Source organism: Salmo salar, chromosome 29 (assembly GCF_965601325.2).
Source record: "Salmo salar chromosome 29, fSalSal1, whole genome shotgun sequence".
Taxonomy (NCBI): domain Eukaryota; kingdom Metazoa; phylum Chordata; class Actinopteri; order Salmoniformes; family Salmonidae; genus Salmo; species Salmo salar.
In genome coordinates this window covers 26,615,231-26,759,409 of record NC_138319.1, presented here as the reverse complement: position 1 = coordinate 26,759,409, position 144,179 = coordinate 26,615,231, and the positions used below count along the sequence as shown (strand labels likewise).

Genomic DNA, 144,179 nt, shown 5'->3' with positions numbered 1-144,179 from the left:
CATCTTAACCCTACATTACATGAGCATCCTGTGACGACTTCCGCCGAAGTCGGTCCCTCTCCTTGTTCGGGCGACGTTCGGTGGTCGACGTCACCGGCCTTCTAGCCATCGCCGATCCACTTTTCATTTTCCATTTGTTTTGTCTTTGTCTTACACACCTGGTTTCAATTCCCCAATTACTTGTTCATTATTTAACCCTCTGTTCCCCCATGTTTGTTTGTGAGTAATTGTTTGTCTTGTATACGGTCCGTTATTGTGGGCTCGGTTTATTGTTATATTTGTAATTACTTGTCACGTCCTGACAATAGAAAGCTTTTATTTTCTATGGTAGAGTAGGTCAGGACGTGACAGGGGGTTTTGTCTAGTTTATTTATTTCTATGTTGGATCTAGTTTATTTTTTCTATGTTGGGTTTTGTCTAGTTTTTGTATTTCTATGTGGGGTTCTAGTTTCTGTATTTCTATGTTGTTGTTTTTTGGGATGATCTCCAATTAGAGGCAGCTGGTCATCATTGTCTCTAATTGGGGATCATATTTAAGTTGTTGTTTTTCCCACTGGGTTTTGTGGGAGATTGTTTTGAGTTAGTGTATGTTGCACCTCTTCGTCACGGTTTGTTGTTTTGTTTATTTATGTCTTGCATAGTTTCACTGTTATAATAAAATGTGGAACGATATACACGCTGCGCCTTGGTCCACTCCTTCAGACGACCGTGAAATTACTTGAGTAAATACGTTGATTACTCATATCTGCTGTCCTGCGCCTGACTCTCCACACCAGCTACACACAGGCCGATTACACATCCAACTCATTACAACAGTAGTACAGTGAAAACGTCTAGACTAGCCCTTTGCAGAAGACCAAGCAGTACAGATGTTGGATCTTAATTTGATCACTCTTTTGTGCAACATAGGAAATGCAGATGAGTTCCGTGGTTTACACAAATTCACTGAAAACCCACACTAACACACGGTTACAGTATATTAACATTATTGCACGTTTCATGTAGCCTACTTTTGGCCAGCTAATTGCCTAACCACAGATCAAGCAACATAATGGACTACATTTTCAAATCCTGTTGCTGCAGGATTAGTTAGCTGTGACAATATAGGTCAAATTAAGATCATTTATCTGTAGGTTACAATTCCAACAAACGCTCCTTCTCTCCAAACAGAAAAATAATCGCTCCTGAAAGAAGGTCAGCTGGGCCTGCAGGGCGTGTTCTGTACTGTACTATACTGAGCAGCCAGCCCTTCACCTGAACCAGACCCAAGTCACAGAGCAGTGGGGTATCAGTGTTTAGAGCCAGAAGCGTCCGGCCCTCTCCTCACGGCCCTGTCACAGACTGAAGGTGTCTACCCAGGAAACAGCAGTTACGTTAACCTCAGTGGGCTCCCACCAAACCCAGCCTGCGGCATGCCAGACCAGGCCCACATACTGCAGATTTATACACACTACTGTGGTCTGTACTTTGTCATGACTGTTTTAATACAGTGTGGGTTTAGTTTGCCTGTGGCCTAGTGGTTAGAGCATTGGACTAGTAACTGGAAGGTTGTAAGTTCAAATCCCTGAGCTGACAAGGTACAAATCTGTTGTTCTGCCCCTGAACAAGACAGTTAACCCACTGTTCCTAGGCCGTCATTGAAAATAAGAATTTGTTCTTAACTGACTTGCCTAGTTAAATAAAGGTAAAAAAATGATCAAATGAAAATCAACTTTTATTTGTCACATGAACAGGTGTAGAATAACAGTGACATGCTTACTTATGGGTCATTTTCCAACAATGCGGAGTTAAAGATAAAGCGGGGGGGGGGGGGGGGGGGATAGTGACACGAGCAATAATACACAGTGAATAACAATGAACAATAATGAGTCAAAATAACATGTCATCTTGTGCCCTCTTCACAGCTGTGTGGGTGTGTGAGCCATGGAACGTTCCACCCGCTCCACTACAGCCCCATCAATGTGGATGAGGTCGTGCTTGCCCCTCCGTTTCCTGTAGTCCGTGATCAGCTCCTTTGTCTTGCGGACGTTAAGGGGTAGGTTGTTGACCTCCCTACAGGCTGCCTCGTCGTCGATAATCAGTCCCACCACTGTCGTGTTGTCTGCATACTTGATGGAGTCGTGCTCCACCAGTGTCACGCCCGATCTGTTTCACCTGTCTTTGTGCTTGTCTCCACCCCCTACCAGTTGTCTCCCATCTCCCCCCATTATTACCTGTGTATTTAGACCTGCGTTTTCTGTTTGTCTGTTGCCAGTTCGTCTTGTACCGTCAAGTCCTACCAGCGTGTTCCCGTATTTCTTGTGCTCTAGGTTTAGTTTTTCCTAGTCTTCCCAGTTCTGAACTTTCAGCCTGTCCTGATCCTGCCTGCTGTCCTGATCCTGCCTGCTGTCCTGATCCTGCCTGCTGTCCTGATCCTGCCTGCTGTCCTGTACCTGCCTGCTGTCCTGATCCTGCCTGCTGTCCTGATCCTGCCTGCTGTCCTGATCCTGCCTGCTGTCCTGATCCTGTCTGCTGTCCTGATCCTGCCTGCTGTCCTGATTCTGCCTGCTGTCCTGATCCTACATGCTGTCCTGATCCTGCCTGCTGTCCTGATCCTGCCTGCTGTCCTGTACCTGTCTGCTGTCCTGTACCTGCCTGCTGTCCTGATCCTGCCTGCTGTCCTGATCCTGCCTGCTGTCCTGATCCTGCCTGCTGTCCTGATCCTGCCTGCTGTCCTGTACCTGCCTGCTGTCCTGTACCTGCCTGCTGTCCTGATCCTGCCTGCTGTCCTGATCCTGCCTGCTGTCCTGATCCTGCCTGCTGTCCTGTACCTGCCTGCTGTCCTGTACCTGCCTGCTGTCCTGATCCTGCCTGCTGTCCTGATCCTGCCTGCTGTCCTGTACCTGCCTGCTGTCCTGATCCTGCCTGCTGTCCTGATCCTGCCTGCTGTCCTGTACCTGCCTGCTGTCCTGTACCTGCCTGCTGTCCTGTACCTGCCTGCTGTCCTGATCCTGTCTGCTGTCCTGATCCTGCCTGCTGTCCTGATCCTGCCTGCTGTCCTGATCCTGCCTGCTGTCCTGATCCTGTCTGCTGTCCTGATCCTGTCTGCTGTCCTGTACCTGCCTGACTCTGATTTGGATTTCAACTCTTTGCCTGCCTTGACTTACCTTTTGCCTGCCCTTTGTACTGTAATAACCTCTGATACTCGTACTATCCACCTCCTGTGTCTGTATCTGGGTCTTAGCCTGAGCCTTGATAATATGATGAGGGTGAAACAAAGTTGAATCTGAATTTAAATACATTTATACTGACACTATACTGACCAACAGTCACTTTTAAGGGTAAAACTAAAAGGAAGACCATAAATAAGATGACATTTGAAAAGGTTACTGGTCTGCTAATGCTAAATGTAACCCTAAAGTTCCCTAACATGGAATATTCCTCTCCAAATTCATGGGGAGTTATCAATTGCACCATGTTTGCTATATTCCTTATAATCCATTGAACATGTGTGATGGGAGGGATTGGGAGACAAAACCTGCAGCTAATTGAAGAGGGTCTGTGGCAGCCGTGATGGAAGCCACAGAAGAGAGGCCAGCAGGGCCACAGCACACTAGAGCTGAGTTACTTAGGAGGAGCTTTCCCCTGTTTGCTATGGAATTAGCTTGTAGAGCACACACACTTACACACACACACACACACAGACGTGGGCTGTTTTGCGTGCGCGCACACACACTCACACTCACACATTCACACACTTGCAGCCTTTTCCACCCTTCCGCACCAATCTGTTCCCAAGCTGTTCCCACATTTTGGTGAATTTCCCAGGCTAATTCCCTGGCACGAGGTGGGCACTGGGGCTGATTATTTTAGTGTGAACCCAAGATGTCTGTCCAAGACCCACCAAGTGTTCACGTTCAGAGACGAGAGACCCTCCTGCCTTTGTCTCCAGCTCCTCAAAGGGAACAGGATCCTGTAAATGGTTCAAGGCCTTTGATATTGGGAAATAACCAACACTGGATGGACACTGACTAAATCAAGCCTGATCAAATCATGATGCTAATTTAGATAGTTCTCTTATTATGCAGCAATACATGAAGGGATGTGTGTCAGTTCCAACATTTTGTACATTCCCTCAACTTTACCAAACACACACACACACACACACACACACACACACACACACACACACACACACACACACACACACACACACACACACACACACACACACACACACACACACACCCTCATCACTCTGAGTACGACGGGGTTACGTATTTCAGTCGGCGCCAGAGCATCCACATCGATCTTTTCTAAAGAGCAACCAGCAATGAATCCAAACCTCATTAAACTATGTGAATTCTAAATCTATTCTGGCACTCAATACGCTGCAGATTTCTCTCCCCGTTCTCGGTCATAAATTACAGTTCTGGTGCACCGTGCAAATATTACCAAGCTGTAAGACAGCTGTGGCCCATTAAAATGTGTTATGCTTGCTCATTTCCTCCAGCACATGGTCATCGGGCCAAATCTACAGCCAGTAATTAGCGCAGATGAAATGTTTAATTGTGCCTTAATTTTGATAAAATTTATCTGTCACCCATCCTATAATCAGGCATTATGCTCACAAATCAATGTCTGCAGAGTGAAGCAGGGAGACATCCACCATCCTGACAGACATGTGGGCATGTCACAGCTCTGCTCTCCCTGGCTGATGGCTGGGGCCCAGCTCAGAGGAAGAAGAGGGGGCCAAGCAAGGCAGACTTATACTGCAGTTGGGTACTGCTCACTTACTGACTTGCTGCATCTGTAATTGTGCAACTTGCATGATGTCAGATTTGCATGGGTTTGCAGTATGCATGCTGTGGCTGAACTGAACATGAAGGCTAAGTGAAGGGTGGCAAACCATTGTAATAGGAACAGAAAATCCAAGAGCGGTCAAACACCTGGCCCTGCCAAGGCACTCAGGAACTCCTGGCTCATACTGATGACATCACACTCCAGGAGGCACCGGAGAGAAGCACTTAATAGACCACGAGAGCCAGAATGAGCTGTTTTTGAGGGGATGGGTAACAACACATTATTACTGGCTGGAAGCCGAGGAAAACAATTACGGAATAAATTATCGGTAGCTCAACCAAGTACACATTCTGTTTCAGTCTGTGCATGATGTGCTTTTATGCATGCTCGCTAACCCACAAATTTAATTCATCTTATCAGCTAATTCCATGTTTGAAATATCCCACATGTTTAGTTGAAGGAATAATATTATGTCAATTTCTATTTATTATTAAATGAGTAGTTTGAGTCAGATGAACTCGTGGAAAACGTTTTTATGTCTCTGTATCCAATATGAAGGAAGTTAGAGGTTGTTTCTCGAGCCAATGCTAACTAGCGTCAGCGCCAGCACAGCTGTACCTGAAGATTTCCAGTCTTTGCGCTACGCTAGTTAGCATTGGCTCGCGAAACTACCTCTAACTTTCTTCATACTCAACGCAGAGACATAAAAATTGTATCCATGTGTTCATCTGACTTTGGGGAAGTAGATAAAACCCCAAAACTACCAAAAACTACTAAAAAGAAAGGTATTTCTTGAGAATAACAAAAATCTATCTTCATGTCCACCTAAACAGACAGCATCTAAATATGTATTATCATACTATCCAGGGTGAGTGACAATAGTCACTCTGTACATCCATGGCCATTTTGACGCACACCGTCCCTGAGAGGGACCATCCCCTATGGGTGATTATCTGAGTGCTGCCAGTTATTCACCAACATGCGCCACCACATAAAACACATCATTACAAAGACTAGATAAACCACATCATTACAAAGACTAGATAAAACACATCATTACAAAGGCTGGGGACAAGAAATCAGATGTGGGGCAAAGCTCCAAAAGGAGAGGCCTTTCTAATCACAATGGCCAACTGTCACCCTCTCTGCCATCGCTGTCCGCTAGCACATTACTCAGCTACGCAGAAGGGATTCCTGCTGCAGCACCATTTTGAATTGTATCTGCAGTAGGTGTAGGACATCCTACTTAACATGTGGCACCCATGATAATTAAGGCGGGGTTTATGATCCTTCTGCCGTGTGGCGAGCACTGCCAGAGAGACAGACTCAGGCTTAAGCTCTGGCTCTCTGTGTGTGTGTGTGTGTGTGTGTGTGTGTGTGTGTGTGTGTGTGTGTGTGTGTGTGTGTGTGTGTGTGTGTGTGTGTGTGTGTGTGTGTGTGTGTGTGTGTGTGTGTGTGTGTGTGTGTGTGTGTGTGTGTGTGTGTGTGTGTGTGTGTGTGTGTGTGTGTGTGTGTGTGTGTGTGTGTGTGTGTGTGTGTGTGTGTGTGTGTGTGTGTGTGTGTGTGTGTGTGTGTGTGTGTGTGTGTGTGTGTGTGTGTGTGTGTGTGTGTGTGTGTGTGTGTGTGTGTGTGTGTGTGTGTGTGTGTGTGTGTGTGTGTGTGTGTGTGTGTGTGTGTGTGTGTGTGTGTGTGTGTGTGTGTGTGTGTGTGTGTGTGTGTGTGTGTGTGTGTGTGTGTGTGTGTGTGTGTGTGTGTGTGTGTGTGTGTGTGTGTGTGTGTGTGTGTGTGTGTGTGTGTGTGTGTGTGTGTGTGTGTGTGTGTGTGTGTGTGTGTGTGTGTGTGTGTGTGTGTGTGTGTGTGTGTGTGTGTGTGTGTGTGTGTGTGGTGTGTGTGTGTGTGTGTGTGTGTGTGTGTGTGTGTGTGTGTGTGTGTGTGTGTGTGTGTGTGTGTGTGTGTGTGTGTGTGTGTGTGTGTGTGTGTGTGTGTGTGTGTGTGTGTGTGTGTGTGTGTGTGTGTGTGTGTGTGTGGTGTGTGTGTGTGTGTGTGTGTGTGTGTGTGTGTGTGTGTGTGTGTGTGTGTGTTTGATGAACGAAGCAGACTACAGTCCAGACACCCGCATGACTCTGACACGTCGCACTTCAACAACTGTTCCGGTCTGTCCTGTTCTGAAGTAGTATGGAATCAGGAGAGCTGTCAATAACGCCCCTCTTCATATCTCCTCAAAGATATGCAACAACCTAAAGATGCACTCCAGGATCTTAAGCACAATAAATTCATAACATGTAGCACAAATTGCAAAAAAACATGATACAAAATAAATCATTCGAAATGGATGACGTAGGACACAAATGGATGACGTAGGACACAAATGAATGATGTAGTATACAAATGGATGACGTAGGACACAAATGGATGACGTAGGACACAAATGGATGATGTAGTATACAAATGGATGACGTAGGACACAAATGGATGACGTAGGACACAAATGGATGATGTAGTACACAAATGGATGACGTAGGACACAAATGGATGACATAGGACACAAATGGATGACGTAGGACACAAATGGATGATGTAGTATACAAATGGATGACGTAGGACACAAATGGATGACGTAGGACACAAATGGATGACGTAGGACACAAATGGATGATGTAGTACACAAATGGATGACGTAGGACACAAATGGATGACGTAGGACACAAATGAATGATGTAGTATACAAATGGATGACGTAGGACACAAATGGATGACGTAGAACACAAATGGATGACGTAGGACACAAATGGATGATGTAGTACACAAAATTAGGGACCCGTTTTGGCTTGTGAGCACCAGTTTCAAAACTACTGGCTGAAATTATACTACATTTTGAGAGTGCATCTTTAACTTTTCAGATATATTTCTGCCTGTATGAGCTATATTTCTAAACCCCACAAAGTCGGTAATCAGGAATAAGAGAATTCAAAATCAAATTTCACTCTCATTTCATCTTCATTTGTCCACAAAACCCAACATGGCTGCCACAATACAAGCCCAGTTAGTCTCAATTGCAATCATGATCCAGTGCATATTTAACAGTGGGGTGTCTTTCTGCAGATCACAAGATCAGAGATGTCATCATCATGGGTTTATACATCTAGGTTGACTGAGCATTGACAAGCAGGCCTGTCAAAGCCTTTGTGTTGCCCCACACTGAGCCTGTGTCAATGGGCCACCACAACAGGGGAGGAGACTTCAATAAAACCCAGTGAATCGCCCTCCCATCCTCGATTCTCTTTTTTGGTTCTTTGATTAAAGGACATTTGTGATTTGCATTTTAAAACGAGATTATCAAAAATAATTATCCTCCCCCTTCTGTATGTTTCTCACAACAAATGAATTGGATTACAGGCCTTGGTGAGCACCACCTTGTCCTGGCCTTGTTGCGGCTGACAATATTTGAAGTTTCCTGCGGTAACTTCATTACGCTTATTTTGTCCAGAATTAGTGGAGCGTGCTGAAAATTGCTAATGACAGATGTTTCTCCACACTGTCACACTCCTTGTATCATTTGATTTGGAAAGCAACATACGGTGCTTTCTGCTCCATCAGTATGTCACAGACTGCCTGCACACAGATGGCCATAACTCAGTTCAGTGAAAACCATTACTTTCCAATGAAGTGCTGGATATGGGCCAAATTGGGTTTTGGCATGGCCTCAGCTGCACCCATGATGCATTGCAGCCCTGATGCTGCAGGTAGATGGGGAGGAGGGAGGGATGGGGAGGGAGGGAGGGAGGGGAGGAGGAGAAGGAGAAGGAGGGACAAAGCCCTCTGCTATAGGATGGAATCTGGGTTAACCATCTAGGGTACAGTATACCATACACTGTGGGGGGCAGTAGACCAGTCAATGCCATGTGGCAGGCAAACAAACAATACCCCAGGGAACTCCTGTGTGTATATTATGGATAGCTCTGAAGGTGACAGTATACCGGGTGCATTTAGAGAAAGGGAGCTTTGGAACAAAGAAAAATGTGAAATAGGTTTAAAACAAATAATTGCCACAAGTATGGATATTTATCAATACCATGGGCATGCTTCCTATACGTACCAAATTCAGCCTTCATGGTATTGAATAACGAGCCTTCCAGATAAAGAGAGGTTGTGGGTGTCTTACATGAGTAGAACACAGAACAAGCAGAGATCTGATCGTAACTAAGAGACAGACAGGCAGACAGGCAGACAGACAGACAGACGCGAGTGACAGCAGTACATCAGACTGCTCAGCTGACTACAGCACATAGCACTGTGTCAACCACACCTCCTTCTGTAAAGATAGACCAGCAATGGGATTTATTCCTGGGTTTCTCTAAAGCAGTCTGCTTATCTCACTGTGTCTGTTCACTGGCATAGTATTTTATACACAAATGCCAATTTTATATTATACTGTATTAATCTAGAAGATCATGTATTGTTGCTCTAAAACTCATCTAAAATTCATTTAGCCATTTGTTGGATTCATTTATTGACAGCAATTGTGATTGTAATTAATGGTGTACTTATTCAGGCTTTCTGGGGGTCAAAAACACCCGCGCTTAAGGGACTTTTATAATTAATGATGAATCATGGGAAGAGTTGAAAGATTTGATTGTGTCTGTGCATTGTTTTTCTAGCCTCCAGTAATATCTGGTATTTTTCTCCCCAGTACAGGACTGTGAGGTTACAAAGCTGACAAAAACAGAAGTGAATTGAGTTAACGAAGGGCTGGCCAACTAAATGTGTCAACTCAGCTGTATGAATGTGTCCCTTTCCTCCCTTAGGTTGTGGGTCCTGCTGCAGAGGCCTGCTCTCTCAATCAGTCTAATAAACAGGATTCTACTCAGCCCCTTGACAGCTCAGACTGCCCACACAAACAGGCAGACATCCTACTACACTCTACTGTCTGTACTGGATGGACGTTTATGTAAAGCTGATTTTGGGGTGCGACACTGTTTAGAACTAATTCTTTTCTGGAAATGGCGTCCGAGTCAAAGTAGGATTGGACTCATATTGTCATTTATAGTCTGTATGCGAACAAAAAACAAAAGTACTTAAACAGAAGTTAAAAAGGAAGTTGTGTTATGCTAAGAAGCGGCAATAAATAAAGCCTAGAAGCTCAGAGATGTACAGTACATTTAGTACAGTCTAAGAATAAGACATGAATGAATCATGTAAAGTGTACAACACATTTGTCGAGGAAAAACAGCCCACATCATAACTGTTGTTGTTTTGTATTCTGTCTGTGTAATAATCACAGATCTCCTTAATCCAGTCTAACAGTTTACAGACAGTACAAACAGACGTATCCAATTTAAGAGATGCAGTGATGTAGACTAGAGTTGATCATGTGGTGTTCTCTTGTTCTATCGAACATCATTGTCCTGGAACCATAAGCACTTCCATAAGAGCATACCGTGATGACTAAACACAGAACAGTACTAGAACAACTCCTTATTTATTAAGCTGTTTACTGTCTGTCCCTTATTTGGACCGACCATCCGTATTGTAATCCTTGTTAGTGTGGAGTGTTCCAGTGACTCCGTGGAGTAAGTCAGAGTAAATGTGTCTACGAGCCGTGAAGACAAGTGAAAGAATGCGTTTTGGTTGTGTTTTCATGGATGCCTAAGCATTGAGAACAATCTTCATGGAGCAGAACATGGCTTTAAATGGGCTGTTGTTCATTCAGGGATAATGTATAGAAACACTTAGAATAGAGCCAATGCATCTAAAGAAACAGTCTTTCAAGAGAAAAAAGTGATTTTGTCTCTATTAAAATAAAGGTGTTTTAGGAAACTGATAGTGACCGTTTTTAAGGACAAGGATAAACGTAAAAATCAACCTCAAATGACCATAATGAAGATATTTCTTCTGTCTTAGGGTGTTGTCCTGGCCTTTGTTCAAGTCGGCTCCGCCCAAAACTGACAATAGTGTTAATAAGATTCGATGAGGTTAGTTGGAACAAATTCCTATTTAACTGCATTAAAGCTTAGTGAGATGACTTGGCCCTGTGATCCATCCTTTCAATCAGCACTAATGAGTCTGTAGCCCTTTCCTGCAGTCGATGACCAAAAGCTCCCTCTTCGGCCTCATGGGTGGAATATCATGAACATTTTTCATTAATTTCATCATTCATAAAGATTTTTTTTTTATGACGAATATCCAGTGTTTCTATGTCAAACGTTTTTGTTATACGTCAGTCTTCTGTGATGTATATCAAGTGTAATATTGGGATGGAAACTCAAACTTGAATACATTTCAAATCTATATCTGACATGGTACAGGTGTCTTCTTTTGTTTAAGCCCATAACCATGTGTGTGAGGTGTAAACTTTTGTTTTAAAGTAGATTTGTTTAAGACTACCAAGAAACACTCTGTGTGACCCTGATTTAGCCCACTGCAATGAAAGGTTATCCAGTCTCTCCCTCTCTCCGCTTCAGTCTTCCTCTCTCCGCTCTAGTCTCTCCCTCTCTCCGCTCCAGTCTCTCCCTCTCTCCGCACCAGTCTCTCCCTCTCTCCGCTCCAGTCTCTCCCTCTCTCTGCTCCAGTCTCTCTGCTCCAGTCTCTCCCCTCTCCGCTTCAGTCTCTCCCTCTCTCCGCTCGTCTCTCCGCTCCAGTCTCTCCGCTCCAGTCTCTCCCTCTCTCCGCTCCAGTCTCTCTGTATTCATGCACATCCCCATCCCCTGAGAGAGCCCAGACAAGCTGAGGCAGTGATCAGGTTTTCATGCGTAGCTGAACCATCTCCATCTCTCTCTCCAATCATTCCAGCCAGCACGCTCGGAGGATCTCCCCTGATTCTCATTCCACCACCAGGATCCTCTCCTCCACCATTTATCTCTGTAATGTCCTCAGCCTTTAAGTGGATAATGTGGTTATTACTGCATTCTTTGGCTTCATTTTTTCTCTCATCCGCTTATCCCCTACTCACATTCACACTCTCTCTCCCTCCTTTACTTTCTCCCTCCCTTCCTCCCCTCTCTCTTTCTGAAACTGTTGAACTGGTAAGTTCAATGCAGAGGCAAGTATTCACAGTGGAAAGGTAATCTAGCAGCCTGTTGAGCCATGACAAATAGGGACAGCTGCCCTAATTGAATCATTTGAGCTAAGACAGCTCAACTTGGTTATCCCCACTGCAGACCACACTGATATTAGTGCAGCGGGAATCATTAGCCATGAAATCATGTCTGCTCCCTCTGACTGCATCCTTTATGATGTGACAGCCAGCCTGAGCCTGGCCTTTCTCTCTCTCTCTCTTCCTCTCTCTTGCCCTCTCTCCCTCTCTCTCTCTCTCCCTCTCTCTCTCTATATATATATATTTCGCTCTCTCTCCCCCTCTCTCTCTCCCTCCCCCCTCTCTATCTCTACCCCTCTCCCCTTCTCTCTCTCTCTCTCTCCCTCTATCTCTCTCTCCCCCTCTCTCTCTCTCTCTCTCTCCCTCTATCTCTCTCTCTCCCCCTCTCTCTCTCTCCCCCCTCTCTCCCCCTCTCTCTCCCTCTCTCCCTCTCCCCTTACTCCCTCCCTCTCTCTCTCCCTCTCTCCCCCTCTCTTTCCCTCTCTCTCCATCTCTCTCACTCTCTCTCTCTCTCTCCCTCAGTCTCTCTCCCTCTCTCCCTCTCTCTCTCCTTCTCTCTCCTGAACATTTACAATCTAAACAGATCAAGAAATGTACCGGGGGTTTTTTGGTCAATGAACTGAACGTCTATTGTCAATCTATGGGTGATTTGGCGGGATAGTCAATGTGCTATTTTGACAAAAGCCAATTCTCTGTTTTAGGGTCCTCCTGTCACACTTCACAGGCTGTAATGACACACAATTACACACTCATTCCTGAAGACCATTTGCCAGTAATGCAATCAGGGTGCGCATGATAGGTTCCTCCATAGCGTGGGGGGCCCCCTCAGTGTGGGTGGGTGAGGGGGTGCCACATGTTCTGAGACCCCTCCTGCCTTAAGGCCTGTTTTCTTTGGTTCCTCTCGGCAAGGTAACCCAGCCATGCCAATGGGCAACTATAGAGTTGGAGATGGCACAGCAGACAGAGAGACAGACAGGGAGCAGGAGGACAGAACAGCAAAGCAGCTGTGTTTTCTACAGATTAGGCTAGGCTAGGGATAGTGGCCATCTTGGGTGCTATTGTTTGTACTTGTACAGTATTTTAGGGGGTTCATTTTGTGAGAATATGATTAGACCCTCATTGTTTGGTTACCAACAATTCTGTATTGTTTATTCCTATGTGGCCAACTCTTTCTCTGTGCCAACAAGCCCCACTCCCACCTCGTTGCTGTGGAGCTGCTATATAGATTGGAGTGTAGCGGAGGGGGTTAAGGATACAATGGTGTTATGGTGTTATGTTATGACAGGATGAATGGTCCTGGTCTCACTATAATCATGATGGTGTTATGACAGGATGAATGGTTCTGGTCTCACTATAATCATGATGGTGTTATGTTATGACAGGATGAATGGTCCTGGTCTCACTATAATCATGACGGTGTTATGTTATGACAGGATGAATGGTCCTGGTCTCACTATAAATCATGATGGTGTTATGACAGGATGAATGGTCCTGGTCTCACTATAATCATGACGGTGGTAATGTTATGACAGGATGAATGGTCCTGGTCTCACTATAATCATGATGGTGTTATGACAGGAATGAATGGTCCTGGTCTCACTATAATCATGATGGTGTTCTATGACAGGATGAATGGTCCTGGTCTCACTATAATCATGATGGTGTTATGTTATGACAGGATGAATGGTTCTGGTCTCACTATAATCATGATGGTGTTATGTTATGACAGGATGAATGGTCCTGGTCCTCACTATAATCATGATGGTGTTATGTTATGACAGGGATGAATGGTCCTGGTCTCACTATAATCATGATGGTGTTATGTTATGACAGGATGAATGGTCCTGGTCCTCACTATAATCATGATGGTGTTATGACAGGATGAATGGTTCTGGTCTCACTATAATCATGACGGTGTTATGTTATGACAGGATGAATGGTCCTGGTCTCACTATAATCATGATGGTGTTATGACAGGATGAATGGTCCTGGTCTCACTATAATCATGATGGTGTTATGTTATGACAGGATGAATGGTTCTGGTCTCACTATAATCATGATGGTGTTATGACAGGATGAATGGTCCTGGTCTCACTATAATCATGATGGTGTTATGTTATGACAGGATGAATGGTTCTGGTCTCACTATAATCATGATGGTGTTATGTTATGACAGGATGAATGGTTCTGGTCTCACTATAATCATGATGGTGTTATGTTATGACAGGATGAATGGTCCTGGTCTCACTATAATCATGATGGTGTTATGACAGGATGAATGGTCCTGGTCTCACTATAATCATGATGGTGTTATGTTATGACAGGATGAATGGTCCTGGTCTCACTATAATCATGATGGTGTTATGACAGGATGAATGGTCCTGGTCTCACTATAATCATGATGGTGTTATGTTATGACAGGATGAATGGTCCTGGTCTCACTATAATCATGATGGTGTTATGACAGGATGAATGGTTCTTGGTCTCACTATAATCATGATGGTGTTATGTTATGACAGGATGAATGGTCCTGGTCTCACTATAATCATGATGGTGTTATGCACAGGATGAATGGTCCTGGTCTCACTTATAATCATGATGGTGTTATGTTATGACAGGATGACATGGTTTCTGGTCTCACTATAATCATGATGGTGTTATGTTATGACAGGATGAATGGTTCTGGTCTCACTATAATCATGATGGTGTTATGTTATGACAGGATGAATGGTCCTGGTCCTCACTATAATCATGATGGTGTTATGTTATGACAGGATGAATGGTCCTGGTCCTCACTATAATCATGATGGTGTTATGTTATGACAGGATGAATGGTCCTGGTCCTCACTATAATCATGATGGTGTTATGTTATGACAGGATGAATGGTCCTGGTCTCACTATAATCATGACGGTGTTATGTTATGACAGGATGAATGGTCCTGGTCTCCCTATAATCATGATGGTGTTATGACAGGATGAATGGTCCTGGTCTCACTATGAATCATGATGGTGTTATGTTATGACAGGATGAATGGTCTCTGGTCTCACTATAATCATGATGGTGTTATGACAGGATGAATGGTCCTGGTCTCACTATAATCATGATGGTGTTATGTTATGACAGGATGAATGGTCCTGGTCTCACTATAATCATGATGGTGTTATGTTATGACAGGATGAATGGTCCTGGTCTCACTATAATCATGATGGTGTTATGACAGGATGAATGGTCCTGGTCCTCACTATAATCATGATGGTGTTATGTTATGACAGGATGAATGGTCCTGGTCCTCACTATAATCATGATGGTGTTATGTTATGACAGGATGAATGGTTCTGCTCTCACTATAATCATGATGGTGTTATGTTATGACAGGATGAATGGTCCTGGTCCTCACTATAATCATGATGGTGTTATGACAGGATGAATGGTTCTGCTCTCACTATAATCATGATGGTGTTATGTTATGACAGGATGAATGGTTCTGGTCTCACTATAATCATGATGGTGTTATGTTATGACAGGATGAATGGTTCTGGTCTCACTATAATCATGATGGTGTTATGACAGGATGAATGGTCCTGGTCTCACTATAATCATGATGGTGTTATGTTATGACAGGATGAATGGTCCTGGTCTCACTATAATCATGATGGTGTTATGACAGGATGAATGGTCCTGGTCTCACTATAATCATGATGGTGTTATGTTATGACAGGATGAATGGTCCTGGTCCTCACTATAATCATGATGGTGTTATGTTATGACAGGATGAATGGTCCTGGTCTCACTATAATCATGATGGTGTTATGTTATGACAGGATGAATGGTCCTGGTCCTCACTATAATCATGATGGTGTTATGACAGGATGAATGGTCCTGGTCTCACTATAATCATGATGGTGTTATGTTATGACAGGATGAATGGTTCTGGTCTCACTATAATCATCTACATCCATCCCAGCTGGCTTGGCTGGTTTAATGGAGCCCATGCAGCCGGGGATACTGTGACAATGTTCAGGCCCATTTCCTTTCCACTCACATTCCACAGGAGCGCCGTGACCCCAATGAGACGGCTGCTTTATCCTGGTGGCTACCCCCCCAGAGCAGGGGAGCGAGCAGACCGCTTTCCACCCATTTGTCCAGGCTTGAAAACACAGCAGACACCGAAGCAGACACACACCCACACACACATCTTATAGACACACACTCAGTCAGCCTTTCGCTCACACCCTCAGGGCTCCAGCCCACTTTCAAGGAAAATTTGACACAAGCAATTATTGGGGGCTTGGAAATGACAGGTCTATTCCAGGTTTCAAAAGGAGCGAAGAGGAGAGGCAGGAATGACAATCGTCTGGAAAGATAGAATTACTTCCCAGCCTCAGTGTCCTGGACTACCCATGCTCTCTTTCTCTCTCTCGCTCTCTTTCTCTCTCCCGCTCTCTCTCTCTCTTTCTCTCTCTCTCTCTCTCTCTCTTTCGCTCTCTTTCTCTCTCCCGCTCTCTTTCTCTCTCCCGCTCTCTCTCTCTCTCTCTCTCTTCCTCCCTCCGGGCTTTTTGAACGAGTGTTCCCCATGCAGCCTTCTCCTGGATATTTACCCATCATTAATGGTCCTCCATCTCTCCTCTCTTTACTCCTTTAAAAAGAAGCGATGTGAGTCCAAGGCGTACCAATAGACAGTTCCTGGTCAAGCGTGACAGAAAGGAGAGCTGTAGCTATGGGTGATTATTTTACAGAGGAACGAACGGAGTCCTTAAGACAGTGAGACAAAGGGACAGTTTATGTCAGAGTTATGGGAGATGTCGCTGGGCCGTTTTAGACTTGACGTTTTGCGGTGCGTGTTGGATCTCCTACATCTCCTTCATTGAATCATGGGATATTCCATTTGACTGTTTCTCTTTTAAACTCATATTAAACTACTTGGGAGAAAATTCTGTACTTTAATTTCTATTAAAATATTAGTTGATATTTATTGTGGTTGTTGAATGTTTACTCAATGTAATCATATATACGATTTAAAAAATAAAGGCAATCTAAAAAATATTCAAAGTCCAAATATCATTCAGAAAACTGTTAGCGGAATTCTTTGCCCCATTAAAACATCTTTTACTTCAGAAGAAGACAAAAAGAGCTGGGAGAAAGAAAGTCTGCTGTGTGGCAGACCCCTTACACAACACTGGTAATGAAGCATTGGCAGAAAGTGATCATTATTTTAATTAATGATAATGGATTTAATTATTCAACATTTTGGCTAATTGATTATGATTGATTGCACATTACTAAACAAGGAGAGTGAATCAGGGAGGTAATCAGGGAGATGACAGCTACAGGTCAACACTACAGCGTGACGGAACATACAGCACACATACTAATCAGTTCTGGTGGGAGGGAGGGAGGGAGGGAGGGAGGGGAGAGGGAGGGAGGAGGGAGGGAGGGGGGAGGGAGGGGGAGAGGGAGTAACTGAGGGAGAAAGATAAGAGAGAAAAAGTAGACTATAAAATAAATGTACACAAAAAATCTATCAATCATTTCTAAAAAACAATTGTTTTGCATGTAATAACACCTTTTCTTTCATATCTGCAAGCGAGCACGTACAATTGTCTTTTGTGTGTGCGTGTGTGCGCATGTATGGGTGCGCGCGTGTGTGTGTGTGTGTGTGTGTGTGTGTGTGTGTGTGTGTGTGTGTGTGTGTGTGTGTGTGTGTGTGTGTGTGTGTGTGTGTGTGTGTGTGTGTGTGTGTGTGTGTGCGTGTGTGTGTGTGTACACTATGTAAGCTTGTGTGGTGAGACTTTTTGTGGCCATCTGAAGAGTAATCTGTACATGATAAGTACAGATGTGGCAGTGCAGCGTGGTTAAGAGAAGACCCAGAAAGACCCAGAAACTGCTCTCCATTCACCACCCAGACATTATAACAGAGGAGTCCATGACACCCACATCTCACCCACGCCTCATCACAGCCTCTCCATGTTTGTTTGTGTCGCGGGGGATAACCATCCTCAGTCCACGTCACCCCCTCCCTGCCCTGACGCAGGAGGTAATTGTGCTCTCGATCTGTTTTGGACATCAAGCCTCTCTCTCCTCTTTTCCTCCGTCCCTTCCCCCTCTCTTACGGTTGTTTGCTCCACAGAGAGAGGACACTTGTCAGAAGAATTTTGCCTCTTGCACTACCCCCTGATGCGAGCGCATGCAGACACTCACACACACACTTATCCGCTCTCCGCAGTCCCCTTCATCAGTAGCTATTGTCTAACCCAGCCCCCCAAAAAGCCCCTGACATGCAAATCTGTCCCCTTTATTTCACTTTGGAGAGACAGTGAGTGGAGTAGTGGAGTGGAGCGCCGCTGCCCTCTGCCACCTAACCAATCCCCTCCACTCTACTCCTCTCCACCTCATGGATGATGCAGTCCTCCTCAGAGTAGATTGACTGGGTTAGGTTTTAATTAATGAAATGTATGATAATGTGATTTCTTTAATAGAATGACATAGTCTAATAGTGTTGTGTGACGATGATTAATATAGTACTTTGGGACGTGGCTACAGTGCCCAAGGGCTAAACGAGGCCCTCCTCTCTCTCAGTTCCAACCCTTGATACATTTCAGACCCTGTCTTGGAACCTGATACAGTGCTAATGGTGACTGTGGCTAAGCTCAGGTATATGGACCAGAGAATGCCTAGCTATGCTTCATCAAATCCTGAACCATTACCTAACCAGGTTATATCATGTCTTAATACATTAAGCAGATGCTCTTATCCAGAGAAACTAGGTTTAGTGCCTTGCTCAAGGGCAGATCAACATATTTTTAACCTAGTCGGCTCAGGATTTGAACCAGCAACCTTTCAGTTACTGGCTCAACGCTCTTAAACGCTAGGCTATCTTTACACCACATATAACTCTCAACCTCAACTCTGGACCTCAAAACCAGTTCCACTGCATTGTTTCATTGTTCTCCTCTAATCAGGAACTGATTTAGACCTGGGACACCAGGTGGGTGCAATTAATTATCGGGTAAAACAGAAAACCAGCAGGCTCTGGACCTCGTAGGGTCAGAGTTCAATACCCCTGTCATATACGGATTTCACAATCTAGCTCTGTGATTGGCTTTAAGTTTTCACTGCATTTGGACTGACATGATTCAGTGGTTTATGTTTTCATTGTGTTTAGAATTCATGTGTGTCACATTCAGGCTACTTCACTGCCTCAGCTCTCCTCCAGGTCCAATTGTTTGAAGGTGGTGTGAAGGACGGGAGTGTGTCGTCAGGAGAAACAGGAGGTTTGAGGGAAGAGCTTATCCACAACCGTTCGTCACTCTGATATCTGGTAAATGTGATAATTAATACTGTAATTTAACTAAACCTACTCTGCGAGGTCTGTAATTAAAACTGATGTACCTACTTAGCGCACACAGGTGGGCCCAAATTAATCTACAAATAGAGCTAAATTGCCTGCACTTAGCGTTTTCGTCAACGTCAAACGTTTTCGTCAACGTTTGGGGGAAAATATCGGTAATTAATTCCGATATAACAAAATCATAAATTTGAGGTTAAATGCGGCTTCGGTGGCAGTCGCCCTGACAGGAAGGACCACATCTGATGTTCCCAGATGGGACCCAATACTCTGGTATCTTGGCTGGGAGTCTGGGAGTTTGAGATAATCACTGAGATAAAGTCCCTTTGCACTCGAGGATTGTTCAGAACTTTATCGGTCAGTTTGTGTCTGATTCTAGAGCAGAAAGAAAAACTATTTTCATTCCAGAACACCTTTGCATCTAAAAAGAAAAATGGGAGTATTTCAAGGGGCATCTGGACTGACCATGATCAATACTTATCTATTTCATTGTTCCCTAAATACAATACTATTATTTTGCTAAAATCCCAACAGTATTTTTAGTCAAAAAGCTAATCTTATTTCAGAGAATGGGTTAGGGAATATGTTTGATTCCAAATCTTTTTTTATAATTTCCTCCTTGGTTTTAGTTTTTGGTGGCATAGACAGCACACTCCAGTAGGCTGCTATTGTTTAATGATTATAGTAGATTAAACCGAAACGCAGGGAAATCAAATAAATAATCACACGTTTATGCATATTTTACATCATAGTCATGGCAAATAAGGCGAGTAATTAGTAGTTTCCATAAATTAGCAAATTGTTATTTATGTTATGTTAATGAGAGAGCTTCAGTTTTACTCATGAATAATTTATGAATGAACAAAAAGTTTAACGCAAAGAAAAAAAAAGTCACAATTTGTCTACTAATGTAGGTGGAGAAACACGTGCACACACACTGACAGACACATGCACACCCGAACAGCACACAGCTCTCCATCAGTTACCATACTATGTAAGTATTTCCATAGGATGGTGAGGACTTGGGTGGCTGTGGGTTATTGATGATTGTGTGAGCTAGAGAGCTGAGATCCAGGCCCCTCTGTGTCCAGTACTAGCTATAGAGACAGAACGTTCAAGGCCCCTCTGTGAGGCAGAGGCAGAGAGAGGCAGGTCAGTCACCGTAGAGACAGTTGATAGTTGCTACTCTCACAACAGTTTATTTGAGTGGCGAGGAGTCGAATTCCTCACCCCCACTCATGGTGGCAAATTCACCATACATTTTTGTATTCAGGATTCACTCAAACATCGTTTTAAGCTTTGTTTTACTATTGACTGTTACAGCTGATTTTGGAATTGTATATCAATTTGCTCTCCTTAAATATGAGTCATCTGATTTATTAGTTTCCGTCTCTGAATTGCTTAATCACACTTTTCACAGCCAGCTCCTGATATCAGAGCATAAAAACTACAATCTGTCTCCTGAATTATCCTAGTGCTCAGCTGGCACACATGCGCACTAGGCCCGAGTTCGTGTTCTCCAGTTTTCCCTGGCTAAACTAGCTGGCTAGTTTTCGTCCTCATTGCCAAACTTCATAAATACTGCACCCTCAACTTCAAATTTGCTAGTTATACAATCATGTAACTAAGAAATTAGCTGGAAAGAAACTTTTAAATTATGTATTGTTTTATTGTTTTGTTAAATGCTCTTGACTGGTTCAAGATATCTGTCGTAAGACGACGGTGGCAAAAAAATATCAACTCAGATCCAAGTTCAGTTTTGAGATTCACCGGCATCATTGGCATAGGGTTAGATGGGCGTTTCTGACTGGTCTTGGAACTGTGACAACAGGCAGCGTCTCCCCACTAAGCTCGATGGGATATGTAGTGATTTTGCCAACACAGCCAGATACAGTGTCTTCAGAAAGTATTCATACCCCTTGACTCATTCCACATTTTGTTGTGTTACAGCCTGAATTCAACATGGGTTAAATAAAATAAATTCTCACCCATCTACACTCAATACCATAATGACAAACATGTTTTAAGACATTTATGGAGAAATATCTTTGGCAGTGATTACAGCTGTGAGTCTTTCTGGGTAAGTCTTTAAGAGCTTTTCACACCTGGACTGTACAATATTTGCACATTATTCTTCTCTGTCAAGTTGGTTGTTGATCATTGCAAGACAGCCATTTTCAAGACTTGCTGCTGTAGATTTTCAAGCCGATTTAAGTCCAAACTGTAACTAGGCCACTCTGGAACATTCAATGTCATCATTGTAAGCAACTCCAGTGTATATTTGGTCTCTTCAGTTGCAGTTTAGTGCCTTATTGCAAATAGGATGAATGTTTTGGAAGATTTGTATTCTGTACAGGCTTCCTTCTTTTCACTGTCATTTAGGTTAGTATTGTGGAGTAACTACAATGTTGTTGATCCATCCTCAGTTTTTCTCCTATCACAGCCATCACACTCTGTAACTGTTTTAAAGTCACCATTGGCCTCATGGTGAAATCCTTGAGTGGTTTCCTTCTTCTCCAGCAACTGAGTTAGGAAGGACGCCTGTATATTTGTAGTGACTGGGTGTATTGATACACCATCCAAAGTGTAATTAATAACTTCACCATGCTCAAAGGGATATTCAATGTCGTTTTTTTTCTACCCATACCAATAGGTACCCTTCTTTGTGAGGCATTAAAAAACCTCCCTTGGTGGTTGAATCTGTGTTTGAAATTCACTTATCGACTGAGGACCTTACAGATATTTGTATGTGTGGGGTACAGAGATGAGGTAGTCATTCAAAAATCATGATAAACACTATTATTGCACACAGAGTGAGTCCATGCAAATGAATATGTGACTTGTTGAGAACATTTTTACTCCTGAACTTTTTTAGGCTTGCCATAACAAAGGGGTTGAACGCTTATTGACTCAAGACATTTCACCTTTTAATTTTTTCTTAATATGTGAACATTTCTAAAAATTCTACTGACATTATGGGGGGTTTTATGTAGGCCGGTGACACACAATCTCAATGTAATCCATTTTAAATTCAGGCTGTAACACAACAAAATGTGGAAAAAGTCAAGGGGTGTGAATACTTTCTGAAGGCACTGTACGTACACAGTCTTATACCCTTAACCTTTTTTCAACTGACTATCGTATTTGTTGATTAAATCTGACTTTATATAATGAGTAATCCAGGAATATCACGAGTTAATTGACACGAGAAAACTCGAGAAAATAGCAACTCTACGGATCGCAATGACTACAATGAATGGCAAAATTTGTTCCGGACACTAAGTGTCCACGAAGCTCCTCCTCCTCACAGCTCTATGAAGATCCTAATAAAATACCAAATACCAATACACTCTCACCTCCACAGTGGCCAGATTGGGAGCTCACTTACTGTAGGGGGTTGGAAGAAGGGGTACAGTAGGAGTCGATGTTGTAGTGTGGGTGTGGGGGCACGCCATGGATGGATGGGTAGGGTAGGGGGTCTAGTTAATGTGAGGGCGAAGGAGGGGGGGAACCAGGGGAGGCAGTGAGTCAGAAAACAAGAGCAAAACAAATCTGTGATGTGGAACTTTCCGGAGCCAGCCACTCAAGGGGGATAAATGAGGAGTAGGAAGCTGTGAAATTACGTGGCCTTTGAGTGGGGAGAATGGCCCTAGCAGAGCATGGCCCTGAAATGAGGTGATAGAAACTTCACCTGATCCACAATTAACAGTGTCACGCACAGGCAAGGGGGGGGGGGGCTGAGGGGGATGGGGGTCACAGCAGGGGAGGGAGAAATTACAATTCTCTGTGTGTCAAATTATCACCCCGCAAAAAGCACAACCATGAGAAACTGGGACCATGCAGAGGGAGGAGAACGAGTATTTATACACATCTGTTTATTACAGAGAAAGAGACAGGGGAGAGAGAGAGACACAGTGAGTGAGAGAAATGGACAGAGAACAACAGATAGGCAGACAGAAGTAGAGAGACAGAGAGACAAAGAGACAGAGAGACACAGAGATAGAGACACAGAGATAGAGACACAAAGAGACGGAGACAGAGACAAAGAGACACAGAAACAGAGATACAGAGACTCAGAGAGACACAAAGAGACAGAGAGACACTGCGATAGAGACAGAGAGACATAGATAAAGATAGAGAGACAGAGATAAAGAGACTCAGAGAGACAGAGATACAGAGATAGAGACAGAGAGACACTGAGATAGAGAGACAGAGATAAAGAGACTCAGAGAGACAGAGATAAAGAGACTCAGAGAGACAGAGATAGAGACAGAGAGACACTGAGATAGAGACAGAGATACATAGATAAAGATAGAGAGACAGAGATAAAGAGACACAGAGAGACAGAGATACAGAGATAGAGACAGAGATACAGAGATAGAGACAGAGAGACAGAGATACAGAGATAAAGAGACACAGAGAGACAGAGATACAGAGATAGAGACAGAGAGACATAGATAAAGATAGAGAGACAGAGATAAAGAGACACAGAGAGACAGAGAGACAGAGATAGAGACAGAGATAAAGAGACACAGAGAGACAGAGATACAGACAGAGATAAAGAAACACAGAGAGACAGAGATACAGAGATAGAGACAGAGAGACATAGATAAAGATAGAGAGACAGAGATACAGAGACTCAGAGAGACAGAGATACAGAGATAGAGATAGAGAGACATAGATAAAGATAGAGAGACAGAGATACAGAGATAGAGACAGAGAGACATAGATAAAGATAGAGAGACAGAGATACAGAGACTCAGAGAGACAGAGAGACATAGATAGAGACAGAGATACAGAGATAGAGATAGAGACAGAGAGACATAGATAAAGATAGAGAGACAGAGATACAGAGACTCAGAGAGACAGAGAGACAGCTGTAGAACTTTTGATGATTTGAGGGCCACACCAAACTTTTTCAACTTCCTAAGGGGGAAGAGGAGCTGTCGCGCCTTCTTCACGAATGTGCGCGTGTGAGTGGACCATTTTAAGTCCTTAGAGACTTGGACCCAGAGGAACTTGGGGAGAAGTCAAATGTCAGCGGGTTCATTGTGTTGTGGTAAGAGGGTGAGGTGGTGTAACAGGGTTCATTGTGTTGTGGTAAGAGGGTGAGGTGGTGTAACAGGGTTCATTGTGTTGTGGTAAGAGGGTGAGGTGGTGTAACAGGGTTCATTCTGTTGTGGTAAGAGGGTGAGGTGGTGTAACAGGGTTCATTGTGTTGTGGTAAGAGGGTGAGGTGGTGTAACAGGGTTCATTCTGTTGTGGTAAGAGGGTGAGGTGGTGTAACAGGGTTCATTGTGTTGTGGTAAGAGGGTGAGGTGGTGTAACAGGGTTCATTGTGTTGTGGTAAGAGGGTGAGGTGGTGTAACAGGGTTCATTGTGTTGTGGTAAGAGGGTGAGGTGGTGTAACAGGGTTCATTGTGTTGTGGTAAGAGGGTGAGGTGGTGTAACAGGGTTCATTGTGTTGTGGTAAGAGGGTGAGGTGGTGTAACAGGGTTCATTGTGTTGTGGTAAGAGGGTGAGGTGGTGTAACAGGGTTCATTGTGTTGTGGTAAGAGGGTGAGGTGGTGTAACAGGGTTCATTGTGTTGTGGTAAGAGGGTGAGGTGGTGTAACAGGGTTCATTGTGTTGTGGTAAGAGGGTGAGGTGGTGTAACAGGGTTCATTGTGTTGTGGTAAGAGGGTGAGGTGGTGTAACAGGAGTCTCACATGAAGGAACACCAGGCCCATCTTTGTGTGCCTTTGTTGTCTGTTCTAGCAGCAGGCTTTATCTGTATGTAATTCTCCCTCTGATGAAATGTGTTGAATTGGGATCGGAGGACCCGTCCTGACATGATTATGAGAGATTCCTCTGAAGCCATCTGTCACCGTTATGAAAAGGGGGCGAGGGAGGACTAACAGAGAGAGATGGATGGGGGAGGGAGGGATGGATGGGTGGAGAGAGGTAGCGAGGGAGGGAGAGACCAGGAGAGAGGAAGGGATGGAAAGAAAGAGAGGGGGAGAGAGAGAGAGGGAAGGAGAGACAGGGAAAGAAGAGTGTAGACCTTCTGTTCAACATTACACAGGCCCTCAGCATACAGTGTTACTTTACATCTAGGTCTGGAGGTGGGAGAGACTACCATTCAATCAACACTGATAACCAGGTGGCTGGCTAAGACTTCTACAACTGTGTAAATTAACACGTGAATTCATCCATAAAACCACATTTAATGTGTATATAAAATAATAGGTAATGAGTCTCATTTAAAAAATGATGCTTTCCTGCCTATAGAAAAACACTGTCTTGACTACATTAACCTACACTGTACAGTATTAGGTTATTTCTGTCTGTAATACAGCCATTTTGTGGGGGAAAAATAATTCTGATTGGCTGGGCCTGGCTGCCAAATGGGTGGGCCTATGTCTGCACTCCTGCCCAGTCATGTGAAATCCATAGATTCGGGCCTAATTCATTTATTTCCTTATATGAACTGTAACCCAGTAAAACCTTTGAAATTGTTGCATGACGCATTTATATTTTTGTTCAGTATAAATACTACTTTGACCTGATTAGGGCCTTACACAATCAAATGAGGTCAGAGGTCAGTTTCCCATGTCCAATGCCATCCCTTTTGGTACCTTGTAGAGTCCATGCCCCCCAAAATTGAAGCTGTTCAGAGGGCAAAAGGGGGTGCAATTCAATACTAGGAAGGTGTTCCTAATGTTTTGTACACTCAGTGTATATGCCATATCTTCCAGGTAGCAGTGGCTCTGGGCTGGTAAAAATGTCATCTATACTTCATGTTCACACACCAGTTGGAGGAGAGGACACACCAGTTGGAGGAGAGGACACACCAGATGGACCCATTGCTCATCGCGACGTCCACTAGCTGTTGGAGAGAAGGCGGACGGAGGCCGCAGCCAACATGCCTTGAGTTGTGTAACAGGCTTCAGTGCCACATGGAAAATGTACACGTTTTCTTTGCTGTCCTATATCAGCCATGTACTGCAGCTTCAAATAGATTCTGTGATTGATATGCTCAATGTAATGGATTGATTCACAATCTGAAGTTCAATGGTAAAAAAAACAAGTAAAATGTACTTTTGGGGTTATTTTCATGGCAGATTGGCATTGTTCATATCACACATATGTAGAGCACTGGAAGTAAAGTGCATGAAATTACATCAACTTCATCTTTAAGTTTAGGAGAAAGAGAAGCTTAAGTACAACTGGTCAACAATGAATACTAGTTTATCGCATAAACTCAGTTGTCAAACAATCTCCTATAACGAACACAGCCAACCCTCAGCTCCTCAATCCTCCCCATATTTACCCACCTGTTACAAAGACAAATCCAGAGAGGAAAGTAGTTGTAAAAATGATCCTGCTGTGATACAACAAGGTTAGCCCAACTACCCCTCTCACTTTTCCTGTGTTATAACAAAGTGCCTATTTCATTCCCTGCCATTCATTCTCAGCATTACTTCACATTACAGGTCAATGTTATGGTGCTTAATTATGTGCCGGCTGCTTGGCTCTCCTAATAACCTGTCATTGGGGGGAATTCGAATGTCACACCATATTGTTGAGCCCTAATGGTGGACGGCAGATCCTCTGATGAGCGGTTTTGGGACAATTACAGCAGATATTCAAATCACAGGTGGGGTGTGGAGAGACCCACCACACACTGGAATATACAGACACACATTGAAGCATGGACACACACACACCCTTGAAGTATCTTGACCCCATAATCCAGCACTCTTGACACTGATAAAACAGCCGCCTCCCTCCTCCGCCTGCTAAAGACTTTTAACTGCAGCCTGATCGCTTTTATTATCCTCCTAATCCAGATATCCGCCATTTCATCAGGCCAGGAAGATTATGCATATCATGAATTATTTTGACACTGGGACCTTTTAATTTTCGACGGCAACATTTCATCCCACCAATCAGTGCCTGGAGTGGTTGTCGCCGGGCGGACGTGGCGGTGTCAGAGGACAAGGCTCCCCTGGCTGCTCCAAATCATCTGAGGGTCATAATGAACTACGGCCACAATTATGAGCTACAGCCTCTCTCTCTCTCACTCGGTGTGTGTGTGTGTGTGTGTCATGCATCTCATCAGGACCATTTCACAGGGAGGGAAGGAGGACTACTTACACACAGGCAGTAGATATATACGCAATCATAATAATCATAATACCCACAATACATCCTCCATAGGCGGAGGGAGGGGCCCACACAGCATTCGAAATAACAAAGGTACATAGTGATGGTCTTCTTCTCTGTGGCTTTTTCTGGCTGACAAGTACACTTATTTATTCGCTCCAGTGTGGCCCATCCTGGCCAAACTAAAAGTGCCATGACTCCATTGCTCCTGGAGTAACTGTAAAGATAAGCGTTGAATGTTTAGGATGATAATGACATCAATGGCCTCTCAGTGCTCTGCTCCTCCGGTGTCTTTCCACTCTTTATTCCCCATAGAGACTGAACCCTGCATGAGAAAATTGGATCTCCAACCCAGTCAGCCTGTGACCTTCCCTCATCCAGGCTGTTGACCCCCCCCCACCTAAAGAGAGGCATTACATCTCGTTATACAACAACAGCGCTTAAGATAAAGAAAAATGTCTCAATTAAATCTCCACCGGGGCCCTCAGCCCAAGAGTTATGGCGCCTCTGTAACGCTGATTGCTACACTCACACATCCTGAAAAGTTATTTGACATAAATTACAGGAGTCACATCATTTCACGCCGTGCACAGCGCGGGAGGATTTACAGCTGATCTCACTGACTGGATGCTGAACCTGGAATCAAATCGTCAAAGCGGCTCCGCAGAAACACCGTTCTTCCCTATCCATCTCCTCACATCCTCATCCCCGGCAAGCATAGATTAAAAACGCATATAGCGCTGCTGCTAGTGATATGGACGACACGTATGCACAAATATGCAAGAGGGCTGATATCGCAGACGAACAAGGAGTGTTTAGAAGGGCACTGGTGCAGTTTGATCAGACAAGATGTGGGTGGAAGTGGAAAGGGAATCTTATTTGAAATATCCAAGAAATTAAAACCTTTTTGTGGAATTAACGTTCTGAAAATAAGATAAGCAGCTAGTTCTCTCCACTATTCCAGAATCCCAGCACACACAGTTCTAGATCTGCAGGGAGGTGGAGCTGGCTCTGGTACTTCTCTCCCTGGCAAATAGTTGCTTTCTTCAGAATGTGTGGGTGTATCCGTAGGAGTTTGTGAGTGAATATTGGAAGAATATTTAGAGAATTTATGAGACTTGTTAAAAGAAAAACCCTGGTAGAAAATATAATATATTTGGTGTTCCTCAATGCTGCATTGCCTACAACCAGAGGACAGGTATTTTTAAATGATAATTATGAAACCATGTTAGTCAAGGTTGAACGCGTCGGCTACCCTGTTCAATTACTGCTTCGCTCTACTTACCTTTTACTTTTTTTGGGGGTGGTGGGTGAAACGATACATCCCAAATCTACAATACATCCCAGATCTTTTAATAGAATCATGGGCCTGACTTCAGAGAACTGCTCTACAACTCTACTGCTAAAACAGTTGCTAGTCTTAAATCAGACTGTAACTATGTTTTCAGGCATCTATTCTGTTAATGTAGAAACACAGTTGTCAGTATGTTTGTCCATGTCCTCTCCGTTGACATGAGATTGAACAATAAATGGTGAATTTTGAGTCGTTTTTCACATTTGTTGGTCACAATATGTCATTTCCATTTTTTCTCAGCTAAGAGACTCCCTCTAGTGGTGAGCACATCACATTACCCTGAGAACCAGAGTCTTCTATACACGGTCGTTTCTTCAGAATGGCTTATAGGTGGGGCCATGATAGGTGGGTTCATAATAACAGGAACTTAGTTTAAGGTCAAATTACGTACCGGTATGTATAACAACAGAAAATCAATATGTTACATTATTGCAATGTTTTACTGAAAGCATTGCATGACCTCGAACTCTCGATCCTTCCCTCACTGAGCCTTCTGTGTTCAGGACTGTTCACCTCATATAAAGTTGGGTGAAATTAAGGCCAGATCCTTCCACGTTGATCTGTATGAAAATCAACAGGGAAATACCCAGTCTCCTCTCCAGCCAGCTGATAGCTGTGAGATTCACTAACTACACCTCTCTACTTGCCTGACAAGCCCTCTGCCACATGGTGAACACAGGAGCACAGCCACCCAGAGATGTGCACCAGCAGCACTGCCTCTGGGAGGGTGGACTGGCTAGGCTGGAGAGGTGAACTGGCTAGGCTGGAGAGGTGAACTGGCTAGGCTGGAGAGATGAACTGGCTAGGCTGGGGGGACGGCAGGCGGAGGGCGGCAGGCGGAGGTGACGGCAGGCTGGGGGCTGCAGGCTGGGGGAGCAGCAGCGAGAGGTAGACTGGCTAGGCTGGGGGAGCAGCAGCGAGAGGTGGACTGGCTAGGCTGGGGGAGCAGCAGCGAGAGGTGGACTGGCTAGGCTGGGGGAGCAGCAGCGAGAGGTGGACGTGGGCAGAGGCTGGGGGGAGCAGCAGCGAGAGGTGGACTGGCTAGGCTGGGGGAGCAGCAGCGAGAGGTGGACTGGCTGGGAGGCTGGGGGAGCAGCAGCGAGAGGGAGACTGGCTAGGCTGGGGGAGCAGCAGCGAGAGGGAGACTGGCTAGGCTGGGGGAGCAGCAGCGAGAGGTAGACTGGCTAGGCTGGGGGAGCAGCAGCGAGAGGTAGACTGGCTAGGCTGGGGGAGCAGCAGCGAGAGGTAGACTGGCTAGGCTGGGTGAGCAGCAGCGAGAGGTAGACTGGCTAGGCTGGGTGAGCAGCAGCGAGAGGTAGACTGGCTAAGCTGGGGGAGCAGCAGCGAGAGGTAGACTGGCTAGGCTGGGGGAGCAGCAGCGAGAGGTAGACTGGCTAGGCTGGGGGAGCAGCAGCGAGAGGTAGACTGGCTAGGCTGGGGGAGCAGCAGCGAGAGGTAGACTGGCTAGGCTGGGGGAGCAGCAGCGAGAGGTAGACTGGCTAGGCTGGGGGAGCAGCAGCGAGAGGTAGACTGGCTAGGCTGGGGGAGCAGCAGCGAGAGGTAGACTGGCTAGGCTGGGGGAGCAGCAGCGAGAGGTAGACTGGCTAGGCTGGGGGAGAACCTATGGGAGGTGGACCAGCATGGGTAGATGGACCTGGCTGGGGGAACAGCAGGGGAAGGTGGACCAGGCTGGGGGAACGGCAGGGGGAGGTGGACCAGGCTGGGAGAACAGCAGGGGGAGGTGGACCAGGCTGGGAGAACAGCAGGGGGGAGGTGGACCAGGCTGGGAGAACAGCAGGGGGAGGTCCTATGGCAGTACATTTCTGCACTTGCAAGGAAAACAGATTTGATCATATCTCCTTCTTTCTCTCTGCTACCCTCAGCATTTTGATCTGGAAACACGAGCAGGTTTACAGCTACTATGGCCATGGTAGATGACTGTGTGCCTAGGCCAAAGTATTCTCTTCCAATGAGGATCATCATCACAACCCACACTCTGCTGACATCACAACCCACACTCTGCTGACATCACAACCCACACTCTGCTGACATCAAATCAAATTTTATTTGTCAATGCGAGGATTACAATGTGTACAGTGAAATGCTTACTTACAAGCTCCTAACCAACAATGCCGTTTTATACTGCATCACAACCCACCACATCACAACCCCCAAATACTGCATCACAACACACACTCTGCTAACAACAACACTCTGCTGACATCACAACACACACTCTGCTAACAACAACACTCTGCTGACATCACAACACACACTACTGACAACAACACTCTGCTGACATCACAACACACACTACTGACAACAACACTCTGCTGACATCACAACACACACTACTGACAACAACACTCTGCTGACATCACAACACACACTACTGACAACAACACTCTGCTGACATCACAACACACACTACTGACAACAACACTCTGCTGACATCACAACACACACTACTGACAACAACACTCTGCTGACATCACAACCCACACTCTGCTAACAACAACACTCTGCTGACATCACAACACACACTACTGACAACAACACTCTGCTGACATCACAGCCCACACTACTGACAACAACATTCTGCTGACATCACAACCCCACTCTGCTAACAACAACATTCTGCTGACATCACAACCCACTACTGACAACAACACTCTGCTGACATCACAACACACACTACTGACAACAACACTCTGCTGACATCACAACCCACACTACTGACAACAACATTCTGCTGACATCACAACACACACTACTGACAACAACACTCTGCTGACATCATAACACACACTACTGACAACAACATTCTGCTGACATCACAACCCACACTCTGCTAACAACAACACTCTGCTGACATCACAACACACACTACTGACAACACATTCTGCTGACATCACAACCCACACTACTGACAACAACACTCTGCTGACATCACAACCCACACTACTGACAACAACATTCTGCTGACATCACAACCCACACTACTGCACAACAACATCTCTGCTGACATCACAACCACACACTACTGACAACAACATCTCTGCTGACATCACAACCCACACTACTGACAACAACATCTCTGCTGACATCACAACCCACACTACTGACAACAACATTCTGCTGACATCACAACCCACACTACTGACAACAACACTCTGCTGACATCACAACACACACTACTGACAACAACACTCTGCTGACATCACAACACACACTACTGACAACAACACTCTGCTGACATCACAACACACACTACTGACAACAACATTCTGCTGACATCACAACACACGCTGCTGTACTCTACCTACATGTACATATAGCCTCACTACTGTTATAGCCTCGCTGCTGCTCTAACTATGTTCGTTTTTTTGTACTTATCTATTTTTTACTTAACACTTATTTTCCTTAAAACTGCATTGTTGGTTAAGGGCTTGTAAGTAAGCATTTCACCTTAAGGTCTACACCGGTTGTATTCGGCGCATGTGACAATAAAATTTGATTTGACAACACACGGCCGACATCACAACACATACTGCTGACATCACAACAGACGCAAACAATTGTAATTCTTTTTAATATTTGAATTGGGAGTGAACCGTTTTGAGATCTGCAATAGATTATATTACATTAGATGGCAGATAAACACTGTATATGAGAAGAAGCTACTATTCTGAGGACTTGCTACACGATTCTGTCAGCCATCCTGATGTAGTGGCTATTAAAGGATAGGGTGGGATTAAAAACTAACTGAATATCACATGGGGGATTTAAACAGAGACAAAATAACGTGTTCAAGTATCTATGATAAACAGTACAAGGGGTATAACATAATACAATTAACTCCACATGGTGCAAATCTTGACTGATTCTGTGGATGTTAGAGAAAATAGGAAGACTAAGGATTGGGATTAAATATAACACTGAGGATTTCTCAACTTCATCCTATGACTTGGTGTCGTTTTTGTTGTTGTTGGTAAGCACTACTTTTGAGGGCTGGTGCTAGATAAGAGAAACTCACTTTAGTGGATATATGTTATTAGGCTAATTCTTTGAGGTCATTTTAAATCATGCTATTCGACTAGCCATGTGAGCTGTGAGTACGGCCTCCAGCAGGAGACTATTCATTGTCTGGTCGGCACTTCCTTTACACAATGCATGTCAATCACACTCAAATCAGATGAAATCATGAAGGCAGGATTACAGGCATGAAAGGGCTCTCAAAAGAAAATTAAGTCAATCCAAAACCAGTTTTCTGCAAGAACCTACAGTATCATCATACTTTAAATGTATCGGAAATTAGTCAAAGCGTCTTGATAAAGGGTGTTATCTACATAGAAAATTATATTCCGTGCCATTTTTCAACAAAGTAAAATGGAGACAAAGTTGAACTGTCTAACAGAAGAAAAGAAAAAAGGATTTCTTCCGGAAATCAGGAGTGAGATTAACATAGTTTGGAGACCAGGAACCATTTACAAAATGTACATATCCACTCCCCGATGCTGCTTACACCTCGACGGTCTTCCTCTCAGCAGCGATGGTGTGTGTGTGTACTTTGTTTTAAGGACACTGCTGGCTAAAGGGGTAAAACAAACATTTAAAGTGGCTGGGCCACAATAGTGAAGATGTTGATGAGCTTTAGGTTGAGAGACACATTTAGGTCGAGATACTTTTCTCCACTACAATGATTTAGGCCTAGTTGACTACTCTCAGACCTTTCAGAAGGCCATATGATAATGCTATATGAAAACCGTGAAGAAGGGGAAAGAACTAAGAAGTAAATTCAGGATGTCAGTCAATACATCACAACAACGGTCCTAGGAGACTAACAGTAACCCTCGCAATGTCCCTTTTCTTTCTGCATCAACAGTCCTCTATGGGGAAGCTAGTGTCATGTGACTGACTGGACCGCAGCCGTCGCTGGGGTCTCGTTTCCTTACAACAGACATGACGTCTCACCGTGAGAGACATGACGGGCAAACAAGCTCCGGATGCAGAGAACCGAGGTTGCATTATTCACAAGGCTTCAGAGGTTTAGAGCAAAGTTAAAATGGACCACTAAATAGTAATAAATTGCAGCAAAGCATCAAAAAAGGCACACACAAAGGATTGAGGAAAGGCAACAAGCAAGATCGGCACACACAAAATAATTACAGCATGCTTTAAACAGGCTCCCCACGTGAAGGAACCAAAAGTGATTTAGAGATTGGCAAAAGACAACAAAAAAAGTGAAAAAGGCCTTTTTAAAAATGAGGAAAAGATGAGAACTCAAACTCATGCACAAAAATAACCTATTTCCACAAGCGCAGCGTCATCCAATGCAATCGCTCCAACTCAGAAGACTACGCAATGCCATGCATTCCCACAATGCAATTTGGTTTCAAAGAGATGATGGACCGTCGGGCACCAGAGTAAGCTCATTTTCTAAAGGAAAAGAAGAGAAGCTGATTCTGAAGTCCTCCGTCGATGGCTTGTGAGGTGCATAATGTGTAATGATTGAATGTGTATTTAGTGTGCAGCGCTTTACCTGTGGTACAGTAGCTAGCATGTTCTTAGCTTATTTCCTCTTATATACAAGTGAAGGTTATTCCAGGAACTTTCAATAAATGACCTGGTTTTCCAGAAATCCTGGTAGGAGGCTACCAGCTTTCCTGCTTATTCCCTCCTGATTCCGGGAATCTTCTAACCGGGATATCTGGAAAACCAGGGAATTTATTGAAAGTTCCTGGAATTTTGCAACCCTATTCAAGGTGCGCATGGCAGTCCAGTGCTCCATATAGACACTGAGCAGAGTGCTACTCTGTGTGGCTGCTGAGAGGGACTAGAGAGTAGAAGGGCTGGATGACCGGGGAAGGGGCTAGGCAGGGCTGGTGGGCTAAGGCGACCGACCGTCAGTTGGTACTTCCGGGTTGTGACGATGGCTACTGACACAGGAAGTGGTCACCAGTAGAAGGAGCGGGACAGGAAGTTGGCGGCGGTGCTGAGCCAGCCCACGCCATCTGTGATGGAGCCCACGCGGGTCACGGCCTTGTCCTGCTCCTGAGATGGGCTTTCCTCCTCAGGGAGGTAGTCTGGGACGTCCACGTTGTGTTCCACCACCACCACCTCCGCACCCTCCTGGAATGGAAGCATCAGCTGGGGAAACAGACGGAGGGAGGGAGGGAGAGGGTGGGACGTAGGAAGGGAGGGTGGGACAGACGGAGGGAGGGGGGAGAGAGAGATAGACAACAATTGTTCAGAATCCCTGCCTAGTGGCAAACTGGTTTAATTAAACAAGGCAACAGTAAACATGTCATCCCCCACAAATGATACAGCCCCCACCCCTTGGGCCAATCAGTGACAACAATTCAAACTAGACTATACTGGTAGTAACAAAATATGTCCCCGTTATAGTGCCACCATGTGGTCGATATGAATGTTCTTGCATATGTTGAGTCTTGACAGTTTTTGCAACATGTTTACCAAATTTTATTACAATATGAATATCTGTGACTGAAATATATGCATTTATGTGCCAGACCACGCCCACGTTAATGTTTATTGGTCAATAGTGTCCATGTTGTTTTAGGTCGACCTTTGTCCATAGATGCAACATATCGAGTTTCATGCAGATCAGTCATTCGGCATTTCATTTTTTTCCACAAAATTCTAAAAGGCTAGAATCCATCATGGCAGACCATATGGGTCCCTGAGGTAAATGTGTTCCTTTGTGAGGAGAGGGACCCATGTACCAAATTTCATGACTTTAGGTCAAACGAGGTGAGTGGCGTGACCTTTCAAGGCTGGCATTTGCAATCGCTTGTTATAGCGCCACCATCTTGACAATGTGTGTAATTATGTAAATGTAAGATCTCTATGGCAAGACGCATCATTCACAGAAGTTACGTCAAAATCGGGCCAGTGCTGTCTAAGATATTGCATGTGACGAATATACGGACGTAGACAGATCCACAGTCCCCTCCCCGATTTCATTGTGGGGGACAAAAACAGTGCAGACAAAACAACACCAGGCTCAGGCAATTTCAAGCTATTCTCTACTTCTCCAGTGTCATCTCTGAAACATAAATGAACCAGCTCTGCCCCCTGATGGACATAACAGGAACAGCAGGTCAGTGAGGAGCGGTGGCTTGTGTTGGAGAGGGACATTTCAGGCCATGATCGAGCACCTCAAGAAAACTCCCCCTAATCTAACTACTTCAGACGGGAGTGGGAGTTCTGTTGCTGGCTCTTCTCCTCTGATGGGGGTTGCAGTTTCCCAAAGATACATGGTGTAGTGCCACACTGCTCCCAGGGCATGCTGGGATTGGTCATGTGACCTGGCGGTGAGTAATCCCCTCAGGTTAGAGAGAGATGACCAGCTAATGGTGTCACTCCAAATAACCCAGATTCATCTGTGATCAAGCTACCATCCCAAGCACACCAGGATATAAACATATTCCCAGCACGCAGCAGCTACACAGACGTTCGGGTTTGCAAAGAGCTCTACCATGCCTACTCCCACTGGGTGTGGACATTTTGAAAAATAATAAGCCCTAGCCAAAGCTGCAACAGCACAACAATAACCCAATGACTTGCCCTGTCAGGTAAGAGGGACAGATACAGTGGAGGTTTTTAAATGACGTTTCAAAACCTACCCTTTTAGCCTGAAGATTAATACATTATTTTACAGTTATTTAGCACAGCCTTGAATCAAAAATGTCAATATTATTTTGTTTTATATTAGCTTCTGTTCACCTTCATTTTAATGTTTTACTGTAAAGTGAGTTGTAATTTCATTTGACAGTAGTATCCCTCCCTCCACTTACCTCTCCTCCATCCTCTCCCTTCACCACCTGTGCAGCCTTCATCACTTTGGTGGAGTTGATCGCCGTGCCCAGCGCCTGGGGAACACAAAGACGGATGCGCTTCATCACAGGATCACAAAGTAATGAAAAAAGGGATGTGCTTCATCCATTTCCCAGTGCCGTGGAATGACATTGTGGAGAGGGTAACTCACCTCAGCCTTGAGGTCAGAGCGGATCCTGACCACACACCTCTTCACAGCCATCTGGAAGGTGAAGCTGATCACCCCTGGGATCTTCAGCAGGGCGTCTTCACACAGACTTCTACGAGTCTGAGGGATGGAGAGAGACAGGGAAGTTGTGCAGAGGACAAGACCAATTCAGTCTTAAATAAAATGGTCACCCAGAAACCCTGTAAACCTTCACATTCTATTCAGATGAAGGGGTTTAATGTTACATACATATACAACACGGTCACAGACATGAAATGTCAAAAGAGCTCATCTTCCATTGTCTTGCGGTATGAGTGTTGGTCACTGAGGCTGTCTGTCTGGGGTAATGTGATCAGGGACAGCTCTCCTGTGGGGTGATGTTCAGGTTTCATCTCAACACCCTGCTGTTCAATGGCTGACATTTACAACACTGACCCACATTACTTGACAATGTGTGTTAAGACTGTGTGGTCACATTGACAACAGGGCGACAATATGCCCAACTCAAGGGTTCTTAGAGGTGGTGACTTATCGACTGTGTTAACCTATCACAATAACGAAGAAAGAGATTCTATTTTTTCAACAGTTTTCATCCCAAGGAGACACATTAAAAGGCAAGAAGTCATGAAGCAAGCAACCAGTTTGGAATGGAGCCTGGGCCGTTGGTCTGGCAAACTGCTCTCCTCAGGTGTGTTATGGGATTGTGTGTGTGTACAATGTGGAAAAACCACCATCCACTCACTGAGTCGTCCAGGCCGTCGATGTGCAGCACCACAGTCTTGGCCCTCTTGTTGGTGGAGCCCAGAAAGAAGTGGGCCTTGCGTCTACAGGAGGCGGCTTCAGCCTCGGCCTGCTCTGCCTGGTCATTACCAGCCGCCTGCAGAATCTCATAAATCTCAGACGCCAGCAGCTTGGTCTCTCCTGGGGAGGTGCTCCTGGGGGGGGGGGTTAGGGAGGAGAGAGGTGGGGGGGGGGAGAATAGAGGGCGGGAGAAAGAGGTTAAGTATCAAAAGTTTTAAATTAAAATAATTGTGTGGACTGTTGTCTCAGCAAACAAAGGCATACTTGCTGTGTGAGATTTTTCATTTTACACATGTTATTTCAATAACCTTGACTTTCGTCATGTCCAAGTCCTCTCTTCAAATCCAGACAAGGGCAAGATGGTACCAATGAATGCAAGTCAATAAGGAAGTGGACGCATAAACAGTAAAGATTTCATGTCTACTCTTCCCCTCTGTGCAACACGACGACGGTGGTCTCCATTACAGCTGGGTGTCCTCTCCTGTGGTCTGGGCCTGTCCAAGTCTCTCCCAGAGCCCACTGGGCTGAGTGGTTGATATTTCTAGATGTAGTCTCATTGCCAGACGCACAGTAAGAGAGCTGTCCAGCTGCATGGAGGAGGTAGAGTGGGATGGGGGGGGTGGTCCCCTAAAGAGAGCCAGTGTGACAGGCCTGTCACCACCTAACCTTTCCACTGTATAAATAGCCAGCCTCGTAGGAGGAGAAATGACCACACTACACTCATAAAACCGACCATACATTCACTAAGGTCTCCGTCCGTCTCTAAAAGGTTCAATAATAACACTGTTAATAAAAGTAGTAGTCTAATGTCATTTAAAAGCTGCAATGTGTCACTTTATTTATTTATTTTTGACCAAATTCACATAGAAATGTGTGTTATAGATCTGTCACTCATTGAACGTGAGTCTAAGAATCGGTAGATCTGTTCTGTGTGCGGTGTCTATGCTTCCCGTGATAAAGTTTTGTTTTTGCGTCTTCTACTTTGGTTTTGTAAACAAGCTTCAAAACAGCTAGAAATACAATGTGTGTGGTTCTGGAAAATATATTTCACAGTGGTTTAGATGGTAAAATGATTATATACACTATGTTTGTTTTGTCAAACTGAAATTAGGTGAACTACTACAAATTTAGCAACCAGGAAATGGCGGAGCAATTTCTACATAGTGCATCTTTAACAGAGAAATGTAGACATAAGTAAATCATCCCTGTCGAATCAGAGAGACTGATAAATCAGTAAATCAGTGTGATTTATAAAGCATACATGAGCTAAGTACATTGTCTCCTTTGTGGAGACAACAGAGCATGGCTAGAGGACAGCAGTATTCCTTGACACAGACATACGTGGTCAGTACTGCCATACTGTGACGGCTCCTGGATGCCCCTGCAGGCTAATACTATACATGTCACCAAGCCATCATTCAGCCTATATAACCAGATAGGACGTATGTTGTCTGGCATAGTTGAGCTGTGCAAACCAGCCTTCCAATTCTGGCATTCATTCCTTAAAAGGTGTCCACATACATACAGTACCAGTCAAAAGTTTGGACACACCTACTCATTCCAGGGTTTTTCTTTATTTTTACTATTTCCTACATTGTAGAATAATAGTGAAGACATCAAAACTATGAAATAACACATAAGGAATAATGTAACCGAAAAAGTGTTTACCAAAATATATTTTATATTTGAGATTCTTCAAAGTAGCCACCCTTTGCCTTGATGACAGCTTTGCACACTCTTGGCATTCTCTCAACCAGCTTCATGAGGTAGTCACATGGAATACATTTCAATGAACAGGGGGCGCCTTGTTAAAAGTTCATTTGTGCAATTTATTTCCTTATTAATGCGTTTGAGTCAATCAGTTGTGTTGTGACAAGGTAGGGGTGGTATACAGAAGATAGCCCTATTTGGTAAAAGACCAAGTCCATATTATGGCAAGAACAGCTCAAATAAGCAAAGATAAACGACACTCCATCATTACTTTAAGACATGTAGGTCAGTCAATCCAGAAGATTTCAAGAACTATTAAAGTTTCTTCAAGTGCAGTCGCAAAAACTCATCAAGCCCTATGATGAAACTGGCTCTCATGAGAAAAACCACAGAAAAGGAAGACCCAGAGTTAAGCAATGTGTCAAAAATGTCATTTCAGAATGTGTGTGTGGGGGGGGGGACATGCAACAGGCTTAAGGAACGCTATAGGCATTGTTCTTCTGTGTGAATGGACTAGACAAAGCTCCATTTACAATCTAAATCTCTGTACCAATAGTAATAATAATAATAATAATAATACAGAGCCTTGGGAGTGGTAACTTGGCTAGACTTTCCCTTCAGTCTTGTGTTCACAGTCTCTCCAGCCATTAATGACCTCCACCCAAAGTCACTGTGTGGAATGGGAGCAGAGGGAGTCGTTGTGACCGCAGGACCCTTCTTGATAGGGCCTGTTGCTAGCTGAAGTGACTGGCTGGTTAGCCCAGGGTCAGTCTCACAGAGAGTTATGCCCTGGGAGAAGATCATACAGCCTGATACCAGGCCTGCCAACCGCTGGCACACTTCTGAGTGCCAATCATAAACAGCAGTCACTTACCACACACCCTCCAGTTACTCTCACTAGGAGAGGGGAGCACACAACAACCCTATCTGGAGCACCACACACCCTCCAGTTACTCTCACTAGGAGAGGGGAGCACACAGCAATCCTATCTGGAGCACCACACACCCTCCAGTTACTCTCACTAGGAGAGGGGAGCACACAACAACCCTATCTGGAGCACCACACACCTCGGAGGTCTAGCAACCCCACTGGGTGACCAGAATGTGGAAGCCATATTGATTTAGCAAGGCACCCAAAAGGTAACAGAGGCCATTCTTTTTAACCATCTTTTTTTAGTAGTGATGGATGGGGGGGGGGACGATATTACAAATTCATACTTTGACTGAGTATCGATTAGTAAAAACAAATATTTCTTTTTGTTGCCGCTAGGTAGCGTTAGCTAACGCTAGTGGGCTGTACCTGCGCCAAAAGTCTATTTTTCATGCTATAGCTGGTTCCCCATCTTCTTTTTAAATAGTGAGCCAACATGTTGCTTTCAGCACTTGTGTCCATGACTGATTTTATTTTATTTTTTAATCATCCTCTCATATCCCTCTGCAGCAGACATATAGTGAGCACTATGTTTGGAACATCAAATTGCAATAAAAATCGCAGTATAAAATCTCAATACATACCGTATCGGCACATAAGTATGGTGATAACATCGTATCGTGAGGATCCTGGCAATTCCCAGGCCTAGTTTTCAGTAAGGGAAAATTAAATGTTTAATGTTTTATACCTAACTAAAGGGCATTTAATGGACATTAACATGTATTTATTTGAAGAGACAGATGCAGCGATGAAAGTGTAGACTTAGCTGCTTAGCCGATAACTGTCCTTGAGAAAAATACCTGGCAACCCTAACATTATTCAGAATTTAACAAAAACCAGTGGGGATACTGACTAGATCGTGGCGGCAGGTAGCCTAGTGGTTAGAGTGTTGGACTAGTAACCGGAAGGTTGCAAGATCAAATCCCCGAGCTGACAAGGTAAAAATCTGTTGTTCTGCCCCTGAACAAAGCAGTTAACCCAGTGTTCCTAGGCCGTCATTGAAAATTAACAAGTGGCAGGTTGCATTAAATCCCTAAATGTACAGAAACAGCGAATGAATTGTTTAGCGGCAGACTTTAATTCAGGATTAATCAAATTCAACCTGACATGGCAACCGTAGACAACCTTCCTGTCAAGAAAATTTGCAGACAGGCATTAAGGCAATTATTGTCCTCTGAAAACAAGAGAAATATCAGGATCAGGTTTTCAGTGAAAAGTACAGTGTGTGTTCATTCCAATACAGTGCAGTGACAGGTAGGGTACTTACTTCTGCATGACATTCTGCAGACTCAGCATCATGCCCAGCTCTCCCTTCATCTTCTCTCTGTTGGACCGACATTCTGCAAGGTAGCGCACTGCCTGGAAGGACATGGGAAGCCATTACAGCTTAAACAAACCTAGGGCTATCACTATCTCTGGTTGTGTGTGTGTGTGTGTGTTAAAACTCAGCCAGGCAAAGATGCATACACACAATCACAGCTGAGCAGCCAACCAGCCACTTAAGTGCAGTGAGAGCCAGTGATGGAAAAAGCACTCAAATGTCATACTTGAGTAAAAGTAAAGATACCTCAATAGAAAATGACTCAATTAAGAGTGAGTTATCCAGTAAAATACTACTTGAGTAAAAGTCTAAGTATTTGGTTATAAATATACTTAAGCATCAAATGAAAATGGAATTACTAAAATATACTTAAGTATCAAAAGATTAAATTATTTCTAATTCCTTATATTAAGCAAAGAAGATTGCACAATTGTTGTTTATTTACGGATAGTCAGAGGCACACTCAGACATTATTTACAAACACAGTAGGAATGACCAGGGATGTTCTCTTGATAAGTGAGTGAATTGGACCATTTTCCTATCAAAATGAATAAGTACTTTTGGGAGTCAGCAAAAATGTATGGAGTAAAAAGTATTTTATTTTCTTTAGGAATGTGGATGTAGCTGAAAAGGATAGCTGAAAAAGCAGCTTAGTAGTGCTTTAAAGTATTTTTACTTAAGTACTTTACACCACTGGTGAGAGCTAGGACTGTGTGTGTGTGTGTGTGTGTGTGTGTGTGTGTGTGTGTGTGTGTGTGTGTGTGTGTGTTGCATAACCAATGCAACAAGTACAGGCTGAGTGTACACTGTCCAGGTCACCACTAAATAAGAACTATTATATAAAGCACTCAGGTGTGTGTGTACATCCTAGGAGATGTGCCTGAGAACACTTCTTCAAACACTGACATTGTTGATCATGTAGCTACAAGAAAATACAACTGTATTTTTGTTGCAGTCTCAGATATGGGGGATGCAACCTACCACTTTTCATTTTTTTCTGTTGATATTTTTTGTTTATTTTGCAACTAGTTTTAATTAATATTATTACAGCCTGGCATCAGAGAGCCACACCAGGCACCAGACAACACCAATCCCCTGGTCCCTCTACAGGGTTCTTCTAGAACAGGGTTTCCCAAACTCGGTCCTGAGGCCTCCCCTGGGTGCACGTTTTGTTCTTTTGTCCTAGCACTACACAGCTGATTCAAATAATCAAAGCTTGATGATGAGCTGGTTACTTGAATCACCTGTGTAGTGCTAGGGCAAAAAAACTAAAATTGCATCCGGGGGTGGGGGGCAGGACCAAGTTTGGGAAACCCTGTTGTAGATGTTGCTGGGTAAATATCAATGTTTCTGCCTGGCGCCAACACAGTGGGAGGTATTGCCCTTCGCACAGTCACTCTAACCTAACCTGTCCTGACACCACCGGACAGAGGTTATGAATGACTTACCGCATGCTACATGGTACACTCAAGATTAGACTGTCCTTCTTCCCTGTTCCAATTACTTTTGATAATTGTATCATAGGAGCAGGCCACATTTCTGCATAATAGGGCCTGGAGTTTTTCCAGATCATATGTTCAGGAAAATCTCCTGACCTTATGCATAGCCAACAAAACGGTCAAATGGTGGTGGATGAGCCTTACCAATAACGCGGAGTAGACGACCTGAGGGTTGGGGTGGTCCAGAAAGAGGATGAGGCCCGGTAAGCAGCCGTTGTCCTGTACTATGGCTCGTCTGTTGAGGGGGTCAGCTGCAAGATCTCGTAGCTGGTTCACCACAGTCAGCGCATCCAGCTCCCCACTCATGGTGCCTCCTCTCTCAGTGCCGTGCACATCAAACCAGCCTCTTCACACTGTGTACATAATAGGATCAAGTCAGATGTAGCTGTACAGTACCGAACCTATTAATTACAATGACATCCATTTCAGTGAAAAGTCTTTAAATGCTTTTATTTTTGGCAAACTGCATGACCAAAACAACCTGCCAATATTAAATGGTAATGATGTATCAACCTGTTCAAATACTGTAATCAGTATGAGCAACATATTGTGATTTGTGAAAAACAATCAGTTTGACAGGTCACTTGACATGCATTACCATTATCATCCAGGTGTGTAGACCTATCGACATTTCTAACTATGTCAACTAGCTAGCTAACTACAGCGGTTAGCTAACGTTAGTTTCTTTCGTTGGATACTTGGCTGAAAAGTAAAGCGTGGGAGTCCACATTGAAACATGATAACAGAGGTTAAAGCAATGTAGTTAGCTACTGATATGGTATCAGCAGAGTGTCCTGCTATATGGCCCTGCCCATTGTGAAGATAGATGGCTGCAACAAAAGGCCCAACTAGCCTAACGTTAATGCCATGGGCCAACACAAAGTGAAAATAGTGTTCTTGATCTTTTTTTGATGAGAATGCCCGTGGTTTTATTCTGATAAACCAGGCAGCTGCACTCCTCAGTGCACATGAAACAGCGTGGCAAGCAAGACCAATCGCTAAAAGCAATAGTTAAAGTAGTTAGTTAGCAAGCTAGCCAACAACAACACATTACTAGTTATCAGGTTAAGACTGTAAGGATAATTACAGTGAAGGGCCATCCATGTTTATTATCAGAACTGCAAGAGTTGATAATTAGCTGGCTACTTCACCTTGCTTGTGTAGCATTGTTGTCTACGCAGAACATCTGAAAACACGCCCAGGACAAGCAGGCTCTGGGCTAGAAATCTAGCTAGTTATCGTTAGCATATTATTACCTTTTCTCCAAGTGATCTCCCCCGGTTTGAATTATAAAATGACCGCAAATACAATGCGGTTGAAAAGAAACTAAGCAGTTGTGAGAAGCAGAGACAGCTGTTTCCGTCACAACATCGAAATAAAACAGAAGCTTGTGAATTAACAAAATTTCGGCAAAACAGCTAGCTAGCTGGCTAACTGGTACATTTTACGTCCATATTGAATTCATCACGGTCTCAGTTTGAAGACAGCTGATTGGACAGTTCAGTCGTGACCGACAAGGCGAAGAGCCATTCATCGAAGGTTTTACGTTAACAAATTGTCACGACCTTGATTGAATGTAGCGGTATTCAAGAATGTAATATATTTGACCAAATTATTCTACAGACAATTCATTAATGTTACTTGACATTTCAGAACTGTCCACGTTATGCAATGCTTGCTACATTAACGGCGTAAAACGAATGACAAAGACGGTGGGTCCGCCTCCTTTCTGACAAATACTGCAGGTGGTCAGTTGATGGCCTGCTATTCATTATAATCAACCAATAACATAATCATAAAGTTATTGTACACGCCCAACCTAAACGATTCCTCAATGCCCATTGATTTATAAAAAAAATCTACCAACCCATTCGTCAAGAAATAAACATTTTCCCGCCCACTCACTTTGCCAAGACTAAGGGGACTTAAAAGTGGACATTTAGGGTTGTTTGAGGTGAACAGAAAGCTGTTATTGGACCTTGTCGTAAGGACACTAGTAAGTTTTTATTTGATCAAATTCGATCTAAGAACGTAGCTATGATTTAGCCTTTGCTGCTACTAAAAACCCAGTGAGCCTTTGTTTGATTCGTTAACCAACTGTACACCACTGAACACTCAACGCCTTGGTTAGGAAGCAGTTTCGCTAGCTACTGCTAGTTAGTTTAGCCGGTAGCTAACATGGCGAACTTAGCTAACTAACGTGTTATAGGTACCCAAACCATTCACTATGCTTGCTTACATATGGAAATAGAGGTTTATGGCAAGATACTTAACTACTAAAAGTTGTTTGGCATGTAATATATATTTACAGAAAAACAATAACAGTTACTCTCTTTCATCCCTCGCTACTTCAGACAGTTTAGGATTTACGTTAGCTATTTACACGCAGCAATTTGCTAACGTTAGTCAGGGAGGCTGGCAAGTTGTCTGTCTACACACAATAACTAGCTACAGTCTGCACTGGTCCATATGCAATGATGTGTAGAGTACATTATTGCATGTCAGCCGTTGCAGACAAGCAGTAGCCACACAAGAATATGAACCGTCAAATCAACATTTTCATTGATTCTCAACCAGGGGGCCTTTTGAGAGCTTTAAGCCAGGGGGCCCTAAAAAGCAGGTATAAAACTTGTCATCACTATGAATACAAAGAGAAGTCAAATTGAATGCTAGGATAAGCTAAAATGAACAAATAAAAAATAACTGGAGGAAGGCAAAAATCTATCACATGGGAAAACCTTTGACTGTAATGACAGCTTGAGTCTCTGTCTAATGATCTGTGAGGGTCAGTACTCCTAAGAATATGGAACGGACTCTAACCCTGACCTGTGTTTTCTCCACATATTGCTGCCTTGGTGTTGTTGCTCAAACTAACTACAAGTATTTCCCTGTTTTGTCTTCCTCTTGTTTCCCCAGACTACCTCAGAGAAGATGCTTTTTTGCGGACTACTCTACAACTGTCTCTCTGAAACGCATCGATAGAATGAGTCAAGAAAATACGAGGATAGAAAAGAACCTGGTATGTGCTTTAAAAAAAATAGACTGCTGTCATGGTTAGGGCTGGTGCGGTGACTGTATTACCGCCACACCAGTGGTCATGAAGGCAGTCAAATTCCACGTGAGCGTTTAGTCATGGTAGTTAGGTTTCTCCAAGCTCTGATGCTGGTCATTAGTAGCCTACTGAACTTGCTAACTGCCTGGTACTCAGCTCTCTATTGTCCCTCTAATCACTCTGGCATCAATGCAAATGTATTTGAAAATCTAATCAAACACTTCATGAGAGCTCATGTTGTGCAACATTTCTATAGGCTATACAATTGTGTGTGAGAACAGAGTGATGGCCTCTATTAAAAAGAAGAGGGTCCCATCAGCTTTCTATAGGCTAGTCCTGCTATATTTATTTCTAAAGTTTTCTAATATGCACATTGCTTATATTTACAACAGGAGTATAGCCTACCTGGCTGGCATGAAAATGAACCACAGGAAAAGCGTCCTCCATTTGTTATTTAAGTGCATAGATGACATGTATTTTTACCCCCTGACCCTGTTTCGAGACAGGTGCATGATAATGGTCCATTCTAAATCAAAACTAATTTCACACATATATATTGTTTAGTTTATGTAAAGACGAGATTAAATCAAGAATAGTCTGATGGGTGACAATATTAGCCTATCACTTATGAATTATATATTATCACTTGTAAATGATGCGGGGTATAAAAAAAACAGGCTTTTTTTCTAAAACAATTTTTTGACTTAGTCGCACACCTCATGTAGCCTAAACCCTTAGGCCTATATGTTTGATAAGGTTTGTATCACAAATAAAGTGGCCAAATAACTTATTAAAATTATGCACATTAATCCACTTTACAAAGGGTGTAGAGCCAAACTGACATACATAAACAGCGTGTGAGTTTCAAGTTTGGGGAAGATAATTTTCACCATAAAAATGCACCTTTATGGGTTTCCTGAGTGGCGGAGTGGTCTAAGGCACTGCATCGCATGCAGTGCTAGAGGCGTTACTACAGATCTGGGTTCATTTCCCTGGCTGTGCCACAACCGGCTGTGGCTGAGTCCCACAGCCACAGCCGGCCAGGTCACCTTTATTTAACCAGGTAGGCTAGTTGAGAACAAGTTCTCATTTTCAACTGCGACCTGGCCAAGATAAAGCATAGCAATTCAACACATACAACAACACAGAGTTACACATGGAATAAACAAAACATGCAGTCAATAATACAATAGGGAGAAAAGTCTATATACAGTGAGTGCAAATGAGGTAAGATAAGGCAATAAATAGGCCATGGTGGCGAAGTAATTACAATATAGCAATTAAACAGTGGAATGGTAGATGTGCAGAAGATGAATGTTCAAGTAGAGATACTGGGGTGCAAAGGAGCAAGATAAATAAAATAAATACAGTAAGGGGATGAGGTAGATAGATGGGCTGTTTACAGATGGGCTATGTACAGGTGCAGTGATCTGTGAGCTGCTCTGACAGCTGATGCTTAAAGCTATTGAGGGAGATTTCAGCTTCAGTGATTTTTGCAGTTCGTTCCAGTCATTGGCAGCAGAGAACTGGAAGGAAAGGCGACCAAAGGAGGAATTGGCTTTGGGGGTGACCAGTGAAATATACCTGCTGGAGTGCGTGCTACGAGTGGGTGCTGCTATGGTGACCAGTGAGCTGAGATAAGGTGGGGCTTTACCTAGCAGAGGCTTGTAGATAACCTGTAGCCAGTGGGTTTGGCGACGAGTATGAAGCGAGTGCCAACGAACGAGAGCGTACAGGTTGCAGTGGTGGGTAGTGTATGGGGCTTTGGTGACAAAACGGATGGCACTGTGATAGACTGCCTCCAATTTGTTGAGTAGAGTGTTGGAGGCTATTTTATAGATGACATCGCCGAAGTCGAGGATCGGTAGGATGGTCAGTTTTACGAGGGAATGTTTGGCAGCATGAGTGAAGGATGCTTTGTTGCGATATAGGAAGCCGATTCTAGATTTAATTTTGGATTGGAGATGCTTAATGTGAGTCTGGAAGGAGAGTTTACAGTCTAACCAGACACCTAGGTATTTGTAGTTGTCCACGTATTCTAAGTCAGAGCCGTCCAGAGTAGTGATGCTGGACGGGCTGGCAGGTGCAGGCAGTGATCGATTGAATAGCATGCATTTAGTTTTACTTGTATTTAAGAGCAGTTGGAGGCCACGGAAGGAGAGTTGTATGGTATTGAAGCTCGTCTGGAGGTTAGTTAACACAGTGTCCAAAGAGGGGCCAGAAGTATACAGAATGGTGTCGTCTGCGTAGAGGTGGATCAGAGAACCACCAGCAGCAAGAGCGACATCATTGATGTATACAGAGAAGAAAGTCGGCCCGAGAATTGAACCCTGTGGCACCCCCAGAGACTGCCAGAGGTCCGGACAACAGGCCCTCCGATTTGACACACTGAACTCTGTCTGAGAAGTAGTTGGTAAACCAGGCGAGGCAATCATTTGAGAAACCAAGGCTGTCGAGTCTGCCGATAAGAATGTGGTGATTGACAGAGTCGAAAGCCTTGGCCAGGTCAATGAATACGGCAGCACAGTAATGTCTCTTATCGATGGGGGTTATGATGTCGTTTAGGACCTTGAGCGTGGCTGAGATGCACCCATGACCAGCTTGGAAACCAGATTGCATAGGGGAGAAGGTACGGTGAGATTCGAAATGGTCGGTGATCTGTGTAACTTGGCTTTCAAAGACCTTAGAAAGACAGGGTAGGATGATGTAGGTCTGTAGCAGTTTGGGTCTAGAGTGTCACCCCCTTTTGAAGAGGGGGGATGACCGCGGCAGCTTTCCAATCTTTGGGAATCTCAGACGATACGAAAGAGAGGCTGAACAGGCTAGTAATAAGGGTTGCAACAATTTCGGCAGATCATTTTAGAAAGAGAGGGTCCAGATTGTCTAGCCCGGCTGATTTGTAGGGGTCCAGATTTTGCCGCTCTTTCAGAACATCAGCTATCTGGATTTGGGTGAAGGAGAAATGGTGGGGGCTTTGGTGGGTTGCTGTGGAGGGTTCTGGGCAGTTGACTGGGGTAGGGGTAGCCAGGTGGAAAGCATGGCCAGCTGTAGAGAAATGCTTGTTCAAATTCTCAATTATAGTGGATTTATCGGTGGTAACGGTGTTTCCTAGCCTCAGAGCAGTGGGCAGCTGGGAGGAGGTGCTCTTTTTCTCCATGGACTTTAGTGTCCCAGAACTTTTGAGTTTGTACTACAGGAGGCAAATTTCTGTTTGAAAAAGCTAGCCTTTGCTTTCCTAACTGCCTGTGTATATTTGTTCCTAACTTCCCTGAAAAGTTGCATATCACGGGGGCTATTCGATGCTAATGCAGAACGCCACAGGATGTTTTTGTGTTGGTGAAGGGCAGACAGGTCTGGAGTGAACCAAGGACTATATCTATTCCTAGTTCTACATTTTTTGAATGGGGCATGCTTATTTAAGATGGTGAGGAAGGCACTTTTAAAGAATAACCAGGCATCCTCTACTGACGGGATGAGGTCAATGTCATTCCAGGATACCAGGTCGATTAGAAAGGCCTCCTCACAGAAGTGTTTTAGGGAGCGTTTGACAGTGATGAGGGGTGGTCGTTTTGGTCGCAGACCCATTACGGATGCAGACAATGAGGCAGTGATCGCTGAGATCTTGATTGAAAACAGCAGAGATGTATTTGGAGGGCGAGTTAGTTAGGATGATATCTATGAGGGTGCCCGTGTTTACGGATTTGGGGTTGTACTTGGTAGGTTCATTGATCATTTGTGTGAGATTGAGGGCGTCAAACTTAGACTGTAGGATGGCCGGGGTGTTAAGCATGTCCCAGTTTAGGTCACCTAGTAGCATGAGCTCAGAAGATGGATGGGGGGCAATCAATTCACATATGGTGTCGAGGGCACAGCTGGGGGCAGAGGGTGGTCTATAGCAAGCGGCAACAGTGAGACTTGTTTCTGGAAAGGTAAATTTTTGGAAGTAGAAGCTCGAATTGTTTGTGTACAGACTTGGATAGCCTGCAGAGTTCTGTATTACTATCTTTGCAGTAGATTGCAACACCGCTCCATAGGACGGCGCACAATTGGGTTGGGGAGGGTTTGACTGGTGGGCCTTTACTTGGCATATCCTTCTCTAGCGACTCCTTGTGGCGTGCCGGTTAGGCAGGTCATGTTTCGGAGGACGCATGACTCCACCTTCGCCTCCCCCGAGCCCGTTGGGGAGTTGGAGCGATGAGACGAGAGAAACAATTTGGGAGAAAAGGGGGGGCAAATATAAAAAAACAAAATGCACCTTTTTATAATAAAAACATTACATGTATAATTACATTTGCGGTCACATTTGATAATGGTGTTTTACGCTAATGGAACATTTGCGCTTATGTGTGCGCTACCGTGTGCACATTGCTGCGCTTATAATGTGAAGAAATGGCCTAATGGTTTAACAACATTTTTAAGATTAATGTTCTGATCTGTTGCGTCAGCCACATTATATAAAAACGTTTTTTTTTAATGCTAGTGGTTGTATTAATTTGGGCTCTATTGCATCCCACAACTGTCTCAGACTATGTTTGGAATATTTTTTTATCGCACAGAATTGAGCAGGTCAACTTTTGTACTATGGGGGATAGTAGATTGACATAGGATAGTGCTTTTGCTGTTCGTTAGGCCGACTCATCTTGTTGGCTGACGAAACATAAATGTGGACAGTTCTTCCAATATCTTCAATATGCACCTAGGACGCGTGCAGTTGCGTCCCCAATGTATGTGTGTCTGTCTTTTGTAGCCTGTGAGAAAGACCCAATCACGTGATTTACATTTAAGTCATTTAGCAGACGCTCTTATGCAGAGCGACTTACAAATTGGTGCATTCACCTTGTAATATCCAGTGGAACAACCACTTTACAATAGTGCATCTAAATCTTTTAAGGGGTGGTTAGAAGGATTACTTTATCCTATCCCAGGTATTCCTTAAAGAGGTGGGGTTTCAGGTGTCTACGGAAGGTGGTGATTGACTCCGCTGTCCTGGCGTCGTGAGGGAGCTTGTTCCACCATTGGGGTGCCAGAGCAGCGAACAGTTTTGACTGGGCTGAGCGGGAACTGTGCTTCCTCAGAGGTAGGGAGGCGAGCAGGCCAGAGGTGGATGAACGGAGTGCCCTTGTTTGGGTGTAGGGCCTGATCAGAGCCTGAAGGTACGGAGGTGCCGTTCCCCTCACAGCTCCGTAGGCAAGCACCATGGTCTTGTAGCGGATGCGAGCTTCGACTGGAAGCCAGTGGAGAGAGCGGAGGAGCGGGGTGACGTGAGAGAACTTGGGAAGGTTGAACACCAGACGGGCTGCGGCGTTCTGGATGAGTTGTAGGGGTTTAATGGCACAGGCAGGGAGCCCAGCCAACAACAAGTTGCAGTAATCCAGACGGGAGATGACAAGTGCCTGGATTAGGACCTGCGCCGCTTCCTGTGTGAGGCAGGGTCGTACTCTGCGAATGTTGTAGAGCATGAACCTACAGGATCGGGTCACCGCCTTGATGTTAGTGGAGAACGACAGGGTGTTGTCCAGGGTCACGCCGAGGCTCTTAGCACTCTGGGAGGAGGACACAAGGGAGTTGTCAACCGTGATGGCGAGATCATGGAACGGGCAGTCCTTCCCCGGGAGGAAGAGCAGCTCCGTCTTGCCGAGGTTCAGCTTGAGGTGGTGATCCGTCATCCACACTGATATGTCTGCCAGACATGCAGAGATGCGATTCGCCACCTGGTTGTCAGAAGGGGGAAAGGAGAAGATTAATTGTGTGTCATCTGCATAGCAATGATATGAGAGACCATGTGAGGATATGACAGAGCCAAGTGACTTGGTGTATAGCGAGAATAGGAGAGGGCCTAGAACAGAGCCCTGGGGGACACCAGTGGTGAGAGCACGTGGTGCGGAGACAGATTCTCGCCATGCCACCTGGTAGGAGCGACCTGTCAGGTAGGACGCAATCCAAGCGTGGGCCGCGCCGGAGATGCCCAGCTCGGAGAGGGTGGAGAGGAGGATCTGATGGTTCACAGTATCAAAGGCAGCAGATAGGTCTAGAAGGATGAGAGCAGAGGAGAGAGAGTTAGCTTTAGCAGTGCGGAGAGCCTCCGTGACACAGAGAAGAGCAGTCTCAGTTGAATGCCCAGTCTTGAAACCTGACTGATTAGGATCAAGAAGGTCATTCTGAGAGAGATAGCAAGAGAGCTGGCCAAGGACGGCACGTTCAAGAGTTTTGGAGAGAAAGGAAAGAAGGGATACTGGTCTGTAGTTGTTGACTTCGGAGGGATCGAGTGTAGGTTTTTTCAGAAGGGGTGCAACTCTCGCTCTCTTGGAGACGGAAGGGACGTAGCCAGCGGTCAAGGATGAGTTGATGAGCGAGGTGAGGTAGGGGAGAAGGTCTCCGGAAATGGTCTGGAGAAGAGAGGAGGGGATAGGGTCAAGTGGGCAGGTTATTGGGCGGCCGGCCGTCACGACGCGAGATTTCATCTGGAGAGAGAGGGGAGAAAGAGGTCAAAGCACAGGGTAGGGCAGTGTGAGCAGGACCAGCGGTGTCGTTTGACTTAGCAAACGAGGATCGGATGTCGTCAACCTTCTTTTCAAAATGGTTGACGAAGTCATCCGCAGAGGGGGAGGAGGATTCAGGAGGGAGGAGAAGGTAGCAAAGAGCTTCCTAGGGTTAGAGGCAGATGCTTGGAATTTAGAGTGGTAGAAAGTGGCTTTAGCAGCAGAGACAGAAGAGGAAAATGTAGAGAGGAGGGAGTGAAAGGATGCCAGGTCCGCGGGGAGGCGAGTTTTCCTCCATTTCCGCTCGGCTGCCCGGAGCCCTGTTCTGTGAGCTCGCAGTGAGTCGTCGAGCCACGGAGCAGGAGGGGAGGACCGAGCCGGCCTGGAGGATAGGGGACAGAGGAAATCAAAGGATGCAGAGAGGGAGGAGAGGAGGGTTGAGGAGGCAGAATCAGGAGATGGGTTGGAGAAGGTTTGAGCAGAGGGAAGAGATGATAGGATGGAAGAGGAGAGAGTAGCGGGAGAGAGAGAGCGAAGGTTGGGACGGCGCAATACCATCCGAGTAGGGGCAGAGTGAGAAGTGTTGGATGAGAGCGAGAGGGAAAAGGATACAAGGTAGTGGTCGGAGACTTGGAGGGGAGTTGCAATGAGATTAGTGGAAGAACAGCATCTAGTAAAGATGAGGTCAAGCGTATTGCCTGCCTTGTGAGTAGGGGGGGAAGGTGAGAGGGTGAGGTCAAAAGAGGAGAGGAGTGGAAAGGAGGCAGAGTGGAATGAGTCAAAGGTAGACGTGGGGAGGTTAAAGTCACCCAGAACTGTGAGAGGTGAGACATCCTCAGGAAAGGAACTTATCAAGGCGTCAAGCTCATTGATGAACTCTCCAAGGGAACCTGGAGGGCGATAAATGATAAGGATGTTAAGCTTGAAAGGGCTGGTAACTGTGACAGCATGGAATTCAAATGAGGAGATAGACAGATGGGTCAGGGGAGAAAGAGAGAATGTCCACTTGGGAGAGATGAGGATTCCAGTGCCACCACCCCGCTGGCTCGATGCTCTAGGGGTATGCGAGAACACGTGGGCAGACGAGGAGAGAGCAGTAGGAGTAGCAGTGTTATCTGTGGTAATCCATGTTTCCGTCAGCGCCAGGAAGTCTAGGGACTGGAGGGTAGCATAGGCTGAGATGAACTCAGCCTTGTTGGCCGCAGACCGGCAGTTCCAGAGGCTGCCGGAGACCTGGAACTCCACGTGGGTCGTGCGCGCTGGGACCACCAGGTTAGAGTGGCAGCGGCCACGCGGTGTGGAGCGTTTGTATGGCCTGTGCAGAGGGGAGAGAACAGGGATAGACAGACACATAGTAGACAAGCTACAGAAGAGGCTACGCTAATGCAAAGGAGATTGGAATGACAAGTGGACTACACGTCTCGAATGTTCAGGAAGTTAAGCTTACGTTGCAAAAATCTTATTGACTAAAATGACGAAAATGATACAGTACTGCTGGCTGGTGGAGTAGGCTAGCTAGCAGTGGCTGCGTTGTTGACTTTGAACGTGTAGCTGGCTAGGTAACCTTGATAGTTTCAGTACTACACCTTGTCATGATACAAAGCAACTTTGTAGCTAGCTAGCTAACATAACACTAATCAAGACGTTCCTTGTAATGTATTTAGTTTCTACAATGCTGCTCGTCGGTAATAGTTGGCTGGGTTAGGAGAAATGGCGTCGCGGGGGACGGAAATAGCTGGCTAGCTAACCTCGATGGCTGGCTAGCTAACCTCGATAATTACTAAACTACACAATTATCAAGCTATGACAAAGACAACTAAGTAGCTAGCTAGCTAACACTGCACTAGTCAAATCGTTCCGTTGTAAAGTATTAGTATCTACAGCGCTGCTAGTCGGTAACGGTTGGCTAGCTAGCAGTGGGTTAATGATGACTAGGTGTGTTGACTAAGTCTGGCGTCGCGGCTGGCTAGCTCACCTCGATAATTACTCAAACTACACAATTATCTTAGATACAGAGACAGCAAAGACAACTATGTAGCTGGCTAACTAACACTAACACCACACAAGTCAAGTCGTTACGTTGTAATGTAATAGTTTCTACAGTGCTGCTAGTCGGTAGAAGTTGGCTAGCTAGCAGTGATGACTAGCTAGCTAGCAGTGTTGACTACGTTAGGAGGACGAAGATACCTAGCCTCGATAATTACTCTAATTACTCTAAACTACACAATTATCTTTGATACAAAGACGGCTATGTAGCTAGCTAGCTAAGAAGAATTGCTCAGATCAAACAAATCAAGCCGTTGTAATGTAGTGAAGTGTAATATTACCTGTGGAGCGAAGCGTAGTGCGACTGCTCGCTCCAAACCGGAGATGTGTCAAGAGACGTGATGGAGAGCCATGTGAGTGAGAGGTGATTTTGGAGCACTCAGGGAGAAGGGAGCTTAACAGCCACTGGCTGCAAAAGGCATAGATATTTTTTTGTGTGTACATTACAGCCACACAAAGGGGATGCGGCCATGAAATTCAAGCTATTATCAAGTGCTTGTCAAATTGTGAATGAGAGACTGATGTAGTGTGTACAGCCTGCGCAAAAAACAAAGCAGAGCTTATGCCTTTCAAGTGACTTTTTTCAAATCATCATTAGTTGCTTCATGCAGTCTTGCAATGTATTAAAAATCAAAACATATAGCCCAATGTTTGTAGAACAACTAAAGTTACATTAATAACTCTAAATTAAGCATATAGGAATACCTATATCTCCATTCTAGAAAATAATTCCATGGAATTCTAAGCAAATCTTGTCTACTAAAGGAACTAGTGTAGCCCACAGCCATTTGGCATAGCCAGATCAGGACCCGAACATATAAGGACAACTCAAGAGTATGTTCTTCTGAAATGGACAACATTTTCTTCATATCATGTTTCTTTAGACTTGTCTAAAAAAAATAATGGATTTATTGTGATGGTGTAGGCTATATTATATGGATTTATTACTTTTTAAAATGTAGGCTATGTGTGGAAGCCAGGAGATGCTAAATGCGTTTGTTAATTAACGCTCAAGTACCAGTTATTTGCTTGACAATCACCATCTGAGGAAATTTCGTGACCGCCACAGCCCTATCATGGTCAGACCAGATATCTGTCATCTCAACTGTCACCGATCAGACTTTTTCACGTTTTTATTTTTACAGTATACTCATAAGCAGCATGGGGCTAAAGACAAAGTTAAAGCTTCTTGAGATCAAAATAATAATATATGCCATTTAGCAGATTCTTTTATCCAAACCAACTTAGTCATGCGTGAAGTTGAAGTCGGAAGTTTACATAGACCTTAGCCAAATGCATTTAAACTCAGTTTTTCACAATTCATGACATTTAATCCTAGTAATAATTCCCTGTCTTAGGTCAGTTAGGATCTCCACTTTATTTTAAGAATGTGAAATGTCAGAATAATAGTAGAGAGAATTATTTATTTCAGCTTGTATTTCTTTCATCACATTCCCAGTGGGTCAGAAGTTTACATACACTCAATTAGTATTTGATAGCATTGCCTTTAAATTGTTTAACTGGGGTCAAATGTTTCTGGTAGCCTTCCACAAGCTTCCCACAATAAGTTGGGTGAATTTTGGCCCATTCCTCCTGACAGAGCTGGTGTAACTGAGTCAGGTTTGTAGGCCTCCTTGCTCGCGCACACTTTTTCAGTTCTGCCCACAAATGTTCTATGGGATTGAGGTCAGGGCTTTGTGATGGCCACTCCAATACCTTGACTTTGTTGTCCTTAAGCCATTTTGCCACAACTTTGGAAGTATGCTTGGGGTCATTGTCCATTTGGAAGACCCATTTGCAACCTAGCTTTAACTTCCTGACTGATGTCTTGATGTTGCTTCAATATATCCACATAATTTTACTTCCTCATGATGCCATCTATTTTGTGAAGTGCACCAGTCCCTCCTACAGCAAAGCACCCCCACAACATGATGCTGCCACCCCCGTGCTTCACGGTTGAGATGGTGTTCTTCGGCTTGCAAGCCTCTCCCTTTTTCCTCCAAACATAACAATGGTCATTATGGACAAACCGTTCTATTTTTGTTTCATCAGACCAGAGGACATTTCTCCAAAAAGTACAATCTTTGTCCCCATGTGCAGTTGTAAACCGTAGTCTGGCTTTTTTTATGGTAGTTTTGGAGCAGTGGCTTCTTCCTTGCTGAGCGGCCTTTCAGGTTATGTCGATATAGGACTTGTTTTACTGTGGATATAGATACGTTTGTACCCGTTTCCTCCAACATCTTCACAAGGTCCTTTGCTGTTGTTCTGGGATTGATTTGCACTTTTCGCACCAAAGTACGTTCATCTCTAGGAGACAGAACGCGTCTCCTTCCTGAGCGGTATGACGGCTGCGTGGTCCCATGGTGTTTATACTTGCGTACTATTGTTTGTACAGATGAACGTGGTACCTTCAGGGATTTGGAAATGGCTCCTAAGGATGAACCAGACTTGTGGAGGTCTACAATTTGTTTCTGAGGTCTTGGTTGATTTCTTTTGATTTTACCATGATATCAAACCGAGGCACTGTGTTTGAAGGTAGGCATTGAAATACATCCACAGGTACACCTCCAATTGATTCAAATTATGTCAATTGGCCTATCAGAAGTTTCTAAAGCCATGATCTTTTTCTGGATTTTTCCAACCTGTTTAAAGGCACAGTCAACTTAGTGTATGTAAACTTCTAACCCACTGGAATTGTGATACAGTGAATTATAAGGGAAATAATCTGTCTGTAAAAAGTTGTTGGAAAAATTACTTGTGTAGATGTCCTAACCGACTTGCCAAAACTATAGTTAACAAGAAATTTGTGGAGTGGTTGAAAAAAATAGTTTTAATGACGCCAACCTAAGTGTATGTGAACTTCCCACTTCAACTGTATGTTATTTGTGGATCACTAAAGTCTCCACGTTGTACATCTTGTCCTCGTGGCTCTTTCACTATACTGTCTTTAAGGCAGGATTTAATTGTGACGTACCCATTATCTTGGTTGTAGTACGTAACCATAAGCCTATGTGTTTATTTTTGGCAGGCCTTTGGCTTTTCAGGCAAGGCGTATGGGTCATCAAGGAGTATTGTGAGAAGAATAGCCACCAATCTTCCCCTTAAACCATGCCCCAGGGTCCATTTTCAGGTAAGACTGTATCTGCGACAGAGAAGGCAGGCATACTATGTCGGAAGTCTCCAATGATCTATGACATGTTATAGAACTAAAAGTGATAATATTCTTTGTAGACGGTCTGCTGCCATACTTTGACAGAGTATGATCTGTGTGTGATGTTTCAGTATCTATCACTGTTAGTCAGCACTTGCTACAGTGACTATCTGTCCTCTGCCTTTTTCTGTTCTCTCTCTCTAAGCCTTGTGCTCAAGTGTCATGTGTTCTTAGCGTTCTGGCCTGATGTATTCTGATTTAATGGTCAAGTCACTCTCATCAAGAGTCTTTTCCTGCTTGTTCATCTGTTTTGATGCTCCAACTCTAAACAGAATGGAAAACATGAACCTACTTGGGATTATTAGTAGGACTGGGACGATGCCAGTATCGCGATACTCATTAGTTTCATGGCAAAAGAAATGAAACACAAACCGGATTTAACTTCTTTAGAAAAACAGCCCTAATGTTGGAAACATCAATATGTTGTCATTCTGAGTCCTATTTATTTTCCAAGTTATAGTATACTATTTTACATTCATAAGGTTTTTAAAGGACCAAAGAGTTTTTTGTTTTTGCTATTTGCTCCAATTTGGTGAAAACATATTACGGGGCCTTTTGAATGTTTAGATTGAACATAAGTCTGTTAAATGTGCGTTAGTCGCAGGTAGTCATGTTAGTTCCCTGTTCTCAATCTTTAGATTCTGTTTTTCTGTCTTTTCAACACTGTTTTCTCTCTCCCTCTCTTTAGCTGTCCTTCCTTCCTGTGAGGAATGCATTATGTCTGCTTTAGGTCAGTTCACCTGGAAACCTGTAACAGTAACCTTGTGCTGCTGACATTTCTGGTAGCATACATGCTCTTATTACGTCCTCTTATTAGGACTGTCCGCTGAAATGTTTCCACTGTCCTTATTTCTTCTGTTTTCTTACCTTTCCTATGCTGAGTTAAGAGACCGCATAAGAATCTGCCTTGACAGGCTATTGATAGACAGCATAAGAGTCTGCCTTGACAGGCTATTGATAGACAGCATAAGAATCTGCCTTGACAGGCTATTGATAGACAGCATAAGAATCTGCCTTGACAGGCTATTGATAGACCGCATAAGAATCTGCCTTGACAGGCTATTGATAGACAGCATAAGAATCTGCCTTGACAGGCTATTGATAGACCGCATAAGAATCTGCCTTGACAGGCTATTGATAGACCGCATAAGAATCTGCCTTGACAGGCTATTGATAGACAGCATAAGAATCTGCCTTGACAGGCTATTGATAGACAGCATAAGAATCTGCCTTGACAGGCTATTGATAGACAGCATAAGAATCTGCCTTGACAGGCTATTGATAGACAGCATAAGAATCTGCCTTGACAGGCTATTGATAGACAGCATAGGGATCGGCCTTGTTGCCGTCTTGTACCCTGCATGCTCTCTGTTTCTTAGTCAACCAAAGCCAATCAAATGTCTGTCAGAATACATTTCCAAGTAGTGTGAATGCAGTTTGAGTCATAAGATGAGAATAGCACACGTGTGGCTAAACAGGACCGTGTTTTACAGTTGAGTTTTTTGTTGTTGACCCAATCCTCTGGTATGTAAGGAGAATGTTTAGGTGTATTGTTTAATATGGCTGCCCTGTGTCTCAGCTCAATCCTTACGCTGAAGACCGTAGTGTCCTGAACAGTGCTGGGAGACAGAATGGACTGGTGGCCTCTTTGGCTGATGTCGTCTGGATGGACAGGGAAGAGGAGGAAGCTGAAAATGACTGGTTTGGATTTGGGAGACCGAGGTAAGAAGAGCAGAGTGGGCCGCGGAACGACCAGACATTCTCAAGCTGTGATGCTGCCCTTAGAAAGCTACTGTTTATTGACCCACACTGTGCTCATTAGGCAGTTCCTTTGCTCATGTGTTAACTATAACATCTTCCCCTCTTCTAATATGGTGCTTGTTTACCATTGGTCCCATTCAGGTCAGAAGCACCGTCAGGGCTCATGTTCCGTTCTCACCCGCCTCAGCCCAAACAACAACCTTTACCCAGACGTAGATCATTACCCAGCCTGCACCAGGCCGAGCCAGAGCCCCAGGGTCAGACCCGCAGCAACGATGAGGCCATCCAGAAGATCAGTGCTCTGGAGACGGAGCTGGCCAAACTCAGAGCCCAGATCGCACAGATAGTACTGACCCAGGAGCAGAACGCAGAGACACCAGGTATGGAACAGAGAACCCAGGAACACACACACATGCGCGCGCACACAAAGGGTAAAGAAGAATCCTCAAAACAAACACACAAAGTTCAAACAACTCATAGTGGTCTAAGGCACTGCATCTCAGTGCTAGAGGTGTCACTACAGACCCTAGTTCGATTCCAGGCTGTTTCACAACCGGCCGTAATTGGGCGGCGCGCAATTGTCCCAGTGTCGTTGGGGTTTGGCCGTCATTGTAAATAAGAATTTGTTCTTAACTGACTTGCCTAGTTAAATAAAAATTGCTGGGTAAGATACAGTACTTCTACATGTTCCTCTAATGACCCATCTGCCTGAAGATGGAAGCTTTTCATGGCATAATTGCTATACATGTCTCACCAAGCTCTCTCCTTCACCTCAGCACCAGGTGGTCCTCCTGCCCCAGGTCGCCCTCCACCACCCTGCGCCCCTCCACCTCCACCTCCCCCTCCTCCACCCCCACTCATGGGATTCCAGCGGAGCTTCTCGGTCATTGACCTCATCCAGGAGCGCCGTGGGAAGAAGACAGACAGCCAGACACTGCTGAACCAGAGGCCCAAGCAGGCAGAGGTCCCCAACATGCTGGATGTGCTTAAAGACATCGGCAAAGTCAAGCTGCGCCCCGCTAAGAGGTGGGCACCATGTTCATCTGACTTCTACATTACAGAAGATGGGCACAACTTTGTTTTACTAACTGAAAACTTGACTAATTTCCAGCTAAAACAGATTTTCCTTACTTCCTGTGTATTGTCCAGCCGGCCAGAGGAGAGCCAAGCCAAGCCTAGTGTGGCCACAGATGCTGCGTCTCTCATCGCTAATGCCTTGAAACGCAAGTTTGCCCATCGCTATCGCCACAACAGCAATGAGGACAAGGAGTTTGACTTCCCAGCCTCTGAACTGAAACCTTTCTGTTCTGAATTCCCCAAGACCGACAAAGTGGAGGTTCCCCTGGTAAGAGCAACACTGATACTACATTAGTCTATTACATCAACCACGAATCCCCAGTTTGGGCCTTATAGTTTCAAACTACACGGTGTTTGTTCAGCAACAACAAAGATGTGTAAAACCTTAGATCTATGAATTTCTGGCTGTTGTGTGTCTGGGTTGTCATTTGCTTAACTTTCTCTGGCCTCTAGGTAAGGCAGCACCGGTTGAAAACCCCAGCCCCTGTAGTGAAACTACACCCAGACACACCCTTGGTAAGAGAAGTGCAAGCATGACTAAAATCTTAAATTTTATAAAGCGATCTGATCGAATATTTGATGCGAGTTTGGAAACTAATTTGCTCCTGTCTCTCTTTTACCTGACCTGTAGTTTGGGCAGCACATGTTGAAGTCTACTGGCCAGAGAAAGCTCCTCTGAGCACCCACAGAGATGGTCTGAGTTCTGGACCTCCAGACACCCATGGACACTCAAGTGCCTTATCAATCTGTTTGTCAGCTGTCTCTGACTAGATATGCAATCAATCTGCTCTCCATTCCTACTCACCAACAGTATTGCAGTGCCTCAGTCTTCTTCAGTATACATTTTTCAGGTGTACCATGTAAAACATTTTTTACTTTTGTTTCATTTAAATGTGCTATTTTTGTTAAATTGATGCCAGTTTCAAAGTCTTTGATCTTAAATTAGGACAGTCCAAGATTGGTTGTCAGATTTTCTTTTAATGTAGATTTCTGTACCACAACTAAATTCCAAAGTGTGTGTTCTGGATATAGGCTGTAACACTACAGAATCCATACATTCCTCTCAACTATGTGTATTAAAGGGGATTTATGGGATTGAATCTAAATGCACAGCGACAAAGGCTTACCCATTTTGCATGCCCTTTTCAAGGCAGTTGTATTTATTTTTGCCCCACTGGGTCTTTGCTGTCTACTTCTTACTTGGGGCAGAAGATGGATCACTTATTTAATTAGGCAATTTATTATTTTTGTAAATTGCATCCTAGTCGGTTTAATTTATTTCTAGTTAATACCAATTGTCAAAGCATCCATGGTTGATTTAATGAGTTGCACTGGGACTAGTTCTGTACCTCACTATGCAGAGTGGACCAAACTTACACTAATCTACAATATGGTGAGTCTTAATACTATGCTCGTTGCTGTAAAACAGGGAGACTCTACCAGTCATTTTATCCATTGCTGGGCAGGAGAATGTTTAGTTCCAATCTGTGTGTATTCCAGATCCATGACAAGCCCGTTTTCATTCTGTGAGGTAATGCTACTCCATCACCAGCTGACTGTAGCCCTCTTTTTAAACCACAGAAAATGTGTTTACCATCAGTGGAACTGGTTAAAGTGAAGACAGAGCAGGAAAAATACGCTTTGAATGGTGGGAGTATAAGGGAACATGGACAACTGTCAGTAATACTTGATGTAAATCCCTAACTCAAACAGGGATTGTGTGAAGGGAAATGTCATCCACATTTGACAAACCTAGAATCAAATTCATGAATAAAACCAATGAAAGTGTTTCTCCAATTCTCAATCACTTCAAGATACATTTCAGGTAAATAGGATCTGTTTGTACAGTGAGAGTAAGCTGTGCCCAAGCAGAGACCTTGAGTGGTTGAACGAGGGCTCTTAAATTTCTGTAACACTTCAACGATCGATTTAAGGTCAATTCCAAATGAGTCAATATGCAGCGTTTACCGTGAATGCAGTCTCCGCTAACATGGGAGCCTTGCCTTTCAGTCTACATTGTCCAGCCCTGAAGCTCCTTCGGTTTGTCCTCAGCTCCACATTAGATCAGAACTATGATGTAGAACAGTGTTGCCTGTCATGTCAGCTCTTCATTACATTTCAAGCTGCAATGTTGAGTATCTCACTCAATACAGCCCTGTTTGACACTGAAGTTCAATTGGATCATTTACATTTGTCAACTGTTTATTAATCAAAAACATAACTGCAACAGGCATGTATCAAAAGGTCAATACAGCAAAGCCTTTACAAAATGGCTTGATGAAGTCATCTTCCCCAAATGGTTGTTGCAAAAACATTGTAAACAGTTTATCAACAGTCTTACAGCAAAATTACAAATCAGCTAAAATAAAAAGCACCCGTTATTGTTCAAAACATCTGTGGCGTCTGTACAGAATCAGAAAACCACCTAAATTAGATGGAATGTTTCCATATAAAACAAGGATCGAGTTTACTCACAAGGCAAAGGAGATCAGAGAGTGCAAGCATACGATGCACTTAATGAGTAGTAGAAGCTGGTTTGGTCACTTAGCGTAGTTTGTGCATAGTTAAGGCATCGGTAGAGCAGTCCTCTAGGTTGCATGTGGCTATGATGATTAGAGACATTCAGAGAGAGAGTCCCATTCAGTAGAAGTAAACATGTTTACCAGGTAGCTAAACTACTACAGTCCAACCTATACCTCGGGATAGAGAATGGCAAAACCCTGAGCGAGTTGCATTGTGATGGAGTTTAGATGCGTGTGCTGTGACAGATCACCCATGCTCTACAGTCAGAGTCCACAATGCTTTTCATGTTGGTTCCATTCTACAATACCATTATGTCCCAAATTCTTTCAGAACAGAAGCGGTGTCCAACATTTCAGTCTTTTGAGAGTGCAAGGAGAAGAGGCATACAATGAACACCACCTGTGCTCTTTATGGCACCTGGTGATTGTCTGTCTGTCAGACGGAGGCTTTGTGCTCGACTTCAGCAGTGGGGCGATCGTTCAAACGCTAATGTTTCTTCGCATCTGTGCTTAGAAGGCATATCGCAGAACCAAAATGATTCATTTCAATTTGACAACAAAGACGTCTGTAAACAGTCTTCGTTGAGGCAGCAAAAGGACTGGGCTTGTCACTTTTTTACATGAGGAAGAAGATTCGTTATAAAAGCAACACACACCATGTAATTTCTGTGCAGTCTTTAGAGAGCCTCTTCTCAACACTCAATGCATTTCAAAGCATCCTGCAGAACTTGGTTTGAAAATGGCACTGCGACTAGAAAAGTGTATTCTTCAGTTACTGCCATTCCCTTAGATTCACTTGGCCACCAAAATAGTGTCAAATTAGTGAGGACAAATAAATAAAACAAGCTAATAAAAACAACAAATACAGCAGTAGCCAAATGAGGTATCTAGGTGTTTCTCCATGTCAAGGAAAGGAATTAAAAATTAAATAAAATCAGTGGTTTGTCAAAGACGGGACACAAAAGCAACAAACTTAAGGTTCAGGTGGGGTGGTGTTTGAAGTCCACACCCTGCCCCTCCCACCCTCTACCCAGTGTGTGGTGAGGCCAGGGGTTAAGGGTCGGGGTTGTAAGGGCAAACGTAGAGTGTCAGGACTCTTTGCTTCCCTGAGGTATTTCTTTGGAGTTGGTTGCTCCCGTGGCTGTTGCCGTGGTGTCGGCTGTGGGTTCCGCAGCCGAGGCAGACTCTGGTTCTGACTCGGTGGCGGAGGCAGGGCTGCTAGGTTCCAGCTCGTCGGGGCTCGACGGCCGCTCCTGCTGTACTAACCCACCCCAGCTGGCCTTGTTCAGCCCCAGGTGGCCCAGCATGGTCTGGGACAGACGCGTGTCAGAGAACCGACCCCACTCGGCAAACAGAGGCTCCACCACGTACGTCATGAAGCCTGGGGAAGGGAAGACAGGGAGACACAGGGTTAGAAAGGCAGGCCTAGAGCTTCTGGTTCTATCAATGGAATGTAGCTAGTATTTACCTAGAAGTCATCATAACTTACCAATCTGAATGTTTCCCATTGAGTTTCTCTGGCTATCACACAGTGGACTGACTTCAAGTTTGTGCTTCTTCTCAATGTCTCCTACAGAGGGAGAGACAACACACAGTGATCAGAAATCAACAGGATAGGTGAAGAGAGAATGAGAGATTAACAAGAGGCTACCTTGGTGAAAAAACTCTTGAGTCACTTTCTCGCTCCACTGTTTGCTCAGCTCCCAGGGTCTGCAGGGGTTGCAGATGTCCGCACACTTCAGAGCCATCTGCAAAGAGTTAGACAAAACAGCCAGTTAGACCCCACAGTTTCCAGCTGGTAAGAGCCAAAATGGCCAGTTCTACACAGTTTCCCAAGGCCCAACTCTAAGCATATGGCCCAGCTGGTAACTGACCTGGAGGATGAAGTGTCGGTGGCTGGCGTTGCTCAGGCACAGGTCATCCTGGTTCAGGTGTGTTCTGAACTTCCCCAGGTACTCATTCTGTCTGCTGATGTCCGTGGCCAGGATCAGAGAACCCAGCTGGCGCTCCATCTTCAGCCTGATGAGATCATGAGTTTAAATACATTTATACTACAACAACCAACTCATTACCTTGCTCTTTAACAACAGAGTAACATTTATTAATCAAACGCTTGGCACTGGAAAAAGAACTCGACTGACCCTTCCTCAGCAGGCAGGTGGGAGAACAGGCCAGTCTCTCTGAGCAGACCTACTGCAGACCTCCAGTGGTGGTTCTCCAGAACAGAGGAGTTCTACAGACCAGAGACAGATTTTGAGAATGCTGTCATCTTGAGCTACTTACTGCATTCAATCATGGCCGTCAACATTACATGGCCATCTAGCGATCTCCAGCCAGGTCTAAAGCTACAGGAGCTTGGATTGCTTTACGTTCTCCCCTCTAGAGTTGGCCAACATGACAGCGTGGCGTGAGCCAGAGGGTTATACTACAAAGCAGGATCAAAAAGTTGCCCTAAATATTCTGATATAACATTTGATTTTTTAGGAAAGATGGGTTTGGGCTAATTGTTTCAACAAATGATATCTAAGATGAGCTTTTTATTATTAATCTTTATGCCCCTTTTTCCCCCTCCCCAATTTTGTGGTATCCAAGTGGTAGTTACAGCCTCGTCGCTGTAACTCCCCTCCAGCCTCGTGAGAGTTGAAGATGGAGAGCCATGCGTCCTCTGAAACACGACCCTGCCGAGCCGCACTGCTTCTTGACACACTGCTCGCATAACCCGGAAGCCAGCTGCACCAATGTGTCGGTGGAAATACCGTCCAACTGACAACAGCTTGCAGGTGCCTAGCCCGCCACAATGAGTTGCTAGAGCGCAATGAGACAAGAAAATACCGGCCGGCCAAACCCTCCCCTAACCCGGACGACGCTGGGCCAATTGTGCGCCACCTCGTGGGTCTCCCAGTCATGGCCGGCTGTGACGCAGCCTGAGATCGAACCAGTATGTAGTGACGCCTCAGCACTGCGATGTAGTGTCTTAGACCGCTGTGCCACTCAGGAGGCCCAAGTTTATCTTTTGAATTAACCAGAAAAATCAATGGTTAGCCAACTCAGTGATCCTGCTTTGTAGTATAACACTCTGGTCTAATATGGCTTCTAAAGTAGCTGTGGACTGCTCCAGCTATGGGCTCTCACCCTGTAGAGCTTGGCCAGGTAGTGGTTGGTCTTGATGAGGAAGGGCTGGTTGACTCCCGGGTGGTCCAGGTCATGAGTGGCAGCTGCTAGCAGGCCCAAGAGGATGTCACAGGACGTCAGGGACTTGGCCAGCTATGGAGAGACAGGGAATGTCAGCTCACTTTTCTCTGCTTCAGGAGCAAATGACTAGGCTTTAGCTCAGTGTGATAATGTTGTCAAAAGCCCAGTTCAACACCCAGAAAGCTACTTTTGAATACTTTCTGTACAACAGAAAACTAGCACTGTCAATCCGTCTGCTACCTTGGGTTCTCGCAGGTAGCAGTACATGGCCTGTGTGACGTCAGCAGCGTGCACAGCGTTATGGTAGGGGTTGAGGCTGTGGTAGTCCTCCTGCACCATGACCAGGAAGCGCCACAGCTTCACCATGTCCAGCTGAAACAGCTCCAGCAGACCATACTGGTTCAGGAGGTGGAAGGTCATCGTCACCAGGCTGTTTCCTGCATGGAGAGGGATGTGAGATTTAGTTTAAGAGCCGGTCAGGAATAGTGTTCAGGTGTGGGTAGTTGAGCATTGCAGTGAAAATCTATGGAGAATGACTTACGAGTCCCCACATCCCAGTTCTATACAGCTAAACAAACACCAGAGGGCATCATTGTCTATAAATGTCTGATGTGTTGAAAGCAGGCCTGTGCAGTCATGTCACACTCATTCTGTGAGGATGATGACATGACAAAAATGTAGGTAAATCTCTGGGAGTAAAGATGGACATCTGTTAGAAATATACCATTCGTTAATCTGTCGAAGAGGAAAATGTCGAAATTCCAGCTCCCGACCCGTTCCAGCATACACTGCAAGAGAAAAACACACGGAAATGTGTGTTAAGCCATGCACATAAACATGAATTGTGTATGCATACGAGTGCATGATTGGCTCAGAGCGTATGGTCTGTGTGAGCATCAGACCTTGGCCTGTCCAATGTAGTCCTCATCCAGGATGTGGAGGGGGTTGAGGTGGGTTGTTCCCCAGAGCAGACGGGACGAGTGCAGGTATCTCTGGAAGCTGAGCAGTCTGCGGAGCCGCCTACCAGACACGGGCCCAGCCGAGATGAAGCCAGGACCAGGGATAAGACTAGAGGTTGATTCTGAGCAGGCTGAAAACACACAAGGGTATGTTCAGAACATTGGAGTTGTTTAAAAACAGTGGTTCTCAAACATTTTGGGTCCAGGACTCTTTTTGTTATAGCAAATTCATCAGGGACCCCCTCATAACTCAGGTGATATAAAACCAGTATACAAAGAGTGTTACTTTGACCAGTGGTATAAAGTACTTAAGTAGTACTTTAAAGTATTTTTGTGGGTATCTGGACATTACCATTTAGATTTGACAACTTTTATTTCACTACATTCCTAAAGAAAAATGTACTTTTTACTCCATACCTTTTCCCCTGACAGCCAAAAGTACTAGTTACATGATGAATGTTTAGCAGGACAGGAACCTTGTCTAATTCACAGTTATCAGGAGAACATCCCTGGTCATCCTTCCTCTGAACTGGCGGACTCACTAATCACAAATGCTTCATTTGTAAATTATGTCCGAGTGTTGAAGTATGCCCCTGGCTATTCGTAAATTGAAAAAAAAAATGAAATGGTGCCGTCTGGTTTGCTTAATATAAGGAAGTTGAGATTATTTATACTTTTACTTCTGATACTTAAGTACATTTAAAACAAAATACTTTCAAGTAGTATTTTACTGGGTGACTCACTTTTACTTGAGTCATTTTCTTTTAAGGTGTCATTACTTTTACTCAAGTATGACAATTGGTTACTTTTTCCACCACTGACTATGACTTTGGCAGTGCATGGCCAGACAAACCTTCAGGCCCTGGGAAGGATCATTTTAAAGGCCCACCTCTTAGCAGAGAGAAAAATGTGCAGTTTTCAAGCGAATGTCCTGCAATTCTACACATTTTGTCATGAGACAGAACATGTTGCAGTTTTAAAGCTTAAAATTAGTGCATTGCCCCAAAAAATATTGAAAGAATTAAGTACCTTACTGTGACTGTTTTCAATGACAAAAATGGTAAGAAATAAACATACCTTCTTAGCGAAGTACAATTTCTCAAGCAAGAATTTAGCTAGGACTGTCTGGGAGTGGTGTGAGTGGGGAGGAGAAAACTGAACACTAGCTGTTGGCAGCAGTGGAGGCTGCTGAGGGAAGGACGGCTCAAAATAATGGCTTGAACGGAGCGAATGGAATGTTTGATACCATTCCACCTATTCCCACTCCAGCCATTACCACGAGCCCATCCTCCCCAATTAAGGTGCCACCAACCTCCTGTTTAGGAACTCTTTCTAATGTACCACCTATGATGTCACCAGGCAGGCCAAAACTCTAGCCCTCCAAAACGGATGAAATTTCAAGCAGTCTTTTCAAACCGGTCTTTCACTAAAAGAGCATCATAATTTTCAGTATTATTCCAACCTCAGTGTGGAAATATAACACAGGAAAAATCAATTTTGACTAAACTGGGCCTTTAAATTGAAAAATGTATGGCGTACAGTGGATACCAATATCCCTGTGAGCCTCCCAGGCCCATGTTACCAAGGGTTAAGAACATGAATTGTGGATTAATATTATATTACACCCTCAACTATTCCATAGATATATATTTTTTAATCTGTTAGTAATGGTCATAAAATGTTTGTCGTCAAAAACACAGATACGGCCGAGGACCACTTGCAGTACAAGGTTTACAACATCGTGGATAGAAATATGATGCATAGATTCAACAGTTTCCTGTTGTACAGAAAGAAACAGTAGAGGTCTATCTAATCATTTAGTAATGTACTCTGCTTGATAATCCCCAGGCACAAGAGTCTCAGACATCTGCTCCAAATCTTAAATCAGGAATGTTGCACAACAAATGTTTGGGTGGACTTATAATTGAGACTAAGGGCTATCCAAATGTCCAAAATGTGAATGAGAACACTGATGAATTGTGCCATGTTTCCCCCCCACGTAAGAATTTCACTGCAAGGTCTACACCTGTTGTATTCGGCGCACGTGACAAAAACTTTGATACCAATAAGAACATTGATGAAACCAATAAAAATGTAATCAATATGAAAGAAAGACGTGGCCAAATGATGTATATACACACTGCATTCCTGTGAGGTCACACTGGATTCAAGACTGGTCGACTATGAACACCACTGCCTGGACACACACTTACACTGCCTACACGTAGCCTACTGCCTGGACACACACACACACACGTCACAAGTCATGCTTTGTCAGTGGACACACACACACCCACCCCATGGCTGGAAAGACATGGTACAACTCAGGAAGCATGTCAGCATTCCGAGGAGGGCAATTACTTTTAAACCAGGAAGTGAACACACAGAACGTTTGTCAGGGAGAACTCCACTGGGCTGGGAGTCACTAACGTAGCAGGACTCACATTCAGGGTTGGAGGTCAATTTAAAACATTTAGGAGATTGACATTCAGTTCATGAATAGAAAGTTGTACAGCATTTCCTCTACAAGACTTTGTGACCAAATGAAATATCACCCCACTCTGCTCAGCCACATAAGGATTATTCAGGTTGACTTATTTATACAATGATGACGACTAATCAGTGTGTGAAATAAATAAGATATTCACCAACATCTGTCAGGTGTAGCAGATCTACTGAGTTAAGACAGGTAGCGCCCGCAGGGCTGTATCATCTATCTCTTAACTGATCAGTGAGGGTAACTAGAGAAAATTCACACCACTGCTACGCACTGAGGAAATACGTTTTTTTGTTTTCGTCATGGTTCATACTCACAGTGTAGGGTCCGGAAGTCAATGCACAGGTACGGATAGGAACCTCTTCCTTCTGGTTCAAATCCTACCTGACTTCTCACGCGAACATCTCCTAGAGGGAAGCAACACACACGTCCTCAAGAGTCATGGAACATACAGTGGAGAAAGAGCGCTCCCACACACACACACACAGGTCACCAACATGCTGTACTCACACACATGCACTCTCCCTCTCTCCAAAGGGCAGCAGCATGTAGACCACTAAGATAACTAGGAACAGCTGAGCATGCAATGCCAGGCAAGGCTACAGTAACACTAGTATTAGTAGTCAGACAGGCGCAGAGCAACCTACAGTAGAGTACAGTAGACAGGTTTGTGCTTCATACTCAGAGGCGAACACTGACTATTGCTATGGTACTATGGCACTGGTCCAGGCAACCCAGTCAATACTGGTCTCCTAGATGAGTCATTCAGCAGCACAGTCTGACAGGCTAATGCAGCTCTTCAGCACTGATTTGTACATCAGATCAGTCATTCAGTACAGTCTCACTCCCACCAGCTTTACTTACTTGGGAACAGCTGTTTGAATATAACACAAGCCCCTAGCAAAATAGCAAAACTGGGCATTACCATTAAAGAATGGTCACATACAACTTTCACAGATTTCATTTAAATATACAAAAAGGTATGTATGATGTACACAAACTCACACATGCATGCAATCACACATCCAAGTCATTTGGTGTCTGTATGTGAGCTGCACGTTTAAAATGTGTGATGAGATGTGGAGAGTCACGTTTCCCATTCTGTGTGCCAGCGGGCCTTGACGTCAGGGGAATATGGGTCAGACAGTTGATTTGCAATGTGCACTGACCTATACGCTATAATGCTTTTAAACACACTGTATGACAACATAAGTTACTATCACAGGCCCTGGAAAATAGCCTACATGTCCTGAACTGGGATGCTGCAGCACCTCTTACTATGAATTTTAATATCCACCAACTCCACAAAAACACATGCTCTCAAATGAGGCTAATACCAGAGCTAACCAGGGGAACGCTAGTAGCAGCAAATTGTTGTTACGTCATTAAGTAAAATGGTCATTTAGATTGTCTTCTTGAGATGATTGAACTACTGAAGGGATCAGTAATTGGTGTTTCATTATTTGTTTATTTTTTTTAATCTAAGTACAATTCTGTGGAAGTTTATTCAAAAATAGTTACATCAAACTATTTGCAGCACAAACCATCAGTTTCCACCGGACAGGAAGTGAGGTCAGTGACCTGGCCAGTTGTAGGTTATAAACAGGGCCCCAGAGTATTTCCTGGAAAACTCCTGGCCCTATGTATATCATCTCCCATGACAACAGAACAGGCATAAGGGTCTAATCTGTCTTGGTCTGGTCTGCTAGACTGACTGCTGGGTAGGCAGGGCTAAATCCAATTCAATAAACTATTATCTCCAAATGTTGCATGGCATTGCAGACAACAGAATATATACACATAACCAACAAGACAGGACAGACTGTTACAAACAACCACGGACATACTGGACTAAACCTAGCATCCACATAGAGGACCCAGAACATTCCACAGACCTATGGGCCCAGCATGACACAGAATTAAACCTCTCCCTCAGTAAATCTGCTCAAAATTCAGAGGCTTAATTCTGTGGACCAATGGCTGGCCTGGACGGCTGGCCTGGCCGGCTGGACGGACTCAGACATGACTTAAACCTTATGTGATGGAGAGATTATCAAAGAGCTTAGACGAGTGAGTCCCTCTGCATCCATCTCTCAGTCTGCCTGAATTCCTCCATCCCTTTCTAAAATGTATTTATCCCTTTTACGTTGTTACTTAAGCCATTATATAATGTGACAAGAAAAATAACAATATTTCAACCCTTTCCTTGATGTGCAATCTAAAGGCCTGATGCCTGTTCATTCTGAATGTGGGGACAGTACTTACAGTTGCTAGTATTGAAATGCTAATTGTGCTACAACAAAATGGCTGTTTGTGCTGCTGAGTGAGTGTGGGTGGGTGGGGACAGTACTTACAGTAACTAGCATAACGCTAGCTGGTGTGTACTGTATGTGACAGGGGGCAGTACTTACCAAGCATACGAATGTACAGAGCAGTCTGATCTGAGCTGTCATACGAGATGGCCCCTCGTCTCTGAAGGAGAGGAAAGACAAAAAAAAAATACATTTATGTTTCCAAAACATTGGCAAATCAGAAGAGCACCAGAGAAATATGCAGCGATGTTATACACTTGAATAATACTGGTGGTGCTGGCCTTCGTCTACTAACGTCATCTGGGTTCAACCATCCATTTCATTCCGCTGAGGACTGTTAGGCTGCTGAACGGTTGGGTTCAACTGATAGACTTTTCACACAGGCTCACAAGGTGCGTCATCTTTGTGATGGTACACACACACACACACACACACAAAACCCATCTATTTATCAGCTAGTGTGAGAAACATGCATGCTGAATAAGCACACGCAAACACTCACACGGAGCATGTGCGAGCGCGTGTGTACACATGACATATGCACGGTGCGTGTAGTGGGATATATGGTGTGGGATATATGGTGTGGGATATATGTGTGGGATATATGTGTGGGAAGCTCTGTACTACATGTAGGGGGAACATGCTGCTCCTGACAGCCTGGGATGAGATGTCCATCTGGTAAAACCTAAGAGTTAATCACACCTCATTTCCCCAGTAATAGGCTCCTTGTTACCGTGACGATAGAGCAAAGCTGCTTGCTGATTAGGACAGCAGCGGACAACACTCCCAACAACACTCTTGGCTTACCAAGCACGCAAGACAGAAAGAGGGAGGGGGGGGGGGGGGGACAGTGGCAGCGAGACAACCACACGGAAAAAGAGAAAGTTAGGCAAACCCACTAACCAACAGACCAGGCATTCCTTCTGGCTGGTACTGAGAGGGCAAGAGTATTCATACAGCCCAGAGGGAGGGCAGGAGTATTCATACAGCCCAGAGGGAGGGCAGGAGTATTCATACAGCCCAGAGGGAGGGCAGGAGTATTCATACAGCCCAGAGGGAGGGCAGGAGTATTCATACAGCCCAGAGGGAGGGCAGGAGTATTCATACAGCCCAGAGGGAGGGCAAGAGTATTCATACAGCCCAGAGGGAGGGCAAGAGTATTCATACAGCCCAGAGGGAGGGCAGGAGTATTCATACAGCCCAGAGGGAGGGCAGGAGTATTCATACAGCCCAGAGGGAGGGCAGGAGTATTCATACAGCCCAGAGGGAGGGCAGGAGTATTCATACAGCCCAGAGGGAGGGCAAGAGTATTCATACAGCCCAGAGGGAGGGCAAGAGTATTCATACAGCCCAGAGGGAGGGCAGGAGTATTCATACAGCCCAGAGGGAGGGCAGGAGTATTCATATAGCCCAGAGGGAGGGCAGGAGTATTCATACAGCCCAGAGGGAGGGCAAGAGTATTCATACAGCCCAGAGGGAGGGCAAGAGTATTCATACAGCCCAGAGGGAGGGCAAGAGTATTCATACAGCCCAGAGGGAGGGCAAGAGTATTCATACAGCCCAGAGGGAGGGCAAGAGTATTCATACAGCCCAGAGGGAGGGCAAGAGTATTCATACAGCCCAGAGGGAGGGCAAGAGTATTCATACAGCCCAGAGGGAGGGCAAGAGTATTCATACAGCCCAGAGGGAGGGCAAGAGTATTCATACAGCCCAGAGGGAGGGCAAGAGTATTCATACAGCCCAGAGGGAGGGCAAGAGTATTCATACAGCCCAGAGGGAGGGCAAGAGTATTCATACAGCCCAGAGGGAGGGCAAGAGTATTCATACAGCCCAGAGGGAGGGCAAGAGTATTCATACAGCCCAGAGGGAGGGCAAGAGTATTCATACAGCCCAGAGGGAGGGCAAGAGTATTCATACAGCCCAGAGGGAGGGCAAGAGTATTCATACAGCCCAGAGGGAGGGCAAGAGTATTCATACAGCCAAGTCAAACATGGTTTAAAAAATGCACACAATTGTAGACCTAGGACAATACTAGAGAGCGAGAGAGAGATAGATATATATACCCCTAGTAGGTGTACACTGGTGCCTGGCCCTAATCAGAAGGTTGCAGTAACAGAGGATCTAACCAGGGGATATCCTCAACCTGCTGTCATCCACAGACAGATGCTCAGGCCTGTACACGGCCTTGGCTCACCTCCCCTTGCGCCACACACACGATCCAGAGGGGAGGGTGGTGTCTCCAGAGCTAGTTTCCCCACAGGACTCCCCCTCCCCCACCCTCCCTGGGCTGAGCTTGCCTTGGCTCTCCCAGGCTCTCCTCCCCTCCAGCCAGGGTGTCCCCAGATGGCACATCACTCAGGCCCGTGACGTCAATCGGCTCAGCCTCATTTGCATTCATGATACTTTACCCATTTTCATTCCCTCACTCCGTTTATTTCTCTCCCTTGCATCCCCTCTGAGCTCCACTCTCGAATGAAAAACAAAACGCTTTGAAGCCATATTCTCACAGTGTAGAGGCCATGAAAACATACATTTATTGATGCTTACGGGTGTCAACTGAAGGTGACAGAGTTATTAACAAAATGTCTAACAGGTTGTTATGGCCTAGTCCCATTGGGATTGATCACATCTGAACAGTCCAGAGGTCTGGTGACCAGTTTAACAACCACTGTCTCGCACACCCGTCCAACTGTAACCACTTAGAAACCCAGATAAGGATCAGGGTTTGTCGCCACAGACACCCTCTCTGGGTGTGTCCATCTCCCTCTGACCCCAAGTGTCCTCTAATTCTAAGCTCCCATGACGGCGACGGCCAATCCAAGATAATATTTGACCGGCTTGCAAACAGGCATGTGGTGCAGTATTTTACTGTCAACACGCCGCTGTGTTTACACACAGCACCGCCGCTTAGCGTGAGTAATATCCCCCCTGTGTGCGTGGGGATAAACAGACAGGCATAACCATAAGCAGAAAGACCCTAAACTACTGCATATAACCTTTTCAAATCACAGACCCCCCCCCCCCCCCCCCTTAGCTGACAGCTATTGCTGGCGTGTCTGATCTGGCCTGTACCGTCACTCATCACTTCAGTGTCAGTTACCAGCCAACGGGCAGGATTACCAGGTCCCCCTCAGGCCAGGGTCAGGCAACTTCTCCAAGATAGTCCAGTGACCTCTGACCTGAGGCATCAACCTCGGACCATGTGAAAGGAAAGGGGGATACCTAGTCAGTTGCCCAACAATGCATTCAACTAAAATGAGTCTTCCACATTTAACCCAACCCCTCTGAATCAGAGGTGTAGAGGGCTGCCTGTGAAACCAGAGGTCAGCTTAGTGTCTGTAGTTTGTTCAGTTTTACACAAGTAAATGACAAACCAACAAAAGGTGTGTCCTAAACGTACCTTTTGTCTGAGAGAAGAGTTTAAAACAAAACATTTTTAGGTGGAATGCAAGTGGAACACATCTAGACATTGAGGTGATCATGTGTAGCCTAGTTGACACTACTGTAGGTGTACTTACATCTAAACCCAACCAGACAGCTCTACACAGCTAACCCTGTGAATGATCACTGATGCCAAGTCTAGCAGCTCCAGGCCTTTAAAGTGGTGTTAAGTAGAGCCTGGTCAAAGCTCATCCACCCACACTTCCCTGTTTTAGCCCCAGGGCAGTGTCACTTAAAATGTATGCCAAACAAAAACCATTGATTTCAAAGTTGAACAAACCATACAACTCATGAACAAGTACTACTTTTAACAATTTACACTGACGATTTTACAACACATTTACTGGAAGAGCTGTGCAGATGCAACATTTGGTAACATCATTTCTGTAAAATCTTGTGTCCATGCATTCCAGAAACTCTTAAAATATCTGTTCCAAATGAAGATTCAATGATGTTTGCAGAAATAATGGTGTGTCAGCTATTACGTACACACCGACTTTGAAAAACCTCTTTTGGTTATTGAAATAGAGTAAGTGAAGTGATTTACACCCGTTAACTGAATTTAATCATGGGTCCCTGATCTGTACTACACAGAAATGCATAATTATGGATATGAATGTCATTAGCGTCATGGTGATGGATCATAAATAGGTAAACAAAAAAAGGTATAAATATGCAAGATCCTCTTCTGCATATTTGGGTATCATTCTCCACACTGGATAATTGTTTTAATGAACTCTGTCCCCAAACAAGACCAAATTTGGGTTATCCGGACCGGAAACAAATCTGAACCAATCATAGTCGTCTATGTTTCACAAGTTTGGACAACAAAGTACAGCACATTAGTGTACTCAACTTGTGTGCTCTGTACACTACTCTGAGCTGTACTGTCCAAACTTGTAAACCAAACTGTGGTTTGTGACTACTACGATTTCCCATTGTAGCCAATTCAAATGCAGAAATTCCGTTACCCATTTTCTTTAACCAGAATTTGTTTTATTCACTTAATTTATAAACAAAATTGATATCAGTAAAAACACTAACTAATTGAAAACTCTACCTTTCCTTGTCCGATTTCAAAAGGGCTTTACGGTGAAAGCATAGCATTAGACCCAATTTAATATGCTCCTATAAACTTCACTTGTGCTCATTTTACATTGAAATGACCCCCAGCGATAAAACTATGCTTCCTTGCGCTGTCAGTGGTAAAAACACTGGGTGCTAGCTGAGGACAGACTATAGACAGCATAAAAACACTGGGTGCTAGCTAGGGCTGGGTGATATCGAATTAATGTTTTAGCACGATGTTCCAAGAATCGAGGTTGTCTTTTTAGTCTCATCCCAGTCGCTCCTTCGGTGCACCTTTCCACTCGCACACCAAGCCCCTCCCCCTGGCACTCACAACGACAAAAGATCATCTTCCTCTCTGACAACAAGCAGTTTCAACTCGCTATTTGCGTTTATGGTTTGGTCCAACATATAAAAAAGGCCAGCATCCCAGAGACACCTCTTCACTGTTGACATTGAGACTGGTGTTTTGTGGGTACTATTTAATGAAGCTGCCAGTTTCTCAAACTACACACTAAAAATGTACTCGTCCTCTTGCTCAGTAGTGCACCGGGGCCTCCCACTCCTCTTTCTATTCTGGTTAGAGACAGTTTGTGCTGTTCTGTGAAGGGAGAAGTACACAGCGTTGTACGAGATCTTCAGTTTCTTACATTGACTAGCCAACATTTCTCAGAACAAGAAAAGACTGAAGAGTTTCAAAAGAAAGGTCTTTGTTTATGGCCATTTAGAGCTTGTAATCGAACCCACAAATACTGATGCTCTGATTAAAGAAGCAATAAAACTGGCCTTCTTTAGACTAGTTGAGTATCTGGAGCAACAGTTTTCAGCTGTGCTAACAATTGCAAAAGGGTTTACTAATGATCAATAAGCCTTTTAAAATAATAAACTCAGATTAGCTAACACAATGTGCCATTGGAACACAGGAGTGATGGTTGCTGATAATGGGCCTCTGTACACCTAAGTACATATTCCATTAACCTCTATGGGCTAGGTGGGACGCCCACCTACTCAACAGCCAGTGTAATCCCGTGGCGCGATATTCAAATACCTTAGAAATGCTATTACTTCAATTTCTCAAACATATGACTATTTTACACCATTTTAAAGACAAGACACTCGTTAATCTAACCACACTGTCCAATTTCAAAAAGGCTTCACAACGAAAGAAAAACATTAGATTATGTCAACATTAGATTATGTCAGCAGAGTACCCAGCCAGAAATAATCAGACACCCATTTTTCAAGCTAGCATATAATGTCACATAAACCCAAACCACAGCTAAATGCAGCACTAACCTTTGATGATCTTCATCAGATGACACCCCTAGGACATTATGTTATACAATACATGCATGTTTTGTTCAATCAAGTTCATATTTATATCAAAAACCAGCTTTTAACATTAGCATGTGACTAGCATTCCCACCGAACACTTCCGGGGAATTTACTAAATTACTCACGATAAACGTTCACAAAAAACATAACAATTATTTTAAGAATTATAGATACAGAACTCCTCTATGCACTCGCCATGTCCGATTTTAAAATAGCTTTTCGGTGAAAGCACATTTTGCAATATTCTAAGTAGATAGCCCAGCCATCACAGGCTAGCTATTTTGACACCAACCAAGTTTGGCACTCAAACTCCGATTTACTATTAGAAAAGTTTGATTACCTTTGGTGTTCTTCGTCAGAATGCACTCCCAGGACTTCTACTTCAATAACAAATGTTGGTTTGGTCCCAAATAATCCATAGTTATATCCAAATAGCGGCGTTTTGTTCGTGCGTTCAAGACACTATCTGAAGGGTAAATAAGGGTCACGCGCCCGACGCGTTTTGTGACAAAGAAAAATCTAAATATTCCATTACCGTACTTCGAAGCATGTCAACCGCTGTTTAAAATCAATTTTTATGCAATTTTTCTCGTAAAAAAGCGATAATATTCCGACCGGGAAAGCGTGTTTACGTTCAAAGAGAGAGAAAATAAAAACATCTCGTGCACGAGCCCCAGTCTGATGGTCCTCTGACAGGCCACTATCCAAACGCGCTAATGTGTTTCAGCCAGGGGCTGCCTCGATGTCATTCAGCTTTTTCCCGGGTTCTGAGAGCCTATGGGAGCCGTAGGAAGTGTCACGTTACAGCAAAGATCCTCAGTCTTCAATAAACAGAGCCAAGATGAACAAGAACTTGTCAGACAGGCCACTTCCTGTAAGGAATCTTCTCAGGTTTTTGCCTGCCATATGAGTTCTGTTATACTCACAGACACCATGCAAACAGTTTTAGAAACTTTAGGGTGTTTTCTATCCAAAGCCAATAATTATATGCATATTCTAGTTACTGGGCAGGAGTAGTAACCAGATTAAATCGGGTACGTTTTTTATCCGGCCGTGCAAATACTGCCCCCTATCCCCAACAGATTAAATATCAGCCGTTGCCAGCTACAATATTAACAATGTATGTGATCAATTTGATGTCATTTTAAATGGACAAAAAAAGTGTTTTTCTATCAAAAACAAGGACATTCCTAAGTGACCCCAAACTTTTGAACGGTAATGCATTTCACTGTACAGCCTTACCTATGGATTGTGGATCAATCACATGGGGTATCAGTCTACTCAGTGACACCGAGAACATTAGCGTCGTAGCTCTTATTGCAGGACTCTGAAACTGAATTGAGGCACATTTATTGTCAACCTATGTGTATTGAACACTATTCCTGAGGAAAAACAATACTGTGTGGATGTCGGAGTATGATAACGCAGAGGACGTTAGGAATTTTTTTTATTTGGTATTGAGTAGACTGTTAGCCCATTTCATTGACCCCCAATCCTTAGGTAATGCTGTACAGTGCATTATGAATAATAGGCTGACTGCGGAGGGGATTTCAGTCACGCGATAAGAGCTACAACGCTAATATTTGCGTAAACTCTTCACAGTTGTGTTCTGTGGGTGTCACCAAGTAGACTGATACCCCATTTCATTGCGTCACATTCCAACCTTGTTTAACATTATCTAGTCTAAATATGGCATGATTCCACCAATTGTAACCTTCTGCGTCACCTTTAAAAAAGAGGTACTTTTATTTTGAAGGCAAACCACAAATTCCACAATTGTGCCCAAACCTTATTGTGGCTAGCTTCACAACATAACCCGGTCAGGTCGACCCTCACTAGCCAGATGAAGCTAGCTGGCTGCTTATAACGTTAACCCTGTTGCCCATAGCTAAGTAGCTGGCAAGCTATTTATTGTCATGAACTGAATTTCAATAGGTGAACAACAATACTTACAAGGATTCCTAAATCATTGCTAAGAATAGTTTAACTTCTTTGGGGTGGGGGGCAGTATTTTGACGTCCGGATGAAAAGCGTGCCTGTAGTAAACTGCCTGCTACTCAGGCCCAGAAGCTAAGATAAGCATATTATTAGTAGATTTGGATAGAAAACACTCTGACGTTTCTAAAACTGTTTGAATGATGTCTGTGTATAACAGAACTCATATGGCAGGCAAAAACCTGAGAAAAAAAAAATCCAACCAGGAAGTGTGGAAATGTGAGGTTTGTAGTATTTCAAGTGATTGCCTATCTAATACAGTGTCTGTGGGGTTATTTTGCACTTCCTAAGTTTTCCACTAGATGTCAACAGTCTTTAGAACATTGTTTCATGCTTCTACTGTGAATGGGGAGAGAATATGAGCATATGGAGTCAGATGACTGAGAAAATGACATGAGCTCAATCACGCGCGCTCCCGTGAGTTAGGCGTGTTCCTTTTCATTTCTGAAGACAAAGGAATCGTCTGGTTGGAATATATTTTTATATATGATAAAAACATCCTAAAGATTGATTCTATACATCGTTTGACATGTTTCTACGAAGTGTAATAGAACTTTTTTGACTTTGAACTTACTGCGCGAGCACAGTGCATTTGGATTACTCGACTGAACGCGCGAACAAAAAGGAGGTATTTCGACATAAATATGGACTTTATCGAAACAAAAAACATTATTGTGGAACTGCATTCCGATGAAGAGCAAAGGTAAGTGAATATTTATAATGTTATTTGTGACTTCTGTTGACTCCAAAATGGCGGGTATCTGTATGGCTTGTTTTGATGTCTGAGCGCTGTACTCAGAATATTGCAATGTTTGCTTTCGCCGTAAAGCTTTTTTGAAAGACACAGCGGTTGCATTAAGGAGAAATGTATCTATAATTCTGTGCATAACACTTGTATCAAAGTCTGTGATTATTTCTGTAAATTGATGTGCTCATTCACCGGTAGTTTTGGAGGCAAAACATTTCTGAACATTTACACGCCAACGTAAAATGGGGTTTTTGGATATAAATATGAACTTTATCGAGCAAAACATACATGTATTGTGTAACATGAAATCCTATGAGTGCCATCTGATGAAGATCAAAGGTTAGTGATTCATTTAAGCTGTATTTCTGTTTTTTGTGACGCCTCTCCTTGCTTGGAAAATGGCTGTGTGGTTTTTGTCTAGGTGCTGTCCTAAGAATCTAGTGCTATGCTTTCGCCGTAAAGCCTTCCTGAATCGGACAATGTGGTTGGATTAATGAGAAGATTATCTTTAAAATGTAAAATACTTGTATGTGTGACAAATTTGAATTATGAGATTTGTTGTTTTGAATTTGGCGCTCTGCTATTTCGCAGGCTGTTGGCGAGGTGGAACGCTACCGTCCCACATACCCCAGAGAGGTTAAATGATTGCAGTTTCTACTGGTCATTTTTTCAGGTTGGTTGTATTGGTGCTAGCTAGGTACCAAGCTAAAGCTAGCTACCCCAGAAGTTGTGGTCGAACAAATAATGCTTTATTACCAACGCGGTATTGTAAACACATTGTTCGTGGTCGGTGTTTGCAGAATTGTTTTGTACAGCTTTGACAGTGCTACTCATACTAGTGGCTGTGATTGGCTTGCACGTGCAAATTCAGAACACACAACATTCTATAATAGAACAGTGTTACTTGACGTGTCAAATTAAAAGCTTATAACGTGTCAGTGTTATTTGACGTGCATCTTTTTTGACACGCAAAGACCCAAACAGCGTGCCATAGTATGTCGTGAAGCTAATAGCAGTGACGCAATTACTGTGGAACTCCGGTAGGGCAACATTGAACAATAGCGCACATGGTAACGTTAGTGTGTACCGATGCTCGACCAGTCGCGAAAGCCAACATCACCAACGACAGAGAACGTTTGATTGTCAAGGGCAATGAATTCCATTATATTGGCATTAATGGATTTCGCCTTTGAGTTGTCGCACTGATATTCTTACTCTTTCCACACAGCAGACATTGTGGGCAAGGTTAGGAATGCCGTGTTGCAGATGTAGCGCAAACGTGGCGTCATTAAGGTATGCACGTCTGCTTTGCACATCAGCATTAAACTAGACATCGGGCCGATATCAATGTTGGCATTTTTAGCTAATGTCGTCCAATTCCAATATGTTCACCGATATACCATGCATCCCTACATATCCAAACCAGAAGCCATGGATTACAGACAACATCTGCACCGAGCTAAAGCTGCCGCTTTTAAGGAGCGGGTCAAAAAAGTCTGCATACGCCCTCCAACGAACCATCAAACAGGGAAAGCGTCACAGGACCAAGATAGTCCTATTACACAAGCTCTGACGATCATTGGATGTGGCAGGGCTTGCAAACAATCATGAATTACAAAAGGGAAAACAAGCCACGAGGTGCCCAGTGGCGCGAGCCTATTAGACGAGCTAAATAACTTCTAAAAAAAGTCGATTATTCGGACAATTTTTTTTTATTTGTAATAATGACAATTACAACAATACTGAATGAACACTTATTTTAACTTAATATAATACATCAATAAAATCAATTTAGCCTCAAATAAATAATGAAACATGTTCAATTTGGTTTAAATAATGCAAAAACAAAGTGTATGAGAAGAAAGTAAAAGTGCAATATGTGCCATCTAAAAAAGCTAACATTTAAGTTCCTTGCTCAGAACATATGAAAGCTGGTGGTTCCTTTTAACATGAGTCTTCAATATTCCCAGGTAAGAAGTTTTAGGTTGTAGTTATTATAGGACTATTTCGCTCTATACAATTTGTATTTCATATACCTTTGACTATTGGATGTTCTTATAGGCACTTTAGTATTGCCAGTGTAACAGTATAGCTTCTGTCCCTCTCCTCGCCCCTACTGGGCTCGCACCAGGAACACATCGACAACAGCCACCCTCGAGGCAGCGTTACCCATGCAGAGCAAGGGGAACAACTACTCCAAGTCTCAGAACGAGTGACGTTTGAAACGCTATTAGCGCACATCCCGCTAACTAGCTAGCCATTTCACACCAGCCTAATCTCGGGAGTTGATAGGTTTGAAGTCATAAACAGCACAATGCTTGAAGCATTGCGAAGAGTTGCTGGCAAACGCACAAAAGTGCTGTTTGAATGAATGCTTACAAGCCTGCTGGTGCCTACCCATCGCTCAGTCAGACTGCTCTATCAAATCATAGACTTAATTATAACATAATAACACACAGAAATACGAGCCTTTGGTCATTAAAATGGTTGAATCCGGAAACTATCATTTCGAAAACAAAACGTTTATTCTTTCAGTGAAATACGGAACCGTTCCGCATTTTATCTAACAGATGGCATCCCTAAGTCTAAATATTGCTGTTACATTGTACAGCCTTCAATGTTATGTCATAATTAATTACGGCTTTTGTTAGGAATAAATGGACTTCACAGTTCGCAATGAGCCAGGCGGCCCAAACTGCTTCATATACCCTGACTGCTTGCACGGAACGCAAGAGAAGTGACATAACTCCCCTAGTTATAAGAAATTCATGTTAGCAGGCAATATTAACTAAATATGCAGGTTTAAAAATATATACTTGTGTATTGATTTTAAAGAAAGGCATTAATGTTTATGGTTAGGTACATTGGTGCAACGACAGTGCTTTTTTCGCAAATGCGCTTGTTAAAATCATCACCCATTGGTCGAAGTAGGCTGTGATTCAATGAGAAATTAACAGGCACCGCATCGATTACATGCAACGCAGGACACGCTAGATAAACTAGTAATATCAACCATGTGTAGTTAATTAGTGATTATGTTAAGAATGATTGTTTTTTTTAATAATAAGTTTAATGCTAGCTAGCAACTTACCTTGGCTTCTTGCTGCCCTCGCGTAACAGGTAGTCAGCCTGCCACGCAGGCTCCTCGTGGAGTGCAATATAAGGCAGGTGGTTAGAGCGTTGGACTAGTAACTGGAAGGTTGCAAAAACGAATCCCCGAGCTGACAAGGTAAAAATCTGTCGCTCTGCCCCTGAACAAGGCAGTTAACCCACCGTTCCTAGGCCGTCATTGAAAATAAGAACGTGTTCTTAACCGACTTGCCTAGTTAAAGAAAATATAAAAATAGTCTGCAAATCCGTGTCCAAAAATACCAATTATGAAAACTTGACATTCCGATTAGTCGGTCGACCTCTAGTTTTTACTTTACCTTATATAAACGGTATTTCAATGTCTGGTTTGTTAAATGTGATAAACCGTGTGTAATGTCCATTTTTTTTATTTAATCCTCTACTTGAGTTCACTCACCACATAGAACTAGCCCCGCCACTCAAAGCGCATTTGTTGTTGCTCGACCACTAAAAACTTGCATTCAGTCTGCATGGTCAATGCAACATATGCAACAATGTTGATAAGTAGAAACCACATCCTTTGTTTCTTAATACAAGTTGTGGCAAAATTGTGTTAGCTGCTAATGTTAAATTGATAGCTAGCTAATAAAAAGTACTGAGTCAGAACAAACGTAGCTAGCTATACAGCCCGATACAAGTGTTGGTGTAGGCTTAAAATCAGCATGTTTGTGCAACAGTAACTTTTAAACCAAAAGATGGTTAGGCGATGCATGAATATGTTAGCTACATGAAATAACTAAGAGAAAACATTTAATGTAGCCACAGATCATAAGGTCCCCTAGGAAACACTGACCGACACTAACTCCTCCCTGGCATTTTCATTCATTGTCCTGTCAAACACGTATTCAAAGTGCCCACTATTATAATCTAACTATAGAATTATAATCATTCTATTTCCATGATTCCAACAGTTCACCCAAGTGTTTTATGATTTGACTTGTGATTTAGATCAATTGTAACATTTCGTTAAAAATAAGGTCTAGATTGTTTGCCAATATCATGCAGCCCGATAAACAGTATAAACCAATCAGAATGGAGACAGACCCATTGCAATCACTTAGAATGTATGTATTGCCACCCTAGGGTCACACTACTCATTGTATTATTCAAATACATAAAATAACGTAATAAATTTAAAAGAAAATTGTGATATGATACTTTAGCCGATATCACCCAGCCCTACCTAGATGTACATAGTTATTTTTTGGAAACAACTATGTCAAAACAAAACAATCTTACGTTTTTCAATAAATTTGAATATTTGTAGCTACTTAAGTTAATACCTGAAGTCAACAATATGTTAGGACATAAAGCATTTTGCGTTTTTCATTATGAAGCTTACCGTAGCTCCACAGACCAGATGAGCTAGTCACGTGTTTGTAAATAGCGCAACGGAAGAAAGCAGGAGCTAGTGAGTCCATAGAGTTATATCCATCAGCAAGTCTGTTGTGCCGTGCACATGAGGTGAAGAGAAGAAACTGCTCATCCAGAAGCGGCGCTCCTAATGGCCGGGGACTTGAACACTGAGCTGTATTCAATGAACAGCATTCAACACCAGTGCCCACAAAACTCGTCACTAAGCTAAGGACCCTGGGACTAAACACCTCCCTCTGCAATTGGTTCCTGGACTTCCTGACGGGCCACCCCAGGTGGTAAGGGTAGGTAACACCACATGGTAGGCCTGATCACCGAAACAGCCTATAGGGAGAGGGTCAGAGACCTGGCAGTGTGGTGCCAGGACAACAACCTCTCCCTCAACGTGAACAAGACAAAGGAGATAATTGTGGACTACAGGAAAAGTGAGGGCCGAACACACCCCCATTCGCGTCGACAGGGCTGTAGTGGAGCGAGTCGAGAGTTTCAAGTTCCTTGGTGTCCACATCAACTATCACGGTCCAAACACACCAAGAAAGTCATGAGGGCACGACAACACCTTTTAGACTGCGTGAATCATGCCTTCATGGTCAAATTTCTGCAAAGAAACCACTACTAAAAGGACACCAATAAGAGACTTGCTTGGGCCAAGAAACACGAGCAATGAACATTAGACTGGTGGAAATCTGTCCTTTGGTCTGATGAGTCCAAATTTGAGATTATTGGTTCAAACCGCCGTGTCTGTGAGACGCAGAGTAGGTAAACGGATGATCTCCGTATGTGTGGTTCCCACCATGAAGCATGGAGGAGGAGGTGTGATGGTGCTTTGCTGGTGACACTGTCAGTGATTTATTTAGAATTCAAGGCACACTTAACCAGCATGTCTACCACAGCATTGTGCAGCGATATGCCATCCCATCTGGTTTGCGCTTGGTGGGACTATCATTTGTTTTTCAACAGGACAATGACCCAACACCCCTCCAGGCTGTATAAGGGCTATTTGACCAAGGAGAGTAATGAGTGCTGCATGACGCGACCTCAACCCAATTGAAATGGTTTGGGATGAGTCGGACTGCAGAGTGAAGGAAAAGCAACCAACAAGTGCTCAGCATATGTGGGAACTCCTTAAAGACTGTTGGAAAAGCATTCCAGGTGAAGCTGGTTGAGAGAATGCCAAGAGTGTACTAAGCTGTCAAGGCAAAGGGTGGCTACTTTGAAGAATCTCAAATATATTGATTGGTTCAACACTTTCTTTGGCTGCTACATGATTCCATGTGTTATTTCATAGTTGATGTCTTATTTCATAGTTGATGTCTTCAATGTAGAAAATAGTAAAAAATAAAGATAAAAATGAGTAGGTGCATCCAAACTTGACTGGTACTGTATATACACTTGGCAGTGTTAATAAAGGAAGGCCTCCCCCCCCCCCCCAAAAAATAAAAAAAATAAAAATAGTCAAAAACTCCAGTCACCCTAGTCATAGACTTCTCTCTGCTACCGCACAGCAAGCGTTACCGGAGCACCAAGTCTAGGTCCAAAAGGCTCCTTAACAGCTTCTACCCCCCCCAAAACATAAGACCGGTGAACAGCTAACATATTTGCAATGACCCCTCCCCCCTTTGTTTTTACACTGCTGCTACTCACCGTTTATCAACTATGCAGTCACTTTACCCCTACCTACATGTACAAATTACCTCGACTAACCTAGAACGGAATTTTTAAAAAAAACACTTCTTTTTTTTCCCTTTTCATTAATTATTTTTTTTTAAATAATAAAAAAAAATAGGAAAAAATAAATCAGGATTTTTCTATTATTATCGCACATTGACGCAGTACCGGTACCCCCTGCATATAGCCTCAATATTATTCTATTGTGTTATTTTACTAACTATAAACTATTTTCTTAACTGTATTGCAGGTTAAGGGCTTGTAAGTAAGTATTTCACATTAAGGTCTATACCCGTTGTAGTCCGTGCATGTGACAAATACAATTTGATAAACTTGTATGCATTTCCAAGAGCTCTGGATGAGTTCTGTACAGCTGCCATTCCCCACCTTCAAATCAAATTTTTTTGGTCACATACTAAGCAGATGTTATTGCAGGTGTTGTGAAACACTTGTAGTGTAGCAAAATACTTTCCCCCCATGCTCCGTGTACACCTGCTGCTCTTCATTCAGAAAAGCATGCGTCACAACTTTTGTTCGCTTTGTGCAATTTCTCGTAAAATGACATTCAGTAGCTACTAGCAATGCTTGTATAACTGTGTGCTGGATTTGCAATACATTTGTTTGTTTCTGCTCGTTAGCAAATAGCTAACAGCGTCTGTGATTTAGCTATTACTGGTAGACGGCCAAAGGGCTTTTTTATTAACTCGTCCATGTTGGTGTTTTTAGCGCCCCTTTGTGTGCAATGCCAGCAATACAGTAAATCCCAGGATGGCAGTAGAACAGAATTAAAAAATATATAATTTTTGAAAATCTGGATTTTGATTATTTTCTTTCTCTCTACATTGTTGGGAAGGGCCCGTAAGTAAACATTTCACTGTTATACGTCATAAACAGGTGTAGACTGTGACAAATAAAATGTGATAAGCATCTTATCCAGGTAGGCCACTTGATTTCAACATCTAAACAAAATGAACAGGCCATGTTGTTAAAACACTTGGAGGGGGTCTTAGGGTTGAAGGCTTATATATAGCATAGTTATAAAAAATAATAATAAATGACAAGCCCCCAATTCATTTGATTATTCCCGACTGCTTGAAATGCAGTGTATTGATCTTTAATTGTGCAACCAAGCTTATTTATAGAAAAAAAAATACAAAAACATTTTTTTTAAATCATTAAAAGTAAAAAAAAAAAAGTTTTTTAAAGAAATTATTTTTAGTCCAGATCACCCAGCCCTAGCTGAGGTCAGTCCAGCGAGACAGCACGTTAAACTACAGAGGAAGCCAGCAGTATGCCAATACATTCAGGAATATCAGCCACAAACAGTGTCTGTAAACTGAGAGCTAAAAGCAGCTGGAGTCAGCAGAGCTTCATAACGTGAAAACTTCCTCCTAAGAGTTATACCCTTGCGGTGCAATGCTGTAATACGCCATGGCACATTCCAGTAAGGCAATGCTAAAGCCATAAACCTGGACTTTACTGCAACGCAGGTTGCTGCATGTGTGTGCCAGCCACTGCTTACACAAAGCCACAGATTGAGTCTACCTACTAACACTGGTTTATGGGGACACACTCCACTCCAGCATCAGAGGTCATTAGGTGGGTTTAGAAGGGTTCACTGGCCTGTGAAGAAGAGGTGCACCGGGTATCTGGGATCAGGTCATCCTACTATAGGCCAGGTCATGGTGTTCCTGTAGAACACTTCCAGACCCATGGTGAGAGACCACTGCACAGACAGGCATAGTCAACCAGGGCTTTTTACTCTGGAAAACTGTCAGTCATTGAAAATACTTTTATAGGGAGAGGTTTAGAACGGGGTTGTAAATGTGCTCTGTGTCGAGCCATATCTAAGCATGATCAGAGATGGGGGGGGTGATTTCATAGGCAGGAAGTGGCTCAGGCATTGAAACACCTGTAGTATGTGAAGTGAATCAAGGTAGAAATTGAATTATTCAAAACCTCCATTCCACCACTAATGTTTCCAGAATGTGTTAGTGTCAGTCAACTTAGTCTATACCTGGCCAAATAACAGAGACTTGGTGAGAACTGTATGGTTTGTTAAGGTCCATTCCTTCCAACTATAAAGGAGCTCCTGAAGTTAGGTCCTACACTCCTCCAGGGATAGATAGAGATGACTGTTAATTGAGTTTAGACCCATCTCAAACCTTTCCAGTTGAATGCCTTGATCAGGTGAGTACAGCATTTCACCAAAAGCTGACAAGGAACCACAAGCAGAAGAGTCATGTGAAGACAAATCTAATGAAAAAGGGACAGCGCACAGACGATGCATTAGTCCTATAAGGTCTACACTGATTCAGAGAGACTATTCTCATGAAGGTTGTGTCAGTGTGGCACCTCGGGGGTTAAAGTCATGTGGTTGTGAAAGAATAGCAGCAAGACTCTTAACAGCTCCTTCAGCATTCTTACCACATCCTGAAACTACGTCAATCCAGCCACGCACAACACTACGTCAAAACCTTATCGCTTCAGTTAAGATCAACGCGCGTGCTCATGTGATCCCCTCCGCCTGCAGAACAACAAGTGGTGCCGTCTCGTCCTGTTGCGTAGCATGCTGGATCATATTTGCCAAATCTCCTTTTTCCTGTCGTAAATCAGCATGGGACTAACCGCCCCAACTCATCAATACTGTGTTTCTGTTTACATATTGACTTTTATATATCTCGGTTACACACAAGACAAATGTCAATTGGCTCTGTGGCCTGGCCTTATCAGTGGAGAGGTGTGTGTTTCAGTTATCAATCAATGCACCAGGCACATGGTACTGACAGCTGCACTCTTCCCTGCATTGGCCTGGCTCTCTGGATGTCAACACCAACTCAGGAGTCAGATGAGGCAATCCTGCCTGCGTGTGTGTCACACATACACTTCCTCAATGTTCAGTGGGCGACCTAGCCATTGGCCACTCTGCCGTCGAGCCCAGAAAAAAAAAACCTGGAAGCCCTACAGACAAACCAGCTGCGTCCTTTGGCCATTGTCCTCTACTAGAGCACATTTTACACCCATCCACATGCAGACGGCGAGCACAAAAACACACTTCTCTGATGTCATCTTTTCTTAAACCCTACACTTTCACCCTCTGTTTACAAGAGGAAATGTCTTCATCATAGAGCAAGAGGGCCTGAAACTCCGGCCATCTGGGATTTTGGCGGAGAGCCAAACCACTACCCTCAGGCACATGTTGAACCGGCTCCCTCAGTAATGCTAGCTCTGGCCCGTCCCCTGTCCCCGCTTACACAAACACCAGGAAGCGAGCACACTGGAACCAGAGCACAGCAGCGACCACAGAGGAAAAGACTCACCCTTATGGCCACACAGAGGGAGAGAAATGATGTTTAGAGAGGGACAGTAGTCCCTCCATGGCAAGTAGTGTGTGTGGAAAAAACCCATATAGCAAACACGTCTCCATTCCATACCCTGGTGTCCAACTACAGTGGGAAAGTCTTCACTTTTGCACCCGTTCTCATCTGCTGCACAAACCAAAACCTGATGCAAATCATTATTTAAAAAGAACCCCACTTAACACTACAAAGCCTGTGGCTCGTTGCAAGTGAGCCGTTTCTCCCAACAAAAGGGCCAAAATGATAATAATTTAAACACAGCCCACCAATTACAAATGAACTGTGGCACACTCAAGAGAAACAAGGGGCAAACACGACCCAGGAGCACAATGGCTCCTACAGTGTATTTGTACACAGTGCCCGTCTGATCTAGCGCCCTGCTGTCTACAGGTTTCACATGGGCACATAGAACCAGCGTTCCCCGTTCAAAACAACATTCCATAGTGCAACATGGCAGCCATTTGGAATATTCCATAAACTGATGATCATCGCATCAGAAAACTAACCAGGACTTTATGCAATCTAGTAATACCAATTCTATGCCAGGACATTGATAGCCTTTGACAGAGGGGCTGTATATCTGTTGTTGAGTGGAGGGTAATGGTGTGGCCATTTGAACGCAGACACAGGGATGGTTATGTGACGTGGAGCAGTGGGCTTGACAAAAGACTAATGGATATCCCACCGAAGAGGGATGCGGCACACACACACACACACACCTCACTGCCTGGTTAATGTGTTAGGTATACAATGACATGTGAACGTGGGACAAGAGTTATTCACCCCTAATTTAACATACAATTACTCTGTAGGATGGCTAACTAGCAACTACCAAACATGTGAGTCAATGTCCTCATTTGGTGATTGTGTTTTCAGTTCCCGCTCATATCATTATTGGTTTCCGTGCGACAAAGTTTGCTTAACAAAATACTGTAACTCATGAGCCTAAGCTACATTGCACAACTATGCCATGAATAGGCCTACTATACAACGTGATGAGAAATCAAGGAGTAGCCAATGTGTCTAGACTGGAACACACTAGATCGAATACAAACAAAAGTATACAGGCAGCACGTTCCTTGGCGCACAATGTAACAAGTAGACAGCTGTTGCAAGCTGCAACTAACAACTGAAGGCGTTGCAACAATTCAGACAATGTAGCTTAATAATACATTGCGTTGAAGAGTGACTGCATTTAAGCACTTGAACATTGTTACTGATCATTTTGTAGTTTCAGAGTGACATTGCAAATTGATAGGCTATCACCTGCAGGATTCCCATACCACTCATGAATCTGAAAGAAATAGTTCGTTATTAGGTAGTGCATGAGATGTCATCAAAATGATTATGTAGTGTCATTATGGAGAGCCGAGACAGTTCATTTGAAACGGATCCAGTTGAAGTAATGAGGCATTACCTGTGACAGCTGCCTTGGATCAGGAGCGCCGAAGAGAGACGAGCTGGAGCTGAAACTGATGGCACCTCTCCGGCTGAGGACATGCTTAGGAACCGGCCTGTCTAGAGGCAAAACCGGCAGCTGATAACATACTTCCATTGAACAAAGTCAGAGTTGGATCCAGATAAAAAAAACTAATAAAAATAAGTTAAAAGTGGAAATGAATTGATCAAATAGAAAGTAAAATGCAGGAAAATAAGAGGGTTGATTGCAGAGCGGTATTCCTCCTGTATTGTGTGGAGGGAATCCGTTGTAATACTTCAGCAGTGAAGAAGGCTACTTATTTTTGTTCTAGGCGACTTTAAACTTGCCAAAATCGCCGTCATTAATACATTGTCTATGTCGCTAGTCTCGTTTGTTCCCATTCTATCCGGGGATTTTATTCATGCTGCTACTTAGCACCTTTTTCTACACAGATTTGGGCCCTCAAAGGACGAGGCCTCTATATTTTCTCTATCTTCATAAAAACGTTTCCTCATTGTTTTCTCCAAAACTCGTCTCAGACGTGCTTCGTCGTGATATGGCTCCGCATTGTCTCCAAATCAAAACAAAAAGGCAAGACCACTTCAAAAAAACAGCTACCGATGTACATCACTAGTGGGTGAAGTGAAAGGAATCAGACGAGGAACATATTGGAGCACTTGCCTTTACAGTGGTTCGGTGGTATTCATTCAAGATTTTCGGTGCGACAAGAAACTATCAATATCTATCTTTTTTTTCCTCAATGCAAGCATAAATAGCACCCGTGATTCACCACACATCGGTCTCACTCAATGCAGCACTGTGTGATTTCAAAAGAAAGTGGCTGGCTCAAGGGGAAACCCGACGTCCATCTCACCTAAACCCGTCGTCCGGGTAAAGTATATTGGGGCATCAAGCAAAAATAAACTGCAACGAAAAAGAAAAAATGTGAACCAAGGTAAAATGATTTCCTTTAACTACCTAGCTACCTTTCTAAACATTAGTCTTCTCTCGAAACACCACCTGCCAGAGATGGAGCTGTTAGAGAGAGAACAAGACGCCCTTGCCCGACTTATCCAATTGCAGCATGGCTACCAGTGTCACATCTATAGTGATTGGACAACGGCGTAGATTTTGTTTGCAACAAGCCACACTATTGGCTACATGTCCAGGGCGATCCCCAATACCGATTTGAGCAGTCGTACACCGACGGCGCAGACCTCCACAAGGGTATTCCACCAGAATGGGGTTTGCCCTAGAGCGGTCCACATCATTGCCTGTGATTACCTTTCTTGCATGAGTCACCCAGTTGTACTTGAGAAGTACTACTCAACAGTTTTCAATGTGAGGCTATGGTGGAATTTAGTGGAATACTCTTCAAAAATGTTTTATGATCTGTTAATAAAAGCTTTATGGTGTCGGATAGTTCACATTAATAATACAAATAATAATAGGCTACTTACTTGAAAAGTGACTTATTGACTACCCTACTTTCATTAATTATCTGAAAGGTTTTTATTGTTCCTAGACAGGTGTCTGGGTAGGAACAGTATTTGAACAGTCCCCCTATCAAATACACATATTATTCATTAAATTAATTTGAGATCACAGTGAATGTCTGTCACACTCAGTAGGGAGGAGAACTTCCCACAAATGTATGAGAGAGAGAGAGAGAGAGAGAGAGGAATTCATACTACTCCTCCATCAATGTCAGGCTGACCTAACAACTAGTACCTGCAGACAGTGACTATTGTCCAGTGTGTCTCTATTGTCCGGTGTGTCTCTATTGTCCGGTGTGTCTCTATTGTCAGTGTGTCTCTATTGTCCGGTGTGTCTCTATTGTCCGGTGTGTCTCTATTGTCCGGTGTGTCTCTATTGTCCGGTGTGTCTCTATTGTCCGGTGTGTCTCTATTGTCCGGTGTGTCTCTATTGTCCGGTGTGTCTCTATTGTCCGGTGTGTCTCTATTGTCCAGTGTGTCTCTATTGTCCAGTGTGTCTCTATTGTCCGGTGTGTCTCTATTGTCCGGTGTGTCTCTATTGTCCGGTGTATCTCTATTGTCCGGTGTGCCTCTATTGTCCGGTGTGTCTCTATTGTCCGGTGTGTCTCTATTGTCCAGTGTGTCTCTATTGTCCGGTGTATCTCTATTGTCCGGTGTGCCTCTATTGTCCGGTGTGTCTCTATTGTCCGGTGTGTCTCTATTGTCCAGTGTGTCTCTATTGTCCGGTGTATCTCTATTGTCCGGTGTATCTCTATTGTCCGGTGTGCCTCTATTGTCCGGTGTGTCTCTATTGTCTGGTGTGTCTCTATTGTCCGGGGTGCCTCTATTGTCCAGTGTGCCTCTATTGTCCGGTGTGTCTCTATAGTCCGGTGTACCTCTGTTGTCTGGTATGTCTCTATTGTCCAGTGTGTCTCTATTGTCCATTGTGTCTCTATTGTCCGGTGTGCCTCTATTGTCCGGTGTGCCTCTATTGTCCGGTGTGTCTCTATAGTCCGGTGTGCCTCTGTTGTCTGGTATGTCTCTATTGTCCGGTTGTGTCTCTATTGTCCGGTGTGCCTCTATTGTCCGGTGTGCCTCTATTGTCCGGTGTGTCTCTATTGTCCGGTATGTCTCTATTGTCCGGTGTGCCTCTGTTGTCCCGTGTGTTTCTATTGTCCGGTGTGCCTCTATTGTCCGGTATGTCTCTATTGTCCGGTGTGTCTCTATTGTCCGGTATGTCTCTATTGTCCAGTGTGCCTCTATTGTCCGGTGTGTCTCTATTGTCCGGTGTGTCTCTGTTGTCCGGTATGTCTCTATTGTCCGGTTGTGCCTCTATTGTCCGGTGTGTCTCTGTTGTCCGGTATGTCTCTATTGTCCGGTTGTGCCTCTATTGTCCGGTGTGTCTCTGTTGTCCGGTATGTCTCTATTACAAAAAAATTGAAGCTGAAATTAGGATTTTATTTTAGGAATAAGGCTTGTTTTTGTTTTGAAGCCAGAAGGAGGCTAGTATCAGCTACATTTATGCCTTTACTAGACTATGGGGATATTTTATATATAAATGCTTCCGCTCAGTGTTTGAGATCAATTGACACCCTTTACCATGGCACTTTGAGATTTATTTTAAATTGCAAAACCCTTACGCACCACTGCACTTTGTATACCAGGGTTGGCTGGCCTTCTCTAGTCACTCGTAGGCTCAGTCACTGGTATACTTTTATTTACAAAGCCATTTTGGGTTTACTACCTTTTTATTTGGGCATTTTTATTGTTCAGAAATGTGGTGGGTACTCTCTTCGTTCGAGGGACTTTATCTTGCTAACTGTTCCAAATGTCCGAACTGAATTTGGTAAAAGGGCTTTTATGTACTCTGCGCCATCGTCTTGGAATGCCTTACAAAATACTTTTAAACTGGAAGAACTTGTCCCGATTGGTGTTTTTAAATCACTGATGAATGATCTTGAGACTGATTCCCTGACCAGTCAATGTTTTTAATTTGCTGTTTTTGATTTTGTTATATTCTTGTGAATTCTATGGTTTTTACTAGATTACTTGTAGTTTTTCATGTTGTTTGTCTAATTTTTGTAATGACTTGGCGCTGCCTATCTTGGCCAGGACGCTCTTGAAAAAGAGATTTTAAATCTCAATGAGCCTTTCCTGGTTAAATAAAGGTAAAAAAAAAAAATTGTCCGGTTGTGTGAGTAGTAGGCTAGATGTAAATAAGACCTTATTTCCAGGAAGTCAAGGAACGCACCATTCCATTCCAGATTTCTCCCCTGAAAACACTGTTCTAAGAACCACCTCTACTTACATTCCAATTAGACAATTTTTTTGGTTTCCTTATGTAGGAGCGCTGGGGGGAAATCCTAAACTGCACCATGGCAACAGTCAGGCTGAATGCCAGTTGAAGGGCATAATGAGTAGGGCTATCCCCCTCTCCTCGACTCCATCCCTCCATCCCTCCCTCTCTTCTACGGCACTCTGAATGCAATTCCACACAACCACACTCCCTGCCACGAGGTCCTGCGTCTTTTCCAGGCAACCAAAGCAACATTGTGCCAAATCACTCCACCAGCCAGTCACTCACCCTTGGCGAAGGCTAGGCACATGATAGTGGAACCCCATATTGCCCTTAGCCAAGGACAAGACAATCTCGCCTCAATCGGTTGGATATCAACTGAGAAGGACCGGGTTAAGCTGTGGTGGCTATTAAGCTGCATTTTTTTATAGACATTTCTAAAAGTGTAGTGGAGGTTGGTGTTGATTTGGTAGGTTTTACAAAATGTTTTCAACAAAACACTTGTCCATTCTAAAATTAGATGTGTGTGTGTGTGTGTGTGCGTGTGTGCGTGCCCGTGCGTGTGTGTGTGTGTGCGCATGTGGGTGTGTGTGTGTGCGCATGTGGGTGTGTGTGTGTGCGCATGTGGGTGTGTGTGTGTGCGCATGTGGGTGTGTGTGTGCGCATGTGGGTGTGTGTGCACACTCCCATGAGTGTGACTGTCTGTGGGAAAGGGTAGGAAAGCATTTCTTAATTAATTCCTCCTACGGTCTCTTTAAAGCACACACATATTGGTCCCTAGGTAGACATGCTTAGCCACACAAGTCAGTGTGCTAGCCCAGGAGACACGGAGTATAGAGAAGGGGGTCCAGGGACAGGTGTGCTGCTTACCTGCTGTTTCCCCAGGGGCCACAAGTATCTTCTTGCAGATCAGGAAATAAACCGTCAATAAAATGTGATTCCAATCTGTTGTATTGTATGGACTTTCAACACCATAAACAATACATTACAACTGCGATATGCCACTCCTTGAGATAATTACTGGTTTGCAAACTTTACCCAAACTAAATTATAAGATACAATATTACTATCATTACTGTAGTCTTTATATACATGGAGCTGAGGTGAATATAATACATATTGGTTATGGTAAACTTTGTGTCCTCTTGCAAACCCTTTTCGACCTACGTTTTTACCCCCTTGTCATGTCACTCTGTAAAATCTGCATGTATGTATCGCCATCTTGTGGAAGAAGAGTATTCAGGAGAATACTTTTTTTCTACGTTTCTTCTATCTTCCACTAGGTGGTGGTCTTCTGTCACTGAATGCAGAGGCTTTGTGAAACCCATGGTGTAATCCTATCAAGCCTACTAAAAAGATAGTAGACTAAAAAGCACAGCGTTACGTTCAATATTTGACCTTATCTTTCACCCTCTCTCAGAAAGTCATCAATCCGTTGACACTACTACTATTCCACCCAGACACCTCAGTATCCTGCAGTATAGTAGACCTACTTCCAACTCCCCTTTAAACCCAACCCAACATCCAGCTAATCATGTTAGGGCCACTGACGGCCGGGCCACTGACGGCCGGGCCACTGACGGCCGGGCCACTGACGGCCGGGCCTGCTGAAACGTGAGCACATGACTATCTGCCTGTATGTTTTATTCATCTCATCCGCCGATCTAGTCCTCCACAGAGCAGACACCTGTCTGTCTCTCCCAGGGACGACTGGAGCACTGGAGCTGACGGCCTGGACAGAGGAACAGTTAGGAAAGAGAGGAACGGGAAAGTCACACAGAAAGAGGAATAACTGGACAAATGCAGAGGATGTGATTGGCTAAAAGTTCTCTTAGTTAAGTCTTTTGAGTTCTGTTGTTTGGTGTTTGCGTTCGTAGTCCATGTTAAAACAGTAAGGTGACAAGTTCTCTCATGTTGGTGTTCTCTGATGAATTTTGACAATGTCTTTAGCGACTCTTAGATCGAATAGAGTGTTGGAGATAACATAGTGATAAAACAATTGAACGGTACAATCCCTGTGGAAAATTCTTTGTTACTATTTATAGCAGTTCTATCAATAATGAATAGAGATGCTGTGTGAACAGTATACCATTACTGATAGGTCAGTGGACCAGCTGAACAACCACACAGTCAATATCAGGAATCATATGAAAATCATTGTGGTTGCTGTGTTGTGCAGGTAATGGTGAGAGAATATGTCGGAACAAAGGCAGCGTTCCCTGTCCACCTCAGGAGAGGCCCCATATTTAGTCCTGGGCCTCCAAAAGACCTGTACACTGGATGACATCAATAAGTCCTACAGGCACACACACACACACACACACACACTTTCACCTCACTTCTTGAGCTGTGTGCTTGGTTAAACCATTGGGTGACCCACTTAAATATTTGGGCCGACCCATCAGGTTGTTTCTATAGGACACACAATTTGGGAGTCATTGGGCTAGTTAGTGGAGTAACCAGACAAACAACAGATAACCGTAACTGAACTGAACTGCATATTACATCACTGACAGCAACCCTTTGAGCATGTTAACCCATATAAAAAGTTGCATCCATTTAACTCTATATACTCTAAACACTGTTTTTGTTAGTATACGAAGATAATTTTCTCCACAGAAGCAGGTTATACATTGATCTGTGACCATGCAACGTGTGCTGGAAAGCGCAAACAAATGTCACGTAACAACCAATGTCTATGGAGGTCAGGGGGAATGATTTTCATGGGCCGTTTTTTAAGAGACAAAAAACAAGACTTTGTGAGTCAGACAGACACTCTGACTGACTGCTACAAGACCTTTTATAATCACAGACAATTATTGTCAGACAGCTGCATGAATACAATATTACTTCCATAAAACTAAAATATTAATACTACAGAACAGATGGTACCCCTTGTACTCAGGTCAGGGCTTATAAAAGACTCCTGTGTGTGTGTGTGTGTGTGTGTGTGTGTGTGTGTGTGTGTGTGTGTGTGTGTGTGTGTGTGTGTGTGTGTGTGTGTGTGTGTGTGTGTGTGTGTGTGTGTGTGTGTGTGTGTGTGTGCGTGCGTGTGTGTGCCCCCCATATGCAAGGGTGGGTGTACTCGGAAGCTTGTCAGAACACGTTGGGAATAGACCCTAGCATTATGGCTGCAGCCCCACTTTCTATGTACCCACACAACAAGTAGTACCTGAACCTTACAATTAAACAGAAGAACAGACTTCCTACGACATGAAGAGCTGCAGATAAAAACCTACTGGTCTCTGTACTCAACCTTAATCTAGTTATTGTGTCATGACATTAGTATGACAGGGGCCTTTGATGCTTACTCCATATCAATTCACTCAGCTATAACCCGAGCCGTTATCAATTATATTTTGCAATGTAATTCTGCATTTTAATGTAGATTTTGTTTAGGATAACTATTTCAACCTACATACTGTATCCTACATTTCAATCAAAATATGCCTGTCAAGACCTCTTTTATACCTTGCCATCTCTCTCATTTCACCAATACGTTTCCATTCGAAGCACTCCGACACGTACAGTAGTAAGTCAGAATCTAATGACTTATAATATGAATTCACTTCAGATGCATACAGGTGCCATCACAATTAGTCGTTCTTAATTAGTCTAATTGGAATTCGCTTTCAGGAACCATCCAAATGGTTGGCTTTTGAGCAGCCCTTGTTTGTTGTTAATGAATATGTAATCATAGTGGCATTTTCCGAGCCTGTTGGCATCATGAAAAATGAACAAGCAGACGTGCTTCGGAGCATCATCAAATGTTAATGACAAATTACAATATACAGAAAAAAAGAGAGCGAGAACAATTTTTTTAATGTAAAGCTGAATGTAGTTATATTTATAGTTTTATGTAAAGCTGACTGTAGTTACATGTATTGTTTTATGTAAAGCTGACTGTAGTTATATTTATTGTTTTATGTAAAGCTGACTGTAGTTATATTTATTGTTTTATGTAAAGCTGACTGTAGTTATATTTATTGTTTTATGTAAAGCTGACTGTAGTTATATTTATTGTTTTATGTAAAGCTGACTGTAGTTATATTTATTGTTTTATGTAAAGCTGACTGTAGTTATATTTATAGTTTTATGTAAAGCTGACTGTAGTTATATTTATAGTTTTATGTAAAGCTGACTGTAGTTATATTTATTGTTTTATGTAAAGCTGACTGTAGTTATATTTACTGTTTTATGTAAAGCTGACTGTAGTTATATTTATAGTTTTATGTAAAGCTGACTAGTTATATTTATTGTTTTATGCAAAGCTGACTGTAGTTATATTTATTTCATGGTGTCTGTCAACAATATCTACACATTTTCTAGCCTGACTTAGAAGACTTTTAATTGTGCTATACGTGCTATTCCAACAATAACTGTGCTTCCATCAGTATTGTACTAATGTACTAATGCCTGGCAGGTGTGAGGATTAAGGGTTCTCACCACATTTTTGTCACTAGTTGCTAAGGTGCTGACTGCTGACTGGATCTGATCTGCAGGTATTGAGAGTGATCTGCAGGTATTGAGAGTGATCTGCAGGTATTGAGAGTGATCTGCAGGTATTGAGAGTGATCTGCAGGTATTGAGAGTGATCTGCAGGTATTGAGAGTGATCTGCAGGTATTGAGAGTGATCTGTAGGTATTGAGAGTGATCTGCAGGTATTGAGAGTGATCTGCAGGTATTGAGAGTGATCTGCAGGTATTGAGAGTGATCTACAGGTATTGAGAGTGATCTGCAGGTATTGAGAGTGTAGACAGGAATGCGTCTAGAGATGCCAGGATACACACTGAAACATGGGAAAAGATCTCAACTTGGAAATGAGAGATAATAGTGCAGCCTCTTACTGAAAGCGTTAGATAAGACCATAAAGTAGCAAGATAGTAACAATGAAGAAGATAGCATTTCGGCTAGCTTAGCCTTCTGGAGTGAATAATATTTTCAATTTTGTAATATTTTTTTTTTTCAAAGCTTGCTTTGAAATATCATCCAGACAAGAACCCAGAGAACCTGAACGCCACAGATAAATTCAAGGAGCTCAACAATGCCCACTCCGTCCTGCCAGATGCTTCCATGAGGAACATCTACGACAGCTATGTCTCCCTCGGGCTGTACGTGGCTCAGCAGTTTTGAGAGAACGTCAACGTTTATTTCATGCTCTCCAGTTGGTAGGCAAAGGTGGGTTTTGTCAGGTAGAAATTGTGTGTGTGTGTGTGTGTGTGTGTGTGTGTGTGTGTGTGTGTGTGTGTGCGTGTGTGTGTGTGAAAAAGGAAATCTAGTCTATGTTCATGTGTTAATAGTGAGTGGTCTATGTCCATCCTGTTTGTGGTCTGTAGCGTGCTAATAGGCAGCTACTTCTGCTGCTGCCTGTGCTGCTGCTTGAACTGCTGCTGTGGGATGTGTAAAAACCAAAACCCCTGGGGAGGAGGACCCCGACACCAACATTTTCCCTGGCAACCTGGAGGAGCAGATCCGCACAGACATGGAGACAGGTGAGCAGCACACACTACAGTGTTCAGCAGGGTTTTGTAACAGAGAGCCAGGTGAGCCCCACTGAAAAGGATGAAATTGCCCCTTGACACTGAACTGAGGTCAGTTTTGCCTTTCATCTTCCTAATAAGGTTAGGACTCTGGGAGGGTAAGCTGATGCTGTGCCTAAGGGCAACTTCTACCCTGAGCAAGCCTCACACACTATCTCTTACTGCTTCACCATTAGCCTAGAGTTCGCAGTTTTATTATCCTTCTGTTGAAACAACAGCAGCAACCATTTTAATAAGCTCTTCCTACATCAGTCTCCTACCGTATCAATACTTCCTCATCTATTAAAGGGAAAGCATTTGATGCTACGAAGTGACTTTGATGTGAAAGCAAAGTCACGAAGACAGCGGAATGGCATAGACTTTGAATACGATGTTTTCTCCAACGCACCAAGTCAGCCTGTTAATGAAAATAAAGACACTTGATATATTTGGGCCAGATATTTGGATATGATACATTGCTCTGGTGCCAGTTAGCTGTGGGAGGTTGGGTGTGATTTTATTCTTCATGTCTGCTGCAGTTCTCCAACATAACTGATAATTACTGCCTCTGAGTCACATCTCCAAATGTGTTTCCATACCAGTTATTTTGAGCCCCATCTCACGATTAAAGGGAAACAATGGCCTTTGTTTCCAGCACTCACTGCAAAGTCTCTCAGCCATCATGGGGGGATGATAAGAAGGCCTACTCATATATTTGGCTTCAGAACACATTGCTTATGATAACATATTTATTGTGAGCATGTACCAATAGGAATTGTACCTACTACTGTAGGCATAGCCCAGTGTAATTGAAGTGATTAAAGCGGCCCTTCAAGCCAGCCAGGCTGTGACAAAGTGTGCCTAGTCTGTGGTGCCAAAAGGACAACCGGCAGCAGGAGGCAGGTGGCTAGACGTCACTTCCTATAGTTAGTGTACAGATGTAGGATCTTAATTTGATCACTCTTTTTGCAAACTTGTAGAGTATTCAAGGTTTAAAAGGCTTCTAAAGTTTGTAATTTAAATATTAGACTTGATTTGCCCCTTCAAAAAAAAAATCCATTCATTATAATCCACATAATAATTCACATTTCCTGTTGCTGCAGGATTATTCCTGCTGTATCAAACTGGCTCAAATTAAGATCCTACATCTGTAGTAGGCCTATTTCTAGGGAGGATAGGAGTTTTGGAGGATATGCCATATTTTCACAGTTCTGTGTAACATTACAACATAAAACTAATGGACTGATAAATTGATCTTACCCTCGCCAGATGCTGACGACATCCCCATAATACCGCAACCAACCAATACCAGCGAGAATACCAGGTTGATTGGTGACGGATGACGGGCCTATACCTAACACACCTGAGAGCAGACATTAGAGGACTGGTGATGTCATAGGGATTCCAGCCCTGGGTTCAAATACGTGTATTTAAGTATTTGTTATTTACAGTGCATTCAGAAAATATTCAGACCCTTTTACTTTTTCCACATTTTGTTACAGCCTTATTCTGAAATGGATTAAATAAATATTTTTCCTGCTCCATCTACACACAATACCCCATAATGACAAAGCGAAAACAGGTTTTTAGAAATGTTCTCTTGGAGTTTTCCAAAAGGCACCTAAAGGACTCAACCAGATTCTCTGGTCTGATGAAACCAAGACTGAACTCTTTGGCCTGAATGCCAAGCATCACGTTTGGAGAAAACCTGGCACCATCCCGACGGTGAAGCATGGTGGTTGGGCGAAGGTTCACCTTCACCTCAGACTGGGGTGAAGGTTCACCTTCCAACAGGACAATGACCCTAAGCACACAGCCAAGACAACGCAGGAGTGGCTTCGGAACAATTCTCTGAATGTCCTTGTGTGGCCCTGCCAGAGCCCAGACTTGAACCCAATTGAACATCTCTGGAGAGACCTTAAAATATCTGTGCAGCGGCCCTCCTCTTCCAACCTGACAGAGCTGGAAAGGATCTGCAGAGAAGAATGGGAGATACTCCCCAAGTCAGGTGTGCCGAGCTTGTAGTGTCATACCCAATAAGACTTGTGTCTGTAATTGCTGCCAAAGGTGCTTCAACAGAGTATGTACATGTAAATGTGATATTTCAACTTTTTATTTTGAATAACTTTATTTTTGAAAACAGTTTTTGCTTTGTCATTATGAGGTATTATGTGTAGATTGATTATGGGGAAAAAAACTATTTAATCCATTATAAAATAAGGCTGTAATGTAACAAAATGTTTGAAAAAGTCAAGAGGTCTGAATACTTTCCGAATGCACTGTAAATACTTATTTTCTGTGTGTTTTAGCATCTTCAAATAATGTGGCCTGAATTAACTACTTCTATTGGAAGTATTTTAAAGTATTTTCAAATAATTCCCTATAAATAGCCTACTATTTGAAAGTATTTTCAAATAGTTATTTAAAATACTATTTTCAAATACCTGGGTTGAATGCATGGGATGCAGACGTTCCAAGTGTATATTTCCAAATCAATTCCATATTCAAAAACTTGTCTTTTCAAAAACAACAAAAATATCTAAACGCTTACTTCCTTAACACCCTAAATAGTATTTGAACCCAGGTCTAAGGGGGATTCATTCCCTGATGTAGTAGATCCCAGACGGCCTCCATTCCACCCCTTGACTACACTTTGTAAATTATGAATCAGTGTTCGTTTGTGTGCAATGTAATGTGTTTTGTGTTTGTTATTGTTTTGTGTTGTTTGTTATAGAGTATAGTAGGCGTAAGTATGGCTGTGAAAGGATTGAGAGATTTAGAATTGTGTCATATGGCAATAGACTTCTCTTTTTGAAAAGTTACTTCAACATCTTTTTTTTTGTAATGACATTACGCATCTGTCAAACATGTAGCCGTACAAATCATACTTAAATACGTTGTTAGGTCTGGTTTCACAAATCAGGTGAGCAAAAAAATTCCTCCTTCGAGCCGGATTTGAACCAGCGACCTAAGGATCGCTATAAACCTCTACAGTCCTCCGCTCTACCAACTGAGCTATCGAAGGGGATACATAAAACTGTTGACTAGCGGGCTATGTATAAGTTGCAGTGCGTGTGTTTGTATATACACATGTTTGTATATGTATTTGGCTGGTTAGCGTCCTAGTTAACTTTCTGCAATTAATTACTCAGCGTCGAATAATATATTTCAGTAGACTACATTTTAGCAGTCACATATTTAGATTGCGAATTATAAAAACAAACGAGATATGCACATAGCTAACGGTAGCTAGAGACATCTCGCATTCTCAACACATTTAACGTTACGATTTAACGTTACGAGCTAGCAAGCATGAGCCGTGTCAAATGTACCGAAGCCGTGTGCAACCATTACTAAAATCTAGGACCGTACTCTGTATATTCCTCGACTAAAACTAAACTAGCTGTAACGACGTTAGCGAAGTGTTCTAATAAGGTTGACATGGTGGTAATGAACTGTTTCCTAAATTAAAGTGTCATAGAAGCTAGCCTCCAACATTGTTACTCTGACGACGAACAGCCTAAAAAGTTGCACTTCGAGAGGTAGGTGGCAACATTGTATCTAACCAACCACCCACATTCAACGTCATTCTAAATAGCCTGATGCATTTATCTTAGTTACTGCTGTTAGTGAGTATAGGAGGGGAATTAGCTCAAATGGTAGAGCGCTCGCTTAGCATGCGAGAAGTAGCGGGATCGATGCCCGCATTCTCCAAATATTTTCCCGACTGTCCTAATCGGTGTTCTTGTCTATGTTCCATAAATAAACATTGAAATGACTTTGTAGCCAGTCATGTGTTGCTATGTATTCATATGAAAAATTAACAGAATGTTTTGAAACATGAACTGGATGAACGTTCCTTCCGTGATCTGCGAGATACTATACTTTTTACACTACGAGATACTGTTCATGATGCTGATAATATATTCTGATACGTTTTATAAGGGTAGATATTATTTTAAAATACCATAATACATCAAGTTGCCTCATTATACTGCTTTTATACTCAAACATAGTGTGTATGCCACTGTTCATCAGAGAAACAGGTGGATTCTAATTTGCAAATGTAATAACCACAAGGGGATTCAGCTCAAATGGTAGAGCGTTCGTCAATTTTTACACTGTTTCAGGGCGCCCACTGAAATTCTAGTAGTTTTACTGAACTCGCCTAGGATTACCAACGAACTGCGATGCTCATCAGCACATCAGTTGAGTCCAAAATGTAAATCCTACCATAGCCAATATAAATAGCCTATTATGTCACATTTTCATGTTGTTCCACTGAACAACACATCCTCAAACACTTTTGTTATACAATGATATTTGCATATAGGCTAACAGTTTGATGACACACAGCGTTACATTAAATGGGGTCAGTTTGAAGACTACTGCGAGGAATCATCAACTGCCCAAGCCCTATCTAGACTCATTTTCATATATGGGCAAGTAAACATGGCAACCTTCGACCTGACACTTTCTAAAAACAGCCCTGACACCCGCTGGAGCAGCCAGTTTGGGTGCCACAGTATACTCTGTGTGAGGAACAGCTTGAACCGGAGCAATTACCGTGGGCCTACCTTTCAATTTTACTCCGAAATAAGCGGCTTGGGACGTTATAATGCCGAATTAACCATTTCTTATTATTAATTTGTCACTTTTAACGTCTTAACGGAGTGTGAGAAGAGTGGGTATCAGAAGAGAAACGTCATGGACAATTTGGAGAAGCAGTTGATTTGTCCCATCTGCCTGGAAATATTTACCAAACCGGTGGTCATTTTACCGTGTCAACACAACCTGTGTAGAAAGTGTGCCAATGATATCTTTCAGGTAAAGTAGTCCTGCAATAACGTAAGTAATAGCTATGTATTTTCTGGTAGACATATAGATTAAACCGTGTTTAATCTATAAACTATATTATTTGATGGTCTATTTATAACAACTAGTTTTACTGTATATCAGGGATATTGCTTTTGTTTGTTTCTTGTCCAGGCCCATAGGCTATGTACACCAAAACCTCTGCACTGTTCTCATTTTGTGCTTTATTTTATCTTGTTGTTGTTGTTTCCCATGAGCCATTGCAGTGTTCAATCTCAGCTATGTGCACCCATGTCATTTTGTGTAGCCTCAAATGTGACTATAGTATTACACATGAAATCTTAGGCATAGACAATAACAGGTATTACATTTGGTATACATTTTAATATGCCCCTGTCTGTTCTCTCCTGTGTAGGCCTCCAACCCATACCTCCCAACCAGAGGGGGGTCAGTGACCTCCGGTGGCCGTTTCCGGTGCCCGTCCTGCAGGCACGAGGTGGTCCTGGACCGCCATGGGGTCTATGGGCTCCAGAGGAACCTGCTGGTGGAGAACATCATCGACATGTTCAAACAGGAGTCCACCAGGTGAGAGAGTTGTACACTATAGGGGTCCAAATGAAAAAGAATACTTCCAGTGCCTGTACTTGACTTTCCAGCCAAGGTGCATGAACAGATGAGCAAACTGGGGGGAAACCATTTTCTCCATGTTCTCACTAGCTTGTTACAGTACAGTACTTGTTACAGGAATAATTTGAAGTATTAATTATAAAATAAATAGAGTCTGTCTCAGAAACACACCACCATCACTACCACCACCATCACCACCACTACCACCAGCATCACTACCACCACCATCACTACCACCACCATCACTACCACCACCATCACTACCACCACTACCACTACATCACGATCCTGCTGTATCACAGACTAAATACAAACATCCAGTTACTAAATTTTGTGAGTTCAGGGGAAAATGCTTTTTTATGTGTCATTTCCTTATCTTATTCACTCATCTTGTTACATTCCCAGGCTCTAATACTTGCAATATATCAGTGAATTGCTTACAAGAAGACGAACATTGAATTGTAAAAGTCGCCCAGTTAGGGCATTGAACAGTGACATATATACTGATAGCAATGTGACATTTTCTTCTCTGAAAAACTACATACAGCCTACATTAAAAATGTGTTGAAACTCCAGTGTTGAAACTCCAGTGTTGAAACTCCAGTGTTGAAACGTGTTATTTTTCCTGATTCTTCATCACATGACCTGACACCTGACCAAGACAAAGCTGGGCCTCAATCTTTACTGGTCATGTCATGTCCTGTGGAAAAACTCCTGCTGCCACTCATAATGAATGTTTTCTACAATCTTGACTACTTTTCTGGCCTTGTATACAAGTATTCCAGGGTGCCTTATAAAGACAAATGGTGGCTGATGAAGGTGACTAGTAGTAGATCATAAAATAGTGTTGATAAACGAATAATGAAATACAGTAGTAGATGACGTCCTACAATCAGATGTTCTCCCTCCAGAAGCCACAGCGATGACAACAGCTGGAGCTAAATACAGTCAAGGAAGTACGTAGATCACAAACATCACATTTACATGAAGGATTACTGTTTATATTTAACTCCCGCTAGCTAAAAGGAGCTAAGTGTCAGCGTTTTTGTAGTGAGAGTGTCATCTTATCTTTGGTGTCTGTTGGAGGGTTTAGTGCTATAAGAATCCATCAGATGAATGTGTTGCTTTGAAGAATAGGAACCCTGAGGCAATGTAATCTAGCTCTCTACTGTCCTTTCACTCGACATCACGCTTCAAACTTTATTCATGAGACAAAACTCTTTCGCTCGACATAGAGAGGGATGGAGTGGAATGGAGGTGAGGGGTGTTCTGTGTGTTTGAGGACATTCGCTAGCTTGATAGAGGAAAAAAGAGAGAAGGAGAGGTACACTTGCTTATTGTGTAGTTTTGCATGCTTAAAGGCAGAGCACTCAGTCGCTGGTGCCCATATTAACCCATGGTCCCACAGTGAGTCAGAGGGTTGATTTGGTTGGCAGGAGGTTTCTGGTCCGAGTCACACAATGATATACCCCCAGCCGACGTGTGTGTGTGTGTGTGTGTGTGTGTGTGTGTGTGTGTGTGTGTGTGTGTGTGTGTGTGTGTGTGTGTGTGTGTGTGTGTGTGTGTGTGTGTGTGTGTGTGTGTGTGTGTGTGTGTGTGTGTGTGTGTGTGCGAGCGAGCGTGCGCGTTGGGAGGAAGGGTGACTAATAACTAAGGTATGACACACACGGCACTCCATTTAGATACTGTTTGTACAGATGCTTGAGGCTTAGGATGTGATGTAGCCTATCATGACCTTGGTAGGCTATCATGACTGAATGAAGTTCAGTTATCATGGGCAGGCAGCCTGATTCATAACAGCCAGTGGAAGGAAACTGATCAGAAGAGGAAGCCACTAAACTATAACAGTTAGATGCACCCCTAGTATTGGGAGTCTCATCATGTCTCCCTTCCCCTTCCAGCAGCGCCAAGCCAGCGACCCCAGAGAGGACAGAGGAGCAGGCCATGTGCCAAGAGCACGAGGAGGAGAAGATCAACATCTACTGTGTGACCCACAGTGTGCCCACCTGCTCCATGTGCAAGGTGTTTGGAGCCCACCAGGACTGTGAGGTGGCGCCGCTCAAAAGCATGTACCAGACACAGAAGGTGAGGACCTAACTATCTGCTGTATGGTCTTGACTGATGTAGGAAAACATCTTCAAGAGCTGTACAGTAGGTCAAATGGGACAGTTGCCAACTGCGCATGTCAGTGCATTGCAACTCTCTCAGTGACTGATCCGTTTTGGCTCTCTGTGTGCGTGTGTGTGCGTGTGTGTGTGTGTGTGTGTGCGTGTGCGTGCGTGTGCGTGCGTGTGTGCCTCAAGACGGAGTTGACTGACGGGATAGCGATGATGGTGGGGAACAACGACAGGATCCAGGGCATCATCAGTCAGTTAAAGGAGACCTGCCGGACCGTAGAGGTGACTGGGCCAGTGTGGCAGCACCTGTATTTCTGTCTCTGTCTGTCTGCCTCTCACTAACACAGCCAACTAAAACCAGGATGCTACTGTATTGAGCCCCCCTATACAAAAATGAGAAGGTGTTCTAAGTCTGTTTGTTTCTATCACCCACAAAAATAAACTAATAAGGTCGGACACTTTGTCCTCCCTCACACATACCAAGAAACACACTAATTATTCTGCCGTTTCTCTCTCACACTGAGACCAGGAGGAGAGTTGATGGGGAGAGAGCGGACACACACACACACACACACACACACACACACACACACACACACACACACACACACACACACACACACACACACACACTGGGGTTGATGAGCTAGTAACAACTGTACTGGGGAGGAAGCTGGGGAGGAAGCTGCTCCAGTCCCCTCTGTGTCACCCGTGGTGGTGTTACCCAGGATTGCCATGCAGAGCTGGTTCGTGTTCAGAGCTGGGTCAGGTTCAGAGCTGGGTCATGTTCAGAGCTGGGTCGTGTTCAGAGCTGGGTCGTGTTCAGAGCTGGGTCAGGTTCAGAGCTGGGTCAGGTTCAGAGCTGGGTCATGATCATTAGGCAAGGCAGTGGGAGAAAACGCTTGTGTGTTTGTGTCCGTCGGTCTGTCCGTCCATGTGTGTGTGGTTGCCTGCGCACAGGAGAATGGCATGAGGCAGAAGTCCCAGCTGTGTGAGAAGTTTGACCATCTGTACGCCATCTTGGAGGAGAGGAAGAGGGACTTAAGTTCTAAGGTGGCGGCCGAGCAGGAAGAGAAGCTTAACTACATCCGGGGTCTAACCAAGAAGTACAAAGAGCACCTGGAGCAGAGCAGTAAGACCGTAGAGACAGGCATACAGACCTTGGAGGAACCAGAGATGGCCGTCTTCTTACAGGTGACTGACACAAACACTCTCCCTTAACATTCAGGCTTGAATCCTGATTCAACTTTTCACATAAATCAGGAATTTATAGTAACCCTTTCCATTTCTTTGTCTTACAGACTGTAAAAGACCTCCTTAAAAGGTGAGTACACATGCTGATGGAACAAAGTGTGTATCATGTACCACATTATGTACATATCTCTAAAAACTATACACAATAAGGTAAAGCCTGACTCTCTCCCTGTGTTTGTGTGTCAGGACTGGGGAGGCGTCGAGTACCTCCCACCTGGAGAAGGTGGAGCAAGGATATGAGGCGATGGATCACTACACCGTTAACTTCTGGAGAGAGGGCAGGGCCCTGCGTAGCATTGACTTCATCTCAGGTAGGAAGAGTTGGTAGTGAAACATCTTACTGGGTCTCTTTCTGTCTGCCCCTGCAGGGTGGGGTGCATCTCAATTGTCTTGTGTGGCTTCCTTTCCTTGTTTCCGGGCTGTCATCTTTATTGATCTGAAAACAGGCTAGGTGAAAGCTACAGTTGAAGTCAGAGGTTTAAATAGACCTTAGCCAAATACATTTAAACTCAGTTTTTCACAATTCCTGACATTTAATCCTAGTAAAAATTCCCTGTCTTAGGTCAGTTAGGATCACCACTTTATTTTAAGAATGTGAAATGTCAGAATAATAGTACAGAGAATTATTTATTATAGCTATTATTTCTTTCATCACATGGGTCAGAAGTTTACATACACTCAATTGGTATTTGGTAGCATTGCCTTTAAATTGTTTAACTTGGGTCAAACGTTTTGGGTAGCCTTCCACAAGCTTCCCACAATATGTTGGGTGAATTTTGGCCCATTCCTCCTGGCAGAGCTGGTGTAACTGAGTCAGGTTTGTAGGCCTCCTGGCTCGCACACACGCTTTTTCAGTTCTGTCCACAAATTTTCTATAGGATTGAAGTCAGGGCTTTGTGATGGCCACTCCAATACCTTAACTTTGTTGTCCTTAAGCCATTTTGCCACAACTTTGGAAGTATGCTTGGGGTCATTGTCCATTTGGAAGACCCATTTGCGACCAAGCTTTAACTTCCTGACTGATGTCTTGAGATGTTGCTTCAATATATCCACATAATTTTACTTCCTCATGATGCCATCTATTTTGTGAAGTGCACCAGTCCCTCCTGCAACAAAGCACCCCCACAACATGATGCTGCCAGCCCTGTGCTTCACAGTTGGGATGGTGTTCTTTGGCTTGTAAGCATCCCCTTTTCCCCCCAAACATAACAATGGTCATTATGGCCAAACAGTTCTATTTTTGTTTCATCAGACCAGAGGACATTTCTCCAAAAAGTACGATCTTTGTCCCCATGTGCAGTTGCAAACCGTAGTCTGGCTTTTTTATGGTGGTTTTGGAGCAGTGGCTTCTTCCTTGCAGAGTGGCTTTTCAGGTTATGTCGATATAGGACTTGTTTTACTGTGGATATAGATACTTTTGTACCTGTTTCCTCCAGCATCTTCACAAGCTCCTTTGCTGTTGTTCTGGGATTGATTTGCACTTTTCGCACCAAAGTACATTCATCTCTAGGAGACAGAACGTGTCTCCTTCCTGAGCGGTATGACGTCTGTGTGGTCCCATGGTGTTTATACTTGAGTACAATTGTTTGTACAGATGAACGTGGTACCTTCAGGCATTTGGAAATTGCCCCCAAGGATGAACCAGACTTGTGGAGGTCTACAATTGGTTTTCTGAAGTCTTGGCTGATTTCTTTTGATTTTCCCATGATGTCAAGCAAAGAGGCACTGAGTTTGAAGGTAGGCCTTGAAATGCATCCACAGGTACACCTCCAATTGACTCAAATTATGTCAATTAGCCTATTAGTAGCTTCTAAAGCCATGACATCATTTTCTGGAATTTTCCAAGCTGTTTAAAGGCACAGTCAACTTAGTGTATGTAAACTTCTGAACCACTGGAATTGTGATACAGTGAATTATAAGTGAAATAATCTGTCTGTAAACAATGCCCAAACCGACTTGCCCTAACCGACTTGCCGATGTCCTAACCGACTTGCCAAAACTATAGTTTGTTAACAAGAAATTTGTGGAGTGGTTGAAAAACGGGTTTTAATGATTCCAACCTAAGTGTATGTAAACTTCCGACTTCAACTGTATATTAAGCTTTCCATGGGCAGTATATGTAGTTCTTGCTTTGTTGTTTATCAGACATTTATCTCTCACTTCCGTATCCCTCTGTCTGTAGATGACGAAGATGAGTATGAGGAGGTAGATGGGGGAAAGGCAGAGGCTGGAGTAGGAGGTGGAGCCTCAACAGCTGCCCCACTCCCATCCCCCGCCCCTTAACTCAGCCAACCACAGAGCACAGCCAAGCCTGCTGCCTCAACCTAACCATCAGCCATGGCCCAGACAGAGTTGGAGAGGAAGCGGGACATCCCACTCTCATTTTTTCTGGTTCATATAGAGTCAATGAACTAAGCAGACCAGACCCAGCTGCTAATGCATTGAAGCCTATGTGAGAGCCACCTCGTTAAGCAGACCGGAACTGATCCTATTTTCTTCAGTGGTAAACGGCCTGAGAGGGACATCTTAATTTATCCACCATCTTTGGTCCAGACTCATAGATACTTCCTGCAGGAGTAGGATGAAGTTGCCCCTAGACATTGGTCTAATGTCAGTTTTGAGTTTTCCCTCATGGTTAAGGTTAGGATTGGGGGAGGCTAAGCTGATCCATGATCAGTGGCTATGGACAACATCTACCTGAAGCACACCTGCACAGGTGATGGACAGAGCCTTCTGACAAAGCTGTGGCTGGATGCAGCTGGATGTGGACATGTTTTTTTCCCAATAGGAGTGCATTTCAGGAGTCAGGAAGTTCACTATAGGAAGACTTTTTAGCCTGATTAAATTGACGTCTGAGTTTACCTATTTATTTTATTTGTTAAAGAAATATGCTAACAAGGTAGTTTTTTTGTGGCTAATTTTAGTGTTCCTTCAGACTGCCGTTGTAGCGTTTTGTCTAAGCAGCAGTGTTGTGTTTCTTTAATGAAGTTGGCAAGATGCCACCGTCTGAACTACATCATTAGAGAATATCTCAAACAAGAACTTCCAAGAGATTTTTTGCCTTTTATTGTTCTTTTTTTTAAATGAAAAAGTATAAAAATATATATATATTTGGTTACATTTTGAATTCACATAGGATAATAATATATACAGTACCTTCAGAAAGTATTCACACCCCTTTACTTTTTCCACATTTTGTTGTTACAAGGTGGGAATAAAATTGATTTAATTTTTGTCAACGATCTACATAAAACACTCTGTAATGTCAAAGTGAAAAATAAAATTAGAACATTTGTCAAATATTTATGAAAAATGTATGAGTCATGTTAGAATCACCTTGGCAGCAATTACAGCTGAGTCTTTCTGGGTACCTCTCTAAGAGCTTTCCACACCTGGATTATACAATATTAGCTTTTTTTTTTTAAACCCTTCAATCTCTGTGAAGTTGGTTGTTGATCATCGCTAGACAGCCATTTTAAAGTCTTGCTATAGATTTTCAAGCCGATTTAAGTCAAAACTGTAACTAGGCCACTCAGGAACATTCAATGTCGTCTTGGTAAGCAACTCCAGTGTATAATTGTCCTTGTGTTTTAGGTTATTGTCCTGATAAGAGAATTCTCCTCCCAGTGTCTGTTGGAAAGCAGACTGGATCAGGTTTCCCTCTAGGATTTTCTCTGTGCTTAGTTCCATCCTGTTTATTTTTATACCTCCTAAAACTCCCTAGTTCTTGTTGATGGCAAGCATACCCATAACATGATGCAGCCACCACCTTGCTTGAAAATATGAAGAGTGGTACTTGGTGGTGTGTTGTGTTCAATTTGCCCCCAACATAATGCTTTGTATGCAGGACATAAAGTACATTTCTTTGCAACATTTTTTGCAGTTTTACTTTAGTGCCTTATTGCAAATAGGATGCATGTTTTGGAATATTTGTATTCTGTACAGGCTTCCTTCTTTTTACTCTGTCAATTAGGTTAGTATTGTGGAGTAACACAATGTTGTTGATCCATCCTCAGTTTTCTCCTATCACAGCCATTCAACTCTGTAACTGTTTTAACGTCACCATTGGCCTCATGGTGAAATCCCTGAGCGGTTTCCTTCCTCTCCGAGAACTGAGTTATGAAGGACGCCTGTATCTTTGTAGTGACTGGGTGTGTTGATACACCATCCAAAATGTAATTAATAACTTCACCATGCTCAAAGGGATATTCAATGTCTGTTTTGTTTTTTTACCCATTTACCAATAGGTACCCTTCTTTGCGAAGCTTCGGAAAACCCCCGGTCTTTGTGGTTTGTGGAATCTGTGTTTGAAATTCACTTCTCGACTGAGCGACCTTAGATATAATTGTATGTGGGGGTACAGAGATGAGGTAGTCATTCAAAAATCATGTTAAACACTGTTATTGCACACAGAGTGAGTCCATGCAACTTATTATGTGACTTGTTAAGCAAATGTTTACTCCTGAACTTATTTAGGCTTGCCATAACAAAGGGGTTGAATACTTATTGACTCAAGACATTTCACCTTTTCATTTTTGATACATTTTAAAAATGTCTAAAAACATTATTCCACTTTGACATGATGGTGTATTGTGTGTAGGCCAGTGACACAAAATCGAAATGTAATCTATTATAAATTCATGCTGTAACAACACAATGTGGAAAAAGTCAACGGATGTGAATACTTTCTGAAGGCACTCTAGGTTTAATATATATGGCTAGGTTTTTCAATTACTGTAAGAGATGGCAAGCAGACTTTTCTCCTAAAAAAATATAACTTTTCAAGAAGATATTTTGCCTGCATTTTGTCACAGTGTACATTATATTGCATGCACAAAGTGTGTGAATAAAACAACTTGTTTGTTCAGGTGTCCTTCTTCCTTTGTGCAGAAAATCGTAATGCACCATTGTCTTTACTGCCTCACTGTAGAGACTTTGTATTCCAGCAGAGTATAGACCATTCAGGGCATGTGGGCCAAAGTCATTTCCGTTGGCCTCCAGCACCATTTCTCTATGAGGTATTTCCCTTATGCCTCCCCTTCTTAGCAGTAAACAGGCATTAGTTCACACATCTCACTGCCTCAGTTCAGCTAACGATGTCAGGGAGCTTATTGCGTAATCCAAATAGCTTCTTCCAGCCCAGTGGAGGGCGTGTGTGTGTGTGTGTGTGTGTGATGTGAATCTTGTGGTGGTGCTTTAACAATCCACACACCCGGATCCAGATCCATCATTTACTTATCTTGTCAATCACGTTTACAGAATGGTTTACTGTTCACAGAATAGTTCACTGTTTACAGAATGCTTTACGCTTCACAGAATAGTTCACTGTTTACAGAATGCTTTACTGTTCACAGAATAGTTCACTGTTTTCAGAATGGTTCACTGTTTTCAGAATGGTTCACTGTTCACAGCATGGTTCACTGTTCACAGCATGGTTCACTGTTCACATAATGGTTCACTGTTCACATAATGGTTTACTGTTCACAGAATAGTTCACTGTTTACATAATGGTTCACTGTTTACATAATGGTTCACTGTTCACAGCATGGTTCACTGTTTACATAATGAATGGTTCACTGTTTACATAATGATTCACTGTTTACATAATGGTTCACTGTTCACAGCATGGTTCACTGTTTACATAATGGTTCACTGTTCACAGCATGGTTCACTGTTTACATAATGGTTCACTGTTCACAGCATGGTTCATTGTTCCCATAACGGTTCACTGTTCACAGCAGTGTTCACTGTTCACAGCATGGTTCACTGTTTACATAATGATTCACTGTTTACATAATGGTTCACTGTTTGCATAAGGATTCACTGTTTACATAATGGTTCACTGTTTACAGCATGGTTCACTGCAACATTTACAACTTAGGCTCTGCACTGTAATGAGCCCCCTGTTGCTATGTAGGGCATACAATAAGTCGAATGACTCACAGACACAGTTGTTTTGTTTATGTTGACACTACGGATCAAGGATCAGGGCACACAGACACGTGCCACTCTCATCTCACACAAGAAAGAGCTCATTTGGTGCCATAGAACAAGTTCCTGAGTTTTTGTTGTCTTGTCACTAACGAAGCAGTGGCTTGGACTGTGTAATGAGTGGCGCTCCTTCATAGAGGAGTGCTTTGAAACAGCTAGGTAGAGGAGGCTTGAATTGTAAGGAGGCTCCTTTGAGGCAATGGTCATCTCACTAACTCCTCTGAGCTTGTTATTTTGCTCACATTTCCAGTGATTCTCTGACTTTGATTCGAATGTAATTTTTTCTTTACCGTGTCTGGATCAATTTGGTGGCACAAATCATCAGTAGGCTAATATAAAAGCAATAACAATAGTCATTTCACTGTATGGCTTTTTGTTTTGAATTCTGTATCCTTTTGTGTGAGTGTTTCAGACTTGTGGCAGCGAGCTGATCCTAAATCAGTTCAAGGACAGGAAAAACAAATTCTGTTTATCTTTATGATTAAGAGTAGACCTAATCTCTCTTTCTTTTTGGACTTTTTTCTCACTGCATGTCACATGGTATAGCGACTATTGCCGTTGGTTTGAAAAGGACATGCAATTAGACATCTGCAGGATGGAAAGAAACGCTCTTGCTCCATCCTCAAACTTTATGCTATTGCACGGACTACTGTAGGCTATACAGATAATCATGCTTAGTTTTTTTTGCTAGACACTTCAGATCAGTGAAATGTTTGTGTGCAGTATTTATACAAAACCAAATTTAGATTCAAATGGCTAACTATATGGGCGATAAACTGTAGAATCTACAAATATCCACAGAGAAGTGCAAACAACTTTTCAGATTTTATTGAAAAATATAAGTATAAGATATTCTCTTGCACAACAAAAAATGTACTGGTTGCTCATAAGTTTATTAACAAACTTAAATAACATAACATACAATAAAACTTAATTTCCTACGCCTATAAGATCTACCCAAAAAATATGTTCTTATCTTAAAGAGAGACAGAATCGTGTATATTCTACAGTTTTGACGTAGAACTTTAACAACAATAGCCTAATACAAATTCATAGGACATACTTCATCTTGCATGATATAGGCTACAATCATAATTACAAGTAGCCTACAAGCCCATTTAGTCTCCACCGTCGGAGGTTAAAGCTATAAAATAAATAATTATAAACAAAGATGGAAAAGCAGCACTATGGTACAGAATATTGTGTGTTTTGTGCTAAATGTAAAAACAAATCTTTGGCGGATGGATGGATGTAGTTTTCATTTCCCGAAGATCTCCATCATTTTTCTGTTGCTATGGGCTTGTTGCTGTAACTGTTCAGCTCTGGACATCTCCATCATCTGTCGGAGCATGTGGAACGTAAGATCTAGAGATATCGGCGGATCATCGGACCTCCTCCCCCTCTCCATCGAGTCGTCGAGCTGGTTCGCGAAGCCGCTGATGAACCGGCTGATGTTCCCAACTTTGCCTTGTAGAAGACGCTGCGTCAGCTGGAGCTGCAAGGCTCTGTTGTAGACCGCTGGGGAGCCCTCTGGATACATGCCTTTCGGTGCGGACGCAGCAGAGTTGCGGTTCCCGTTGCCCAGTCGGATGTAGTATTCCTCTCCGTGTCGCGTCAGGAGGGGAAGAGACTGTTGCTGCGCGTCGTGATGTGGAACGGTGGCGCGCTGGACAGCGCCAGGGCTCTCGATAGCCCTACACTCATAGCGCGGTAAGAAAGCAACGAGCAGAACCACGGTGGTGACGAGTAAATTGAGCTTCATGTCAGGGGTTCAACGAGATCTGAGGAAGAAAGGAGACAATTAACTCCACGTCTCAATCATTATCATTTTTGTACAATACGTTGATGCGTAATTTGTTCGTAAAGTTGAGAGGCATTCGTTGCATGCGATGAAGTTGCAGGATAATATAAACTACATGTGCATGCATGACTTAAGTTAAAGTTTTCAAATGTGATGAGAATACACTGTCTATCATTTTAAATTCCTGTCATCTCTACCATTATCAGACTAGGAATTTACAGCCAGAAATAAATTAAATAGAATATGTACATGCAAAGTAATCCATTTGGTGGTCCATAAATCCAGGGGTTGGTGAAACGTCCACAAAATCAAAACGAGATAGCAGAGAGGGAATATATGAGTTATGCGTGCATCTTTGAGTATCCATCAAGTTAATGTGGAAATCTATGAACAGCTTTCTATGTTGAGGAATAACATGTAATGGTACCTGCTAACACACAAATGAAAATAACATTTTAAAATGAAGTATGATCTATGCATGGACTTGTTGCCAGTATATATGGTCTCATACCTTCAGTTGAGTCGTTGTGTCCCTGGATTTTAGGTATTTGTTGAGAACTCTCTTCCTTTTCCACGAGTGATGGATCAAGAAATGTGTATAAGGAGTTCTTCAAATAAAGGACGGGAGTTTGTATTTATATAGCCAAGACCCGCGACAAGTGTCACGCTCTGAGCTCAGAGATTGCGTCTGCGCGGAGTTACATTGGTGTAACTTGAATGAACGCATCTGTGAAAGTCTGGGGTAGTTTGAATGAGATGAGTCATAAATGTTGGTTGTGTGCGTGTGTGTGTGTGTTTAGAATATAACATATTTTCCAACACGCACACAGGCTTGGATGCAGACATAATTATTTGTCCATAGTTGTTCTTTATCTCAGTGGCTGGTCTGTTCTACAAAAAGGAGACCTGTATTATGTCATGCACAAGTCGTGTTCAGAAAATGGACAGAATTGTAATTTTGGTGGTGCACTTGTCAAAATGATTCTCACTCAGACAATCAAATGCCAGACTTTGTGCCCTGAATTAGAAATTATAAATATATTTTGCTGAGACATTATTAATATTTATAACAGATTACCTCAGAGTACATTCTAAATTAATATAATTGTACTAATCAACTTCAAGAACAACAGATTGGTCTGAAATGCATTGTCCAATATTTCATGGCAATCCCTTAAAATGTCTTGAACAGAATGTTCGGAATGCTATAGGAGCTTACTAGCTCAACTTAAAAAAAAAAAATATATATATATGGCCCTTTTCAAGCACTGTCTGTGGATTAGAGTTCCTCAACTTTTCTTAAGCATGATTACACACCAACATACACTGAATGGCCAGTTTATTTGATACACCACCCCATTCACAAAATGACAGTGAGTTACGTGGCTGTGGCTTGCGATATAAAGCAGGCAGACAGGCACCAAGGCATTCAGTTACTGTTTGATTGAACATTAGAATGGGCAAACGAGTGACCTAAGCGGCTTTGAGTGGGGTATAATCATCGGTGGCAGGCGCGCTGGTTCCAGTATCTCAGTAACGGCCGGCCTCCTGGACGTTTCACACATGACAGTGTCTAGGGTTTACCGAGAATGGTGTGACAAACAAAAAAAAAACAGTCAGCGGCAGTCCTGTGGGCAAAAACAGCTTGTTGATGATAGAGGTCGAAGGAGAATGGAATGAATTGTGCAAGCTAACAGGCTTGCACAATACTTAAACTTACATGCAAAATACCTGCTGTTAAATTTTAAATGATTGGAAAGAATTATCCAAAGAGAGTGTAAAGTCTTATTAAGAGACAAACTTAATAAGATTAAGTGATAATAACCAAGCATTGTGTTTGTTACAAACAGGCAAATAATGGTTCAATAGCTCAGAGTGGACTGGTGGCGGTGGCTATTGAAGCAGACGACCACACCGGGTTCCACTCCTATTGGCTCCAGTGGGCACGCAATCACCAACACTGGACAATTGAGGAATGGAAAAACATAGCCTGGTCCGACGAATCCTGGTTCCAGTTGCGTCATGCTGATGGCAGAATCAGGATTTAGCAAGTCTATGGCCCCATCCTGCCTGGTGTCAACAGTACAGGCTGGAGGCGGTGGTATAATGGTGTGGGGAATGTTTTCCTGGCACACGTTAATTCCCTTGATACCAATTGAGCAATAGTTGAATGCCACACCTTGTAGAATCCATGCCCCGAAGAATTCAGGCTGTTTTGGAGACAAAGGGGGGTCCGACCTGGTACTAGATGGGTGTACCTAATAAATTGATGTAGATGTACACAATGTAAGCTAGTGAAGTCTAGTGAAAATCTACACACCCCTTGTACAGTCTTCATATTTTGCTGTCCTAAAATTAAATCTATAAAGGATTTCATTTTTTCCCTACAGATCACATTTTCAAAGTGAAAGAAAGTTATAGAACATTTCCCAAATTAATAGACAAAATTAAAAACAATGTATTGATTGCTTATGTCTTCACACCTCAGAGTTTATTCTTGATGGAAGCATTTTTGGCAGCCATTACAGCTGTGAATCATCTTGATCCCTTTGTATATTCTTGTATTGTGGTGGCAGCATCATGTTATGGGTATGCTTGTCGTCGGCAGGGACTGGGGATTTTGTCAGGATCAAAAGAAACTTGAAAGGTATCACAGTGGTGAAGAAACAAAAGTGTATTCCTCAAACAGGGCCAGGCAAACGACAGGTCAAGGCAGGCAGGGGTCAATAATCCAGAGAGGGTGTAAGGTACAGGACAGCAGGCGGGCTCAGTGTCAGGTCAGGCAGAGGTCGGTAATCCAGAGTAGAGGGGCAAAGGTACAGGACGGCAGGCAGGTTCAGGGTCAGGACAGGCAGAAGGGCCAAAGCCGGGAAAAACTAGACAACAGGAACTTAGACAATATAGGAGCAAGGGGGGAAACGCTGGTAGGTTCAACGAACAAAACGAACTGGCAACAGACAAACAGAGAACGCAGGTATAAATACACAGGGGATAATGGGGAAGATGGACGACACCTGGAGGGGGGTGGAGACAAGCACAAAGATAGGTGAAACAGATCAGGGCGTGACAAAAGGAGCAAAGCCCAGGTAAAAAGCTAGAGGAAAACCTGCCTCAGTCTTCTGAAAACCCTGGAATAGAGTTTTATTTCCACAACACAATTGCACATATTTGAATGTCAAAGATACACCACAATGGCTTTCCAAGAGGTGTTGAGTGTTCCTGAACATCCATTCTTTGTCCTGATTAAAATCTGCATAAATCTTTTTAGCCAAAATGTGAATTTTGCTATCCATCAATGATTCCCAACCATATTTATGGAGGTTGAGCAGTTTTGACAAAAACAATAGATATATGTTCCCCTAAAAGTGCAAGGTGTGTTGGTAGAATCCTATTCAAAATTATTCACAGCTGTAATGGCTGCCAAATGCGCTTCCATCAAGTATTAACTCTGGGGTTTGAAGACATACGCAATCAATACATTGTTTTTAATTTAGATTATTAATTTGGAAAATGTTCTATAACTTTCTTTCACTTTGAAAATGTGGAGTATGTTGTTATAGATTATTAGAGATTAAAACAAAGAAAAAATTATTTAAAGGCAGCAAAATGGGAAGATTACAAGGGGTGTGTAGACTTTCAATAGCTACTGTATGACCTGGTTCTTCTTAAGGTCTCCTCCATAATTTACTGTGGGTAGAAATAGCATACATGCTGCACTACAGAGCCATTCTCACCCATCTCAACTAAGCAAAGACATTACTGTTTGTTAACGTTCTCCTAACCTTTCCAGCTGACCTGTCTTGCCTTCTGGAGGTGACCCTGCAAACGGGCGGCAGGTAGCCTAGAGCGTTGGACTAGTAACCGAAGGGTTGCAAGATCGAATCCCTGAGCAGACAAGGTAAAAAACTGTTGTTCTGCCCCTGAACAAGGCAGTTAACCCACTGTTCCTAGGCCGTCATTGAAAATAAGAATGTATTCATAACTGACTTGCCTAGTTAAATAAAAATATCTCAGTGTGTCAGAGATCAGAGAGATCAGTTCAGTTTACCAAGACCATCAATAGCATTTATCAATGACTCATTACTGCTGCACATCACTAGCTCTGTCATGCCTGCCAGACAAGCACCTGGCCTGGAGTGATGCTCTCAAGATGGAGCACTTGATCCAAGTTTCACAGTGACTGCCATTCGAATCCCAATCAGCTTCATAGAGAGCACGGAGTAGAACTCCGCTGTTTCCATTCTCTGTCTGCTTAGGCCTCGCTTTGTTTCTGGTTCTTTCTTATCTCCGTTTCTCATTTTCTCTGCCAGTTTGTCGCTTTATATCTATCTATCTCCCCCCTCCCCCCTCTCTCTCTCTCTCCCACACACTCATGGATTTCTTTTAGTTCTGGTTCATAGTAGTTTTCTGGAAATGTAATCAGCATTGCAAAGGAAAAGGTGCAACACTCGCTCAGCATTAAAAATTCAATGTTTTATTTAAACAAAGTTTTAAAAAAAATGGACTCTGACGAAGGCCATTGTAGGCCGAAATGTTTTATCTTTTAACCTTGCTTAAATAAATCATAAATGTTTTAATGGTGAGCGAGTGTTGCCCGTTTCCCTTCATTGTAGTTTTCTATCATTTCTCTATTTCCATTAGAACCCTAATAGAAAATCCATCTTGCACTCCATCTTGAAAATCCATCTTACATCCCCACATTTTGAGAAAAGGACAATGTTCTATATACCATGTCTATCTCTCTCACATCATTCAGACGTCTTGGGTATGAAAAAGCAGGGAAAACAATATATCTGTGGTTTACAAGGAATCCTAGGGAATAATGCAATGAAATAACATGAAAGAAGTGGATTCTTCTCCAGAATATCTTAATGTTATTACATTTGATAACAGCATCCATCTTCTGACTAAGGTGACAGTCTGACAGCATAGCTGGAGAAAATGGGAGATGTGAGGATTTCCAGTTGCAGAGCGTGATTGCAAATTTAGCCATGATAAGCTGAATCAGGTGTCATATTGGTACATGGCTGGAACTAAATCCTGTACACCTGTAGTTATTCAGGACTGGATCTGTACACCCCTGCCTTAGAATAATGTAGAAGGATCCCAATCCCAACGTAGCTCTGTCCTCCCTCGTCTAAAAAAATCTTAGCCGACTTGACTGACTATACATTTTAAATGTTGGTGTATGTAGTCCTGCTTAGGGGACCTCTGCGCCCTGCCAAGGAAAACATTGAAGGGAGTCACTGTCCCGTAGCATCTTCATCATACTACACTGTGTGTAATAGTGATTGCCCCCTTCTCTCTCCATCTCCTTCCCCCCTCTCCTCCAGGAGCGGTGTCAGGTCCCATCATGAGAAGCACATGCTGTCCGACACAAATAGAACACACTACCATGTCAGACTGGGGGAGTGAGCGCTTTCGGTCACCTCACTGTCAAATCAACGCCCTGCTCAACCAATCACTAAATCGTGTGATGCAAAACAGGAAGGGCTCAAGGCCCGGATGATGGAATCACTAGCCATCCTTTTTTGTATTGTAGAATTTGACCCAACACAGTGATGAGGTCCTGTTATGAGAAAGTGAGACTGACAACAAGTAAATGACTATGTGAGACTGAGACACTGGCCCGCTGTAAGTCTGTGGAGAGCATCGGCTACAGTAAATGACTATGTGAGACTGAGACACTGGCCCGCTGTAAGTCTGTGGAGAGCATCGGCTACAGTAAATGACTATGTGAGACTGAGACACTGGCCCGCTGTAAGTCTGTGGAGAGCATCGGCTACAGTAAATGACTATGTGAGACTGAGACACTGGCCCGCTGTAAGTCTGTGGAGAGCATCGGCTACAGTAAATGACTATGTGAGACTGAGACACTGGCCCGCTGTAAGTCTGTGGAGAGCATCGGCTACAGTAAATGACTATGTGAGACTGAGACACTGGCCCGCTGTAAGTCTGTGGAGAGCATCGGCTACAGTAAATGACCCATAGAGAGGACACTAATTCGCCATGGAAACAGATGTCCTTTAATTGATGACCATTTGCTTTCATAATTGTAATGTGGAACAGCCTGCAGGTACATGAACTTATCTGTGGTGCCATGCTAATAACTGGATTACTAGATCTGCCACCCCTGGTACCAGCCACCGCGTACCACGTTTACTTAATGCAGTCAGTGTTGTGGTCGACTTGGAGGAACTCATCTCAATAAAGGAGGTGACAGTGGCCTTATGACTGTTAACAGGTCCTGCTCCCACTGCTTTTATATGAGGTGGCTAGGCCCAAGGGTCCCCAGAGGCAATGCCTGACATTAATGGGCAAAGCTCATGTGTCCAGGAAATATAGAGAGCAGTGATACGGCCTGGTTTAAAACAGACAGTAATTGAATTCAGAGTGTATTCGAATGTATTCCTCCACTTTAACGAGGTACTAGAGGTGGGTGACACTGGTGGTGGACTCTGACATCTATTTTACAGAGGAGTGGGAAGACAAATAGGCCAAATGTTAGTGGTGAGACATTTACCTCCAAGTTGGTATTACTGCCAATGAATGGATCTTGGTTTATTTAATGACTAATATAAACAGTCCTAACTTTGGCACAGCCAGGCTGGCATATGCAGGAACAAACTTAACTCATTGTGCTGTGTGTTTTTGTTTGTTTGTTTGTTAGTTATCCCTCTCTCTGTCATTTTAGCCTCTCCAGTATTTTTTACTTTTTACACATCAAGTCCCTGCTTTGTTTGGTTAATTACATGTACACTTGGTAAATGCTTAAAATAAATGAGTGACAGATACAACACTACGCATGTGTCCTTGAGGACAGGTACATTAATTATGCACAGGTAGGCCAACTGATCAGCTGAATTAACTAGATATCAACTCCCTGTTGTCTGTCAGTATCTGTTATACTGCGCTTTAGAAAGTATTCAAACCCCTTGACTTATTTCACATTTTGTTACGTTACAGCCTTATTCTAAAATTGATTAAATCGCTTACACACAATACCCCATGATGACAAAGCAAAAACAGGTTTTTAGAATTTTTTGCAAATTAAAAAAATAAACAATAAATTAAATATCACATTTACATAAGTAGTCAAACCCTTTACTTAGTACTTTGTTGAAGCAACTTTGGCAGTGATTACAGCCTCGAGTATTCTTCTCTGCAGATCATCTCAAGCTCTGTCAGGTTGGATGGGGAGCGTCGCTGCACAGCTATTTTCAGGTCTCTCCTGAGATGTTCGATCGGGTTTCAGTCCGGGCTCTAGCTAGGACATTCAAGGACATTCAGAGACTTATCCCGAAGCCACTCCTGCGTTGTCTTGGCTGTGTGCTTAGGATCGTTGTCCTATTGGTAGGTGAACCTTTGCCCCAGTCTGAGGTCCTGAGCACCCCAGTCTGAGGTCCTGAGAACAGGTTTTCATGAAAGATCTCTCTGTACTTTGCTCCATTCATCTTTCCCTCTATCCTGACTAGTCTCCCAGTCCCTAACGCTGAAAAACATCCCCACAGCATGATGCTGCCACCACAATGCTTCACCATAGGGATGGTGCCATTTTTCCTCCAGATGTGATGCTTGGCATTCAGGCCAAAGAGTTCAATCTTGGTTTCATCAGACCAGAGAATCTTGTTTCTCATGGTCTGAGAGTCCTTTAGATGCCTTTTGGCAAACTCCAAGCAGGCTGTCGTGTGCCTTTTACTGAGGAGTGGCTTCCGTCTGGCCACTCTATCATAAAGGCCTGATTGGTGGAGTGCTGCAGAGATGGTTGTCCATCTGGATGGTTCTCCCCTCTCCACAGAGGAACTCTGGAGCTCTGTCAGAGTGACCATCGGTTTCTTGGTCACCTCCCTGACCAAGGCCCTTCTCCCCCGATTTCTCAGTTTGGCCAGGCGGCCAGCTCTAGGAAGAGCTCCAAACTTCTTCCATTTAAGAATGAAGGAAGCCACTGTGTTCTTGGGGACCTTCAATGCTGCAGATATCTTTTGGTACCCTTCCCCAGATCTGTGCCTCAACATAATCCTGTCTCAGAGCTCTACGCACAATTCCTTCATGGCTTGGTTTTTGCTCTGACATGCACTGTCAACTGTGGGACCTTTGTAAAGACAGGTGTGTGCCTTTCCAAATCATGTCCAATCAATTGAATGTACCACAGGTGGACTCCAATCAAGTTGTAGAAACATCTCAAGGATGATCAATGGAAACAGAGATGTGTCTCTTTGATTTTCCCAGGGGATTGGTGGAGATCTCCAGTCATTCTAATAATGATAATAAGGATGTAAATAACGTGTAGCTTGATGATATGAATAGGGTGACATGCAGGTGGAGTGGGTGTGCTAACGTTGGAGTTATCCCCATCTCACTCCTGCTATGTGTGACAGGTTGAGATCGTTCCTCTTTTACTAAAAAGAAGAGCATCACTGTCTTCTATTACATGTTATACAGAGATACACCATTCCATCTGGTTTGCACTTAGTGGGACTATCATTTTTATTTCAACAGGACAATGACCCAAAACACACCTCCAGGGTGTGTAAGGGCTATTTGACCAAGAAGGAGAGTGATGGAGTGCTGCATCAGATGACCTGATCCACAATCACCCGACCTCAACCCAATTGAGATGGTTTGGAATGAGTTGGACTGCAGTGTGAAGGAAAAGCAGCCAACAAGTGCTCAGCATATGTAGGAACTCCTTCAAGACTGTTGGAAAAGCATTCCTCATGAAGCTGGTTGAGAGAATGGCAAGTGTGCGCAAAGCTGTCATCGAGCAAAGGGTGGCTACTTTGAAGAATCTTAAATATAAAATATATTTTGATTTGTTTAACACTTTTTTGGATACTACATGATTCCATATTCGTTATTTCATAGTTTTGATGTCTTCTACAATGTAGAAAATAGTAAAAAAATAAAAATAAATCCTGGAATAATTAAGTGTGTCCAAACTTTCGACTGGTACTGTATGTGTGGCTGCACATATCCTTCACATGTGAATCTACGGCTAAAAATGTGGAGCATGGACGGGTTACTAGTTTGTTTTTTAAAAGATTTTCCCCCAAAATAGACATTTATCTATTGCTGGTCTTCCTCTTTTCGTCATTGTTCTGTGACTCCTGTTCAGCCACCCCAGAGTGGCTTCAGTCAGGCCTGTTTTCTGCCTCACAGCGGTGGGCAGTGGACTACTAATAATCTGATTTAGTCCTGGGACACTGAGTGTCTGATCTGGGTACGCATTCGCAGAGACTCGTTTGACTAGTGATGTCCGTGTCAAAGCATATCAACACCATTCAAATGAGATTGCTTTTATTCCTGTATTACATAACTTGTTTATTGATTTATTTCATAATATGGTAATTTTGTTATGAAAGGCTTGATAATACGACTTAAGCATTCACTGGAAGTGATTGTAGTTGATTTCTAAGTGTTTTTTCTGTTGACCATAACTGTTGCTTAGTCACTTTATTCCTAGTTATATGTACATATCTACCTCAATTCTCTCTTACCCCTGCACATCGACTCGGTACTGGTGCCCTGTGTATATAGCCAAGTTATCTTTACTCATTGTGTATTTGTTATTACTTTTATTATTACGTGTTTTACTTTTCTATTAATTCTCTATTTTCTCTCTTGCTCTGTTGGTAAAAGTCTGGAAGTTAAGCATTTCACTGTTAGTCCACACCTGTTGTTTTGCGAAGCATGTGATGAATAACATTTCATTTGACTTGATGTTTTTCACAGTTCTCAGTCTCCGAGGTGTATATGAGAATGTATACGAAGTGTTTGTGGAAAAAGAAAGATATTTCTCCTCCATCTGTTCCTGTGCTCCTCCATCATGTCTTGGTGAGGGCTGTCGATGCCGTTTGGCCTTTTCTATCCTACCCACAATGGAAGCTGGCTGCCACCACGTCTCAGTACCATTAGTGTTATCCAAGATCACAAGGGACCAGTACGGGAAAAAGATCGAATTAAAAGTATGAAATGTATGCATTCACTACTGTAAGTCGCTCTGGATAAGAGCGTCTGCTAAATGACTAAAATGTAAATGTAAATTGGGACATCCCTAACCTAAACCCTTAACCTTAACCCCGACCCTAAACCTAACCTATTCCATAACCCTTACCTAACCCTTACTTAACCATTTTACATTTCAACGTCGATGGGTTTACGTCAGAGTTGGATGTCCCAATGATCCCGGATAGCAAGGATCCATCTCAGAACTTTGAGCCTTGAACCATGGAGTCTTTGTGTGATGACATCACAGTTTTAATCTTAATGCATTTCACTAATTCTGTTTAGGATTTGCACGTGTCGCCTCTTCCCATTATTTATCTTTCCAGGTTCTCGCTCTTGTGACTTAACCATGTTTGCCATCTCTGTTTGCTTCCATAAGAACAAACAGTGAATGCTGAGTTGAATCTGTAATAAGAGGACTTGAGGATGGCTGATAACTGCATCAGAGCTGGGATTGTTTTCTTACCAGCTGCAGTCCAATAGGACACCACTTGTCTTTCCACAGATATAGGATTAGTTTATCCTGCCTCAACCCTAACCTTGACCATAAAGGGGCCAATCATAACACTGACCACGTATCAGCCCTTGAGGCTTAGTAGCAAGTTTATATGTCTCCTATGGCGCTTCCTGGGTCAGCTTTACTTAAGTAACACTTTTTGGCCATGAGTGGCCAAGACAACATCTAAGTGACATCAGAGGCTAAGTCCGTCTCACACTCATGAGGCGACCACAGATGCTTAGTGTCCCCTTCAGTCACAGAACATTTGCATAATTCCCATCAGTCTTTGCAGATGATTGCTCTGTGAGTATTTGTCCCACAGTACCCATAATGGTTGCACAACGCCATGTTACACAAGATGCTGCCCAGTGAGGAAAACAAGGACATATTTTTAGTACACGGTCAAAAGTCATTGTTGTTGAAAACAAAACTGCATTAAAAAAGTCAAATGAGTTTTGACCCAGTAACTTCATAGTTGAGCAGAATGCAGTAGGATTGCATGCTATTGCTTTAGGATCAGGTTTGATGACCACTGCCAAAGGGGGACAATCCATCCTGAGACCACAATCCTCTTTATCTCCATAAAGGTGTCATTTTAACTTCTGGTGGGTGATGCCAGTTATGCTTTTAACTGTTTTGGACAAAATGTGATCAAGCAAAAGGAGAATTTAAGAGTCACAATTGCCCATATAAAAGCTCAAAACAAAAGTGACCTTGATTGACACCATCCAGAAGAAAACCTGGTATTCTTAGAACCATTGAGTAGGTTTACACGCACACTAATAATAAACTGATTATGGCAGTAGGCCGAGTATTGCATTGGTTATGTAAACACCTTAGTCTCCTTATCTTAATCGGTGTACGGTCATAATCAAAGTAAGCGTACGATGATTAAAACACCCGGTTTTCTGAGAAATCTTTCGAATTATTAGGACATGTAAACCCCTTAATCGTCCGAGTTTCAGCGGTGTATTTGATCTGCGCATGTGCTAGCACCAGCCGAGAAAGCGTCCCTCTAGCGCGAGTGAAGTGAGTTCGGGAACAACTGAAAGTATGCATCTTAGAAATAGTTTTCACATACAAACGTTATTTATGTAAGAACTCAGAATCAAATAGGCTTCCCAAAAAGAACATGTTGCAGTGGTAAAACGTTCATTTTGATTGAGATTTTCGGCATTCATCCAAGTCCCATCAGCTAGCCTGATTTCAGATGTGTCCATGTAAACAGGATTATTAGGGAAATCGTTGTTCTTGCAAAGCATGTAAACGTTTTAATCGAACTATTATATTAATCTGACTGTCCACAATAATCATATTATTGTGTGCATGTAACTGTACTCAATCTAGTGCTGATCTTATTGTCACAGGTCTGACAAATGCTCTTAATTATTGTGCATGTCTCTAACCATGTGCTCTTAATTGAGCGCTTGTTTATTTCTTGATTCATTGAGTAATGTGATGGGCTCCCTGTTTTTCTCTGCCCCTTTATAACCCTTGTTTCCATTGGTTGAGGTGTGGCTGTCCAGGGGAAAGTACAGGTGAGAGGTTAACTATATTTGTATGGAGGCTGTGGCAGAGCTTTTTAGATTTTTTTTAAGCCTTGGTTCTGCTAAGAGAAGTATTACTTGGTTGATGGAAGCCAAAATTGGGAGAGAAATAAATGAACCATTACCTGCCTCTGATTTTACTTTCATGAATTTCCACTCAAGCCCATTTTCAAAGAACCTGTGTTATCTATGGTAAAGCTGTCACTCCCTATGCTCTTGGTGTAATCCTAGGGTGAACTGAGTTTAGTTACAGTCCCTCTCGGCCAGGGTGAGACATTATTAGTGTATCAAACGATATGATGGGTCCTCCTTTCTCTTTCCTTGTACGTAGAGATAGTATTATACTTCATTAAAGTCTTATGATGACACATTGTACAACTTTCTCTCTTCCACTCCAGGTAAAATTTGAGGAAGGTGACATGTGGAAGGGTGTAAAAGACTGCAGAGCTACTTCTCTTCTCTAATTGCTGTTCGTTAACTCTGGGGCCGTCTGTTCGTTTTCTCTCTACCACAGTCTCTCTGTGATCATCTGAAGTTTAGTTTAATTTAGTAGGTTCCCCATTAGCTACTGTATATGCAGCAGCTACTCTTCCACATACAGTGCATTCAGAAAGTAATCAGACCCCTTGAATTTTAACACATTTTGTTACGTTACAGCCTTATTCTAAAATGGATTAAATAATTGTTTTGCCTAATCAATCTACATACATTACCCCATAATGACAAAGCAAAAAGTGAAATATCACATTTACATAAGTATTCAGACCCTTTACTCAGTACTTTGTTGAAGCACCTTTGGCAGCGAATACAGCCTTAAGTCTTCTTGGGTATGACGCTGCAAGCTTGGCACACCTGTATTTGGGGAGTTTCTCCCATTCTTCTCTGCAGATCCCCTCAAGTGTTGTCAGGTTGGAGGGGGAGCGTTGCTACACAGCTTTTTTAAGGTCTCTCCAGAGATGTTTGATCGGGTTCAAGTCCGAGCTCTGGCTGGGCAACTCAAGGACATTCAGAAACTTGTCCCAAAGCCACTCCTGCATTGTCTTGGCTATGTGCTTAGGGTTGTTGGAGGGTCCTGTTGGAGGGTGAACCTTCGCCCCAGTCTGAGCTTCTGAGCACTTGTCACGCTTGTCGTTGGAAATGGAGGACCAAAACGCAGCAGGTATGTGTATGCTCATCTTGATTTTTAATTATCTTCAAAAATGAACATACAAAATAACAAAGAACGAACAATCGACAAAAAACAGTCTGGTAAGGCACAAGGCTATACACAGAACAATCACCCACAAATCACACACACAAACACACCCTAATATATGGGACTCTCAATCAAAGGCAGATAGACAACACCTGCCTTCAACTGAGAGTCCCAACCCCAATTAACCAAACATAGAAACACACACACCAGACTAACCATAGAATACAAACACATAGACCATCAACCAAAAACCCGGAAATACTAAATCAAACACCCTTTACACAAACACACCACCCCGAACCACATAAAAGAAATACCCTCTGCCACGTCCTGACCAAACTACAAAACAATTAACCTTATACTGGCCAGGACGTGACAGCACTCTGGAGCAGGTTTTCATCAAGGATACTTTGCTCTGTTCATCTTTCCCTCGATCCTGATTAGGCTCCCAGTTCCTGCCACTGAAAAACAACCCCACAGCATGATGCTGCCACCACCATGCTTCACCGTAGGGATGATGCCAGGTCTCCTCCAGACGTGACACTTGGCATTCAGACCAAAGAGTTCAATCTTGGTTTCATCAGACCAGAGAATGTTGTTTCTCAAGGTCTGAAAGTCCTATAGGAGGCTTTTGGAAAACTCCAAGTGGGCCGTCATGTGCCTTTTATTGATGAGTGACTTCCGTCTAGCCACTACCATAAAGGCCTGATTGGTGGAGTGCTGCAGAGATGGTTGTCCTTCCAGAATGTTCTCCCATCTCCACAGAGGAACATTGGAGCTCTGTCAGAGTGAACATCGGATTCTTGGTCACCTCCCTGACCAAGGCCCTACTACCCTGAATGCTCAGTTTGGCAGGGTGGCCAGCTCTAGGAAGAGTCTTGGTGTTTCCAAACTTCTTCCATTTAAGAATGATGGAGGCCACTGTGTTCTTGGGAATCTTTGATGCTGCAGAAATGTTTTGGTATCCTTCCCTAGATCTGTGCCTCGACACAATCCTGTGTCGGAGCTCTACGGACAATTTCTTTGACCTCATGGCTTGGTTTTTGCTCTGACATGCACTGTCAACTGTGGGACCTTATATAGACAGGTGTGTGCCTTTCGAAATCATGTCCTATCAATTGAATTTACCACAGCTGGACTCCAAGTTGTAGAAACATTTCAAGGATGATCAATGGAAACAGAGTGCACATGAGCTCAATTTCGAGGCTCATAGCAAATGGTCTGAATACTTACAGTTGATGTCGGAAGTTTACATACACTTAGGTTGGAGTCATTAAAACTTGTTTTTCAACCACTCCACAAATTTCTTGTTAAGTCGGTTAGGACATCGACATGTCGGTTAGGACAAGTCGGTTAGGACATTGTTTACAGATCGATTATTTCACTTATAATTCACTGTATCACAATTCAAGTGGGTCAGAAGTTTACATACACTGTGCCTTCAAACAACTTGGAAAATTCCAGAAAATGATGTCATGGTTTTAGAAGCTTCTGATAGGCTAATTGACATCATTTGAGTCAATTGGAGGTGCACCTGTGGATGTATTTCAAGGCCTACTTTCAAACTCAGTGCCTCTTTGCTTGACATCATGGGAAAATCAAAAGAAATCAGCCAAGACCTCAGAAAATAATTTGTAGACCTCCACAAATCTGGTTCATCCTTGGGAGCAATTTCCAAACGCCTGAAGGTACCACGTTCATCTGTACAAACAATAGTACGCAAGTATAAACACCATGGGACCACGCAGCCGTCATAACGCTCTGGAAAGAGACACGTTCTGTCTCCTAGAGATGAACGTACTTTGGTGCGAAAAGTGCAAATCAATCCCAGAACAACAGCAAAGGAGCTTGTGAAGATGCTGGAGGAAACAGGTACAAAAGTATCTATATCCACAGTAAAACAAGTCCTATATCGACATAACCTGAAAGGCCGCTCAGCAAGGAAGAAGCCACTGCTCCAAAACCACCATAAAAAAGCCAGACTACGGTTTGCAACTGCACATGGGGACAAAGATCGTACTTTTTGGAGAAATGTCCTCTGGTCTGATGAAACAAAAATAGAACTGTTTGGCCATAATGACCATCGTTATGTTTGGAGGAAAAAGGGGAAGGCTTGCAAACCGAAGAACACCATCCCAACCATGAAGCACGGGCTGGCAGCATCATGTTGTGAGGGTGCTTTGCTGCAGGAGGGACTGGATTGAAGCAACATCTCAAGAAGTTAAAGCTTGGTCGCAAATGGGTCTTCCAAATGGGCAATGACCCCAAGCATACTTCCAAAGTTGCGGCAAAATGGCTTAAGGACAACAAAGTCAAGGTATTGGAGTGGCCATCACAAAGCCCTGACCTCAATCCAATAAAAAATGTGTGGGTAGAACTGAAAAAGCGTGTGCGAGCAAGGAGGCCTACAAACCTGACACAGTTACACCAGCTCTGTCAGGAGGAATGGGCCAAAATTCACCCAACTTATTGTGGGAAGCTTGTGGAAGGCTACCCAAAACTTTTGACCCAAGTAAAAACAATTTAAAGGCAATGCTACCAAATACTAATTGAGTGTATGTAAACTTCTGACCCACTGGGAATGTGATGAAAGAAATAAAAGCTGAAATAAATCATTCTCTGTACTATTATTCTGACATTTCACATTCTTAAAATAAAGTGGTGATCCTAACTGACCTAAGACAGGGAAATGTCAGGAATTGTGAAATACTGAGTTTTAATGTATTTGGCTAAGGTCTATGTAAACGTCTGACTTCAACTTTATGGAAATAAACTATTTCTGATTTTGCTTTGTCATTATGGAGTATTGTGTGTAGACTGATGAGGGAAAACATTTATTTAATCCATTTTAGAACAAGGCTGTAACGTAACAAAATGTGGAAAAAGGGAAAGGGTCTGAATACTTCCCGAATGCATTGTACATTTACAAATGAATGACAAAGTACAGAACAGTTATTGACAAGAACAAGAACCACATAAGAGTTATATATTTGAAAGACACCAAGACACAAAAATACTATTTACACACTTGTATACAGTACAGTTAAATTAGATCTTTAGAAATAGGGGAGGAGCTGTGATACAATATGTTTTCTGAACTAAACTTGCATTTTGCCTGAGTAACCTCTGGTGGCAGAGCATTCCATGATGACATGGCTCTATACATAACTGAGCGATGCATTAAATCTGCTTTTGGTTTGGGTACAATAAAGAAACTCATGTGTCTGGTGGGGTATGTCTATTTGAAAGTGTATTCAAATGTTTCTTAAAAAGACTAGAAGAGAAGTAGTCAATTTCTCCTCAACCATGAAAGACTATCATGCATTGTCACAGCTGTCTTCAGAAATGGACCAAAATGCAGCAGAGTTAGTATTCATCCTTCAATTTAATTAGAACGAACACTATACAAAAACAAAAACAAGGAAACTGACAGCCAACAGTCCTGTCAGGTGCAACCACACTAAACAAGAAACAATTACCCACAACCCCAAAGAAAAACACACACTACTATATAGGACTCCCAATCAAAGGCAACTCAACACACCTGCCTTCAATTGGGAGTCCAATCACCAACACAACACTTAACACACACAAAAACCCTGCCACATCCTGACCAAAACTAACACAATTCCGCCCTCTGCTGGTCAGGACGTGACATGCATGTTGTTGATGTTAGTTATCTGTGTGCCGTTAAGGGAAAGGCGTGCTGCTTTGTTTTGAGCCAGTTGCAGCTTTGCAAGGTCTTTCTTTGCTCCGCCTGACCATATTACTGGACGGTAATCAAGATGGGACTAAATCAGAGATTGAACAACTAGTACAGTTGTTCTTTGTGTCAAAAACACAAAACATATTTTTATAACAGACACACCTTTCCACTACTTTGTCAATATGACTTGACCATGATAACTGACCAACCAATGTCACTCCTAGGAGTTCAGCTTCTTCAACTTGTTCAATGTCACATCCTTTATAAACAACTCCAGTTGAGGTTTAGGTCTAACATAATGCTTTGAACCAAATACAATGCTTTTAATTTGAGATTCATTTAAAACCAATGTATTGTGAATTACCCATTCTGACACTCACTGGAACTCCTTGCTGAGAGTCGGAGCTCACTGGCTGTAGGTGCTGATGTGTAAAGTGTGCAATCATCACCGTACATAGTCATTTTAGCTTCTTGTAAGACAAGAGGCAAATAGAGAAGAGTAACGGCCCAAGGCAACTGCCCGGAGGGACACGGCACTGTACATATCTGATGTTAGAGAAGCTTCCATTGAAGTACACTCTCTGTGTTGTATTGTATAACTCTCCAACCTTGAGATGGCAGGAGATGTAAAGACATAACAAGTGAGTTTTTTTCAATAACATTATGATCAATAACATCAAAGGCTGCACTGAAATCTAACAATACAGCTCCATCATCTTATTATCCAGTTATTTTAGCCAATCATCAGTCATCTGAGTCAGTGCAGTGCAAGTTGAGTACCCTTCTCTATATGCATGCTGAAAGTCAGTAGTTAACTTGTTCTTTGAAAAATAGCATTGTATTTGTTCGAACACAATTTTCTCTATCAGTTTACTAAGAACAGGCAGCAAACTGATTGGTCGGCTGTTAGAGCCAGCAAATGGTGCTTTACTATTTTTAGGTAGTGGAATTACTTTAGATTCCTTCCACAACTGTGGACACACACACACACTCCTTTAGGCTTCGGTTAATGACATGGCAAATAGGGGTGGCAATACAGTCTACTACCATTCTCAATAGTTTCCCATCTTGGTTGTCTATACCTAGTCGTGTAACATAATTGATGGATAACAATTGTTTTTCCACCTCTTCCACACATACTTGACCAAATTGAAAACAGCAATACTTCTCTTTAATTATTAGATCTTCAATACCCACATACAGTATGATGGTTCACTGTTCAATGTCATGTTATTTCTCCGCTTTTCAACTTTACCAGTGGTTACTGAAATGATTGGCTCTATTAAAGGTTTTGTTATAAATTACCCATAAACTTCAATGAACGATGGAGATGAATTGTGTTTTCTGCCCATATTTATCCATTGTTTTTTCAGCTAAGCAGCCTGACTTTGACTAGGTACTGGTAACCCCTGTATATAGCCTCGTTATTGTTATGCACATTTCCTGTGTTACTTCTTGATTGATTACATTTTTTTAAATGTAGTTTATTTAGTAAATATTTTCTTAACTCTATTTCTTTAACTGCATTGTTGGTTAAGGTCTTGTAAATAAGCATTTCACGGTGAGGTCTACACCTGTTGTATTTGGCGCATGTGACAAATACAATTTGATTTAATGATCAGTCAAGGGACATGGTTGGTTGCATTCTGGATAATTGTAATAAAGACTGTCATTTGTGTATCAGGTAAAGGGTATATGATGAAATGTGGAGCTCAGTTCTATTTTTATTGAATGGCTGAGCTTTACTATGGGCCAGAGGTGGGAACAAGTCACTATTCGAGTCACAAGGTTCGAGTCTCAAGTCGAGTCCCAAGTTGAACGGGTCAAAAATCGAGTCAAGTCCAAGTCGTGCATTCTAAGACCAAGTCCAGTCAAGTCACAAACACCATATCATACAAAATATACAAGTGGATTCACCAAATATACATGGGCAATAGCTCAAAAGAAATAGCCTCTGTATCAGGCTGAACCTGTCCTATCTGAACTGACACTGGTAGAGGGCAAGAGTGTACAGCCTCCCCTTGAGAAACCAAATGGAATCTGTGAACCAGAGGAGCTCAAACAGGTAGACCTACATAATATAAGCACCCAATTGGCAATTACAACCAATAAACTGGTTATTCTACAATGTAAAAGGCAATTTCCACATCTATTGTTACATTGCTACATTCGTCTTAATCAGACTTAATGATTATTAATGATATTTCCAGACCATGCATACGTGGAACAATCATTTTGTCTTACTCAACATTTTTTTATTTATTTTATTTCACCTTTATTTAACCAGGTAGGCCAGTTGAAAACTAGTTCTCATTTACAACTGCGAGCTGGCCCAGATAAAGCAAAGCAGTGCGACAAAAACAACACAGAGTTACACATAAACAAATGTACAGTCAATAACACAATAGAAAAGAAAAATAGAAAAATCTATGTACAGTGTGTGCAAATGTAGAAGAGTAGGGAGGTTGGCAATTAATAGGCCATAGAGGCGAAATCATTACAATTTAGCATTAATACTGGAGTGATAGATGTGCAGATGATGATGTGCAAGTAGAGATACTGGGGTGCAAAAGAGCAAGAGGGTAAGTAATAATATGGGGGTGGGGTAATTGGGTGTGCTATTTACAGATTGGCTGTGTACAGGTACAGTGATCGGTAAACTGCTCTGACAGCTAATGCTTAAAGTCAGAGAGGGAGATATAAGACTGCAGCTTCAGAGATTTTTGCAATTCGTTCAAGTCATTGGCAGTAGAGAACTGGAAGGAAAGGCGGCCAAAGGAAGTGTTGGCTTTGGGGATGACCAGTGCAATATACCGACTGGAGCGCGTGCTACAGTGATCAGTGGCTGAGATAAGGCGGAGCTTTACCTAGCAAAGACTTATCGACGACCTGGAGCCAGTGGGTTTGGCGACGGATATGTAGTGAGGGCCAGCCAACGAGAGCATACAGGTCGCAGTGGTGGGTAGTAAATGGGGCTTTGGTGACAAAACGGATGGTACTGTGATAGACTGCATCCTGTTTGCTGAGTAGAGTGTTGAGGCTATTTTGTAAATGACATTGCCGAAGTCAAGGATCGGTAGGATAGTCAGTTTTACGAGGGTATGTTTGGCAGCATGAGTGAAGGAGGCTTTGTTGCGAAATTGGAAGCCGATTCTAGATTTAATTTTGAATTGGAGAATTGAATTGAATTGCTGCCCCATTGCTGGTGAGCTTGTAAAATAAACAGTTAATATTTTTCATCACCAAACAATTATTGGAGCTGCAAGTTTTTTATTATGGCAATCCTCTCTCCATACAATTTGCATTTGTGCTGCACCCAGTCCTATAGCAGTACAGCAAATCAGCAACATGTTCGCTAGCTCACCCGACCTGTATTGATTGACAGTCTGCTGGTCCAATCAGAGTCCCGAGTGTGTGTTTTCCAAACCAATCTTTTTTTGCAAGGGCAATGCTGCGGCTACTGTCTCTGGCTGCGTGTAGAGTATTCCATGTAGACTGTGCCAAAAAATGAGTGACAAAACGTTACAAAACCTGGTCAGATAATTTCAAGTCCATGTCATGTGTCAAGTTATTTTATTTTCTATCAAGTCGAGTCTAAAGTCATCAAATTTGTGACTTGAGTCAGACTCGAGTCCAAGTCATTTGACTAGAGTCCACAACTCTGCTATGGCCTACTAGGTTCCAGCCTAGCATCAATCACTTAAATTAGCCAAATAAAATGAATGTCATCACTCAGATGACTGAGATATGAAAATATACATCTTCGAAGCTTCCTTTCACTTTAAATGAACTTTGGATCTGTTCCTGAAGAAGTGAGAGAGGGGGGGCATGAAAAAGAGAGAGAGTAAGAGAGAAATCAAATCAAATTGGTCACATACACATGGTTAGCAGATGTTATTGGTCACATACACATGGTTAGCAGATGTTATTGGTCACATACACATGGTTAGCAGATGTTATTGGTCACATACACATGGTTAGCAGATGTTATTGCGAGTGTAGTGAAATGCTTGTTCTTTAGTTCCGACAGTGCAGTAATATCTAACAAGTAATTAACAATTCCACAACAACTGCCCAATACACACAAATCTAAGTAAAGGGATGGAATAAGAATATATACATATAAATATATAGATGAGCGATGACCAAGCGGCATAGGCAAGATGCAATAGATGCTATTAAATACAGTATATACATATGAGATGAGTAATGCAAGAAATGTAAACATTATTAAAGTGGCATTATTAAGGTGGCCAATAATTTCAAGTCTATATGTAGGCAGCAGCCTCTGTGTTAGTGATGGCTGTTTAACAGTCTGATGGCATTGAGATAGAAGCTGTTTTTCCAGTCTCTCGTTCCCAGCTTTGATGCACCTGTACTGACCTCGCCTTCTGGATGTTAGCGGGGTGAACAGGCAGTGGCTCGGGTGGTTGTTGTTCTTGATGATCTTTTTGGCCTTCCTGTGACATTGGGTGTCGTAGGTGTCCTGGAGGGCAGGTAGTTTGCCCCCGGTGATGCGTTTTGCAGACCGCACCACCCTCTGGAGAGCCTTGCGGTTGTGGGCGGTACAGTTGCCGTACCAGGTGGTGATACAGCCCGAAAGGATGCTCTCAATTGTGCATCTGTAAAGGTTTTTGAGGGTTTTAGGTGACAAGCCAAATTTCTTCAGCCTCCTGCGGTTGAAGAGGCGCTGTTGCGCCTTCTTCACCACACTGTCTGTGTGGGTGGACCACTTCAGTTTGTCTGTGATGTGTCCGCCGAGGAACTTAAAACTTTCCACCTTCTTCACTGCTGTCCCGTCGATGTGGGTAGGGGGGTGCTCCCTCTGCTGTTTCCGGACGTCCACAATCATCTCCTTTGTTTTGTTGACGTTGAGTGAGAGGTCGTTTTTCCGACACCAAACTCCAAGTGCCCTCACCTCCTCCCTGTAGGCCGTCTCGTCGTTGTTGGTAATCAGGCCCACTGCTGTTGTGTCGTCTGCCAACTTGAGTTTGAGGCGTGCATGGCCACGCAGTCATGGGTGAATAGGGAGTACAAGAGGGGGCTGAGCACGCACCCTTGTGTGGCCCCAGTGTTGAGGATCAGCGATGTGGAGATGTTGTTTCCTACCTTCACCACCTGGGGGCGGCCCGTCAGGAAGTCCAAGACCCAATTGCACAGGGCGGGGTTGAGACCCAGGGCCTCAAGCTTAATAATGAGCTTGGAGGGTACTATGGTGTTGAATGCTGAGCTGTAGTCAATGAACAGCATTCGTACATAGGTATTCCTCTTGTCCAGATGGGATAGGGCAGTGCGCAGAGTGATGGCGATTGCGTCGTCTGTGGATCTATTGGGGCGGTATGCAAATTGAAGTGGGTCTAGAGTAGCAGGTAAGCTGGAGGTGATATGATCCTTGACTAGTCTCTCAAAGCACTTCATGATGACAGAAGTGAGTGCTAAGGGGCAATAGTCATTTAGTTCAGTTACCTTTGCCTTCTTGGGTACAGGAACAATGGTGGCCATCTTGAAGCATGTGAGGACAGCAGACTGGGATAGGGAGAGATTGAAAATGTCCGTAAACACACCAGCCAACTGGTCTGCGCATGATCTGAGGATGCATGAGAGAGAGAAAGATAGAGAGTCAACAAGTGAGAGAGTGGAATAGAGAGAGAGGGAAAGAGAGGAAGGGGTCAAGAGAGCAGACCGTCAGAGAAACAGTGGACTGTTTATTTTTTAGAAGTCATCAACGTAAGTGATTGCCAGACGCTACAGTGACATCTTGTTCTGGGCTGAGTGACATAGAACGTCGATAGGGGTAAATGTCACCAAGGTTGAAGGTGTCTACATGTCAGACTTCATCAGTTAAATGATTCATACTCCTCTGCAGATCATGTGATGAAAAGTGTTAATGCAGTTTAGAGGCAACAAGTGCAACCAGGGAAATAGAGAGGTAAAGTATTAAACGATAGTATATTAGTGTGTAGGCATATTAAACGATAGATAGTATTTTAGTGTGTAGGCATATTAAATGATAGTATATTCATGTGTAGGCATATTAAACGATAGTATATTAGTGTGTAGGCATATTAAATTATAGTATATTTGTGTGTAGGCATATTAAATTATAGTATATTCGCGTGTATGTCACATCCTGACCATAGAAAGATGTTATTTTCTATGGTAGAGTAGGTCAGGGCGTGACAGGGTTTTTTTTCTATGTTTTCCATTTCTATGTTTTCAGGTTCTAGTTTTGTATTTCTATGTTGTAGTTTTGTTTGGGATGATCTCCAATTAGAGGCAGCTGATCCTCGTCGATGTGGGTAGTGATGGCTCAGGTGGTTGTTGTTCTTGATGATCTTTTTGCTCATCTCCAATTAGAGGCAGCTGGTCCTCGTTGTCTGTAATTGGAGATCATACTTAAGTAGGGTTTTTTTCCACCTGGGTTTGAGGGAGATTGTTTTTTTGAGTAGTGTATGTTTCAACTGTGCGTCACGGTTTGTTGTTTTGTTCTTTAGTTTATGTTTATGTATCGCATAGTTTCACAGTGTAAATACAATGTGGAACGACACACACGCTGCACTTTGGTCCGCTTCTCCTTACGACAACCGTGACAGTGTAGGCATATTAAACAATAGTATATTCGTGTGTAGGCATATTAAACGATAGTATATTAGTGTGTAGGCATATTAAACGATAGTATATTCGTGTGTAGGCATATTAAACAATAGTATATTAGTGTGTAGGCATATTAAACGATAGTATATTAGTGTGTAGGCATATTAAACGATAGTATATTAGTGTGTAGGCATATTAAACAATAGTATTTTAGTGTTTAGGCATATTAAACAATAGTATTTTAGTGTGTAGGCATATTAAACGATAGTATATTAGTCTGTAGGCATATTAAACAATAGTATTTTAGTGCGTAGGCATATTAAACGATAGTAGATTAGTGTGTAGGCATATTAAACGATAGTAGATTAGTGTGTAGGCATATTAAATTATAGTATATTAGTGTGTAGGCATATTAAACGATAGTATATTCGTGTGTAAGCATATTAAACAATAGTATATTTGTGTGTAGGCATATTAAATGATAGTATATTCGTGTGTAAGCATATTAAACAATAGTATATTAGTGCGTAGGCATATTAAATGATAGTATATTCGTGTGTAGGCATATTAAACAATAGTATATTAGTGTGTAGGCATATTAAACGATAGTATATTAGTGTGTAGGCATATTAAACGATAGTATATTAGTGTGTAGGCATATTAAACAATAGTATTTTAGTGTTTAGGCATATTAAACAATAGTATTTTAGTGTGTAGGCATATTAAACGATAGTATATTAGTGTGTAGGCATATTAAACAATAGTATTTTAGTGCGTAGGCATATTAAACGATAGTAGATTAGTGTGTAGGCATATTAAACGATAGTAGATTAGTGTGTAGGCATATTAAATTATAGTATATTAGTGTGTAGGCATATTAAACGATAGTATATTCGTGTGTAAGCATATTAAACAATAGTATATTTGTGTGTAGGCATATTAAATGATAGTATATTCGTGTGTAAGCATATTAAACAATAGTATATTAGTGCGTAGGCATATTAAATGATAGTATATTCGTGTGTAGGCATATTAAACAATAGTATATTAGTGTGTAGGCATATTAAACGATAGTATATTAGTGTGTAGGCATATTAAACAATAGTATTTTAGTGTTTAGGCATATTAAACAATAGTATTTTAGTGTGTAGGCATATTAAACGATAGTATATTAGTGTGTAGGCATATTAAACAATAGTATTTTAGTGCGTAGGCATATTAAACGATAGTAGATTAGTGTGTAGGCATATTAAACGATAGTAGATTAGTGTGTAGGCATATTAAATTATAGTATATTAGTGTGTAGGCATATTAAACGATAGTATATTCGTGTGTAAGCATATTAAACAATAGTATATTTGTGTATGCATATTAAATGATAGTATATTCGTGTGTAAGCATATTAAACAATAGTATATTAGTGCGTAGGCATATTAAATGATAGTATATTAGTGTGTAGGCATATTAAACGATAGTATATTAGTGTGTAGGCATATTATTAAACAATAGTATATTAGTGTGTATGCATATTAAACGAAACTATACTGAACAAAAATATAAACGCAACATGCAACAATTTAAAAGATTTTGCTGAGTTACAATTCATATAAGGAAATCAGTCAATTGAAATAAATGAATTAGGCCCTAATCTATGGATTTCACATGAGTGGGCGCAGCATAGGCCCACCCACTTGGGAGCCAGGCCGACCCACAAGAGAGCCAGGTCCAAGCAATAATATAATAGTTTGTTTTTCCCCACAAAAGGGCTTTATTACAGACAGAAATAATCGTCCGTACCCCTCCCTCCCCCCTCTGACGATTCCACAGGTGAAGAAGCCGGATGTGGAGGTCCTGAGCTGGCGTGGTTACATGTGGTCTGCGGTTGTGAGGGCGGTTGGACGTACTACCAAGTTCTCTAAAATGATGTTGGAGGCGCCTTATGGTAGAGAAATTAACATTAAATTCTTTGGCAATAGCTCTGGTGGACATTCCTGCAGTCAGCATGCCAACTGCACGCTCCCTCAAAACTTAAGACATCTATAGCATTTTGTTGTGTGACAAAACTGCACATCTTAAAGTGGCCTTTTATTGTCCCCAGCACAAGGTGCACCTGTGTAATGATCATGCTGTTTAAACAGCTTCTTGATATGCCACACCTGTCAGGTGGATGGATTATCTTGACAAAGGGTAAAATGATCACTAACAGGGATGTAAACAAATTTGTGCACAACATTTGAGAGAAATAATCTGTTTGTGCATATGGAACCTTTCTGGGATCTTTTATTTCAGCTCATGAAACATGGGACCAGCACTTTACATGTTGCATTTATATTTTTGTTCAGTGTAGATAGGTCCGGCCGGCCAGGTAGGTAGGATCGGTTGGCCGGCCGGCCGGCAGGCCAGGTACTAGTAAGCCACAACATCATTTTTCAGACCTGGCCAGAAAAAGTTAAGCAAGATACGGTCATACGTCTTGTCGACCCTAAGATGGCCTGCCATACTACCATCGTGAGCCAACCTCAGTATCTCTTGTCAAAGTGTAACTGGAAAGACAATTTGAGATACACTGGGCCAATCGTCTTGCCCAGAAGTGGCGCCAGAATGCCATTTTCTCATTAGAACACCGTCTCTGTCAAAGTAACCAACATGAACTTCATCCACCTCCTCCTTTGGACATACCTCAGCAAAAAGAGGGGAGAGGGGAACATCTTTACTCTGTTCGGCATTCAGCTGCTTCCTAGATATTCAAGTGTCAACTGTAAGAACCCTCTATTCCTTCAGCAATCCTACAAACTCGCTTGCCAGGAAGATAGGTTCGGCCTGCCAGCTAAATAGATTGGTCCAAGCCGGCAGGCCAGATAGCTCCAGTCGGCCGGCTGGCAAGATGATCCAAGATGGCGCATTATGATCCAAGATGGCACAGCAGTAAGACGTATTTGTTTTCGTCCCATGTAAATATTTTGTCTTTTTCGGGGTGCGGGGGGGACGGGGGACGGGGGTTGTATACATTTCAATCTCTTTTTTCCTTTCTCTAAATAATATACATTACTGCAACCCGCCTCACCCAATGTGGTACGGATCAGCTATTTTTTATAGACC

General features: G+C 43.1%; 5 protein-coding genes, 1 non-coding gene and 1 pseudogene across 11 annotated transcripts; 3 read left to right on the top strand and 4 right to left on the bottom strand.

Annotated features, from left to right (window-relative positions):
• Nucleotides 1-32,300: 32,300 nt before the first annotated feature.
• On the bottom strand, nt 32,301-44,649 carry LOC106590393 (armadillo repeat-containing protein 1). Of its 2 annotated transcripts, none has more exons than XM_014181367.3 (7): nt 44,145-44,649; nt 43,138-43,346; nt 41,441-41,532; nt 37,475-37,667; nt 36,736-36,852; nt 36,545-36,619; nt 32,301-34,874 (listed from the first exon to the last, which is right to left on the bottom strand). In XM_014181367.3, exons 2-7 carry the CDS (start codon nt 43,297-43,299, stop codon nt 34,680-34,682), a joined length of 834 nt encoding a protein of 277 aa, XP_014036842.1. In that variant the 5' UTR covers nt 43,300-43,346; nt 44,145-44,649; the 3' UTR covers nt 32,301-34,679. The 2 variants fall into 2 exon arrangements, with proteins under 2 accessions (XP_014036842.1, XP_014036841.1); XM_014181366.3 differs by having other exon boundaries at nt 44,250-44,643.
• A 200-nt stretch (nt 44,650-44,849) lies between these two features.
• Nucleotides 44,850-62,409, top strand: LOC106590396 (mitochondrial fission regulator 1). Its single transcript, XM_014181371.2, has 9 exons — nt 44,850-44,989; nt 45,910-46,012; nt 57,599-57,700; nt 59,361-59,503; nt 59,684-59,922; nt 60,319-60,568; nt 60,692-60,887; nt 61,073-61,135; nt 61,251-62,409. Exons 2-9 carry the CDS (start codon nt 45,977-45,979, stop codon nt 61,296-61,298), a joined length of 1,077 nt encoding a protein of 358 aa, XP_014036846.1. The 5' UTR covers nt 44,850-44,989; nt 45,910-45,976; the 3' UTR covers nt 61,299-62,409.
• A 394-nt stretch (nt 62,410-62,803) lies between these two features.
• Nucleotides 62,804-92,692, bottom strand: LOC106590394 (high affinity 3',5'-cyclic-AMP phosphodiesterase 7A). 3 transcript variants are annotated; one of them, XM_014181368.3, is made up of 13 exons: nt 91,636-92,692; nt 72,201-72,261; nt 70,654-70,686; nt 70,107-70,196; nt 67,236-67,423; nt 67,058-67,121; nt 66,574-66,770; nt 66,274-66,405; nt 65,283-65,374; nt 65,016-65,160; nt 64,793-64,889; nt 64,631-64,711; nt 62,804-64,522 (listed from the first exon to the last, which is right to left on the bottom strand). In XM_014181368.3, the coding sequence occupies exons 1-13, from the start codon at nt 91,771-91,773 to the stop codon at nt 64,230-64,232; spliced, it is 1,611 nt and encodes a 536-aa protein (XP_014036843.1). In that variant the 5' UTR covers nt 91,774-92,692; the 3' UTR covers nt 62,804-64,229. The 3 variants fall into 3 exon arrangements, with proteins under 3 accessions (XP_014036843.1, XP_014036844.1, XP_014036845.1); XM_014181369.3 differs by lacking the exon at nt 70,654-70,686; XM_014181370.3 differs by lacking the exon at nt 70,654-70,686 and having other exon boundaries at nt 70,107-70,193.
• Nucleotides 92,693-97,604: 4,912 nt separating this feature from the next.
• LOC106590388 (dnaJ homolog subfamily C member 5B-like) lies at nt 97,605-102,287 on the top strand (annotated as a pseudogene).
• A 1,582-nt stretch (nt 102,288-103,869) lies between these two features.
• On the bottom strand, nt 103,870-103,954 carry trnay-gua (transfer RNA tyrosine (anticodon GUA)). Its single transcript is given in 2 exon segments — nt 103,870-103,905; nt 103,918-103,954. It is a non-coding gene; the product is annotated as a tRNA-Tyr (tRNA).
• Nucleotides 103,955-104,827: 873 nt separating this feature from the next.
• On the top strand, nt 104,828-114,607 carry LOC106590397 (tripartite motif-containing protein 55). 3 transcript variants are annotated; one of them, XM_014181373.3, is made up of 8 exons: nt 104,828-105,756; nt 106,160-106,329; nt 108,276-108,456; nt 108,675-108,770; nt 109,449-109,682; nt 109,790-109,812; nt 109,929-110,053; nt 111,925-114,607. In XM_014181373.3, the coding sequence occupies exons 1-8, from the start codon at nt 105,637-105,639 to the stop codon at nt 112,023-112,025; spliced, it is 1,050 nt and encodes a 349-aa protein (XP_014036848.2). In that variant the 5' UTR covers nt 104,828-105,636; the 3' UTR covers nt 112,026-114,607. The 3 variants fall into 3 exon arrangements, with proteins under 3 accessions (XP_014036848.2, XP_014036849.2, XP_014036847.2); XM_014181374.3 differs by having other exon boundaries at nt 104,833-105,756; nt 108,273-108,456; nt 109,515-109,682; XM_014181372.3 differs by having other exon boundaries at nt 104,838-105,756; nt 108,273-108,456.
• Nucleotides 114,608-116,615: 2,008 nt separating this feature from the next.
• Nucleotides 116,616-117,510, bottom strand: LOC106590389 (corticoliberin-1-like). Its single transcript, XM_014181363.3, has one exon. It carries the CDS (start codon nt 117,493-117,495, stop codon nt 116,992-116,994), a length of 504 nt encoding a protein of 167 aa, XP_014036838.1. The 5' UTR covers nt 117,496-117,510; the 3' UTR covers nt 116,616-116,991.
• Between the last annotated feature and the right edge of the window lie 26,669 nt (nt 117,511-144,179).

Bases quoted from the DNA above. Each gene is read 5' to 3' on its own strand.
- LOC106590393 (XM_014181367.3), bottom strand. From the start codon at position 43,299: ATGAGTGGGGAGCTGGATGCGCTGACTGTGGTGAACCAGCTACGAGAT. The intron at 36,853-37,474 runs GTGAGTGGATGG...TCCATCCCTCAG, and splicing joins TCGACGGCCTGGACGACTCA to ACTCGTAGAAGTCTGTGTGA. The intron at 34,875-36,544 runs GTAAGTGGAGGG...CTGTTTCCCCAG, and splicing joins AGGGAGAGGATGGAGGAGAG to CTGATGCTTCCATTCCAGGA.
- LOC106590396 (XM_014181371.2), top strand. From the start codon at position 45,977: ATGAGTCAAGAAAATACGAGGATAGAAAAGAACCTG. The intron at 59,504-59,683 runs GTAAGAAGAGCA...GGTCCCATTCAG, and splicing joins TTTGGATTTGGGAGACCGAG to GTCAGAAGCACCGTCAGGGC. The intron at 59,923-60,318 runs GTATGGAACAGA...CCTTCACCTCAG, and splicing joins GCAGAACGCAGAGACACCAG to CACCAGGTGGTCCTCCTGCC.
- LOC106590394 (XM_014181368.3), bottom strand. From the start codon at position 91,773: ATGGAAGTATGTTATCAGCTGCCGGTTTTGCCTCTAGACAGGCCGGTT. The intron at 67,424-70,106 runs GTGAGTATGAAC...GTGTGTTTTCAG, and splicing joins TGACTTCCGGACCCTACACT to CCTGCTCAGAATCAACCTCT. The intron at 64,712-64,792 runs GTAGCCTCTTGT...CTCCCTCTGTAG, and splicing joins TCAAGAGTTTTTTCACCAAG to GAGACATTGAGAAGAAGCAC.
- LOC106590397 (XM_014181372.3), top strand. From the start codon at position 105,637: ATGGACAATTTGGAGAAGCAGTTGATTTGTCCCATCTGCCTGGAAATA. The intron at 105,757-106,159 runs GTAAAGTAGTCC...TCTCCTGTGTAG, and splicing joins GTGCCAATGATATCTTTCAG to GCCTCCAACCCATACCTCCC. The intron at 109,813-109,928 runs GTGAGTACACAT...TTTGTGTGTCAG, and splicing joins GTAAAAGACCTCCTTAAAAG to GACTGGGGAGGCGTCGAGTA.
- LOC106590389 (XM_014181363.3), bottom strand. From the start codon at position 117,495: ATGAAGCTCAATTTACTCGTCACCACCGTGGTTCTGCTCGTTGCTTTC.